At 42.7% G+C, this 144179-nt stretch overlaps 1 protein-coding gene across 2 annotated transcripts; it reads right to left on the bottom strand.

Annotated features, from left to right (window-relative positions):
- Window positions 1–27290: 27290 nt before the first annotated feature.
- LOC147429950 (uncharacterized) lies at window positions 27291–94059 on the bottom strand. 2 transcript variants are annotated; one of them, XM_086496134.1, is made up of 18 exons: window positions 93884–94059; window positions 51898–51970; window positions 51744–51787; window positions 32915–32957; window positions 32527–32708; window positions 32256–32442; window positions 31978–32049; window positions 31561–31605; window positions 31392–31471; window positions 30525–30589; window positions 30374–30440; window positions 30096–30209; window positions 29870–29943; window positions 29690–29787; window positions 29021–29086; window positions 28197–28265; window positions 28055–28108; window positions 27291–27660 (listed from the first exon to the last, which is right to left on the bottom strand). In XM_086496134.1, exons 1-18 carry the CDS (start codon window positions 93958–93960, stop codon window positions 27592–27594), a joined length of 1479 nt encoding a protein of 492 aa, XP_086352260.1. In that variant the 5' UTR covers window positions 93961–94059; the 3' UTR covers window positions 27291–27591. The 2 variants fall into 2 exon arrangements, with proteins under 2 accessions (XP_086352260.1, XP_086352261.1); XM_086496135.1 differs by lacking the exons at window positions 51898–51970; window positions 93884–94059 and having other exon boundaries at window positions 32915–32977; window positions 51744–51771.
- Between the last annotated feature and the right edge of the window lie 50120 nt (window positions 94060–144179).

Consider the following 144179-nt stretch of genomic DNA (forward strand, 5'->3'; position numbering starts at 1 on the left):
AGTCACAAACATGTGATCCTTTGGATGCGTGTTGTACCATTATTGTGCAAGTGGAGGAATCCCAATCCTCAAGCGAATACTTTTGAGCGAGACAAGAAATCGAGAAAGCATGTACATTGAAAAAGACCAGATCATGACCTCAATAGTTACTTTGTAGATGATAGGGTAGCAAAGTAAAGAAGTTTCATCTCAAATACTCACAAACAAAAGAATTATATCATCAATTCAAAGTGTTCATACACAATGATATATAGTCAACAACACATATGCAAAATTATGTTAGCAAACTAACTCCAAAAAGTTGTGCTCACATAGATAAACACTTCATGCCACACTATACCACAAAAATGGGTAATGAAAAAATGCCCTACAATGCAAAACTTTACAACCCTAGAGACTTGAATTACCGCTATATATTTGGTCGTGCTCCACCCAAAGCCTCAAAGAGCTCACCTTTGTCAAGGCCGCTTGGTGCATGAACTCATGGGATTGAGAGTCCAAACCCAACTATAGAGAAACACATAGTAGATATGCTTGCATGGCACATATGTCAGTCTCTTGGACTCTCTCTTTTGGAAGTCTTCACAGATATAGCGTGGAAAATCAGACAAAGTCACAGAATATGTAACTCCCTTTGCCCTTGATCCATCTGTGCTAACATAGAAAGCATGTGTTGCATCGCACACAATGATAACCTCTTTAACTAATTTTTCTATCATGAATCTGCCCAAATCAACTCTGGTTTGAAATTATTTTGTTAGCTTTGATCGCCACTTAACAATCTTTCCATCTCCATATTTTGGTCGAAAGGCACTAGGAACCCTATTTGCTGCTCTAGTGCCCCTGTTCAAACCTGCACCTTCACTTCCATGTCGAAGAAGCACAAATCCATTAGCTTCAAGCTGTTCTGCCTCAGATTCCAGCAGGTTTGTGCCCTCAGCGACCTTCCAAACACCTAGCACAGGTCAAGGTGGTCCCACTATCATCTCATGAATATTCCATGTGTGCATGTTGCTTGTATTTCAAAACCAAAAACAACCCTCAACAAAACCTTTAGTATTAGACCCAAATGCGGGGTATTTTCTACGACCCCAAAAACATGGTGTGGCAACCCCATGCTTAATATCACGTGAGCCCTCATCAAGGAATCGTCCACATCTGTCTGCTTGATTTTGTAGAATCCCAAAACATGTCATCTTACACCCTGGTTCAGTTCTCCTGATTGCCCATATTGTCTTTGCAACTTTTACCTTGGGCCAATATTTTGTATCCCCATGTGCAGATGCATACCCTAACCAACAAGTTCAATGATCGTCACAAACTCAGGCCTATGGCTATCCTCCTCCAATACCACACCTGGATCCACAAAGATCTATTCTTCTTTACACTTTTCTCCGTTATATTTGACCTATTCATCTCTGAACTTTGAAAACCCATTTGATCTACCATCGAGGAATGAGTCATACCAACCAAATTTTTCACAGTCAAGGCAGTAGATGATCGATTTAAGAATCTCTGGGCAAGATCTTGCATATTGGGGCCATTTCTCGTCTTTGCACCTTTAAGGTAGACATTGTACTTAACACTCTAAAGCAAAAACCATTGACATGTCTGCCCCTGTAGCCTCATACAAACTAACTTTATCTTTGTAACCAAAGGTTGCCCGCATGCTAGCATGTTTAGTTTCGGATAAGTTGGTGTTTGGGACAAAAATTCCAGACTCATCTTGCATTACAAATCTTCCTCCCCAATGTGAAACTCTAACATACCACCATGCCAACCATATTTCCAAACAAGAAACATCTCTATCAATAGCATGCCCAGCCCTCTAATAGCAATGGATCTCCCCCTTGAAAATTTTTGCTTGGTTCTCTGATGACGCATTTCACCACTTGCAGCACAAAATCTTATGTTCTTCTTTAGAGGAAGGTTGAATGCACTTGACAATGTGTCGGATCAAATTACTCCCAATGGAAAACACATGACCTTTCCTTGGGAGGCATAATCATCTCAAGATCCCCAAAGTAAACAGTTCTTACCGCTATCCAATTTGCATTTGCTTCATCTTCCATAAAACCTCTGAACTCAGGCTTATCATATCCTTACTCTTGGACCACATTATTGAGCATCTTCCAAAACTCTATCTGTGAAAACTTAGTCTCCATGATAAATTCTCATGTTGCGATTGTCATAAGTTCATGCACAAATGGATCATACACATGTGCAAACATTGTAGTCCATCCATGCACACGATGAACATGGTCAAAGTGCACCCACATGTGCTCTAAATTCACACTCCTCAAACACATTTGATTCACTAGATCAACTCCACTACCCGGTCTAATTATGGAGATCTTGAACACATGTGGTTGTTGGTCACTCCCAAGCTGACCTTGAAAGAGAACATTATGTATGGATACCTATTCTTTCTCTTAAGATCCAACGACCTCTAATCCTCGAGCTCTAACATTCTTTGATCATTTGGCATATTCCAAGCTTCACTCAATCCTTCGCTTATCAGACAACGGTGTGATAGTGTCCAAAAATTCAGCAAATTCACCATCCCCAATGTACTGTGAATGACATCACCATTCTCCATGACCAGCTTTCCCATTATAAAATATTGAGCAATGGCACATTCTAGTTGCTTGGCTGTAGTAAAAGGCTCTTGAGAAGCATGATCAAGCAAAATTGATGCCACCTTTTCCTCATTTGATTTGCACCTTCCTTCTGCACAGGGATGTTGATGCTTACCTAAATGAATTGCACAACAGGTCCACTTGTGCTTATCCCTTGGCATACAGACAACGGTGTGATAGTGTCCAAAAATTCAGCAAATTCACCATCCCCAATGTACTTTGAATGACATCACCATTCTCCATGACCAGCTTTCCCATTATAAAATCTTGAACAGCGGCACATTCTAGTTGCTTGGCTGTAGTAAATGGCTCTTGAGAAGCATGATCAAGCAACATTGATGCCACCTTTTCCTCATTTGATTTGCACCTTCCTTCTGCAGAGGGATGTTGATGCTCACCTAAATGAATTGCACAATAGGTCCACTTGTGCTTATCCCTTGGCATACAATAATATATGACTGTAGGACATGTATTCACACATTGTGGTAGTTCAGAAGAATGATTACAAGCCAAAGTTCCATAGTCTGATGTAATCATGCCTCGAGGAGAAGACTTGGAAAGCCAGCCTCGCTAGTGAGCCTCATTATGAAATTTTGTTCTTACATAATATGGACAATTTATGTTTACACAACACAAATGATCTGAGCATCTACTAAACCTAAAATCTCCTAGAAAGTTATCAATGCTGCATGTAACATATTCAGTACATATATGACTGTCATGTCTCTGCTCCATCCTTGTCATTCCATTAGCTAGACCAGAAGATGATAACTCAGATACCACATATCCATCATAATGCATAGGCAGCTAGTGAACTTGAATGATATCCTTTGCCTGCTTGAGTGCCATATATAGGTTGCTATGTGGAGGCATAGTGCGTATCATATCAAGTACACTAGAAGGAATGTGCAACATATCACCACCTTCCAAATCCACAATGACTAGCCTTGTCACTATTCCAATGCTCTGTAAGCTTGCAGTTGCAATGCAAACCTTATAAAACTGACACATGTCATGATTGAGAAGGAAGACTCGCTCACCATTGACAGCTTCAACGGCCTCTATCTTCACTTGCTCACCCATTAGAGTTAATGGGTGCTAACTAAATGCATCATATATTTCAAAATACTATCTTACAGAAGAAAGTGAGAGTGCAGAGATGCTACCTTCAAACGTAAGACACAGCTTCTAACCACGCCGTGGTCCATAAATGGTTATGTGTCTAACCATTTTTGGCTAAACGCTCACTTAAGATGGATTACTGAGCTGAAACTTTTTGAAAAATGACTAATAGAGTATCAATGCATCATTGTATTTTTTTGTTGGTAAAAAGAAGACATTCAAGAATATTAGCTTTTATGTGGCACCTAACAATACAATTATGAGATGCTTCACTGTCTTACCAATTATACCAATTCATGGTGTTGTTAATAAATATCATGATTATTGCTCATGGATTCTTGAAACAATTCAAAATACGTTAATATAAATATGTCAAATTGTATAAGACCTTATAGTCTAAAAGTGTAAAATTATATAAATAAAAAATGTAAAAATTATATAAATACATCAAATTGCATTAGACCTTATATTCTACATATCAGCTTTTAGATGTGAAATTTAAAATTTTGAGTGTATGCTAACTTACAAAAAATAACTATCTATCATCTATATGTAGTGTCCAAGTGAGGACACGTTAAAAAACTTTGCACAAATAACGAAAAAATTCATTGCAAAATGAAAGGTCATGAATGATATTGCACCCACTCCCAGTGTAAATCCCATTACTACCGAGGTTAAGTACTGCATACTGCATTACTGCTAAGGCTGAGTACTGCAAACTGCATGTTATTGTCGCTTGCTCATGGACGAGCGCACGTCGGCATGCGCCCTGTGGTAGGGCTCCAAAAAAGTTCCATGTTGTGGTCTGAGAGCTACAGTAAGGAAATAATCACGCAAGATTGAGTGTTATAGGAAGGAGGTCGCAATGTAGCACAGGTAATTTGAAACCGCAATGCAGCACATCAATGCAAGTTTGTGTGCTAAGAAAATCCACCTTGAATTTGCCCACCACTTCACCTGTTTGCTTAAAAAAATGCGCACAAAATCTGTTGCGTCAAGTTTCCTCACACGCCGGCGTGTGGTGATTGTGAAAGACCACTTTATGGAAAACAAATTTCATTTCTTTAATTAACCCAATATTTAGCTTCAATCAAGAGGTTTAAGTTAACAGTCACGCCCATTTGTTGAGTGCATTTGTTGACTCAATCATTAAATCTTAATCTACTGGTGCAAGTTTGGAGTCACATCCATTCTCCCCTGTCTCCTCGCACGCCGGCATGCAGGTGGTGATTGCTCACGACCCTCATTCAAAGGTAATAATTCATTTTTTGACACAATAGTTAAGATAGCCATCCCCTCAAAAAATTTGAATAAGCACACCCTGGCGTGCGGTGGTTTATATTGCAGCTCAATGGTGGCAGCTTCTGCATAGTTCTTTCAAAACTTTGCTCAATCACTTTGTGAGCTTGATTCTATTGCTTTAAGCAAGACTAAGATTAAAAATTCTCGCCGGCATGCAGAGCTAGAGAGAGAAAAGAAAGAAGAGCTTGGAGAGCAATGGCAAGCTGCAAGTTAGCACATGATACAACTATTGTAAGAAAACGAGGACGGCAAGGACGCCCTCCAACCAGATAATTTGTGTAAATGATTTGGCCTAAGAATCTAATCACTCGTATGAGGAGCTGTAACGTGATCCATTACATAATGAAATCTTTCCATATAAACTTGTATCTATCTTATTTTGGAGTAAGCTTGATATTTATGCAATATTTCAAAAAAGGATGGAATATTATGATGTTATTTTCAAGACAAACCCTCATGTAAGGTGCCCTCAAGGGTTATGATATAATTTGAAATTATGCTATATGTACAAAAGAAACTCTGTCCAATTTTTTTTCAAAAACTTCTTTGTTGGTATGCTTTGAAAAATCCTCGTGCTCAGGAAGGGTCCCAAAAAAGTAGAAAACCATTCAGTGTTAAAATTTTGAATATAATTCTTTATGTTTTTTGAGCAGCCCAAGCTCCCATGGACGATCTCAAAGGGGGAGGAGTTCTGATGTTCTCCCATATGGTCAAGTGGATAGTATTGATTAGGTCTCTTCAGTTTTGGCTACCCAAATGACAGAGGAGATGGAGACCCAAGAGGAGGATATTCTTTCTATGGAGATGGGAGAGGGATCCGTACATGAGATTGATGAAACACTAGCTCCAGTGTGGTGTTCAATAGATCTATGTGTGTGTGCTTGCGATTTGTGTGTTGCATGATAGGATTGGTGGTGTGCGTCTTGCAATCGTTAGTGTGTGTGATAAAGTTGATTATAGGTGAAGAGAAGTGGATGTGAAGATTGCCCTTCATTGTGAGATAAAAGGATTAGTGGTGTGCGTCTTGCAATCGTTAGTGTGTGTGATAGAGTTGATTAGAGGTGAAGAGAAGTGGATGTGAAGATTGCCCTTCATTATGGCTTAGCTCCTCCATATGCCAAGAAGCTCACCTCATAGAGTCAACCATTTGTGTTGACATGATTAGCTCACTAATCGTGTGAGTGTTTCTATGCCCTAACCAGGTAGCTCGTCTCTCCGGATTGATAATTTTGTTGGTCATTGGAGTTACTGCAACGATTGGACCCCCAACATTTGGCACCGTTGCCGGGGACGATGGCATACGCTAGTGTAATTGTGGTATAATCGGATGTGTTTCTTCACTAATTTCACTTGTGTGTTTATGTCCTTGTGGATTTTGGATGTGTGTGCATGAAGCAATGTGTTTATAATTCCCTAATTTTTCGCCATATCTTGCCAATTGTGTGTTTATACACTCTAATATCATACTAACCCCTTGCTAATTTGACTAATTTTGCTAACTCACACACTAATTTTCTATGAAGGATTGGAGCTTTCAACCGTCAGTCGATCTTCATTGGAAAGATAATCAAGGTGGTATTCTCAACCTCCTAGAATCTAGAGATGTGTAGAATTGTGTAGAGACTCCACCATGATGCAATGTAATGTTGATGCTATGTTGGATTAAATTTTTTTGGATTGTTTGTTTTCATGCCGGCGTAATGTCAAATTTTTTAAGAATTGGTGGCGTATGAATTTGAAAAGTTCAATTGTTGATTGGTGATTGTACATTGCTAATTGTGTGCCTAATTGATCTAATTGCATGCTTGAATGGTCAATTGCAAGTGTGTGAAAAGTGCATGATTAGTTCAATTTTTTATTGCATATTTGATGTGTGTAATGGTAAATTGCTACGTTTTTTAGCTCAAAATAGGGACTTACACACTCCAATTGTGTCAAATTTTGACCTAATTTTGTTGCTAATTTTGCCGGTTTAATTACCTAGTCTTGATTTTATTGATGATATTATTTGGCAATTGAATTAATGTGTCTTTTGTGATTTTATTTTGTTGCACTGATCCCCAATGTGTGGAGATTTTTTTTTAATAAAAAGGGTATTTTTCGGATAATTTTTGTACTTTTTTTGAATTGATTTGCTAATTTTTGCTTAATTTCATAAAAATTTGATATTTTGCGATCTTTACTAGCTGTTTTGAATGTGTGTTTACGGCTTGATTTCAAGCGCATTTGGGCTTTTGTTCGTCAAATTTTGAGTGTTTTACTATTTCCAAGGGCCGGGTTGACGATTTTGTCGTAAATCATGTTTTCGATAAAAACTGCTATTTTTGGTGTGCTTATGTGTGTCAAAAATATTCGATTGTGATTGTCAATGATTTTCTAGGATTTCTAGAATTTTCAAGGGCTTTTTTGGATTTTTTGGAAATTTTTTATTTTTGGGTGATGTTTCGCGTTTCGGCCTATTTTTGGCCTTTTTGGATGATTGAAAATAAAATAATAAGAAAAAAACAATTTTCGGGCTCGACGTCCTTGCCTTGCGGCGCATATAATTTCCTCGTCGGTGAGTAGATCTTTACGGTCTGTTGGGATAGTTTTCATCGACATTAAAATACTCTTCTTCTTCTTCTCTCTCCGTGTGAACCCACCCCAACACATACTTCCACCCTCTCTCTCTTCTCTAACTCTCGCTTTCTCTCTCTCAAAAAAACTAACGCTAATCAACACTCTCTCTCTCTCTCTCTAGCTCCCTCTTGCTCTCACTAGAATCGCGATTATTTACACTCTCTCACTCCCCCTCTCACTCTCTCTCTCCAGTGCGTGCCCTCTCTCTCTCTCTCTCTCTCTCTCTCTCTCTCTCTCTCTCTCTCTCTCTCTCTCTTCGTACGACGCGCCAAGCCCGGGTCCCTGCTTCTTGCGAGTCAACACACATACACACACACTTTCTCTCTCTCATCTCCCTCCTCTATACACGTGAACGAGTTTAAGGGACACATCAAAGCGAATGATGTTAGCTTTATATGGCACAAATAATTCATATGCACACTATGTGGACCAAAAAGGTTATTGTACAAAAAGGATCAACCATTGTTTGAACGGCCTACATCCTAGCTTATAGAAGTGCGTCTAGTGATAGATCGGAAAGGATGGTTTATTTCAGAGGATAGAATCTATTATAGCCCATCCTCTTTAGAACTGAAGGATATTACCTGGGTGAACCCAAAAATCTGTTCAGAGCCAAACTCTCCTCCTTCAAAAATCAGACTTCGACATTGTGGCCAAACGAGCATATACTTTGCCCAAAACAGACGTAGATATAGGGACGAGACTCTAAAATCTATGATGCCATGGGTCCTGAAACCACAAAATCTCATATCATAGGAGACCCATGGGATAGAAAATATCAGGGCAAAGATAATGCTATATATAGCTTGACTTGGGGAATAATTATCATCTTTCATGGAGATACATAGAAAACTATGCAGAAGGTTTACAGATACCAAACATCAACAGTGCTACCCAAGTGTGCCTTCACAATCCCAAAAGGTGAGACTAAACCAGAGCCAAACAGTTTTGAACTCTCATAATGGAGCAGGCTATAGTGATCATCCTAGGAAGGGGAGAGCTGCAAATCCATCAAGCCCAGCTCTAGTACCAAGAAATGCTACACCAGTTAGAAGCCCAAGAACTTCTAGCCAGCAGACCCCTTCGAAGCAAAAACCATTGAAAGATCATATGGTTGTTGGAAGCTCCCAATTGACACAGATTTCATCAGAATCTATAGAAAAATTCTTCTATGAAGATCATCGAGGACAAAAGTTTCAGCTGATCTCCACAAGTCAAAGACAAAAGCCGACAAATCCTATAGTGTTCAAGCAATTGCATGTGACCAAGCTCACATATGCATATCGAGATACAAACAGTAATGAATACCAATAAGTTCATGACCTTGTACAAGCCCCTACGGATATTAAACTTGGAGTCAAAGACTATCTGAAGATGATGCAAAGCCTCAAGTTACCAGAACACGTGATAGATAGGTCAAAGTCATTGGAAGCTAAAGTCCAGAAAGCTACACAAAGGTCACTACCAAAATCTCCTTCGAAGAGATAGATTCTGCCAGAAAGTACAATGGATCTTCTAAGATCAAAAGTTACTCATCACAGTCATACGAGTCAACATCAATGGAAGCACGTGATCAAGACAAAGCCAATGTAGAAAAATTCCAACCCATGGACACTGCCACAACAAAATCAATCAGTACAAAAAGAAATCTTGAGAAGATCAAGTGCAACATCACCAGTGAAAACAAAGAAAAACTGTCAAGTGAAGTAAACCTAGATTTTCATTTAGACAAGAACCTCATGTCTTTTCACACTTGGAAAAAATGTGGCCAACCATAGCTGGAAAATCTCCCTGAATTTGTGAGCATATCTGGAGACAAACGAACAGAATGTTGGGGAATCGTCTCCACCACCATTCAAATAGGTTCACAGATCATCACAGCCCAATTCCACGTGATCACATCAAAGGATATACCAGACGACATCATAGTGGGAATGCCAATGGCCCAGAAGATGTTAGAGATATAGAGTTCAAACATGACGGAGTCATCACAGACAACAAAGAATTAAGACCAAGACTGGTCACTTGTGGATGACGACACGAAGTCCTCAAGCACAGTTAAAATGGAGACTGTTATCAGAGCAGATCTTATTGAAGATGATTCATCTCCATCAACCTCAAAAGATCTTAAAGCAAATCAAGAATTAAGAAGTGCAGATCAAAGAGAGCAAAGAGAAACCACAAAATCTATTGAGCAGAGAATGCCACCAAGACAAGAAGTAAAGAAGATCAAAATTGCAGACACCCAAGAAGCAATAGGAAGTCCAAAGATCCAGACATTTCCAGCTAAATCAACTGATGAAATTCAGATTGGAAAACAGAGTCTCATGCCACCCTCCATAGAGACACATTTAGATCAAGATGAGACCGTGACAAAAGCAGGACACAAATCTTCAGTAGAACCTCCAATGAGAATAGCTGTAGTTCTCAATATCACAAAAGGAGCAAGTGTTAGATGTAATGCTCTATTGGATAAAGAAGCAAAGTGCAATATGGTTGTAGATACCATCCAAAGAATACTTGAGATCACTCCAAAAAAACAAATACAGGTACAGTTAATGCTAAATTTAGAGTTGCAAAAGTCACAAGAATCAAAGACAAATCTTGCATACAAAGGTAAAGCTAAAATGGACCTTCCACCAATTAACACAAGAGGTGTGACAACATATGCGTCTACATCAAAGAACCCTCATGGATCAGCTTCTTCAAGCAAGTTAGGATTTCAAAACTTCAAGTCAATTGCAGACCCAACTGAAACCTCTAGGAAAACACCCAGAAAAACAAAGATTATTTCAGCCAAAGTACTAAGAAAGCAAAAGACAGTCAAGCAAGTGTTTGTTTTGAGTAGTTTAGTCAAAGTCAATGATCCGGTTCGCATTAAAGACAGGAAATCAACATAGAAAGACAAACACATGGGATGGATATCATCACGATGGAGCTTAAAAGGACAATAGTACTATAGAGGTAATAGACATATATGGATACCAAAACTGCAGGTAAGGGCATATGAAGTAACATCAAGACCCTCCCAAGAAAGAAGGCCCACTAGGTATCAATCTCGACAATATTACAGGATACCTAAGAAGAAAATATACAAAAGGACAATATTGAATACTACTACAGTCAACCACAACTCTCAAGGGGATACAGAGCAGAGAGAGATCTCAAAGAATGTTCCTCTTAGACAAGGATACACAGGTTATACAAAGATTTGGCTACCAGAGCTAAGCAAAGTCAACAAAGAAGTTATAAAGGTCCTCAAGAGATTTGGATTCCTAAGTCCTTGTGCACGTTTGTTGCACGTGTCAATGCAAGGGACTTGCTGATACACAGTGTGCGAGCCACAAATGGCTCCAAGCACACGACTAGACTAATCTGGCAAGCTCAAGAGAGCAAGGGGGTATCACTCACCGGCGTACACTTGCCTTTGTGGAGGATTCCTTGCCGTGAAGAAGAAGCAGTTACCATCGTGCCGCACTCAACCGCCTCGCCGTCGCCATGTCGTCGTTGCAATGCTCGATCGCACTCTCTCTCTATCTCTCTCTACGAAGATGGCTTTCTACAGAGACCGCCTTCTCTAGCTTACGGAAGATGGTTTTGTGACGAGACCAAGATACATGGATACACACTTGTCTCATGGGATACGATGTGCTATTGGCCAATTACGCACACCGTCTCACCAGCTACGGATTGAAACTGGGAGATACAGCGGAGTACCAGCAGAGGCCAGGACATGCCCCTTGTGTGACATGGAATCTGAGACAGAGCTGCATTATACATGCCGCTGCCCCGTCTACTACGAGATACGAGGCCACTTCCATTTCTTGTTCAGAGAGGGTTTTGGACCACTCTCAAGAGTAATGGGATACAAAGATCAGACATGCATGGGTTTTGAGCTGCGCAGACACAGAGAGAGCCTGATGAATGATGAGGCTAGCCAGTCTCAAAGACGGATCACAGACTTCTTCAGAGCAGACACGGGACAGCCGCAAGAGCCACTCCCACAGCAGAGCTCCCCCTCGTCTCACACCAGAGGCACACTGATCGACCGAGCGATTGAACTAGGGAAATACAGGTGCCCACGATTGCGAAGGACTACACAGCACCGACGGAGGCTAGGTCAAAAGATTCGGAGTAGGCTGGCCAGGCATGCACGACGCCCGGTCAGACTACTAACCATGGAGGAAATTGATGAGATTCTCCAACGATCGATGCTAGATTTTTTGTGATAAGCTGCCCATTTTTGCTTAGTTTTTTGCTTAGCTCACATCGACCAATCTAGGATCCCATAGTATATATCTTTGTTTTGTACCGTTGTTAGGTTATTTTGTCACTCTGACTTTGTATCAGATCCACCACCTTGTAACTTTCTGGTCTCATAGGTCACTATGGCCTTTTGAAGACGTTAATATAACATTTCATTTCATTTCATTTCTCTCTCTCTCTCTCTCTCTCTCTCTCGCATACACACACACACACACACACACACACACACACACACACACACACACACACACACACACACACACACACACACACACACACACACACACACACACACACAAGGAGTTGAAGAAGAAGAAGATGGAGATGGAGCAAAAGCACTCTTCAATTGCACAAATGAAAGAATGAGTGATTTTTAGGTTTAGGTGACTTTTATATGAGCTCGCCCCATTCACACTTGGGCGCCCATACTTAGCCAACTAACCCTTGAATGTTCCTGTTAGAGTGCACCTCTCATCGGCGATCACTCTTACCCTTTTCCTATTGGACCGACAAGCCCGGTCCCTGGGGGGTCCTTGACTCTACAAAATGAATAATACGACGTCTGTTGTAGGTGATAGGGTGTTCGTGAGCCGCGAGGGTTAACATGCCCCCCTTCCTGATGTAGATTCTGTCCTCGGAAGCTATTGAGTTGAACCTCGTTCGTTGAGGTGGAAGAGCATTTGAGATGAATGTCCTTAGCCTTGTTTAGTCACTGCAAAATCAAACAACATTGGCCCAGTAATTACATTCTCATATACAATTAAAAAGCATATGCAGTTGTAGGCAGACAAATTGATTGGTAACAAAATTTTAAACCATTTGTCAGTAATAAACATTAAATTGTAATATAATCCAACGCATAAACAATTGTAAAGGTCAAAAACTAAACAAGTCTGGGGTCACTAATTTAACGATCGAAAGACACTAGAGATCAACTATTAATATCATGGGCAAGCTTCTCAGTTTTCTCTAGTCAATTAAGCTGTTTAATCGCGAGATCCAAGTATTTCATGTCCGAGTGCTGATTAGAGGCTATACCTAGAAGACCTTGTAGTTAAGATACGATAAAAGGAATTGCTCATGAAATCATCGCTAACTTATTTCTTTGACTCCCCAAAGTCTTTTCACAGTGATTCAATTTTGATGTGTGTGCTTATTTTGTATGCCTTGGGTTTTTTGCTTTTCAAGGAAAAGCGCCCACACTGGGAACCTCTAGGGCTCTAGTACCATAGGTGATACATGTGAGTGGAGTACCAAATCAAGCTGAGATTTCTCTTCCAGCTTAAGATTTACATTATGGAAGTTTGATTTTTTCGTTTGTTCGTTCGTTTCCAGCATTTTAATTTTGTAACTTTGGGGGGTCATATAACACTGTTATCCTCCCCAGGCTCATCACATTAGTAAACTTCCTATATAATACTTAAGCTAAAGGTCAATAGGGACTAAGCCCCTAGAAAGCCCTAGTACATTTCACACAATGCTGACTAAATCGGATTAAGAACCTAAGTAACCATTGATTATTAGGAAGGCATTCCCCATGGTATTAAGAGAAAATCTCCAACGCCTAGCTTGGTCAAACTAGCTTAGTCGAACTGCTTGATTTTTAAACCAAGACGAGTGAGTGACTATGACAAAAAATTACATTGAATTTAATGTTTGATACTAAGCAAATGCGCTGAATATTATGCTACCAATCACATTTAAAGCAGACAAGCATGGATGCAAAAAAGATAAGGGGCAATGCTAATGGATAAGAAACACCTGTTTGTGTTGATGATCGCGCTTGATTTGAAGAGTGAGTCGAGATAAAGATTCCATCAAGGTCCAAATCCTAACAACTGCAACACGTTCCTGTACACACTAGGAAACACAAAGAATACCTCTAGGAGGCACATCAGTGGGAAGAAAGAACTTTGCTAATCACTAAACTCTAAAACAGAAACACTCCTATCGTACTAATCTTACCTACCCTCCATCACTCGAGTGATGAGGATCAAAGGTGTTTGATGGCATAGGTTTCTGTTTCAGTGTACCGGATGTGAATGTGTAGGTCTGGTCAATGTTTTGACTTTTATTGTGCATACTCGTTTGCTAATTGCTCTTGCTCTTTACTTTTTTTGTATTTTGTGAGTATAAGGCTTTATATATATACATTCCCTAAGATTGGGAGATTGAGAGGTCAGGGAGGAAGGTTGAGAGGGAAGCGAGCGAAACATGGATGTCAGCAAACACTCTCCCCTTCCTTGGATAGATCATACCTTTTGGAATGTTGTCGTCACCTTTTGAAACCAATTGTTCCAAGTTGTTATGGGTGAAGGCTTTAACCAATAGTTTTCGACCGCCCTATGCGTTTCATCTAGTTGCAAGGGTGGTAAGGTACTCTCCCATGATTTTATTTGCAACGTTGTTGTAGATGGTGAACTTACAACAGGAGGTACAAATTCTTCCTTGTTTGTATGGATATGTACAATAGTGGGTGGAGGTTGTGTCAAAGCTTCTATTTCCACATAGGAACTACATGAAGAGCAAGAAGCTTCATTTGACTTCCATGTTCCTGAGCTAGGTGGAACAAATCATTCTTTCTTCGGTACCCAAACTAGCTCTGGAGCGGGTGTGTAGCATTCTGTGTTTTTTTTCTTTCCACGATCATCGATTAATTTTGGAGCTATGGGATTGGGCTCACATGGGTCAGGTGACAAGTAAGAACACAATCTACGTTTCGGCACCCAGATTTGATCATTTCCTTTACTAGCCTTGGGCTTCCAATAGTCGTTTAAGAATCCACCGCCACGTTTCTTTACATTTCTTGGGGCGAGTGGGACGTTTCTTACAAGGCTTCTGTTTTTTAGCACTTCCTATGGTCGCTAAAGAAGCTTTAGGAACCCACTTGTATGTTTTCTTTGTTATGTGAGGATGAGTCTTGTCAGAAGCTATATGCATTTCTTCTAGCATATTTAAGGGTACGAGTGGTGGCATTTCATCCCCCTCAGGTGTTACCCAAGTTGTCCCCCTGTTTCCCCAAGTGTCTATGGTTGCTGCTAGGTGGATCCAATCCACATTGTCCGACTCAGTCATCCCAAGTAGTACATCCATATAAGGAGAATCTTTACCAACATCAGTGTTCGCTTTACACGTGTAACAATACTGCAATGGGGCCGAGTGAACTGTGGTGTCAAATAATCTATGATCAATTATAAACCTGTTTCCTAGGGGATGTGCTCGACCAATTACAAGATCCACTCGAATGACATAATCTTGGAACTGCAAGTAGACATGGTTTTTAGACCAATCATGCACCATTTTTGCTTCCCTCATGAAAGGATGTCCTAAGATCATCTCAGATGCCATAGTGTGGTCTTCCCATAGTTTCCCAGTAATTTTTAGTCACAATGCTAACCCCAGCGCCACCATCAAGGATTCCCTTCACAGTTAATCCCTTAGTAATGATTGGTATGGTCACATTGGATTCATCACCCTCAAAGTATTGTCCCAACTTGTTAACAGGTATTTCTATCACAAGGTTCTCATCTAGGTTGGGTTGTGGATCTAAGTGTTCCTCCTCTATTGGCATCTCCCTAGCTTCATCCATCTGTGAAAATTGTGGTAGCCCAAACTTCAGTTCTCCATTGAGGAAAGCTCAAAGAGCTAAGACTAGATCAAGGTCTTTATATAGTTTGGACATGATGGTGGTTCTAAATTTTCAAGACATGAAATCCATCAATTTGGCAATGTTTAACGGCATCTTTTGGGCTTCAGTCCCTTGACGTGGGAAAGATGGGATCTCCATTTCTTCGATAGGATCAGGTAGTCCCTCTATAAACATTCTTTCCATCAACAAGTGAGTATGCGCACTTTCCCATGACTTTAAGTCGCTTTCTTCTTGGATGACACTAGGTATGGCTAAGGGTCTATGGACTTGGTGAGGTTTTTGTTGCGTAGGGAACACGGTGTCTGTAATCTAGATCTACCTAGGTGTTGGTTCTAGATCCCTTTGGGTATCTTCTACCAAACTCCTTAATCTCTTGACTCTCTCAATCCCCTTTTTAGGGTTTGGATAAGTTCCTATCTTCTTCTTGGATCCTGGCCATTGTGGCTTATAAAGATCTTCCTTGTTGGTTTCTATCTTAGTGGTCGTTTTGGTCTCCACGATTTCACCTGAATCAGAATCCTCTTCAGCATCGTTCATATATACGGGGTCGTTACCAGTCCCTATGTTGGTCTTTGAACTGGGGTTTGACTTTGCTGCTTTTTGCGATCTCTTCCTTCATGTTTTCTTCTTTTTCTGAGATTGGGTAATTGATGTCGTGTCTCTTTTCTCAAGAATATAATTTTGTTTTTGGACCATCGATTTGTGAGTATGTTTACTGGCACCACAGGTGTACTTTGTGATGGCTCCTCGCTAACCTCAATCAAGTTTAATGGCGTGATCGTCGGTGCATTTGGATTATTTGAACATTGGGCAATCAAATGATCTATGCCATATCGATTACACATGAGTATTGGCATTGTAGACGTGCTCGCTTAATTGGTTTGCATTAGTGTGGTGTTCTTTTGTAGCCTAATAAGACACTCAGTCACACGATGTGGACCTCCACACTCATAGCATTAAAGAGGTGGTCTTTTAGCAGTGTAATTGATATTTTGGTCTCTTGCAGCAAGAGCAGCTACTTCATAGATAGGTTTGACTTGTCCCCAATAGTCCTCCATGTAGTATTGTGGACTTTATTCAAGCGCGTCCATCCCATAGGAAATATTAGGGTCTATATCTTCCTCACAGCCTTCTAAACAAGGAATAGATGACTCACAACCCACTTGATTCACAGAAGTGATTCTCGGATGTGGTGGTTGCGGTCCTAGCACTGGAGGTGGTAAGGGTGTTATTTGAACAACATTTTGGGCCCTAGGGACCATGTGTTGTGATGTTTGTTCAAGAGATGTGACCAGCATCAATGCAGGCACTCGAGGTGTGTCTATCCATGCTAAGGTTGGTCTATTGGCCATTGCGCGCTTAAATACTATGCAATCCTTAGCTTGATGACCATACCTCCCACAGGCATTGCAGTTCCCATTGAATTTTACTCTAAAAGTAGGGCATAGCATATTGAGCACCATTGTTGCTCCCTTCTTGGATACATATGATTGTTTTGCGGAGCACGATTGTCTCTAAGACTCTCTTGAATGGCCTTGGTGAGATCTGCTAAAGTCATCTCAGATATCTTTGGCTCCTTAGCCATAGGTTTTAGGGTCATTGGCTGATGCCCCGATGCTTGTGAGCTAATAGATTTAGGCTCAACAGACACTCTTTCTCCTTGAATCTTTAAATTATCCTCCAATTGGATCGCATTGGTGGTGACTGCTTCCCAAGTGGTGTTACCTCTAATGACTAGGCCATTGTAGATATCCTCATGTCGTGATCCCCTAATGAATCTATCAAGCAATTGATTATTATTGACGCACTCATTTGGATTACAATGAGAATTCAAATGCTTCAAGAGACTAATAAATTCTCTCACCGATTCTCCTTCCTCTCGTTGGGCTTTCTAGAGCTGAGAGGCTACACCCCAAAGCACTCCCTCTCGTATGTATTCTTTTAAGAACAGTCTCCTAAGAGTAGGGTAAATCATTTTTTCTTCCACCCTTAGGGTTCTATACCAATCCCCATCCTTCCCACTTAAGGTTAGGCTTAAAACATTACTCTTATGCAGGTCATTGTGTTCTCCTAGAGAATCGCATAGTTGTTCAAACACTTCAATATGCTTTCTCACATCCCCGTCTCCACTAAATTTTTGTGTGAGCTTGGCTATTTGTACTGCCTTACTTCTAGGTTCTCTATCAGGTGTGTTGCGCATATTCTCGGCAATAGATTGACCGTCAATAGCTTGAGCAAATGTTGCCAAGTCACCTAAGTGAGCAGGAACCGTAGGTGGAGGCGCTCTAAAGACTACATGTGGAGTAGGTATTGGCATTGGGCTTGGCGCATAGGAAGCCTTTGGGTTCCACGTTTGGTACGGTGTTGTGTCATCTAGCGGTCCAAAGTTCATATGTGTGGCCCTAGGCATAGCAGACATCCGATGTGACATGCTAATGCTAGCCGGTATGGTCCCATGGAAATAAGAGCTTGGGTGTTGTGGTTGTGGAGCATAGGTTGTTGAAACAATGGGAGGGGTAGGGGCTACATGAGTGCGATGACCCATAGGTGCATACGGTTGGTACACACTTGTAGGGGCCATTGTCGGCATTGAGCTACCATGTAGCCGTACTTTACTAACAAATGAGGTCCATGGCATGTTTCTTGGCATGCCTATCATTGGGGTAGGCATGGTAGCTGTGGTGTCATCAATTGGAAAGATGAGCTAGACTTGGAAAAGTAAAGCTATCACTTGTGGGCTTAGATTGCACTGAGACCCCTGGCGAAACAATGTAGGATCCATCGGACTTATCGAGGGAGTCTGCATTTGCGATAAGGTTGGTTGTTTAGACTCCCTGTATCCAAGAATCTCATGAGACCCGTTGAAGGCATATGGATCCCCTTGTTCTGTCTCTCTAGCTTAATAACCCTATGGATGACCTCACAAACTCTTTGTTGTTGGTCCTCCACACTAGTAGCACCCGTTGTGGATTGTAGGATATCTAACCAACCCACGTGATAGGTGTGACCTGTGTATAGATCGGTTAGAGTTTCCGTTTGTAGTTCGTACTCCCAGTTCTCATTTAAGAACGCTCCATCTAGGATTGAGGTGGTAAGGGTGTCTTTTGAACTAGATGCAATGTGGCTCTCTATGGGTTGACCATTAGTGGTCACTAATTCACAAGCACTCGATTGCTCTCCTAGCAAAGATATTGACATAGGGGCTTTCTCTTTTAACTCTCTTTGTTGCTCCGCCTTGCGTAAGCTCTCAATCTCTTTTTCCCTAGCTGCGATGATATATCGCTCAACCTCTTGCACTTCGGCAAGGCTTCCACCATCAAGTAATATAACCTCGGAGGGGAATAGCTTTGAAGAGTCAGGGGTGCGGTGAATGGCGTATTCACGTGCACACTCTCTAAGAGCATGGGGTCTATGTTGGTCATGAATGGCAAATTTGCTTCCCCAACCCCCTCATTTGCATCATTAGCTTCATGTTCGGAGCGAGTGGCTCTACTAAAGGTTTCCTTCAAGTGGCTAAGCACGCTCGAGTCGGACCGTGGACCCATGGCATGCATGTCTTGGCTTGAGCTATTGGGATTAGGCATTGGGTAACCCTCCATGACATCATAGTCAAAGGAAGAGTCACTAAATGCTATATGTGGGTCCTTAGTGGTACTACCTTGGGTTCCCGCCGAGGGCCCGAAACCTAAAGTAGGTGGGTATTGAGAACTCGCGTAAGTCGAAATGCTCTCTAGTTGCTCGACCTCTAGCACACGACCAGAGCACAGATGCATGTGCCTTGGGCACCCTACAAGCGCCGGCGAATAACCTCAAAGGTTAACTGCTTACTATTTTAGGAGTCCGTTTTCACTCGTTTTTGATATTTTTTAATGTTTTTTAATGATCGGTTTTTTTATTAGAGTGTGTGATAGCTCAAAACGAGCGTATTGCTCAAGGGGTCGTGGTGTGCTTTTCAGCATCACGTTCAGCTACCCGAAGCTCCGTTGGTCCTCAAAAAGGTCGATTTTTACCTATGCGTGAGGCTAAAATACGTAATTTTAAAGGGGGGCTGAGGCCTGAGCCTAAGCGTGGGCTTCGGCTTGGGCTTAGGAAATATTCCCGAGCCTGGTCCTACCTTTAATTTTTTTTGTTTTTTTTTGGGATAAAGCGTTGTGCGCGCGAGCACACACACCTGACCTACCTACTTACAACTAATAGAGCTATTGTTACACACTAACACACTACTACAGTAACTCATTAGCTAACAGAACTACTCACTGTACTTTACACAGAACTAACATTATGGATCTACTACCTTAATTCTAACACCTTATCACAAAGAAAACACCTTATGAATCGAAAAAATACAGTACCTTTCAATACCTTATTAACAAAACAATACACAGCAGCAAAACAAACTCCTTCTCAACACACACACCTTCCTTCTCTACCTTTCTTACATCTGAAATTGCACCACAACGCAACACAGAGTGCCATTCGAGCTTAGTATATGGCATTTCCTCGGCGACGGTGCCAAAAATGTACGCGTCTGTCGCATGTGTGAATGCAAGGGACTTGTCGATACACTGTGTGTGAGCCACCAATGGATCCAAGCACACAACTAAAATAATCTAGCAAGCTCAAGAGAGCAAGGGTGTGTCACTCACCGCCCTACGCTCGCCTTCGTGGAGGATTCCTCGCCGCAAAGAAAAAGGAGCTACCGCCTTGCCGCGCTCAACCGCCTTGCCGTCGTCGTAATGCTTGATCGCTCTCTCTCTCTCTCTCTCTCTCTCTCTCTCTCTCGCATACACACACACACACACACACACACACACACACACACACACACACACACACACACACACAAGGAGTTGAAGAAGAAGAAGATGGAGATGGAGCAAGAGCACTCTTCAATTGCACAAATGAAATAATGAGTGATTTTTAGGTTTAGGTGACTTTTATATGAGCTCACTCCATTCACACTTGGGCGCCCATACTTAGCCAACTAACCCTTGAATGTTCCTGTTAGAGTGCGCCTCTCATTGGCGATCACTCTTACCCTTTTCCTATTGGACCGACAAGCCCGGTCTCTGTGTGTGTGTGTGTGTGTGTGGCTTGTACAGTATATGAAAGAGAAAGAGAGGATTCGATTTTGCTACTTTACTGTTGCTACAAGCCTATTGGCTCAAGCCTTGGGCTAGCCAATGAATGACTCGTCATAACAAGCAAGGGGTGTAGCATTTGGACAAGTGTCCTCCTTTTCCCCTTTGAGAGAAAGATCTTAATTATTTGATTGAACCTAAATTCTCATTGGACCTCCCTATAGGTCATCCAATAGGATTCATGCATATTATGAGGGAAATAATTCTAGGGGCTTGACATGTGTCCTTTATGCGTCTTGAGTCTTGGGCTTGCCTTGAGTGTGTGTGTGTGTGTGTGAGTGCTCTCTCTCATGCCCCTACCTTTTAGGGCTCATCTTTGACTTGAACAGCTCAAGCACCTTGGTCATCAAGCACGACAAGCACCTCAAGAACCTTGATCATCAAGCATGTCAAGCACCTAAGTCATCAAGCACATCAAGCACCTTAGTCATTAAGCATGACAAGCACCTTAGTCATCAAGCACGACAAGCACCTCAAGCACCTTAGTCATTAAGCATGATAAGCACCTCAAGCACCTTAGTCATTAAGCATGACAAGCACCTCAATCACCTTAGCCATCAAGCACGACAAGCACCTCAAGCTTGGGCCGGGTTCCCACCTCAAGCTCTAGCTTGACTAAGGTCCTACGTCTAAGGATATTTAACACTAACCTTTGGAGGCTTTAATGAAGCTAAACGTCTTTTAAGCTCCATCAGATGCACGTTGCTCTTTGATAGACTATCTCGTTTTGGACCCCTATTGAGATGTAACCATCTCTCCTCTTGGTCCCTTGCTGAGATAAGTCAAGAAGCACTTATTGCACATTTCTCTTTGGTAGACCATATCCTTTTGAACCCTATTGAGATGCAACCATCTCTCCTTTTGGTCTCCTGCTGAAATAGCTCTAGAAGCACATATCTATATCCTAAATCTTGTTCCCCTTTTCTGTTCCCATATTAAATGATTAGTTTAATATGAGAAAATCATTTGGTAAAGTTAGATATTAGATTTTATGATCTGAGGCTTGAAAATTCCTCCAAGATTCCGCTTGAAAGTTTTTAAGGCATCATTCAGGACTTCCTAGTTAGCTTCGTTGAGGAGAAGAGCATCCATCACTTCCACTCCTTATCAAAAAACAAGGCACAAAAGTTGACGGTTTTCAAATGTTATGCTTAAAGTAAGAAGCAAATTTGGCAAGTTTTTTGGGCAAATGATGAATTTTGACGTTCGAGATCAACAAGATCAATTGATTATGAATCCACTATTTCAATTTAGCAAGGCTAGTCAATTTCATTTGCGGTTGCTCATAGTCTGTTATTGTTTGATTTTGCTAGGCAACTCATTATATAGAGCTAGTGCAAGCTTCTTATCTAGCATCATCGATGACATCATACCTTGGGTTCCTTTTTCCACATGTTTCTTTGCCACCTATGCATCACATGTTGTTATGCCACCTATGTATCCCAATAGGATAGAGGAGATACACACCATCACAGGACAATAGAAAATAGCTACGCCAATCTAGTCTGATCATCATCCCCAATCCAAGAGACATCTGATGATAATCACTCCAATCCAAGAGAACAAACCCAATCCATGAGTCCACCACACATCTCTATTCCAAGAGTCTGCAAAAGAACTTTCATTACCCTAGCCTCATTGTTTGTCCTCCTGTACTCCTACTCCTTTGTCTTTCGACTCCGCTACTAGCACCATCTCGGTGTTGTCGCTGTCATGGTTGTTGTCGTAGCCTTCTCACGAGCTTTATTGAATGGAAATGTAATGCTAAATAATACTAATGAAAAACAAAAAACTGATGCTAATGCTCCTTACCTTGAAGAGTGAGCTTTCCAATCTCCCAATCCCTCATGGTGCAATGGAGCGGTTTTAGCATTTTGATTTTGTTCCAAAGCCAGTGTCTGAACTCCTCACAATCGGACATTATCAAAAGATGTATGTTTCCAAATGACGTTGTGCTTGGGTGCATGAAATTTTTGACTTTATTTTTGTTTGTGAGAAAGAGGAGAAAAAAAAAAGGATTCCTTCGACACTCCTATGTGAAGTACCTCGTGAAGCCACCCTTCACAATTGGAAGCTTTTATACTTTGAAAATCCTTTGACATTTTGTTTTGAAGCTAGAGTGAAGAGAGGTCTTGAAAACTTTTGTGGATCTCCTTTTCGAACTCAAGGAATTTTGCTTTAATATTCTTCAGAGCCCTTCCTGTGGGAAAATACCCTTTTCAAAAGAGAGAGACAGATATGGAAGGCATGCGCACGACGGGTAGCCTCCGGGTAGGTGTGGACAGTCCAACAAAAATTTAGGCAATCCAAGATGCTTTGGCTTTTTGTGAAGGCTCCTTCAAATAAGAGAGTTAGGCATCGTTCCCACAAGCACAACACCTTTATGGCAAGCGAATCAAAACCCTTTTTTGACTTCTTTGAGACCTTTTCACAAGGTAAACATATACATGTTCAATTTCAAAAGGTAAACACACACATGTTCAAATCTCAAAGGGTGAAAACACACATGTTCAAATGGCACGCACTCACACACACACAAAAACAAAATTAATGAGTAGAATGAGAAGAGAATACGTGCCTAAGAGCTTCAATTATTGTCAAAATTAATCAAGCCATTACTTTCTCATGAATAATCCTAAGTATGGCATAGGAAGATTTGATAAAAAAAACTCTTGTGATGAGCTACGCTTTGACGTGTGTATAGATGTGAAGGCTCCAATTCACCCAAAGTTGCAAGCTCACCAATGCAATCACCAAACGAGAGGATTTATGCACAATGCATACAATCAAAAAGGCAAAATTCTAAACATAATCACACCAAGCAAGGGTAGTGGCTCATTGGAGCTACCAAGAACATAATCACACTAATCACTATTGATTACACCAAGCAAGGGTAGTGGCTCATTGGAGCTACCAAGAACATGCCCAAACCTTGATTAAATCAACATGTGTAGATATGCTTATTACTGAAAAGTATAAGGGTAAATTATGATTAGTTATTAAGCATATAGGGATGCTCAATCTAGCATAGAGAATAGAAAGAGATTAGGATTTATGTTCATGCCAACATGATTATGGATCTAATACCAATTGTTGAGATTAAGGGGGATTTAAAAGGAAGCATTCATAGTGTTGGCATTCTAGTGACAATGCTAATTACAGAAGGGAGATAAGTAGAATGTAAACGCAAAAGTAAATTGAATGATACTATCATAAAGTGTGTACAAAAGAGATCTTTATATAGAGCTAGTGCAAGGTTCTTATCTAGCATCATCGATGACATCATACTTGGGCTCCTTTTTCTACTTGCAATCACACGTTTCTTTGCCACCTATATAGCATCACATGTTTTTATGCCACCTAAGTATCCCAGTAAAAGAGAGGATATACACACCATCATAGGAAGAAGCCCACAATTTCCAACAGACCCCACGACACTTGAGGAAGCTAAAGTGCCAGCACATATACACGATCATCCTGATGAAATAGCATTGTATAACACTCACGTGTCTGACACTACACATACAAATTACGAGCACTGCATGGACATAATAAGAGGAAATTTATAGTAGCTATATATGATGCATCCAAGACACCCAAGGGGTCTACGGGCCATTTGTCTAGTGAAGAGATTGAGAAAGCTAAAAAGGAAAAGATATGCTTTACATGTTTAGGGAGTGGACATGACAAAAAGAATTGTCCCAAGGGAAAATATGTGGCCCAAGGTAAGATGAAAGCGATGCACATGGTGCAATTACTTCCTCTCAAGTTCTCCTCTCGTCTTTTTAATGTGAAGGTAGCACACATCAAAGCGTTGCATGAGTGCTATATTATGAGCTCAATGTGGCAACTGACCTTTGGTCCACACAAGTTGGTGCACATGCATGGGTTTGTCCAAGGTCACAAGGTGAGAATCTTGGTAGACGATGGTGCTTCGCACAATTTTATGAACTATAAGTTAGTGAAATGGCTCATTTTGCCCAAGACTAGTAGTTTTCACTATTACAAAGTAGCGGTTGTTAACGACCATGATGCTAAGGTGTAGGATACACAGGTAGCAGATGTACCACTAGAGATTCAAGGGTTTCACACATCCTTGAATTTCCCAATATGTGGTCCTTAGTTGGGAGTGATTACATGGGTTAGGGCCATCATTAAAACATAGCTATGTGCATAATAGTTTGATGTTCGAATCCAATGGCATGCATGTGCTACTATTAGGGAAGAAGGATGTTCCTTCCTTGCCACTTATCTATAGAGCTTAGATTATGAATCTCTCTTCTCAATATAAAATAGAAGAACTTGACAAAGCATTGAAGCTAGGGAGATCGAGACGCCCAAGACTGATGAGAGGAGCTTCACAGCATCGATAGAGACTACAATAGAGGATTCGAGCCATACTGTCTCGAGATCTAGAGTGCCGATGAGGATGGATTCACCACCCACTATATCACCCTCTTATTTTGGGCACCCATGGGATTAGTGATCATACATATCCCACACAGTTCTAGCTAGTAGCACCTTTAGATTCTCTCTCCTTAGTATCTCTTTTTTGTACCCATACATGGCATCAAATTCACCAATTTGTAACAAATTAGTTTCATAGGGTATTTTGTCCTCTTGAAGACGTAAATATATCGTTTCGTTTCATCTCTCTCTCTCTCTCTCTCTCTCTCTCTCTCTCTCTCTCTCTCTCTCAAATGTCTTGTCTCTTTCTACCTCAATGATCTCTCTTCTCCACACATGTGCCTTGTTCTTGTATGTGGCATTGCAAATGTTCTAGATCGGACACCGGATCACAAGTTAGATTTTGTCTTCATCGCATCTTTCACCGCCTCCTTGGACACACATGGATGCCATTGGGACTTCTTAAATCAATGAATTTTGTCATGCTTGATAAAAGAGCAAATGGGTTATTTTTTGCACTGATAGAGTGCTATCAATAAAGTGTTGAGGATTTGACGGCTTGATGGCACTCACCTTGTAAACACTTAGCAACACTCCTTTGATATATAACCAACTTCATCAAGATGGTTGACTGTACGTTCCAAAGGTACATATATTTGCTTTATACCAATATCAATTATAGCATTTATAGAGATAAACTTTGATGGAGCAACTTAATCAATCAAGCAGACAATTTTGAGAAATAAACCTTTCCATGATTTTAAAAAAAAAGGTTTGATTGAAAGTAGGAAAGTTCATAGTACAAGCCATAAAAATGACAATAACCAAAAGTGTTGATTCAATAGATAGAAATTATAATAAGATAAACTCACAAGAGATTAAGTTTATATAATAAATGAAGTCTAACATAATTATAGATTTAATTAAATAATAATAAAACTATATTTTTAATTTTTTTACAACCCCCTCTTCTCTCTGTCTAACTCCCTTGACCTTGTCTCTCTAAAGCCCTCTTCACCATCTCCTCACTCTTTCATGTTCTCTCTATAATCCCCTTTCCCTCTCTCACTAAATCCCTCTTCCCTCCCTCAGTGTTTCTCCCTCTAACCTCTCTCTCTCTCTCTCTCTCTCTCTCTCTGAGGTTTCAGACGACATTAAAATTCTCTTCTCGGGTAAACTCCTCTGAGTCATTTTGAGCTACCTCTGTTACAACCTCTTTTGAGCAATTTATCTCGCATCTCAAGAGTCATATCGTAGGTAAGTTTATCTTGCAGCTCAAGACTCATTAGTTCCACCTACGTGCAGGAGCCGGGGGGGGGGGGGGGATTGTTGGCATATGCGTTTCTCCATCTAGGTGAGTAGGTCTCCACCAATGTGAAAACCTTGTCATACCAGCAGCGTTGTCATGAGCTTCCTACCTACAACTACATAAATCCCTCATCTCTCGTCCATTGTATCACACTGTCACACTACATACCTCCTCCATATCCTCACTCTCATCCTCTCATACTAGCATTATGATGTTTATACAATTGACATTATTTTCTATTGTGTCCGATCTTCGCTTCTAAGCTTGTTTTGGATGTATCCGTGCACATCGCTTCGCTTACTTCGTATCTAGAAGGGAATTTTGGCATTGTGCTTCTGTTTGTCCAAGGGGAAGGACTATAAATCACATTGTTCAGAGTCTCGTCTTGTGTATGTGTTCCATGCTTCACAAATCAAGGGTCAATCTCCCAAACATCCTCAATTGAAGGAATGCGATCCGCATTGTTATGGCCATTCAACTCAGAAGCCCTTAATCAAGGCAACATGCCTGACATTATGTAACTCTCTTCATGAATGGAAATCTAGTCTTCTTCAATCAAATGCCTCACCATTTCCTTCCATAGCTCTCCCTATTTCAACCCCCACATGCTGCAGCTTGGGACATTTAAGAAGATAGAAAGCTCGATCATAAAATAAAGAATTTAGACGAGTTTGTGACCATGTGGATGAGGAGATTGAGTACAAGCTGTTCATGAAGAACCAAGCCATCAGTCCAATGACAAACCCCCACAAAAATATACACATCACAGAATTTTGTCGTTGCGGCACCTAATAAAGAACTTCCATCACCAATCTTTACCCTGATGGACATCAACAGAAGAAAACATACAAACTTTTAAAACTTACAACGATTACTTCTTTAAAAGTATAGCTTCCGGTCTCATTACACCAGCATGCTTCAGTCCTTTTGATATGGACTATTGTCCTCAAGCTAAACCTTGATGGTATAAACTCTCAGAAAGCAGGGACAGTTTCAGGCCTGTTAACTACCGGATGTGGCCAGTGCATTGTGGCTATACTAGCTGAATAATGGCAGCTGTGCTGGAAGCCAAATAAATAAGGTATTAAACTAATTGCCAGATGAAATGGTTGTGTGACGGTAAAATGAGAGAGACAGCTATCTTTGAGGAGCCGTCTGCGAGTCGCCATCCTTTGTCATGGTCCAAAAAGCAGTAGTATATCGAGTCTAGACAAATAGAAAAACAAGAACAAACCAGCAACAGCGTGAAATTAGCATGAGTCGAACACAATGCTTGAAAACACAACCCATTCCCGTGCGTGCGTGTGTGTGACAGAGAGAGAGAGTGAGAGAGAGAGAGAGAAACAAGCTTTAACGTAGCAAGAGTTGAACACAAGAACAAGAAAGCGAGCTTGCTTTTCACCAAAAAACACTAAAAATCATAAAAAGCTAAAAATAACGTGAAGTGAAAGCACAACAGAATCCCGTGTGTGCATGTGTGCACATATACATACATATACTCAATAGTCTCATACACATATACATGTTTACATTTTTAACCCCCATCTTCTGGATGCATCAATCTCTAGAGATTCTATCAGCAAATTGTATGGTGATAAACCTGTATCATTGATTTCTGATTGGCTGTATATGTGGTTTCAATAGTTCTCTCTTTCTGCAACCAAATCCCCCACAGACAATGAGTGAAAAACATAAACAGGATATATATACAAAAGTTGAAAATTAAAGTTATGTGTTATTACCTGCATCTTAAGCCCGTAACGTAAGGCCACCTTTTTCACATCTTCTAGACTGATTTCAAGAGACATTTCCTGCAGTTACAAATCACAATTCAGTGGATTAAAGCTAAAGCCATCAATCAAAAAACTCCAAAGATATATTTGCAAAACTATCCCTTTGAACTAGTCGCATAACTTAGCCAGACTTGAGACAGTGGCTGTTTTGAGAATCTAGAACAGCTGATCCCAGAGATTTCGAGGCCGACACATAACAATCCTTTCTAAGTTAAAAAAATTTGGTTGCCCATAGTGCAAAGGCTGAGATAAATATACACTTAAAAAGTGCAAACCCCTTGTTGCCATCAAGCCACGGCGTAGACAGAAATACAAACTTCTTTTTGGGAAAAAACAGTACTGCACTTCTATGAGACTGCTTATCACCACTAAATCTATCTCCCTACAAATTCAACCTGTCATAAGTTTTCTATACCAAAATCAAGAGAACAGCTTTTGCCTAAAAGATCAGCTTTTGATTTGGACCTGTAGAACTTTCTTGAGAAATGTTCATTCAAAGGGGGAGAATTCAAACAAGGAAAACTACTCCGGGGTTCAGGTCTGCGAGCCATTAGTCTGAGCAAGAATCCACAAAATTGTTTTGCCAACAAAAGACCAAGGAGCATCAGCTTCTCAGAGATTTTTTAAAAACAAAAACAATACCTGCAATATTGGCTAAATTATGTAACATCCTTCACCAAAAAAAACACTGAATCATGGACTAGCAGAAGGTTGTAACCTTGATCGATCAAACGAGTTAGCCAAATGGCATGCAAGATAAGTTAGAAAACTACCTCTTCACCCGAGTAGCTTACAGCATCCGCAAAATGGTAAAGCAATGGGCCAAGATTAATCCACACCTGAAACAACCAAATTGACAAGGTATGATGAAAGTTGGCTAAACTCTCCAATAGATACTAGATATAAAAATAAAGTCTCGTGGCTGGATACAAAGCATAGATTGTGGCACAGGGCTTTGCACAAGAATTATGGCACCCTTTTGACATAAATTTTTGCACCCATATTATGAATTCTGTGTTCCAAATTCAGGCAGGAAGATACCAACAAAACTTTAAGTGAAAGAAGGCTGGGTGTGATTTTGGTCTTGCACTTCACAACTCTTTTTTACTCCCCAGCGACAAGGAAGATCCACACCAGCGAGCTGGTAGCAAATTTTGCTTTCCTGATGTTTGCCACGTATGCCGCTTAGCGAGCAAGGGCCATGGACCCTCAGACAAAGGCACGTATAGGAAGTACACATGACAAGTACGATACAAAGGGTATTAGAACAGCAGGGAATGATGACAAGAGTTTCCTGGAGGGCAATCAAGGGAAACAACTCCAAGCTCTAGCCACACAAACAGATGTTCGATTAATGGAAGTGCAAACCTTCACCCTTGGACTAACAGATTTGAGACTACTTAACTCAGTTTCAAGCCAGCTCGAATGGCAATTGAACTTACCCCCCCAGGTTTAAGGATCTTGGCTATAATTTCTATGTACTCAACAATGTTGTGAGCTGTATCAATGAAGAAACAGGTGACAACTGCATCCCACATTCCTGTTACAATACAAGGGCACAATTGTAAATAAAGATTTTGCATGCATGTGTGATGCATAAGCATTCAAAAAAGAAGTGGTACCCTCTTGACCCCTGTGACTGTATACTTCCACAAAGTCACCAGCACACATTGAGAAACCATCAGTTATTCCAGCACTGAAAAGATAAAGGGTGTTAAGAAAGCAATTTCTGAACAGATTAAAAGTTTATGCAATGAAAAAAATGTAGATGAGAAATAAAAGTTCAAATCATTGCTTAGTTCATGTGCAAATGGTAATTGAACTTGGGGGTTGTTTCTTAAAACCAACCTTCCAGGATGAAGGTCAGGAAAGTAAACAGGTTGCAATTGATTTTCATCACTTGTCATGTTGCAGTTGCTATGAATCCAAGGATAAATAACCCACTCCATAGGAGCTTGAGTGCTGCAGCCACATTATGAAAACAAGAATCAAATGAAAACAGGTGGAAAGGCGTAGCGCTGTAAATGATGTCTAATATATGAAATACTTGAAAAGCGAATGGTTTTATATTCTAAATTTGATCCTCCCCATAAATTGTCTTTGATGAATGGTGCAGTAGATCTTACTTGTTTAAAATAAAGCTTGAGCAAATCAACATATAATAAGAGAACTCATTGCCCTGGCATGCAAAACCTGGAACCAAAAAACAGCTAAATCAATCTGTTGTAATCTGAGCCATAGCTGAGTGCAAAGTTAGCCCTTCTCAATTTGACTTACCCAGGCAAGATATCTCACATGCCAACCGAGCAAGACCTGCACCAGGGACTACACAACAGGGAGGCCTGAAAACAAGGACAACTCTTAAATTTACACACTTAAGTATTGATTCTTTTCTGCTAGGGCTGATCAGCACATAGAAATCAGCGTGAATTCTCAAATACGACTCAGCTGTTGCATATTCAGAAATGATGGACAGTTACATGATTGACCCTCTCTGTGCATAAGCTTAGATAAGCTAGAAGATTCAAGGATATGTACATATTACTACTGCATCAAGTTGGATATTACAATCAAGAGATATGCCCTTGAATTTCAAACAATCAAGTATCTATGATGATTGTACAAAAGCCACGGTCACTAAAAGTCAGTAGTATGTCATGTGAATGGCCAGAAATGTTGCCTCGTAAAGATTGTAAAAACACTAAGTTATTCACAAAAAACTACATACAGCAGCAGCACCAATGCTTAATTTTTCAGGAATATAGGTTATTATGATTTATTAAACTCAAAAACCAGATAGCCATATGCAGTAAAGGAGTCAATGACAAAAGCGCAGGTTTCCACATATAATTTTTTATCACATGCTTCACCAAAAAGAAACCTTTTTTTCTCATAGATAGCAGCATCTTCAACAGCTTGCAAAGTATAATATAGCCCTGATAAGGCAATCCTGATTTGATTCTTCAATGTCATAAAGTGTCCTTCTAAAAGGCTTCAAAAACTTTAATTGTTCCCTGGCCAACTATATTCTTCGTTTCTCTTCCCTAAATATAAGGCAGATTTATCTTGCAAACAATCACCTAAACTTGAAGCAAAAATGACAAGAAGAAAAGAACCCGCTGCAGGGTAAAGTTTCTTACTGACCTCTCTTTAGATCTATTGGGAAAATAATAATTAAGCTCCTCCAAAATGGGCTTGTAACATTGGTCACGTTCAAAAGCCCCCTTCTCATAAGAACATAAAGAAAGACAACTTAAGTCCTGGAGTACACTTGTGGTATTTTCTATCAAACTAATTTGAGTGCATTGATTACCTCCTTGGTCCAATCTCGAACTATGTTACGTATGATACACCTCACCTGAAAATAGTAAAAGAGAAATCCATAAGTTTCCTCAATTCCTTCCGGGTGATGTTGTTAGTCTGGTGCTTTGAATAATGTGAGTGCAGCATCAAAAAACAGTGAACAAAAGAATGAGGAAAGTGGTGTATTGGAAGATATGCTTGGGCATAATAGTGAAAACTCATAGCTAACAAAAAAAACCACAGTAAATGGCTAATGTTGATTCAAACACCGAACTCAACTTCTGGCTGTGGTGGTTCAGAAAGCATCTGAAGGCAATCCCGAAATTAAGAACAACGGCATTATGGAACTAAAAAAGGGTCTCAGATTCAGCATCCCCCGAACATAACACTCAGAAGTGTACAGTCTTGAAGTGCATTTGGGATTTACCTTGTCAACATCTGCTGGAGGAACATGCAGTTGCAGTGAGGGGTCTTGAAAATCCATACCGCAGATGGAAATCTGTAGATAATGTCAAGTCAAAACCAGTCCCGTCCTTGAGTTTCATTTTCCAATAAGAAAACCATATATTATAAGAGAAAAAACGCTAGTGATTCTCCTGTAGCTTTTTACAGAGTGCAACTATTACAGCAAACAACAATTGGAGCCACAGCAAACTGCATGTGATTGAATAGTGCCAATGTGATGAGAATGCTGCATCAATCTACCTTCTTAATTTTGCTAAAAGATTTCTCAGGTTTAGCAATCTTATTAACATCTTCTAACCGTGCTTCGCCACCCTTCAACCTGTTGTCTATGCACCTGGAATCGTCCACGTTGTTCCCATCCTCACAACAAGAACTGCCTGAGCGCTGACCATTTTGTACTGCTCCATCAAGTTGAGCATCATTCTCTCTGAAAGCAAATAAAAGGGTCTCCTACTGAACATAGGTTGACTAGACAGCCAAGCTTTTCCAAAACAAACAAATAATGCATTACCTTGAAATGACAATCCCATTTTTGTCTGGCAAGCATGGGTAGCCATTGGCAACTCTATCTGTAGCTTCACATGTACTAGCCTGAGAAGTACAGTTGATGTCAAAAGAGGCTTCTCTGCCTCGTTTTATTGTTTCTTCACCTGTGTCATAATCTTGGGACATATCAAATGGAGAATCAAAGGCCTGTAACAAAATTCATAAGCACAGACATTGTGAGACTCTGTGACTTTGGAGGAAAAACACCTCGAGGGAACAATGAATGCAGAGAAGAAACACATTTACACTACGCAAAATGTTAGGTTCTGGATTGTTCCTAGCAGCTATTTGGAGCTTTAACATTACCCAGAAACAAACTCCTGAAAGATGGTTTACATACAAGGATTGCTTACCTGCAGCATGTTCAAAATGAAACGGAAATTTGCTGCACTGCACCTGAAAACAACCAGATAGAACTGTGCAACATGTCAAAGGTATTTCAACCACTATAAACTTTCATGGCTATGAAGGCCTAATTCCTAGATAGATTGGCTCCTTCAAAAAGTATAATACCAAGTTTGTGTGGGCGTATATAGATCTAGACGAATTAGGAAAAGGCCCAATTCACCTAAAACTGAAAGAATGAGTTATAACTCATTTATGTAATCAAGAGAAAACTACCATTACCTCCATCATGCATAATATTAATCAAATACTGAGACAATGCCACTCAAGTGATCGGTGCCCTACAATGGGTGTAGAGCTAGGAATAACATATGCTCCAACAACCTCCCCGTACACAATCAAAGGGTGGTGTTCCACAATTCGTTTCTTCATTGTTTTGCTTCACATAGGCCAAGAGATACAAGTTCATTCATGGGCGTGGGGAGTTCTAGAAGAGGGGGTATCCAAAAAAGATGGGATTCCAGCTGTCGAAATTGTGTGCATATATATCTGTGCGGTATTCAACCTGCCTCAATTGTTCTGCTCCACCGCAGAGAAAGCAATTTCTTGGAAGCCCAATAAAGATATTCTCTGCCTAGTATCACCATCATTAATAGTCGGGGGGAGAAATGAAATGAAATGAAATGTTATATTAACGTCTTCAAAAGGCCAAAGTGACCTATGAGACCAGAAAGTTACAATGAGGTGGATCTGATACAAAGTCAGAGTAACAAAATAACAACAATACAAACCAAAGATATATACTACGGGGTCCTAGACTGGTCGATGTGAACTAAGCAAAATGGGCGGCTTGCTGGGATAGCTGAATCACAAGAGATCTAGCATCGGTCGTTGGCGGATCTCATCAATCTCCTCCATGGTGAGAAGTCTGACCGGGCGTCGTGCATGCCGGGCCAGAGTGCTCCGAATCTTCTGACGTAGCCTCTGTTGATGCTGTGTCGTCCTCCGCAGTCGTGGGCGTCTGGATTTCCCCAGCTCAGTCGATCAGTGTACCTCTGGTGTGAGACGAGAGGGAGCTCTGCTGTGGGAGTGGCTCCTGCAGCTGTCCCGTGTCTGCTCTGAAGAAGTCTGTGATCCGTCTTTGAGACTGGCTAGCCTTGCCACTCATGAGGCTATCTCTTTGTCTGCGCAGCTCGAGCAAGAACAAACCCAGGCATCTCTGATCCTCGTACCCCATGATTCTTGAGTGTGGTCCAAAACCCTCTTTGAACAAGCAATGGAAGCGGCCTCGTATCTCGTAGTAGACGGGGCAGCAGCATGTGTAGTGCAACTCTGTCTCAGGCTCCATGTCACACAAGGGGCATGTCCTGGCCTCTGCTGGTACTCCGCTGTATCTCCCAGTCTCAATCCATAGCTGGTGAGAAGATGTGCTTAACTGGCCAATAGCACATCGTATCCCATGAGACAAGTGGGTGTCCATTTATCTGGGTCTCGTCACAAAACCATCCTCCGTAATCTGGAGAAGATGGTCTCTGTAGAAAGCCATCTTCGTGCCCAATTCCTGTGCTGGCTGTATCCATGTCCTCCTGGCGTCTAGCTGGGTCAGGTCCTGGCAGATGAGCTTGGTGATCTCTGACTGTGTAAGAGTGAGAGATGGTGCATACAATGAGTACTGGAATGGTGGCAGCCTTTCTATGCTGAACCCATGCGCCTGAAACCATGATGCCATCTCCCCATACCAGCATGTTGTATCTCCTTGCATGGCTAGCTGTCGAGAGGACTCAAGTGCAATGTGAGCATATCTGTCTCTAGGAAGTTCCCATGTGCGGTTTATGAAGGAGACTGATCTGGTGAGCGCCTCAACCACTAGTGGGGGGGCCGCTAGCTCTGCTCGGATAATGACCCGTGGTATTGATGCCTTGGCTCTAATGAGCCGCAAGATCATAGAGACGAGAGGTTTCTCCATGTTCCCCCATCCATCAGTGCGACCCGGCCTCCCGTGGTGATCCAATGAAGGTCCCCATATCTCAGCTCCATAGAGCAATGCAGAAGCCACCAAAGTGTCAAAGAGCCAGAGCTTCGTCCGGGGCTCCTGAAACTGAACCTGCGAACACATCCTCTCCAATCTACCCAATGCTGCGTGGGCTCTAGTCAGTCTAGTCTCTGCTGCTCTTCTAAGTGAGAATGCAGTTCCGCTAAAAACCACTCCAAGGTAAGTGTAAGTATCTGTGTACTCCACAGTCTCCTGGCCGTATGTGAATGTAGGTGCTGACCTCCTGATCCACTGTGGGGTGGTATTAAACACCATCAACTTGGTTTTACCAAGGTTGACAGACAAACCACTCTCATGGGCAAACCTATGCAAAGCATCCAATTGACGTTGCATTCCCTCTGGAGATTCGGAGATCAACACAATATCATCAGCATATAACAAAAGTGGAATCCATGTCCCTGCCAACTGTGCACCTCTATCACCATCGCTCTCAATGTAGTCAGAAACCTCATCCACATACATACCGAAAAGAGTAGGAGAGAGCAGGCAACCCTGCTTCACCCCAATAGTGGAGTGAACCGGTGTAGAAAGTCCCTCAGGGGTGAGTACATGCCCTACCATTGATTTGTATAATGCCATGATCCCCCAAATGAGCTCTGTGGGTACTCCCATCTCCTGTAATCTGCGCATCACTCTAGCTCTGGGTACTGTGTCAAAAGCTTTGCGAAAGTCCACAAAGCTACAATAGATCCGTCTCCCATGAGATCTGCCCTCCTCGATGATGGCCCTGAGTGTCAAGATATGGTCAAGAGTAGAGAAGCCTCTCCTGAACCCTGCCTGCCCAGCTGCACGCATTCCTTCCCTCTTTGCCCATCTACTCAATTGTTGCTCAAGAATGGATGCATACAACCGTGCCAGTGTGTGCCCAATCATGATAGTGCGATAATTCCCAGGCTCCATGGGGTCTCCTGACTTGAAGATAGGTACATTCGTAGATAGGCTCCAAGTGTCGGGTAGGCCCTCACTGTAACTAAGTCAGACTTTGTAAATAATTAATTTATTTACGAGAAAAGAATTATCTAATTAGTTGTGTGCACACCAGAATAGACCTAGCAGTTCTAAGGCCTCAGGTGAGCCTAAATGCGGGCTAGAACACCTCAGAGGGACCTTAGCAGAAATTACCCTGAAGCCCTAGTGATTGGGAAATCGGGTCTTCAGAAAGGGGTAAGCAGTAGCCTCAGATTTTAGGCTCAGAAAAATACGCACGTCAGTACAAGCACATGAATGAGATGGGGTCCTTAGAACAGTGACCCTAAGGCTAATAAAGCTAATAAAGCCTTAGGGTAAATTTTGTGAAATTAAATTTAACGGTCCGTGCCCGGGCGGGCGGCCGGACAAGTGTGAACAGGTAAAGGTGGTGCAGTGCCCGTGCGGCATTGCGCCGGCAGACCTTTGGTGTTCTCATAAAAGAATCATTGGTAGCAGTTGTTAGTTAGTTGCACATTCTAAATTAATGAGCTAGAAGTTTTTAAAGTCAAAACTTGAATGGTTTTTAAGTTTTTAAAGTAAGTGTGCCAAGTGGCACACTTACCAATGCAAACTAACTCTCTCTCACTCTCACTCTCACCCTCTCTCTCTTCCTAGCGCCCCCTCTCCCTGATGGCTATTTAGGAGCCCCCCCTCCCCCATTTTCAGGGCTGGCAGTGCACCTACCCCCCCTAATGTGAGCGTGCTCTACGCGGTGGAGCCCTCCATTGAAGCTTGAGAGCAGCCCCTTGCGACATATGTGGTAGCCTTGTGCTCCCATTGTCAAGAACAAGGGATCTCACAGTCATAGACACCTTCTGGTGAAGTTTCATCGCGAGAAGCTGTCGTAGACGCTCTCTTAGCACAGTGCGGCTGCTGTAATTCTCTGTTTTCAGCCTCTAATTACCTCGATTAGGGCTGTTTTCAGCAAATCAGCCATAGAAATTCTCTTCTCTTTCCTTATCCTAAGTCTACACCAAGTTTGGCGCGATTCCATCGCGAAGAAGACCTCTGTTTCGACGTAGGGGTGTGCACAGGTAAGAATTTCAGGTTATGTACAGAAAATTACAGCAAGCATGTGCGTGTGCATTTTGCTTGTTTTCTCTTTTGTGTTCGATGCATGAATGAATGAGCATGAAGGCAATACATAACGGAAGATGGACTCTCCTCTGTGAGAGCTTCCGATGAGCTGTTTTGGAAGATAGACTCTCTTTTCGAGAGCTTCCAACCAGTCTCGCAGAAGATGGGAAATCCCCTAAGCAGAAAGAAAGTGGAAACACTTTCTCAGTCAGTAGTCAGAACAGAACAGAAGAAAGAATAGAGGACGGACGTATGCCCCGTTCCTGTGCTTGTAAAGATTCTCCCTTAGTAATAAAGATATTCTCTTTATGGGGGGGGACCAGCCCATCTTCTGGTCCCCAATGAAGTGTCAAGTTTTCTCGCTCCCTCTAATTCTCTTGAGTATTTTGAAGTGCAATTAAACGTCAGTTTACGCTTCCGTATTTTTGTGACAGTGGTATCAGAGCAAGGTCCTCTCTCTCTTCCTGAAGGGATTGACGACTCTTGGCAGACTGCAGAAATGGGAGGACGCGAGATAGAGTTCTCTCTCCTTCAACAGCAGGTGGAAGAGTTGCAGAAAGCTCTCTCCCATCCAGAAGTCCAAAAGATTCTCCATACTCTTGAAAAAGGGAAGGAGAAAATGCCGATGGGGTTAGGAGAAATTCCGCAGAACCCAAAGGCGCCACAACCAAGAAAAGATCCTTTGATTGGAACTTCCCGCATGCACGAGAGGCAGAAGAAATCTCCAGAACGTCATGTGCGGTTTAATCCAAAAGTTCAAGAGCAGGATCCCCCTGATTCCCCTCAGTTCTCTTTCATGAAGGATCTGGAAGACATAGTCTCTCCGGAAGACATGTTTCTCGACGATCCGTCGCAGCAAGAAGTACATTCAAGGGAAAGGACTCCTGTCCCCAAGGAGTCTAAGCATCGAAAGAAGGAGCACCATAAGAAGAAGCACCACAGGCAGAAAACATTCAAGTCGGGAGATAAAGATGTGAAATTCGACACCTACAATGGACGGCGTGATAATGACAAAGCTTTAGCTTTCATCCGCCAATTTGAAGTTGCATTTGCTGAAGGGAATTTTAAAGAAAGATCCAAGCTTCGCCATGTTAGTTTGTACCTGAAAGGCACCGCAAGCAATTGGTGGTTAACCCTTATCCTGGAAGAACGCAAACCCCAAGATTGGACCGCTTTCAAGAAGGAGTTCTACGCACAGTTCCTTCCTCCAGACTATGAGGAAGAGGTAAAGAAAGAATGGGATCGACTTTCACAGTCAGAGAACGAAACCGTTCCACGCTATGTGGATAGGTTTTGGGACGTTCTCTTGAAAGTCACTCCATTCAAGAAGATTGACGATTCGGAGAAGATGCACAAGTTTGAAGCAGGTTTGCATGAAGCCTTGCAAAAGGCTATGAAGCTTTACCCTCGAGGTAACTTGCAGATACTTATGGAATCAGCCCGCATAGCTGATGGAATACATGACAAGGGTACTCCCAGGAAGATGGAGCAAAGCACTTACCATGCTAAGCAGAAGGCTCTCCATGAGCAGCCTACCTCTTCTACTTCTTCTCAAAAGAAGAAAAGAACCGCCTCCGAAGCAGAAGCAAAGCCAAATCAGCCCAAGAAAGGGAGATATCTCTCTCCTGCTGAGTTGCGAACATACATTAGTGAAGGAAGATGCTTCAAGTGCGGACAAGTTGGTCATATGAAGGGTGACTGTCCAACCAAACCTCCACAACCACCCTCCTCCAATGCAGTCCCAGATGTACAGGGAAATACAACCAAGGATGGAAAAGAAAGAGCTCTTCTCAAAGCATGGGGTAGTATCAACAACCAGCGGGCTCTTATTTTGTTTGACCCTGGTAGTACAGACAACTTCATCTCTACCCAGCTAGCTGACGACCTGAACTTGCAACCCAATCGTTTTGGAGTCTCTATTCAAGCGCAATCAGCTTTCAAAGGGCAGAACTCAAACTCTACTCCAATCATAGGGAAGTTGAATCTAAAGGTCGACGACTACAAGGATCAAGAGTCTTTCTTACTAGCTTCACTTGAAGGATGCGATGTTATCTTGGGAATGCCTTGGCACTACAAGATGCATCCCATTCCTGACTATGTTCAGAAAACCTTATCTTTTGCTCATAAAGGAAAGGAGTATCTTGTACTTGCAGATGCAGGTGATTGGCGTATTCCTATCGCCAACCACATTGCCATCAAGAAAGAAATGAAAAAGTGTGTTTCAGCATACTTGATTTTTGCGAGAGAGAGAGAGATGTGTCTGTTTCACAACTTTCTTCCTCTTTAGAGCAAAAAAGACTTAAGTTAATAGAAAGATATAAAGATTGTTTTCCAGATGAACTTCCAAATGAACTCCCACCTTCGCGACCTGAGGATCATACCATTGATTTGATCCCAGAAAGTTCTCCTCCAAATCAGCCCCCTTATCGAGTTAGTCTAATGCAGCAAGAGGAAATTCTCAAGCAGGTTAACGAACTTTTGGAGAAAAGCTTAATAAGGCCTAGTACTTCTCCATATTGTTCACCTGTCTTGCTGGTACAGAAAAAGGATGGCACATTCCGCATGTGCATAGACTATAGATCTCTAAACAAGATCACAATCAAGAATCGATTTCCAATCCCTCGGATTGACGACATTCTTGACAAGTTACAAGGAGCAAGTGTCTTTAGTCGTATAGACTTGAAGAGCGGTTATCATCAAATCCGCATAGCTCCTCAGGATGTGCATAAGACTTCATTTAGAACAACCTTCGGGTTGTATGAATTCTTAGTGATGCCTTTTGGACTCACTAATGCACCAGCTACATTCAACAGAATGATGGATAGAATCTTCCATTCATATAGAAGTTTTACAGGCGTTTTCTTTGATGACGTCTTAATCTTCTCAGAGACGGAAGACGAACACTATAAGCATCTCGCCTTAGTGTTTGAAGAATTACGCAAACACAAGTTATTTGTGAATGCTAAGAAGAGTGAGTTCTTTTTAAAAGAAATCCACTATTTGGGCCATATAGTATCTCACAACCAGGTGAGAATGGACCCTGAAAAGATTCAAGCAGTTGTAGAATGGCCTACACCAACTACAGTACATGATGTACGAAGTTTCCTTGGCCTCTGTTCTTATTATCGGCGTTTCATTCGAGCTTTTGCCGCGATAGCAGGTCCCCTCCATGACCTGACAAAGAAGCGGATTCCATTCCATTAGGGCTCTGGACAAAAACAAGCTTTCGAAAAGCTTAAGTATCTACTCAGTCACGGACCCGTTCTCAACGTCCCTGATCTTCGCAAACCTTTCGAGGTATACTGCGATGCATCTGGAGATTGTGTAGGAGCAGTTCTGAACCAAGAGGGTCACGCGATAGCCTATGAAAGTCGGCGCCTTAAAGATGCAGAGTTGCATGCCTCCATATACGAAAAAGAGCTAATGGCAGTAATTCATGCTCTTTCCATTTGGAAACACTATCTATTAGGAGCTGATTTTATTATCAAGACAGATCATCAAAGTCTTCGCTACTTTCTCACACAGAGAAAGTTATCAGAAAAGCATATGAGATGGGCCAACTTTCTTTCAATGTTTCATTTTCAGATTTTACACACTTCTGGAACAAAGAATGCAGTTGCAGATGCTCTCTCCAGGCGTCCAAAGATCAACGCACTCACAACAATTTATCATGAGGAACTAGAATCTCTCAGCGAGATGTATCCTCAAGATCCAGACTTCGCCACAATTTGGGCAGATCTTCAAGCTGGTCACTCAAAGCCACCTTATTCTATCAGGGATAATACACTCTATCGTCAACAAGCAATATGCATAGCTCAGCCCTTACGACAAAAGGTGATGGATGAAGCACATAATTCTCCTTATGCCGGGCATCGGGGAATTGCTTCCACCACTAGTGCCCTCGAAAGGTATTTCTTTTGGCCAACACTCCGTGCGGACATTGAAAAACATGTACGTGAGTGTTTAGTATGCCAAAAAGTGAAATATGACAGACATAAAGTTTATGGCAAGCTTCAGCCGCTCCCTGTGCCTAACACGCCATGGGAAAGTATTGCCATGGATTTTATTACGGATCTTCCTCGATCCAAGAATGGAAATGATGCAATCTGGACTATAGTAGACAGATTCAGTAAGCAAGCCCATTTCCTTCCAGTAAAGAAGACGATCAAAGCTGATCACATGGCTAGAATATTTCTAGCTCAGATTTTTAAACACCATGGATTGCCAAAGACTATTGTGAGCGACAGAGATCCCCGCATGACTAGTCTATTTTGGCAGGCATTGTTTGAAAACTTGGGAACTAAGCTTGATTTTTCATCAGCTTATCACCCTCAAACAGATGGTCAAAGCAAAATCGCTAATGCCACTGTTTTAGATCTCCTCAAGTGCTATGTTTCGGAACGACAATCCGAATGGGAACAATACTTACCAATAGTTGAGTTTGCGTATAATAATACCATACATTCCTCAACTGGTAAAGCCCCCTTCGAAATTATTTACGGGAAGCCACTCTTACTTCCTATTATGGTGACCAAAGAACACATCTTCGCCGCAGATGAATTTGTGCGCAATATTGATATTGCCCATCAACAAGTAAAGCAAGCGATTCTTCGTACTCAAGAGCAACAGAAGAGAAAAGCAGACAAGCACAAAAGGAATCTCAATCTTGAAAAAGGACAATATGTCTTGCTTCGGTTTGAGAAAGCTAGATTGAAAAAGCGGGTCGGCAAAGGGAAAGTTGTCAAACTTTCCCATAGATTCTACGGCCCTTTCAAAATTACAGATAAAGTCAATGATGTGACTTTCAGATTGGATTTGCCTTCTCACTGGCGCATCCACAATGCTTTTCATGTCAGTCTCCTCCGACCATATGTTGGACCTCCTCCAGTGGCGCCAGTACAAGAAGATCCTCCAGAAGTCGAAGAGGAGGAAATCCTTCAACCTGAACAGATAATACACCACTCGGAGAGACAACTCAAGTCGGGGAGTCTACATCGAAAGTATTTAGTCAAGTTCAAGAATTACACTCCTTTAGATGCAAAGTGGATGACTGAGTCCGATCTCAAGGACTACCCTGACATCTTGCACAGTTATGTTGACGCTCTACAGTTGAGGTCAACTGTTTAGAACCAAGAGGGATGTAACTAAGTCAGACTTTGTAAATAATTAATTTATTTACGAGAAAAGAATTATCTAATTAGTTGTGTGCACACCAGAATAGACCTAGCAGTTCTAAGGCCTCAGGTGAGCCTAAATGCGGGCTAGAACACCTCAGAGGGACCTTAGCAGAAATTACCCTGAAGCCCTAGTGATTGGGAAATCGGGTCTTCAGAAAGGGGTAAGCAGTAGCCTCAGATTTTAGGCTCAGAAAAATACGCGCGTCAGTACAAGCACATGAATGAGATGGGGTCCTTAGAACAGTGACCCTAAGGCTAATAAAGCTAATAAAGCCTTAGGGTAAATTTTATGAAATTAAATTTAACGGTCCGTGCCCGGGCGGACGGCCGGACAAGTGTGAACAGGTAAAGGTGGTGCAGTGCCCGTGCGGCATTGCGCCGGCAGACCTTTGGTGTTCTCATAAAAGAATCATTGGTAGCAGTTGTTAGTTAGTTGCACATTCTTAATTAATGAGCTAGAAGTTTTTAAAGTCAAAACTTGAATGGTTTTTAAGTTTTTAAAGTAAGTGTGCCAAGTGGCACACTTACCAATGCAAACTAACTCTCTCTCACTCTCACTCTCACCCTCTCTCTCTTCCTAGCGCCCCCTCTCCCTGATGGCTATTTCGGAGCCCCCCCTCCCCCATTTTCAGGGCTGGCAGTGCACCTACCCCCCCTAATGTGAGCGTGCTCTACGCGGTGGAGCCCTCCATTGAAGCTTGAGAGCAGTCCCTTGCGACATATGTGGTAGCCTTGTGCTCCCATTGTCAAGAACAAGGGATCTCACAGTCATAGACACCTTCTGGTGAAGTTTCATCGCGAGAAGCTGCCGTAGACGCTCTCTTAGCAGAGTGCGGCTGCTGTAATTCTCTGTTTTCAGCCCCTAATTACCTCGATTAGGGCTGTTTTCAGCAAATCAGCCATAGAAATTCTCTTCTCTTTCCTTATCCTAAGTCTACACCAAGTTTGGCGCGATTCCATCGCGAAGAAGACCTCTGTTTCGACGTAGGGGTGTGCACAGGTAAGAATTTCAGGTTATGTACAGAAAATTACAGCAAGCATGTGCGTGTGCATTTTGCTTGTTTTCTCTTTTGTGTTCGATGCATGAATGAATGAGCATGAAGGCAATACATAACGGAAGATGGACTCTCCTCTGTGAGAGCTTCCGATGAGCTGTTTTGGAAGATAGACTCTCTTTTCGAGAGCTTCCAACCAGTCTCGCAGAAGATGGGAAATCCCCTAAGCAGAAAGAAAGTGGAAACACTTTCTCAGTCAGTAGTCAAAACAGAACAGAAGAAAGAATAGAGGACGGGCGTATGCCCCGTTCCTGTGCTTGTAAAGATTCTCCCTTAGTAATAAAGATATTCTCTTTATGGGGGGGGACCAGCCCATCTTCTGGTCCCCAATGACGTGTCAAGTTTTCTCGCTCCCTCTAATTCTCTCGAGTATTTTGAAGTGCAATTAAACGTCAGTTTACGCTTCCGTATTTTTGTGACACTCACACATGGCACGGTTAAACATAGCTGCTAGAAGCTCTGCTAGTAGGTCTTTGGCATGCATGAAATGCTCAGCGACTAAGCCATCATGATCATATGCTCTCCCAGTCCTCATCCTCTCAATGGCTTTCTTCACCATCTCAGCGGTGAAAAAAGCACATGTGTGTGGGCATGGATCGGGGGGGTTGGGAAGGGGGGGCTGTTTAGGTATAGTGTACAAGGATGATGCGTACTGACCCCAGGTCTCTATGGAGGTAACAGCAAGGGGAGGGGACTGCTCATGAAAGAGCCGCCACGCCGCACGCGAGTCCTGACTCAAGAATAGCTAGTATAGATCTTGCTCGAGTCGAGCCAAAAAAGCCCTCTTCTTCCGCCGCACCAGGCATCGGAAGTCAATCTGTGGCTGTCTGTGAGTGACGTCCCCCAAAAGCACCTCCCTCTGAAGTCTAGCTCTAGTCTGGCGGCACTCCTCATCGTACCAGCTGTTCTGAGGCATGCTCCTTGATCAGCGTCTCTGCTCAGGCTGGGTGTGTGGGTATGCCTCTGCTGTTGCATCATGTAATGTCAGTGTCAGTATAGTAGTTAGCTCCTCCAGAGGTCGCCCCGGTTCCTCAGTGCATAGGCGTCTGTAGATCCCGTCTATGTATACAGAATCCGTCTCCCGTGTGAAGGTGTAGCGAGTAGGGGCTGCTACCCATGGCTTGTGTGCTACACTGAACTGGAAGGAGATGGTCATCGACACACGAGCATAATCCACTGCCACCTTGACCGGTCTGGACCCAACTGTGAGATCCTGGATACTAGAGATGAGATTCGGCTGTGCCATGACATAGTCCACTATGCTGGCTCCATGTCTATGTGGGAAGCATGTAAAACCTCCCGCCGCAGGAAATCTCTGTAGGCCATTCAAGATGGCCAATCCATGTGCGGTGCCCATGTCTATCAGGTGTCGCCCATACTCAGTATATTCCACATCGTGTGATAGTCTGGACAGGCCCGTCTCTACAACATCTAGCTCTCTCAGCATCTCCTCTGAAGTATCATAAAACACTGTCTGGTGATGGGCAGTCCTAGCATTGAAGTCCCCTAGAATGATAATGTCACCATCTCTAGAGAACTCCCATATGTCATCATCCAAAATAGAAAAAGGGGATTGTCCTCTGGGTGATGCATAGACTGATGTACTCGGGGGAAAGTAGCAAATAGCAATGTAGAGATATCTGTCTGTCTCTACTTTCAATCTCGCCCACATGTACCTAGCCTGCTCATCCCTACGGGCTATATGTACCAATGGTTGCAGATCCTCTCTAAATAACACTGCCACTCCCCCGAGCCCCGGCCTCTGTGCTCTGAGCGTGTCTCCTGTCTGTAAGCTGTCTCCCACTTGTATCCACTGATGTGAGGCATGGATTGCCCAAGGGCCTGGTGTGTCTCAGAGTAAAAGATGATGTCTCTTCCAGTAAAACTATCCTCAAAAGCACCCACATCAAGACGCATAGATCCATTACAGTTCGAGGCAGCCACTTTGAGTGTGGTCCCATAAGTCTCGCACCGTCATGTGGAGCGTCGCTCTAGTATTACCACTCTTCCATCTCAGTAAAAGGCAATCTTGCCTTTTCCCCTTGCCGCTCTAATCTCCGGCATTACTTCCTGCATATGAGCGATCTGCGAGAGGGTAAGATCATCCCCGAGAAAGATGCCCGTCTCTTTAAGAGTTGGTCTTTTCTTCAAGGACTTCTTCGCTTCCATGGAGGGAAAACGGAGGATGAGTGCTCTATTTTTGAGGTTTCCCCACTGCTTCCATTTTTCTTTATGTTGCCCACTCTCCGGGCTCTTGTGTGCGTCGGCTCATGGACCCCCATCAAGGCCATGAGTTCTTTTACCTCTTCGTCCACATTGCCTTTGTCTTTAAGACCGCAAATTCTCACATGTAAAGCGCGCACCCGTCTTCTTTGCTCCTCCTCTAGTGTCTGAATAATGATAGTGGGTGTGGACGTGGACGTTATCTCGCCTTTTCCTTTCTTGGCCACCTTGATCCATTTCTCGGCTTCATCCGCCTTCTGTTGAGTTTTGGTAAGAACATCCACCCAAGAAGTCGTCATCTCTTTGTGTTGCTCTTCTCCCTCTTTGATGGCCCGCACTTGCTCCTTGATCGTGTTGATTTCTTCGATTACTGAGGGTTGCAGTTCGCCCTCTTCCAGTGTGTTTCTTGATCGTGCTTCGGTGAGATCTTTCTTGAGGGACGCAATTTTTTCATCCTGAGTCGTCACTCGGTCTTCCAGTGTATTTATCTTGCTCTCTTGGATCAGCACACGTCCTTCGAGCATTTTTATTGTGCCCAAGAGATTGCGGTTCATCTTGGTAATGGTCTCTGTCATTTCCTCTTTGCACTTTTGAATGGCATCCTCTAGGGGGTCTGCTTTATCGTTCAGCTTCCTCATGCTTGATTGCCGTCCGAAAAAGAGCCACTAAGCGCACGTGTGCATCCACACTAGTAGTGGGCGTGGTAGTTGGACGAGTGGGGGAACGCAAGGAGGTATGGCAGGGGAGGGGTAGCGCAAGGGCGTGGCAAGGGGGGGGGGGGGGGGGGGGGGGGACAACGGGTAGAGAGAGAGAGAGTATGATAGGCAAAAAGTTATTATTAAAAAAAAAAAAGAGGGCGATAGAGAGAGCGTGATAGGGTTGAGGGAGAGAGCACGATAGGCAAAAGGAAAAATAAAGCGCGATAGAGTACGGGAGCGGGGGCGCAGGGGCAACGGGTGCGGGTGCACAGGGCAGTGGGCGCGAGCGTTTGGGGGGGGGGGGGGGGGGGGCAGGGCATGAGAGAGAGACTCACCTGCGCGCGTTACTGCTCACCTGCGCGGGGCAGGAGAGAGACGACCTGCGGGGCAGCGCGAAGGGCGCGGGCAGCTGGGGGAGGGTCGCATTGTATTGCGGGGCGCGCGAGGGGTGCGGGTGCACAGGGCAACGGGCGAGCTTCACAAAGAGAGTGAGAGATTTGATTTGATTTGGTATTAACGTCCGCGGGGGGGCAGAAATGACCCATGGGACCTCAAAGTGATACATAGTCTCCCCTCACGGGGGTGTATGGTGTGGTGTGTGTTATTCTCTTTTTGTGTTCCTATGAGTGTCTTTTGATGCTCAAGTATGCGGGTGAGGTATGTTCCGAGAGCTATAGGGGAGGGGTCTGTCTTGGATAATAGGTCCGCAAAGGTAGAACAACCGCTTAGAAGTGGTTGAAAATTAGCCCGGATGTGAGTGTATTCTGGGCATTCCAATGTCACATGTGCTTCATCTTCGGGAGCTTGCATTGTACATGATGTGCATATCCGTTTAGAAGCATCAATTTTCAGCCAGCCCTCTGTTTCTATTTTGAGCATATGTGACCTTGTGCGCATCAAAGAGATGGCTCTTCGTGCCATGTGGGGCATGGGTGTTCGTATATGGGCCTGGGCTTCCATTGGGTTTGTGCTATAGCCTTCCCAATACTTTGTGTTGACATGCTTGCAATAGTATTAAAATTTCGAGCGGTGTTGCGTTGTCTTCCATTTGGTGTGGAGGCTATTTAGTAATGCAATGTCAAAATTCAGCATGTGTTCTCCCTCCTTGCCCTCCTCAATAAGCATGTCCACATATGCCTCTACATTCCATTTAGCGAACCATTTCTTAATGTCCTGTATGAGGCTCGATGACAGAAATTTGCTTTTTTTTGTCTTATGTGGCGCACATCCCGTTTCCCATGCAATGCGGGGGATTCGAGTAGTAGGCATCGCTTTGACCTTCATGATATACGTGTACATTTTTTGCAATGCTTTCATTTCTAGTGGTCTCTTGCCTGTCTCCAAGAGTAGCACGGAGTATGGTGTCGCCTTTTTGACCCCCATGTGTCGACATAGAAACTTTTTCTGAATTTTTTCAATTTCATTCCATGTGTGGGCTGAAATGCTTGCTCCCCAGATTTCCACTCCGTAGAGGATGGCTTGCACCACGCATGTCTCAAAAATGGTCGCTTTTATCTCCCATCTTTTTATGCTCCTTTGCGTGCACATGTTTTCAAATTGATAGTACTTGGCATGGCCGATGTCAATTCTATTATGTGCGCATTGTCCCCAAGCATAGTTGCACGGGATGTCAATCCCCAAGTACTTGAAACTGTCGACTTTCTCAATTTGTTTCCCTTGATACATGAGGGGGGCGTGGATATCCATCTTACGAGTCTTTACAATCATGAACTTTGTTTTGTCTACATTGATTGATAGGCCCACATTTTCACAAAAAGCATGTAACGCATCAACCAATTTCTGTAGAGCTGTAATGTCATGGGCGAAAAGAGCCACATCGTCTGCATAGATGAGCATGAGAAGTGTAAGCATCCCGATGGCTGGTTCATCCCCTTCTAGTTGAGGGAGGCAGCTTTCTATTTGATCAATGCACAATCCAAAAAGAGTAGGGGAGAGAGTGCATCCTTGTTTGACCCCCATGTTGCTCGAGAAAGCTTTGGACAGCCCTTGGTGCGTTTTTAGTTGACATATGACTCTGTCATAGAGACGTGCTACCACACTCCTGAGATGCATCGGTACTTTTATGCATTCCATCCTTTTCCATATACCCATTCTCGGGACCGTGTCAAAGGCTTTGGTGAAATCTACACAGCAACAATATAATGTTTTTCCCTTTAACCGACTCTCTTCCATTAATACCCTGAGTGAAACAAGGTGATCAATAGTGCTATGTTTTGGTCGGAAACCTGCTTGTTCTTTTGTTCGTTTTCCATTTGTCTCCGCCCATGTGCTTATGCTTTGTTCTAAGATGCTTCCCAAAAGCTTTGCCATGCAAGATCCTACCATAATGGTACGGTAGTTGGTAGGCTGATTTACATCCCCTTTTTTGTAAAGTGCTTTGATCCAGTTCTTTCGCCAATCCTCGGGTAGCCCTTGAACAATGGCTTGGTTTAGCATTCTATGTATCCACTCTCTAGCTCTCATACCTGACCATCTAAGCATTTCTGAGTTCAAGTGTAGTATGTCCGGAGCTTTCCCATTTGCAAGTTTTTGTATGCCTTTTTTAACCATTTCGAAATCAAAGTGGTCTTGGGCATGGAGATCGGTTTGCATGTGTGGCATTTCTTCCGCATTATTATGCACATATAGTTGTTCCACATACATGTACATGTCATCTGAGCTTATGTCCCCCATAATGTCATGTCTTCGTCCTCTTATTTTCAGCCATTCCTTTTTGGGATTTTTCTTGAAGTTGGCTATGGCTTGTGTCTCCGTGCGTAGCTCATAGTTTCTTCTTTTCCGCCTCTTGAGATTTGCGTAGTCTTTTGATAGAGTTTCCCATTCCGTGTTCGTCGTTGACAGTGCCCGCAATTGTTTTTTTACATACTTGCACTCTTCATCAAACCATGGGTTATGCGGTAGCCCTTTAACATGATTTCCTCACCGATGCGTTTTTCCCATTGTTTGTTCCACGGCGTCACATAGAGCTTGTTTGAAAATTGGCCATGTTTGTTCAATGTGTGAGGCATGGGTACATGAGCAAGTGCATTGTCTAGATGTTCTGCATACATTCTTTTCTTGTCCACTTACATTTTGTATGTCCATGATCGGGCATGGGGCTGTTTTTGTGCTTTTTGAGTGGGAACTTGTAGCCATACAGGGATTGGGGTGTGGTCCGAATTGGGTGACCTCTTCCCAATTGTAAAATTACTTACAATATGGGATGCCTCATATGCAATCAATACATAATCAATAACACTCATGCCTTTGTTGGCCGTGTAGCATGTGCATTCTCCCGATTTTTCAAACTTACTTGTTCCATTGACGGCGATTAGTTGTAAGGATGTCATCATACTGAGCAATGCAATACCTTGCGGGTTTGTAATGAGATCTTTCGAACATCTCTCCCATGTGGGATCTAGTATCTCATTATGTTCAAGCATTGGAGGTGTCATGAGATCCACCATTTGCATTTGCGCATGTGCTATGCGAGCATTCATGTCCCCCAATAAGCATAATCATCCCTTCTTGTGCATAGGCATGGATATCGGCATACAGATCCTCTAAAGGGTAATTCTTCTCTACATTGAAGGCACCATAGAATGGTGACTCTCTATGGGGGATGTAGCACCCGGCAATGAACATAGGTTTAGGTTTTGTGTCAAACTTGATCCATATGTACCGGTTATGAGCATCTGTCTTGCAAATTGTGATCATTTTTCTGAGTTCCTCTCGGTATATCACCGCGACTCCTCCTTATCCCCTCATTTTTGTACATGGCATCCGTAGGGAGTGTGTGACATATCCTTCAATGTGTGGTATTCTACATGCATCGTGTTCCCATGTTTCCAATAAAAAGAGAATGTCGGCTTGTGGTAGGACTTCCGTTAATCCTTCTCCTTCATGCCACGGGAAGCCTCTGCAATTCCAACTTGTCACGTGTAGTTCCGTGAACCCATGGGTCTCGCATTGTCATTTTGTTTCCTCTTTTTCTTCCCCTTTTGTGTCCGCTTGGGCTGTTCTTTTGTTCATGCTAGCTTCGTATGCTTCACGTAAGGTCTTTTGTTGGTTCGGCGTTCTATCTTCACTGATGTATAGTGAGCTATCCTTTAAGTACATGCGAGCGTTTTCGAGGATAATAGCCCTCTTGCGAGCATCCAGAAGTGTGCATACGATTGCCCGATTTGCTTCGGGTTTCTTCTTGCCTACTCGATGTGCACCATATACCACCACATCATGCATTCCGAAGTTAGCGGAGATCATTTCCGTGATGTCGGTGTTCAAGGTAATGACCTTCTCGTTGTCGGATTCGGGGATGCCCCGTATCACGATGTTCATTTTTCTTTTCTCTTGTTCAGTGTATTCTGTCATCCTCATTAGCATACATGTCTGTGTTCATTGAGGAAGTCTGAGGAATTGGTGTGTTTGTCAATGAATCTTTCCAAGAGCCCACATTTTCAAATACATTCATTTGCGCAATCTTTTCATCATGTGTGGCTAGCGTGTCTTGCATTGTAGCCGTGTGCTTATCAAGAGCACCCTGGAGCTCTTGCATCTTCTCCTCTTGGTGACGGACTCATAGGTCTTGCATTTGGAGCTTGTGTTCCAATTCTTGGTTTTTTAGAGCTAGGTCTTTGATTTCATCGCTCTGCTTCGTGATGGTGGTATGCATTGAGGAGATGAGTCCCCATATGTCTCGTAATGAGCATGGTGGCGAGCGTATTCCCTTCCATGATGTCCGGTTTCGGGGGGGTTGTTTGCTGTATTGGTTTGGGTCCCATGGTGCATGTAGGTGAGGACCTGACAGAGAGGCCGCTTCTGGAAATTCGCAGGTTCACAGTGTCATTCATGTGGCCATGGTGTGTTGGTAGCCAATGTAGAGAGAGAGAGAGAGAGAGAGAGAGAGAGAGAGAGAGAGAGAGAGAGAGAGAGAGAGAGAGAGAGAGAGGGGGTGGGCAGCCCCAACAGGTGGCGCGATAGCCCACAGCCCATGTGGGTTGTAGCACGAGTAGGACCAGCTGTCGCGACCAGGGGCTGGGTCTGCTCACATTCGCGACAAGGGGCAAGTGGCCTACAGCGGCAGCGCGCGCAGGTCACCAGCGCGCAGCAGCAGCAGGTGAGAGAGAGAGAGAGAGAGAGAGAGAGAGAGAGAGAGAGAGAGAGAAATCTAGGAAGATCCTTCACAAGAGAGGGATGGAAGCTAACTCTTAAGAGTAGGGGTTTGGTGAGCATCAGACAGTGCCTTACCCTAAACCAAACATTGCTCATCCCTTTCCACTGCAATCTACAAAGCCAAGAATTAACTGTAGGCTTTACTAGCTTATGCTTCCTGAGACTCTTGATTTACTACCATGTCTCCACTTTCTTGCATTGTCAATTGCAATATGGTTAGATTGTTATCCAACGGATGTCTGTCATAGGAATGAGGATCCATAACAATAGAGAACACAAAAACCACAATATCTGTGATTGTCATTTTAACTGACCAAATGGTGGCTGTAGCTCACCACCCCTTTGGAAAGCAGAACAGCTTCAAAATAATTTCTAAACAAAGGAGACAACTTGCTATACTTGAATAAAATCACCTCCTCAAGTCTTGGTGCTTTTTAGGAAGATGAGGCAGCAACTCCTGAATAAAACAATCAGACAAGAACTATAAAACGCATAAACTTAAAACTCTAATCTTTTACAGATTGTTCATGGTAGCTTGCGTAAGAAACTGTGCAAGAAAATTTTAACCTTATGAGCTGGTCGAAGCTTTCCATAAGACCTCTCCCAACGCTTCACATCCTCCTCCATTGCAAAAGAATAACTGCGTCATAAGAAAAAGAACCAAAACAACAAAATTTCATGAACCTAAAGGTGGATCTTTTTTGCCCAAGTCGATGTTTGAATTGGTATATATGTCAGGCACACTAAGTGACGAATTGAAGACAGCACATGCTAGCACATCGATAAGAACTTAAATGCTTGAAGTCCCACTTAGTCAGCAATTTAGGTATTGATAACATAAACTTGATTAGTTTTAACCAATTTTTCACATTTTTGGGGGATGCTGGCACCACTTTTTTAGATAACCCCCTCCCAAGCTAAAAAAACCCCTCGTTTTCGACATCTTTCATTAGCTATTCATAAGCAGAAGAACAATACATATCAGGATGATGTTGCAAATAAGTATTCCATATTTTCTATAAGAAATTGGCCAGGCCTACTTCATTAACAAAACCCTATAAATGTAAATGCGCCTTGTATACAATTTCAATGATATTGTCATGAGCAGGCTATAGGCTACATCTGAAGTGGCAGAGTTCCACTTCCAGATGCTCTGGCAGCGAAGTATGGCACACCTTTCGATATTTCATTTTATATTAAAAATCGCAAAGTACAACCGCTGGGGAGTGTGCTCTACAACTATGAACCGTGCACTGATCTGCCAGACTAGACCCCCAATGCACTATTTTATGGCCACTGAGCCAAAAGCAGAGTTACAAAGCTAGGCGCCTCCAAAAGCAGAAACTAGTAACAACAGGTCACCCCAAAAAGCCGGGTGTCAACTGCTTTATCCACTTATGTCCAAAAGCTATGCCACATCAGCTCTATTTGGCCCACAATCTATGCCACGTTTCCTGCCACTGCCTGCCAGGCGCTTAGTCTCTTTCTTTCTTCCGTCCGGTGGCATGCTGTAACGGACTTGGACACTCCAAGTCAAGATTCTATCGCGACACGACAAGAATTCACTTCAAAACAGTTCACAGTTCACATTTGATTCGACACGGCCTGGCGGAGTTCCGTGCCTAGAGATATTGGCCCCAAAGACTGGCACCCCTTTCGGTATTTCTTTTTGTATTAATCTGCAACTCAAAGTATAAGGGAGTGGGAGGCTCTCACTCTCAGACTCTGCGTCCAGATGCTCTGAGAAGTGGGAAGCCTGACCACACTTATAAAGAGATTACAAGGGATGCTAAAAGCAGAGCCCCAAAAGCTTCAAAGTTAAAAGCTTTCAAAAAATAAAGCAACTTGTCTCTCACAAGCCTTGCTTAGCAACTTGCGTAGCTTTTTTCCAAGCATTGCGTAGGTTTTTACGTAGCCAAAAACAGGCCCAAAAGCTGCCGTCCGTACGTGCTGCCACGTGGCTGCTTGTCTGCAAAACGCGCCGCAGATTCCGGGCCAGTCCGTACGACAGTGCCACGTCATCATTTCAGCCAGGTTTTCCGTGGGACTGTCCATGCCAAAAGGGGTAGGTGTGTGTGTACAAGGGCTGCCATGTCACTGGGTTGTGACACATGCCACGTCATCACTTTGTGACAACCCCTTCTCTGCAAATAGGTAAAAGCGGAATGTCAGCCCAAATAACCAGGAAAAGACTAGGGACTTTCGTCTGTTGAGTTATGGCATCTCTTTCAATTTGTCAAGTCGGTCCCAATATCTCATAGGGACTAGTGATAGTAAGGTAGTTTTCTCATGCCGGGACATTTCCAACCATGTCTAGCCTTTTTTTGCTTTTGTTTTAGGAGTTGGGTTGGGCACTCCCGGCTGTCCCCCTCATACACCAAAAAAGTGCACAAGAAGAACGACCGGGACTATGCACCCAGTCTCCTAGGGCAAACGCTTTTGTCACTAGTTTCCTCTGGACTACGTGAGGCTTTGCTTCTCCAAGAGGCCAGAATTATCTACACTCTTAGAGTAGTGCCCTCAAGACACCCATCTTGCTGACTAGTTATGGGCGTGACAGCGACCCAAGTACCTCTGTTCAGAGGCCCAGGTGTCACCAGCGTGTGACTACTATCTATCCTTTTTGTTGATTTCTTTCTTATTATCTATTTACTTTCACTTTTTGGAAACACCCCACGGGAAATCTAACTGCCCTGCATTGCATAGCTAGTGTGGAACTGTCCAGAGGGAGTCCAGGCTTGAGGGCAAGAGAGCACTAAGGTTGGACAAAGACTATGGTTAGCCAAAGTGGGGTCATTGACTAGCCAAAGTGGAATCCTTTGCTACAGAGGCTACATTTCAGTTCTGGATGTGGCCACAGTGTACAAAGAGGGTCGGATGACCTAGAAAGATACAATGGCAGCATCTCCTAAAATTTAGGGAACTGCTATTTTGGGACCTGAAAATGTGTTTGCGTCATTACCTCCGGAATGACAAGGGGAACATTTTCTTACTCTGCCGTGAAGTCAACTAAGCAACCGGTTGGGAGATTTTTAGGCGGCAACCCCGAAACGGGAAAATGCTTATAAATGTGCCAAGTGGCACCTTCTGGTGCACTTTCCTCATGCAAGAAAAGGGGGCGCTGAATTTTAAGCTGGGAGAGGCTCATTTTCAGATTTTGTCACAGGTTAAGAGCTATGGAGTGCTTGCTTTCCCTCCTATGTACAGTGCGGTGCCAGGAGTGATGCCCTGCACGCTACGCACTGCCCTCTCTCTCCCCTTTGGCAGTATGTTATGCCCCACTAGTGGGCTCTTCATTTGACCAATGTACAGTTGTGTGGGTTCATGCGCGATTGCCGAGGCAAGAGCCTCTTGCACAGGTACTGGATTAGCTAGCGGCTAATCCCCCCGCAGGTACAGGTGAATTCGGAGAGGTTTCACGCCAGAAATCTCGTCCGATTCAAAGGGCAAGTTGCCCTACAGGTGCGGGAGCTCGAGGACTTGCTAAGGATGCGACCGGCATGCGAAATGGAGCCCGAAACAGTAAATTACAGCCTGCTGTGTATTTTTGCAGGTTTAGGGTTTTGGCCCTAAACGGACCCTAATACCCCCAGGAGGTTCGGGGACGCAAGGGGACCGCTGTTCAGGCAATCTGGCGCATTTTCAGGGCTGAAAACAGAGAATTCAGCGTGCTGCAGATTCTCCCCAGGTTTTGCAAAGTGCCCGTATGCATCGGGAAAGTCAGTCAATGCGTGGGAATACTGACTGTGAAGGGTCCTAGTACAGTTATGCTGCTGAAATCAGGCCGGAACAGTTGAAATTCAGCCAAGTTTGTGCGGAGCAGCTTGTAGGGATCCACAGCATTTATTCCCTCTTTTGAACAATAAAGAAATACCGAAAGGGGCGCCTAAGTTAGGGGCCAATCTGGTGTCGGTCTTCTCATACAGGTGCATTCTAGCATTTGTATCCCATTCCCCTCTCTTGTGTCACTATAGCGCACGTATAATAGACGACTAATAATGGGTGAAAGCTAAATCAAGGTTTGAAGTAAAGTCTACTGTCCTTTTTGGATTGAACAGGCCGGTTTCATGGTTCCATCAACGGGATTAAATCACTTTTTCCCATAGAAGTGAGCCTTGGTCAGATTGGGCTTGAAGACACAGGGGATCATAGACCAGACACAGGAAATAGCAATTATGGCTGACAGACCAGATGATGTGACTGAAGAGGTTTCCTCTTCACAGGGTCAACAGACACATGAAGTGGGTGAGTCCTCAAGACCACCACAGACAAATGATGATATATTCAGGACCCAGTTGGCTACTGCTATGGCTATGTTTACACAAGTAATGCAGAACCCGAGGTTTTTAGCCTTTCTGCAACCCTCTGTTCCGTCTCAGCAAGTTGGGTCACTGGATCATATTCAAAAGCCTGTTAAGGCTCGAGCACAGGTGATTCATATTGCACAGTCAATGGAAACACCTGTACACTTGACGGAGAACATGCAGTCTCCACAACCTATGCCTAAGGTGCAAGAACAGGTGGCTGAGATGCCAGTCTTTCAAGCTGTACCAGTTCAGCCCGCCACCTTTCATCAGCCTATAGCTGGTTCTAATGGGCAGGGAAGCACCCTACAGGCTATGCAACAGGTCTTCCCACCACCTTCAGTACACCCTAGCTATTTTGGAGGTGGATCGGTATTCCAGAGCATGGCTGGTCATGCACCTGGAAATCAGTTTTACACGCCAGGAACAGTGTTTGGGGGTGCTCAAACGATGATGCCTAACCCCATGTATGGTGTCACGGGCATGCTACCAGGGTTTCAGAGCACTCAGTGCCAATTTGGGATGCCACAGGAAAATTTTGGTATGGCTGGAATTACAAATCAGCAGCCAAATATGGCGTTTCCAAGTCAAGTTAATAGCGGCCAAGGAACACAGATGAACCCTAATAGTGTTCCCATGTTTCAGTCACTTCCATATGACAATTTAACGCCGCTGGAGAGGCCAACTCCGTACAAAGAAGTTGGCAAAGGTGTGTCTTTCACGACCTTTACAGGGTTTGATGACACGAAGAAGGCTCTCTCATTCCTCCAGCAGTTTGACAAGGCCTATGCAGGGGGAAACTTTACAGAGGCTTCAAAGGTCCGCAAGGCAGCCACTTTCTTGGCAGGGAATGCGGGACAATGGTGGACAACTTTATTGCTTCAAGGGCGAGCTCCGTCCACATGGATTTACTTTAAGCAGATTTTTGCAACGGCATGGTTATTTGATGACTTTGAAGCAGATGTCATGACAGAATGGCACCAGCTTAATGCTCCCACTTGCAGAAATCTGGATGATTACAATCGGAAGTTTTGGAAAGTTCTACTTCTAGTAACTTCCTATAGGTTTGTGCCATTGACAGAACAGATTGAAAAATACTGTTGTGGCCTACCTAAAGGATTGAGAAAGTACTGTACGAAGACAAAAGTCACTACTTTGACGCAGCTCATCGAGGTAGCAAACACTGGCAATGGTTTGCTCAAGGGAGAAGATTGTGAATTTAACACTGGCGTCAAGGCAGGATCAGGCAAGAAAAATTCAGCCAAGAAGCACGTTCCCAATGAGGCTCCTAAAGGGACTCAGGAGTCAGCCAACGCACGGAAAAATAAAGCTACGGCTAAATCAGAAAAGGGACCAGCGAAGAAATGGAAAAGACGTTTTCCTCGCAAGTCAGAAGAGCAAAAGAAGGTCCTGAGGACAGAGAACAAATGCTTTATATGTGAGCAGCCTGGCCACATTGCTTACAACTGTCCTACAAAGAAAAGGCCAGCTGATTCTGAAGACAAGGAGGACAGGAAAGGAAAGAAGCCCATGGCTGGTCTAGTGCCAGATATGGTGGGCGACAAGCCAAATTCAGATGCAAGTGAGCTTTGCAGAGCATGGGGAAAGGTCAGGGATCAAACAGTGCTTATCTTCTTTGATCCAGGTACCAAAGCCAACTTTATTTCCCCAGAATTGGCTTCAAAGTTGGGAATCAGACCTGAAGAGATGGGGTATACAGCAGAGGCAGGTTTGGCATGTCCTGGCCATACAGAGGCTGTGACACCCATCATTGGAAAATTGCGCCTACATATCCAGTCCTATGTAGATGCTGAAGAATTTTACATCATGCCACTGGACGGATGTGATGTGTTGTTAGGTATTCCTTGGTTATTTCGTGTACAGGGAATCATGGATGCCTACAACAAAAAGATCACTGTACAGAGCAGGGGAAAGACTCACATTCTGGATGTAAAGCTTAAAGGGGAGTCTATTCCTACTGTATCAGCTTCTGCTATTACTTCTGTAATGAAAAAGCATCTTTCTGCGTACTTGGTTTTTGCACGTGAAGTGTCAGATTGTGATGAATCAAATTTATCTATGCTAGATAAAGAAAGGTCAATGTTTTTACAACAGTATAGTGACTGTTTTTCCGATTCATTACCGTCTCAATTACCGCCAGAGAGACCCGAGGACCATGCGATAGATTTGGTGCCAGGCAGTAGCCCACCAAATAAGCCTCCGTACAGGGTTAGTGCGGCTCAACAGAAAGAGATAATGGGCCAAGTACAGGAGCTGTTAGAAAAGGGGCTGATTCAACCCAGTTCATCTCCATTCTGTTCTCCAGTGTTGTTGGTGCAGAAAAAGGATGGCTCATGGCGCATGTGCATCGACTACCGTGCACTGAACAAGAATACCATCAAGAATAGGTTCCCTATACCTAGAATTGATGATATTATGGACAAATTAGAAGGAGCAGCTATGTTTAGCAGGATAGATCTAAAGAGTGGGTACCATCAGATCCGCATTAGATCAGAGGATGTGCACAAGACTGCTTTTAGAACGACATTTGGCCTTTACGAATTTTTAGTGATGCCCTTTGGTCTCACAAATGCTCCTGCTACGTTCAATAGGATGATGGACAGAATTTTCCGTCCACACCAGTAGTTTGTTGGTACATTCTTTGATGACATGATAGTCTACTCAAAGAATGAAGAGGAGCATAGGCATCACTTGGCCATTGTGTTCGAAGAGCTACGCAGTCATAGGTTGCTCATCAATGCAAAGAAAAGTGAATTTTTTCTGGAAGAGATTCATTTTCTGGGACACATTGTCTCAAAGGATGGTGTCAGAATGGATCCTGCAAAAGTTGAAGCGATCAAGTCATGGCCAGATTTGAAGACGGTGCACGATGTCCGAAGTTTCTTGGGACTATGCTCCTACTACAGAAGGTTTATCCGAAATTTCGTTGAGATTGCTTCACCTTTACATGCTCTTCAAAACAAGGCAGTCACTTTTAGATGGACACAGAAAGAGATTTCAGCTTTTAATCTCTTAAAGGAAAAGATGACTTCAGATCCAGTCATTGTGTTGCCAGATCTTAGGAAGTCATTTGTGGTCCAGTGCGACGCCTGTGGTAGTAGCATTGGTGCAGTGCTAATGCAAGATGGCAGGGTAGTAGCCTATGAGAGCAGAATTTTGCAAGGGCCAGAGATGACCATGCAGGTCTATGAGAAAGAGTTACTGGCTGTGATTCATGCGCTCTTAAGTTGGAAACACTACCTGCTAGGTGCAGATTTCGTTGTCCAAATGGACCATCAGACCTTGCGATACTTCTTGACACAAACAAAGTTATCTGAGAAGCATATGCGATGGGCAAATATTTTGTCCATGTTCCATTTTCAGATTGTGCATGTGGAAGGCAAGAAGAACGTTGTGGCTGATGCCTTGTCAAGGAAGCCACAAATTTCAGCTGTGTCAATTCCTTATCATCATGAACTTGATGATATGAGAGAACAGTATGCAAATGATGAAGATTTTGCAAGGGTCTTCGAGCAGCTAATGGATGGACAACGTCATGAACACTATCTTCTTAAAGACGGGTTCATGATGATGCATGGCAGATTGTGTGTCACAAAGCCATTGCGACGCAAAGTTATGGAAGAGAGTCATGTCCCACCGTATGCAGGGCATCGTGGTATCGATGCTACAGTTAAAGCGGTTGAGACATTCTTCTACTGGCCTACATTGAGAAGAGATGTAGATGCCTTTGTGCGAGAGTGCCTAATTTGTCAGAAGGTCAAGTTTGACAGGCAAAAGGCGCCAGGGTTATTGCAACCACTACCTATTCCTGATAAACCATGGGAAAGTATTGCTATGGATTTTATCTTTGATCTTTTGAGAACGCAGACAGGAAACGATGGTATTTGGACCATCATTTGCAGATTCAGCAAACAGGCTCATTTTATTCCTGTCAGGAAGAAGATAAAGCGAGATCAGATGGCACGCTTGTTTATGAGCAATATTTTCAAGTATCATGGCATGCCACAGTCGATTGTTAGCGACTGTGATCCACGCATGACAAGTTTGTTCTGGAGAGGCTTGTTTGAGAATATGGGCACAACGCTCAAATTCTCTTCGTCATTTCATCCTCAAACAGATGGGCAGTCAGAAGAGGCAAATTCTACTGTCCTAGATCTCCTAAAGTGTTATGTGTCAGAGCATAAAGGAAAGTGGGAGCAGTATTTGCCATTGGTGGAGTATGCATACAATAATACAGTGCATTCATCAACTGGCAAGGCACCCTTTGAGATAGTTGAAGGTGGCAAGAAAGTTCCTCCCATACTGCATACAAAGGACAAGATATTTGAAGCAAATAAGTATGTTCAGGACATGGATGAAATGTACAAGAAGGTCAAAGTGGCCTTAGAAAAGACTCAGGCAAAGCAAAAAAAAGCAGCTGATCGTCACCGTCGTGAAGTGGTATATTCACTTGGTGATTGGGTGCTTTTACGCTTTGAAAAGGCAAGGTTAAAGAAGATGAAGGGCAAGGAAAGACTGTTTCTAAAGCTCAGCATGCGTTACTATGGGCCTTTTCAAGTGTGCGACATAATCAGTGATGTTGCATATAGGCTGAAATTGCCTGACAGTTGGAAGATTCACAATGCGTTTCATGTGAGTCTTCTCAGACCCTATGTGGGTGATGTGCCAGAAGATATGCCAGCTGAAGATCAACCGGAAGTCGAGGAACTTGACGAGATCTTGGTCCCTCAACAGATTTTGGCACACAAAGAAAGGAAAGTGAAAGGCAAGGTTGCTAGGCGTTACTTGGTAAAGTTCAGAAACTATCCACCAATGGATGCTAAGTGGATGGAAGAAGGTGAACTTGCAGAGTCACCAACTGTGTTATCACTTTACCTTGAAGCCTTCGATTTGCAACCTACCTTGACCCCTTGAGTTTCAAAGCTACATGGATTGTCAGTGTGACAATGGCTTCTGAAACAAATGATGTACATGGTATTTAAAGTGAGCTCAAATCAAATACCTATTACATGAATGTTAGAGCTGTACAGATTGTCAGTTTGGCAATTGCTCTTATGGAATGTCCAAAAGTTTGGTTAGTGCTATAGAAGTGAGTATTTCTTGTCAGTTTGTCAAGGATACAGTAATTGCTTCTATTGAAGAGTACATGTGTAACTGCATTCTTAAACTGTCGGTTTGGGTATACTCGAAAGTGTCACGGGATCCAACGTGTACTATAAGACAGTGGCAAAATGTGCAGCTACCATTTTGTCATTGGAAAGTTAGTGACTCAAAGCAATGGCAGAGTGCGCAGCTACCACTATGTCATTGGGACAGGGTTCACACGCAGGCAATACATGTGTCAACGAGGTGTTGAATACACCAGGGCTGACAATGAGCATGTATGTGTCGTACATGTGTCGACAGGTGTTGAATACATCAGTGTTGACTGGAAGCATGTACGACATAGATGCAAACGAGGACGTTTGAGATTTCAAGAGGGGGGTATGTCACCAGCGTGTGACTACTATCTATCCTTTTTGTTGATTTCTTTCTTATTATCTATTTACTTTCACTTTTTGGAAACACCCCTCGGGAAATCTAACTGCCCTGCATTGCATAGCTAGTGTGGAACTGTCCAGAGGGAGTCAAGGCCTGAGGGCAAGAGAGCACTAAGGTTGGACAAAGACTATGGTTAGCCAAAGTGGGGTCATTGACTAGCCAAAGTGGAATCCTTTGCTACAGAGGCTACATTTCAGTTCTGGATGTGGCCATAGTGTACAAAGAGGGTCGGATGACCTAGAAAGATACAATGGCAGTATCTCCTAAAATTTAGGGAACTGCTATTTTGGGACCTGAAAATGTGTTTGCGTCATTACCTCCGGAATGACAAGGGGAACATTTTCTTACTCTGCCGTGAAGTCAACTAGGCAACCGATTGGGAGATTTTTAGGCGGCAACCCCGAAACGGGAAAATGCTTATAAATGTGCCAAGTGGCACCTTCTGGTGCACTTTCCTCATGCAAGAAAAGGGGGCGCTGAATTTTAAGCTGGGAGAGGCTCATTTTCAGATTTTGTCACAGGTTAAGAGCTATGGAGTGCTTGCTTTCCCTCCTATGTACAGTGCGGTGCCAGGAGTGATGCCCTGCACGCTACGCACTGTCCTCTCTCTCCCCTTTGGCAGTATGTTATGCCCCACTAGTGGGCTCTTCATTTGACCAATGTACAGTTGTGTGGGTTCATGCGCGATTGCCGAGGCAAGAGCCTCTTGCACAGGTACTGGATTAGCTAGCGGCTAATCCCCCCGCAGGTACAGGTGAATTCGGAGAGGTTTCACGCCAGAAATCTCGTCTGATTCAAAGGGCAAGTAGCCCTACAGGTGCGGGAGCTCGAGGACTTGCTAAGGATGCGACCAGCACGCGAAACGGAGCCCGAAACAGTAAATTACAGCCTGCTGTGTATTTTTGCAGGTTTAGGGTTTTGGCCCTAAACGGACCCTAATACCCCCAGGAAGTTCGGGGACGCAAGGGGACCGCTGTACAGGCGATCTGGCGCATTTTCAGGGCTGAAAACAGAGAATTCAGCGTGCTGCAGATTCTCACCAGGTTTTGCAAAGTGCCCGTATGCGTCGGGAAAGTCAGTCAATGCGTGGGAATACTGACTGTGAAGGGTCCTAGTACAGTTATGCTGCCGAAATCACGCCGGAACAGTTGAAATTCAGCCAAGTTTGTGCGGGGCAGCTTGTAGGGATCCACAGCATTTATTCCCTCTTTTGAACAATAAAGAAATACCGAAAGGGGCGCCTAAGTTAGGGGCCAATCTGGTGTCGGTCTTCTCATACAAGTGCATTCTAGCATCTGTATCCCATTCCCCTCTCTTGTGTCACTATAGCGCACGTATAATAGACGACTAATAATGGGTGAAAGCTAAATCAAGGTTTGAAGTAAAGTCTACCACCCTTTTTGGATTGAACGGGCCGGTTTCACCAGGTACTGCGGAACTTGCTTCAATCTTCCCTTCGGAGTTGCCTCCTCCAGGTAACTTATCGCTCACCACACTAAACTGCCCTTGTAACCCGACGGTGGAAGGGCGTCGGCTCACCATGTGTAGCCTGCGGTTTAGGCTCTGAGTTGCCGGTTAGCTTCCTACAACCCTAGGTGTATTTTCCCCTATGTCTCATGTGGCTCACTTACCTATTTTCCCCTTTCCCATATTTTGCCCATTTATTATGTCGTGAGGGCTAGGAGAGGGGGTCGGGCAATCTCGGTCTAAAGGTATATATGAGAGAGAGAGAGAGAGAGAGAGAGAGAGAGAGAGAGAGGTGGGGTGGGGGGGTGTGTGTAAAAATCCTTACAACATGCATCAGGTGCCCTCTAGGGCAGCAGCATTTTATGATGCAGTAGATGGAACATTTTTGACTCAGCCCATATCTGCGTTTTGGACAGCCTCGGAGGTCTCACCCCTAGTGTTTTCCTCGGGGCAGCCTTGCTTTATGGTGACGCAATGACACAGCATCTCATCAGGATGCCGAAGGGAAGAGTGCGCAATGGAAGTGCGAGACAGTAGCACGAGTGGCAAGAGTTGAGAGTGAGAGAGAGTAAACGCAGAGATAGGTGTACCAGATTGTGATGGTACACAAAGAATAAAAGAATGTATTTATATGTGAGGGTACAAAGAAGGGTGTGTTCACCCGTATAACTTTATACACGGGAGACGAAGGGACTTTACACCCAACAACCTATCAATTAAAGGCTAACCAACTTCCATAATTGTATGCAATGCTCATGCTAAGCCTTTGTAAGACTATTAGTGAGAACATCTGCAGGGTTATCTAGGGTTTTGATCTTAGTCAGTGTGACAAGACCATCATCCAAGTCCTGTCGAATGAAAAGGTACCGAAGATCTATGTGTTTAGTACATGCATGGAACATGGCATTCTTAGCCAGACAAATTGCACTCTGACTCTCACAACCAAGCACTGGAGTACATGAAGAAAGACCAAAATCCTTGACCAAACGGCCAAGCCAAATAGCTCCCTTAGAAGCTTCTCTGACTAAAATATATTCAACCTTTGTAGTACTCAATGCCACAATTTTCTCCAACATCGAACACCAAGAGATAGCTCCACCAACCAAAGTAAAGACATACCCACTAGTAGATTTCCTAGTGTCAAGATCTCCTGCCATGTCAGAATCACAAAATCCCTACAGCTCTAGTGTATCCTTTCCATAGCATATACACTTCTCGTGTACCTTTAAAGTATCTAAAGATACATTTCACTGCTTCCCAATGCTTGCCAGGGTTAGACATAAATCTACTAACAACTCCCACTACATGAGCAATGTCAACGTAAGTTGCAACCATGGCATACATCAAAGATCCACAAGCTGTGATGAGTGCGCGGCGGTGTGTGCAAGTGAGAGCACGCGAGGAAGTGCAGTGTGTGTGCAGAGAGAGGAGGCGAAGGCCAACAGGAGAGGAAGCGCTAGCAGAAGAGAGAGGGCTCACGTTTTTGGGAAAAACTCAATAAGTGAGTTTTGGGTTTTCCCACTTTTATTATAAGTGACCTTTAAAAAATGTTGAACCTGGACAAAGTATAAAAATGTACAAAAAGGGGTTATTTAGGCCTTTAACCCAACAACCTCCCACTTAAACGCATAAATGGCGCCTTTAAGCTACGTGACTCCCACCATCTCTATGCATAGATGATGTTGTGCTTTGGGTAAGCACTTAGTGAGAGCATCGGCTGGATTTTGTGATTTATGGACCTTAACCAATGTAATAAGGCCATCCTCAAGCACTTCTCGTATGAAGTGATACCACACATCAATATGCTTTGTGCGTGCATGAAACACGGCGTTCTTTGCCAGACATATGGCACTCTGGCTATCACAACCAAGCATAGGTGCCTTGGCAGGCAAACCAAACTCACTGCATAGGCGTACTAACCAAATAGCTTCTTTGGAAGCTTCAGTGGCTGAAATATATTCAGCCTCTGTCGTAGACAATGCAACAATCTTTTGCAATCTAGAACACCATGAAACAGCACCTCTCGCAAGAGTAAATACATAGATACTTGTGGATTTCCGTGTATCCATATCACCAGCCATGTCAGAGTCACAAAATCCTTTCAATTCCATTGGTCCTTTACCATAGCAGAGGCATTTGTTTTTAGTCCCTTTCAAGTACCTCATAATGGACTTTACAGCATCCCAATGCAACTTGCTTGGATTAGCCATAAATCGGCTCACAACTCCCACTGCATGGGCTATGTCAGGCCTAGTAGCAACCATAGCATACATAAGTGAACCACAAGCTGAAGCATAAGGCACACTTTGCATGTCATTGGCTTCTTCCTTTGACTTGGGACAATCATCCTTGGAGATCTTGACATATGGCTGTAATGGCACACCAAGAGGCTTTGCTTCAGCCATGTTAAATCTGTCCAACACCTTTTGAATGTACTTTTCTTGCGACAAATACAATAGGCGCTTGTCTCTTTGCCGTGTAACACGCACTCCAAGTATATGTTCAGCTGCCCCAAGGTCTTTCATTGAAAACGCAGATTTCAGCTGCCCTTTAAGAGCATCAACAGTGCTTCTTTTCTTTGCAGCTATCAACATATCGTCTACATAGAGCACAAGAATGATAGGGCTGCCATCCTCATCACGTTTGGTATACAAACAATCGTCTGCATGGCTTCTTTTGTAACCATGTTTAAGCATGAAGCGATCAAACTTCTTGTACCACTGTCTACATGATTGTTTCAGCCCATACAAGCATCTATTGAGCATACATACCAAATGTTCCTTGCCAAGGATGACAAAACCCTCGGGTTGCTTCATGTAAAGCTCTTCTTCCACATCACCATGTAAGAAAGCGGTATGTACATCCATTTGGTCCATTTCCAAATCAAGAGCAGCCACAATGGCAAACAATACACGCAAAGTGGTCATCTTCACAATAGGAGAGAACACTTCCTGAAAGTCTATGCCCTTGGTTTGAACATATCTCTTTGCCACAAGCCTTGCCTTATACTTGGGTTTTGCATCAACAGTTTTGATTTTGTACACCCATTTGTTAGGAATAGCCTTCCTTCCTTTGGGCAATTCAACCAAATCCCAAGTATGATTAGCATGCAAAGCTTTAATCTCTTCCTGCATAGCAAGCTCCCACTTGTCGCTGTGCTCACATGTCTTTGCCTCTTTGTACGTAAGAGGCTCTCCCTCATCTGTCAACATAATGTAATGCAAAGAGGGGTCATATCGACTCACAGGCCGTCTTTGACGAGTAGACCGCCTCACCCAATGATCCACATTATCCGGCAATGGGTTTACATCAGGTGGCACTACAAAATCATCAACAATGGGCTGCTGTACATCATTTTCAGCATTGTTTCTTGGCTGCAAATGCCCTTTAGGAGCCTCAATTTGCTGTCCAACATCATCTGGCTCAAACACCACTGGATCATCTACATTTTCAGCCATTTGTGGTGCATCCTGAGGGTCAAAAATAGGCCTAACAGGTGGCTGGTCATGCTGAAATTTCACCCTTTTATGGTCATGCTTTGAGGCACAATTGTTTTGAAGCAGCCTTGCCTCATTAAAAACAACATCTCGGCTGCGTACAACCCTTTTGAGCTGAGGTAACCAAATCCTGTAACCCATTTCGCCTTCTTCACCATATTCCATGAAGAGGCCTTTAATGGACTTTGCATCTAGTTTACTCCTCAACTCTAGTCTTACATGCACAACAAAAGCTTCGCAACCAAAAATGCATAAGTGATCATATGAAGCAGGCTTGCCAGACCAAACCTCTTCAGGGATGTCACCTTTCAAAGACATGTGAGGGGATCGATTGCATATATACACTGCAGTTTTCAAAGCTTCTCCCCAAAATCCATGAGAGAGATTAGCTGTGGACAGCATGCATCTCACCCTCTCACAAAGTGTCCTATTGAATCTTTCAGCCACACCATTAGAAGAGGGGTTGTATGGCACAATAAGCTCCCTCTTAATGTCCAAATTTTCACAAAACTTGTTAAATTCAGCACTTGTGTACTCCCCCCCATTGTCTGTACGCAAGCATTTTAGCTTTCTACCTGTTTGGGTGGTCACAAATGCATGAAATTTCTTAAACGCAGCAAAGGCTTCATCCTTAGATTTAAGCAAATAAACCCAAATTTTCCTAGAATGATCATCAACAAAGGAGACAAAATAACATGCACCACCCATAGACTTAGTAGGCATGCTACATACATCAGAATGTACAAGATCAAGCACACAAGATTTACGAGAGACACCAGAGTAATAAGAACGCTTTACTTGCTTGCCATATTGACATTCATTACAAAAGTCAAGCTTTGTGCCTTTAGCATCAAGCTTGTTCAAAGTACAAAGCTTAGAAAGACCCTTTTGGCTCATATGGCCAAGCCTCTTGTGCCACAACTCCATGTGAGAGTTAATTTCAACCAATGCAATAAACTTGCCCAACACGGCCTTTCCATGCATGCAGTAAAGTGTCCCTTTCTTTGTGCCCTTTACAATCAGCCTTGAGCCTTAAGTCATTTTCCATGACCCTCTCTCAAACAAGATGCTGTAACCATGCATATCCATCTGACCAACAGAAAGCAGACTCTTCTTGATTCCCGGCACATATCGAACATCATGCAAGACAAGCCCATTTGTGCCATCTATGGAGAGATGCACAGTGCCAATACCCTCAATGGAACATGCATGATTGTTTCCAAGGTATACATGGCCACGCTTGCCCGCATCAAAAGTAGAGAAACACTCCTTGATAGCAGTCACATGTAATGAAGCACCGGAATCAACAATCCAAGTCTGGGACAATGCATCATTGACAATCAATAAAGCATCAATAAGATCACTCTTGGTGATCTGCATGTCCTGTGAATGAACATTTAGAGAGGCATCAAAGTCATAAGCATCATCATCTGACAAAGTGGCACACAAGATGTCCTCTACATCTGGCAGCTCCTCAATCACGACACTAGAAGCCACATTGGCCTTCTCTTTGTCCTTTGAGCTATCCTGTGCATCTGCCTTGACTTCCTTCTTCTCTTTCTTTTTGTCTCCTCCATTCTTTTTTCTTTCTAACTCAGCTTTATAGTACCTGCAATCGGGTTTCTTGTTACCTTTCCTGCCACATTGATAGCAAGTCACATCACCCTTGCCTTTGCTTGCATTTCCCCTTTCTTTACTCTTCCTCTTACTCCTTTGTGCATAAGCATTCTTCTTTTCTGTCCTGCCTCTAACCATGTTGGCAGAGCTGCCTCCCTCTCCACTTGCTTTCCTCCTGATTTCTTCATTCAAGATAGAACCCCTAACACCATCAAAGGTCAAATTGGGGTTATTGGACAATGAAACCACCAAAGTTTCCCATGACTCAAGTAAGGTCGTAAGAAAGAAGATAGCTTTCAGCTTATCATCAAAAGGGGGAAAGCCGAAATCCTGTAATAACTGCGACAAAGTACCTGCGAATAATGACAAGTGCTCTGCCGCGCTCTTGGACTCATCTAGTTGCATGCCAACAAGTTTTCGCATCAAGTGCACCTGGTTGACAGCCATTGTATTTTCATACATTCCCTTTAACTTCTCCCACACATCAAAAGTAGTCGTGAGACCTTTCACATCAATGACGGTCTCATCTGTCATGGCCATTTTAATGTATGTAACGGCTTTCCTGTTCATGCTAACCCATGCTTCATCTGTCATATTCTGTGGCTTCACATGTTCAAGTGCCCCTTCGCAATCCTTAAGGAATAGGATTCCCTGAATCCTGTCTTTCCAAAGATCAAAACCTGTTCCATCGAACCTCCTAATCTCGAAGAGGTTCTTCACATCCGAAGAAGATGAGGCCATAGTTGCACGAAATAAGAGGGATAATACAATGAATTTTTGGGCAAAATGCGCAAAAATCGGAGTACAGCCTCACAAAGATGTGCACTACAGCTCCAAATGGTCACAGGAGCAATTTGGGGCAAAATAGATCGATTTGGGCACAAAATTCAATTTCTGAAATTTCTGCGCAAGAAATTTCAGCGAGTGCTCGAAAACAACGAATTTAGTTGTTTTTAACCTCAGAAAACATACATAAGGCTAATACACAGCCTTTAGAAGCATGTAAGCACAAAAGCCCCAATTTGTAGCATCAAAATTGCATGAAATTGAGCCACAAATGGTCATACATCGACAAAATTTGTCAAATGTGCATAGATTGCATCAATTTGCACTTTCCCGAATGTAATCGCACCATAAAAACACTTGCAAAAACCTGCGCAAATCTGAAATTTGCTTAAAACACCTGTTTTAGGACTTGTTTTTAGGCAATTTCAGGGTTTTCGGGTAGCGGAGACTTAGCAAAAGTATTCCCACACCTTAGTACATCATTTGCAAAACCTGTATTTTCGCTGTCATAACCTGTAATTTCCTGTTTTTGACCTAATTTCAGCCTGTTTTAGGTCAATTTGGGTTGCCGGGAGCTCTCTAGTGTCCGGGGACGAGTCCTTTGACGACGAAATTGCAAAATCTCGCGATAAAGTTGACCTTCTTGGCTGAAATTCAGCGTTTGCAGGTTTGGGGGCAAACCCTAATCTGGCTCTAATACCAGTTGATGAGCGCGCGACGGTGTGTGCAAGTGAAATAGCACGCGAGGAAGTGCAGTGTGTGTGCAAAGAGGGGAGGCGAAGGCCAACAGGAGAGGAAGCGCTAGCAGAAGAGAGAGGGTTCACGTTTTTGGGGAAAACTCAATAAGTGAGTTTTGGGTTTTCCCACTTTTATTATAAGTGACCTTTAAAAAATGTTGAACCTGGACAAAGTATAAAAATGTACAAAAAGGGGTTATTTAGGCCTTTAACCCAACAAGCTGATGCATAAGATGTACCCTTCATTGCATTAGCAAATGCATCATCCTTTGGGCAATCAACTTTGCTAAGCTTTGCATATGGCGGTAAAGGCACACCATCAACTATATTAAACCTGTCACAGTGTCAAAGTACTTTGCTAATGTACTTGTCTTGGGAGAGAAACAACATGTGCTTCTCTCTATCTCTTTTAATCCGCATACCTAAAATGTGTTCAGCTATCCCCAATTCTTTCATTGAGAAGGCTGACTCAGCCACCATTTAAGAGCATTCAAAGTACTCTTATGCTTTCCTACAATCAGCATATCGTCCACATATAAGACTATCACAATAAGGCTTCCATCATCGGCCTTTTTAGTGTACAAGCAATAATCAGAATGACTGCATTTGAATCCATGGTTAAGCATGAAGGTGTCAAATTTTTTGTACCACTGTCTTGGGGCTTGTTTGAGCCCATGTAAGCTGCGTTTTAGTTTACATACCAAATGCTCTTTTCCTCGAATGACAAAACCTTCTAGTTGTTCCATGTACAATCCCTCATCCAAGTCACCATGAAGAAAAGCAATATTCACATCCATCTGTGAATAACTCTAAATCCAAGAGAGCATACAATACACGGAGAGCAATCATCTTCACATTGGTGAAAAGACCTCCTCGAAGTCTATGCCTTCCTTCTGTGTATAACCCTTGACAACCAATTGTGCTTTATACTTATCAATACGTTTCAATTTGTAAACCTATTTATTAGGGATAGCTTTCCTACCCTTGGGCAAAGGTACAAGCTTCCATGTGTTATTTGCATATAGAGAATTCATCTCGTTTTGCATAGCAAGCTCCCTTTTTCTCTTGTTTTCACATGATTGTGCCTCTTTAAATGTCAGAGGCAATGGGCCTACATCCTCAACTATGTGCACACCATCACTAGGTGCTAATTTTCAGCATTTCCTTGCTGTTGTAACCTGTTTTCAGCATGTTCTTGTTGTGCTACCCCATCTGCATTGACTTGCTGTCCATTATCTTTTGGTTGTAGCACAATGGGTTGCTGCTCTTTTTCAGCATATAGGAACAAAATCTTCAGCTAATGGTTGCTGTATGGCTGGCTGCTCATGCTGAATTTTGACCTTCTTTTTATCAAGATCACCCTGTGTAGCATTGTTCACCAACTTTTCCTCATTAAATACTATGTCTCACGTAACCAAACTACTGGCGTGTCAAGCCATTGAAGAATGGAGCCAGCCTGCAGATCCTGGCCGAGGGGCCTAAACCCTAAGTGAAGAAGTAGAAGCAGCAGAAGAAGTTTTACCAACTTGCAAAGTCTTGTCGAGTGGCCTAGTTTTAAAGAAGAGTTCCCACCAACTTATGGGACCCTGTCCGATGGGGCCTAAGTGACCTAAAGTTTGAGCTCTACACGACATACAAAGCTTACATATTTTGATTTTAAAAGAAAGGTTTGGGGCCAATATTCTTTGGGGTGGAATTCCGCCATTGTGCCGTGTGTGCTCTCTCTCTCTCTCTCTTTCAGTTCAGTTGTTGAAGTGCTAAAAGTCTGTTCACTTTGTTCTTTTTCGTTGGCATATGGTGCCCGTTTCGTGACAATGGTATCAAAGCTTCAGACGTGTGCTTTTTTAAAAGCATACCGGTCCTATTAAAGAGCAGATGCGGCACTTGGGCACTCTGGAAATTGTTATTGGAGAATCTTTGAGTCCTAACCCCGGACTTACTAGCCACTGCCACCCTTACTTCATCGTGCATCGGGCGCACTCCCGTCTTCATCGCTCTGTCTTACAAGGCATAAGCCATAAAGATCACTTGCAAAGAAGGATCAAGGATTCTTTTCAAGCCGTTGTTTTTCTCAGACAGTGTCATGCAATGGTGGATGTTTATAGCTACCAAGCCGTACACTCCAAGGACTTAGCAAGCTTTCAAGAAAATTTTTGCCCAAAGTTATATGCCTTCAGATATCTTTCTTCACAGTGCAGCTTCTGGCAGAGTGGGGTATTCTGAAATGCTTGCCACGGAAACCCTTGCAGATTAAAACTTGAAATCTCTCAACAGGTGTCTTTTCTCAAGCTGATAACCTTGGAGGTCCAATGTGATTGCCAGTTTTTGGGACTACCATCACCGCCACAGGAACATTGCTTGTCGAGGCTTGTTTCGACTATTCAAGAGTTTATGGTCCAATGTGATTGCCAATTTTTGGGACTGCCATCCTGAAATGGTTGCCACGGAAACCCTTGTAGATTAAAACTTGAAATTTCTCAACATCTCTCGACAGGTGTCTCTTCTCGAGCTGATAACCTTGGAGGTCCAATGTGATTGCCAGTTTTGGGGACCACCATCACCGCCACAGGAACATTGCTTGTCGAGGCTTGTTTCGACTCTTCAAGAGTTTATGGACCATGCCAGTGGCCATAGACAGTTACAACCTTATGGAAGAAATCTAACCCTAATCTTGGTGCACATTTCAAGATGGAAAGCTAGTCATCTTTTAGAGCTCGATTGATGTCGAGATTGCCTTTTAAGTTTAAGTTCTGTTTGAGAACCTGTTTGAAATTTGTCTCAAATGGATTATATACGTTTTGAACTTGTCTTGGTGCCGATTTGAATTGTTCGACTCTGGTTTTAATATTGGTTTTGATATTGGTTTCAATGATTGGTGATTTTACTCCCGGGTGGAGAAGTAAGAAATGCTATTTTGGTATTGTTTGAACCTCGGAACGATGCAGACAGGATGTCTGGGGTGCGTTTCGTTGTATGTTTGAAAACCTCGGAACGACGCAGATGGGATGTCTGGGGACCGTGTTGTTGTATGCTAGAAAACCTCCGAATTGTTAAACTTATACCAATCTCCTGCTTCACAGGTCTAGGGCATACTTGTACGGCTAGTATGCCTCCGGGCTGGCACCCTGAAGTGCTCACCCACTAGCCGTACAAGTATGCCCTAGACCTGTGAAGCAGGAGATTGGTATAAGTTTAACAATTCGGAGGTTTTCTAGCATACTTGTACGGCTAGTGGGTGAGCACTTCATCTATGCATGTAGGGAACTGGCCCCCCTTTTGGGACACATGTTTAACAGGGCGGTTTGTGAGGGCTTTCCAGCCAGTTGGACGGCCAATACCATAGTCCCACTTTTCAAAAGTGGGGATAAGATGGTACAGGGCAACTATAGGACCATTATGATTGGGCATTATTTGGCCAAGATTTATGGGTCTATCGTAGAGAGAGAGCTCAGTGTCTGGGCAGAGAGACATGGCCACAGAGCTAGAGGACAGGCTGGTTTTCGGCGAGGGTTCTCCACTATGGATCACATACTGACTCTTCGGGCATTGATGGAGGAGCGACGGGCAGAGGGAGACAGGAGGAGACTATATTGTTGCTTTGTGGACTTCCGCAAGGCATTTGATTCTGTCCCGAGATTTCGTTTGATGCAAAGGCTACAGGACATAGGAGTTCCAGAGGCTATCCGATGGGGGATTTATGCATTGTATGAGTCGGTGACTGGGAGGGTGAGGGCCCCAGGTGGACTTTCAGATGCTATTGAAAGTACCATTGGGGTGAAACAGGGATGCCCACTGTCTCCCACTCTCTTTGGGATTTACATCGATGAGCTCTCAGAGTATGTGGATACATATGGTGATGCAGGATCCAGCCTGGCAGGGGTGATGATACCACTTCTTTTGTATGCAGACGATGTGGTATTGATTTCGGACTCTCCAGAGGGGCTACAGAGAGTTGGATGCTCTCCAGAGATTTTGTGCAGATAGGGACTTGACAGTGAACCTTGGGAAAACCAAGGTTATGGTGTTCAACACCACACAGGCATGGGTCACTCGAGCAGAGCATCAGTTCACATTTAGAGGGGAGATGGTGGAGCAGGTACGGTCTTATGTACACTTAGGAGTGACTTTTACAAGCCCGCGCTTCTCATTGAAGCAAGCAGCAGATGCTAGGTTGGACAGGGGCTTCGCAGCTTTGGGGAGGCTTGAGAGGCAGTGTGCTCATGTACAGTTTCAGGAGCCGCGCACGAAGCTTTGGTTGTTCGATTCGTTGGTCACCCCGGCATTGTTGTATGGATCCATGGTGTGGGGGCCTAGCCTCAGTACAGAGGAGTGGAGGCGTATGGAGAGACCACTAGTTACGATGATTGCACAGATGATCCGGTGCAAGGCATCAATACCACATGCTATTGTCAGAGCTGAGATGGCAGCATCCTCCATAGTGACAGAGGCCATATTTCAGAGTGTGACAGGCCTACATCGCATATGGGAGCTCCCCCCAGAGAGATATTCGAGATTGGCACTAGATTCCTCCAGACAGTTAGCAGAAGATGGGGTTCATGATTGTTGGTATGCACAGATGCAGACATGGTTTGGGAGACATGGACTACAGATGGATGCACTTCCACCCTTCCAGTATAGCTTGGATTGCCCGCACCTCCAGCTTACGCGCATTGAGCGCAACCGGGTGGTCAGATCAGATATTGTGCAGCTGGAGACAGAAAGGACCTGGCAGCGACCTCCAGAGCCATTAGGCACGAAGATGGCCCATTACAGGGACCACTTCTTGCATGTTTCGTTGGAGGGTTTTGTGATTCGGCCAGCATACATGGATGTACATCTCTCACATGGGTTGCGCAGTGCCATTGGACAGATTCGTACCTCCTCCCATCAACTACGCATCGAGACAGGCAGATACATGCGATGGCCCGGACAGATAGGACATGTCAGCTATGCCACCAAGAGGTGGAATCTGAGGAGCATTACATTTGCCGCTGCACAGTCTATTACGAGATCAGGGGGAGATACCATTGCCTTTTCAGAGAGGGCTTTCGACCATTACGTCGGGTGATGGATTATGAGGACCAGAGATGCCTCGGACTCTTTTTACTAGAGCTGAGGAGGCACAGGGACAAACTATTACAAGACAGTTCTCCACCAACAGATCGACAACGCACTATGCGTGACTTCTTCAGTAGAGAGGGAGAGGACCTTGGGACGCAGACTCCGTCTATCGATACAACCACACCCCCAGGACCATGTCCATCGAGGCCTAGAGGAGTCCGTCTTGATCAGGCCACTGCACAGGGTCGTACTCGCCGTCCTCGACCACCCGGGCCTCGACCCAAACCCCGCCATTTGCACCAAATCAGAGGTATCATCGCTCGACATCGGAGACGAGTGCCACCTTTCAGCGGCCTCTCTATACTGGATCTACCCATCTGGGATATTCTGGGATAGAGGACAAGGAGATAGAAGTTGATGGTCAGATTTGGATGGGATCAGTCATGTATTTGTACATATTCTCAGTTTTAGCTTTGTAGACTCAAACATCACTATGATGTTGAGTAGATCTTTTTTCTGTTTCAGTAGACGAGAGATGTATTACCAGATGTATAGTTTCTTGTCTCATGGGCCATTTTGGCTCTTTCGAGACGTTAATATATCTTTCTTTCTCTCTCTCTCTCTCTCTCTCTCTCTCTCTCTCTCTCTCTCTCTCTCTCTCTCTCTCTCTCACACCCATTTTTGCTTAGTCCTTTGCTTAGCTCACATCGACCAACATAGGACCCCATAGTATATATCTTTGTTTTGTATTGTTGTTAGGTTATTTTCGTTACTCTGACTTTGTATCACATCCACCACCTTGTAACTTTCTGGTCTCATAGGTCACTATGGCCTTTTGAAGACGTTAATATAACATTTCATTTCATTTCATTTCTCTCTCTCTCTCTCTCTCTCTCTCTCTCTCTCTCTCTCTCTCTCTCTCTCTCTCTCTCTCTCTCACGCTTCCGCGCACGCGCACGCGCACACTCACATGGTATCAGAGCTTCAGGCTCTGCCTATTATGAGGCCCTACATTGCATCAAGTTCTTCTCCCAAGGGCTGGATCAGCCAGCGTTTTTGTAACTAGAGCCAGATCTGCCAGCGTTTTTAAATCAGCCAGGCAAGCGCAGAAATGGGAGCCATTTCTGTCGCAGAGGACCTCACCTCAACCTACGATTTTTGCAAGAAACATCAGATCTGCTGATTTCCCTGCTAGCCCTACACTAATGGGACAGTTTCGTCACCGGAAATGCCCCTCCTCCATTTGCGTTTTTGACCTTAATCTGCGTTTTTGGGTTTTCAGCCCATTTTCGGCGGTTTTATTGGTCACTTTGTGTCCTTGACACCTTCCACAAGTTGCTGGGCACCAAGGGTACCCATCAAGCCTTTGTTTTTTCAGCAAACAGAAGGTTTTTGGTGCCAAAAAGTGAAGCAAAAGTGGGCTGCAAATTGACCTTCGTTTTTGCAGCAAGAGGGCAGCACTCAGCTTCTGGACCCCGGATCTCGCCACCACCTACCCGGCTTTGCATCTGGTGCATTGCCGGCGAGTATCCTCGCCATCTTCATCAGATTTCAGCCATTACCCCCTGCTGTTTTCTTTGTTTTCAGCCCTCCGACGGCTGTGCACACAGAGAGTAACCTTCCCTACACCCTCTGCACCGCTGCGGACCCTACAAGGAGCGTACAAGCACGCTGAAAATCGCTGGACAGCAGTGTTTTCATCACCTCGCAGTTGTGTTTTTGGGTGGACAGCAGCCACATGGCTTGTGTTTTTCATAGAGGATGAAGTTACCTCCTGCTAGGACACCATCCGGTGGTGGTCCATGCGGTCTCTCAATGACTGCTGCAGTACACGATATCTTCGACATCGCCTTGATCATCTACGGGCATACGATCCTTGGGTCATTCCAACCATCATTCGGCAGTTGCGCACTCTAGAGGGGGTGGTGACTTGTGGTTTGCTATGGATACACCTATGCACTCATCGGAGGAGTTCATACAAGATATGGCCATGCTCATGGCATATGGGATTCCGACATTCCCAGAGAAGACACCACCATCTTGGGTGGACAGACACTTACCACTTGACCTCGACACGTCAGAACACTTGCTTACACAGGAGCATCTACATGGACTTAGGGAGAGGCTTAGATCTTTTCTTGGACACGTTCATTGCTTGGATCTACAAACTTGAGTGGGACTTCAGTACTTTGGACTCTCTTGGAGAGTTTACCTGCGAGATGCGAGAGATCAAGCATCATCCAGCGACTACATCCGGAGCTTGGCTTGGATGATACTGCAGTTGCTCTTCTACACTCCTGATCCATTTGGATTGCTACCTTCAGAGTTGCTTACACTCACCCTCGGTAACCTTACAACAGACTTATCCCCCGACCTGGGCAGTTGGCCACTCTTAGCTCATTCACATTGAGAGCCCCACCCAGATGCGGTTTGGTGGCATTGTTGGCGTAGAATCTGTTTTGGTTGACACCAGAGGATTGGAGGCAGGAGATACAGGCAAGACGGCGCAGACAGATTGGTCTGGCCTTTCCTCTTCTCAAAGGATCTTCACAGAGCAGACTATTGAGTCTGGCTTTCCCCTCATCTTGGATTACCCTACCTACTGACAGGACATCATCCAGTGGTGGTCCGTGCGGTCTACCGGTAACTCCTGCAGCTTACGGTAGCTTCTACAGTGCAGACTGTTTAGTCTGGCTTTCCTTGATTCGGAGGGAGTTTATGGCGCAGATTACTACATCTAGCCTTCCTTGAGTTTTACACAGCTTAGCCACCTGGCCACACTAGGTTGTAAGTTCATGCATTGACAGGCTTCCGTGCATTCTCATGACGGTTCATTGGCTTCTCCATTCTCCAGATGGTTTGACTACAAACACCACAGATCCTATTGGGCAAGACACTTGCAGGTCTATTGTCACTTCTTTTACGACAAGGAGATGTTTTCACACTCGGTTCGGGACCTTCACGTAGTATCTTCACCCTGTATCGACGGAGTACAACAGTTTGCTACACTGCTCGTGACCGTACTTTACCATGGAGATTTCTTCGCGGTCGGGACACCCCAGACTGCTGCTACACTCACGGCGTTCGCCGGAGTATTGTCCTTCAGTACATTGCAACAGACATCTTCATCATTTGCCTCACATCTTCGGCTTCAGCGGTTTGTTCAGCATCCGGTGCTGAGAGGGGGTGTTACACTTACACCACTCTGCTGCTTCACAGGTCTAGGGCATACTTGTACGGCTAGTATGTCTCTGGGCTAGCCACCCATAGTCTAGGTTGTACCTGGTCCGAGCGGCCCGAGTTTGGGACCGGGCGCCCATTTTGTCCGAGCGCCCACATATATTTCCATATATCATTTTTCTGTTGGGTCGCGGGGATTTTTATCAGGCCTTGCCCTACCTCCCCTTGGGCACCTATTTATAGGGCCACGGGGGTACCCACTTCCACATCTCATCTCACAAAGATCATATACTGATTGTACTGAGGGTCTTCTCCTCATGGTAGTCATGGAGGGTTGATCGTCCCCTCTGCACCATCTCTGGCGTTTGTGTTCTCTCTCTCTCTCTCTCTCTCTCTCTCTCTCTCTCTCTCTCTCTCTCTCTCTCTCTCTCACGCTTCCGCACACGCGCACTCACACGAATGACGCAGACGGGATGTCTAAGGAGTGTTCGCTTGTATGCTTGAACCTCCGGGCAACGCAAGCTGCGTTCTAGGGAGCGTTTGGTTGTACCAATCCTCTGAACTCATGGCCCTACCTTTTTAGGTTATTTGCGGGGAGAGTGGCGAGGTAGTCGTTGAGTAGCTTCATACCACAGACCGTCTGTCTCGGGGGAGTGCTCAGCAACATTGTTCGGTGTGTCTTGTAACATGCATATGTAAGCATTTCTTTTGCATTGTGATGTGGCAACCACTGAATATTCCTTTTTGGATGAGATACTTTTGGGAAGCCAATGACCCCCAAGATATCAAGAGTTCCAATCTGGAATGAGACTCCTTATTGGATGCGATTCTTCTAGGAAGCCAACGACCCAAGAAATCAAGAGCTCCTATTTGGAATGAGAAAACTGATTGTCCCTCGGAATGACCCTCGGAAATTTTTGAGCTAACTTGAGTTGTTTTGCAGATATGCTATAATCACAAACGATTACTTTCTTTCAAGATGAAAGGATGTCACTAACTGCTGATGTGTCAAACCACTGAAGAACGGAGCCAACCTGCAGATCCCGACCGAGGGGCCTAAACCCTAAGTGAAAAAGCAGAAGCAACAGAAGAAGTTTTACTAACTTGCAAAGTCTCGCCGAGTGGCCTATTTTTAAAGAAGAGGTCCCACCAACTTATGGGACCCCATCCAATGGGGCCTAAGTGACCTAAAGGCATTAAAAATTAAAGCGGGGCCAACACACACACACACACACACACACACACAAAAAGCGTAAAAATCGATGACATAACAGCTTGTACGGAATCCCTGATTTCGCGTTGACATGCTCACGTGGCAGTTCTACGAACGTCCGCAATTCGCGTTGCCATGCTGACGTGGCAGCTGTATGGATTTCCGCAAAATGCGCTGGCAGCTTTTGGTGCTAGTGCTTTTGAGACCAGTTGCCTTTGAGTTTGACTGCTTTTCAGTAACTTCTTTTCAATGCCAAGGGCCTTTAAATATGTGCAGAGGGCTCATTCTCTAGCATGCTTCAGTGTGAAACTGCAGGGATTGAAGTACCGGCATTGCACTCGATTGAAGCAATATAAAGAAATACCGAAAGGGGCTAATATTCTCTGAGGGGGAATTCCGCCACTCCGTGTCGCATGTGCTCTCTCTCTCTCTTTCAATTCAATTGTTGTTGAAGTGCTAAAAGTTTGTTCAGACTGTTATTTTCCGTCAGCACGTGGTGCCCGTCTCGTGACATCTCAGTTGCGTACTATTTTCCTATTTTGAGGTAGCCAAATTCAACCCATCTCTCCCTCATCTTCATATCCCATGAAGATGCCCTTGATGGATCTCTATTCAAGTTTGGTCCTTAGCTCTACATGTACATGCACAAAGGCATTACAACCAAAGATACACAAAGTCAGGAAGGCCATTTTTCAATGCACAATTTGGAGAGCTATTGCACACATGAATTGCAGTTTTAAGAGCCTCTCCCCACAACTCCTGTGGGAGATATGCTATGGACAGCATGGATTTGACTCTCAAAAAAAGTGCAATTGAGTCTTTTAGCCACGCCATGTGATGCAGAATTATAAGGAGCCATCAACTCCCTCTTACTGCCATGCATCTCACAAAATTTATTAAATTCTTTAGAAACATACTCTCTCCCATTATCTGTTCTAATGGCTTTCAACTTCAAAGCCCTGTGTGGTAACAAAAGCATGAAACTTTAGAAGCATCCAACAGTTCCTTTTTCCTCTTTAACACATACACCCATGACTTTCTACTGAAATCATCAACAAAGTATTGTGCACCCCCATATGAATCAACATGCATATTGCATCAAAGTGTTGAACTAAATTAAGATCATTAGACTTCTTAACAACACCGGAGTAATAAGGAGACTTCACATGTTTTCCATATGTGCAATCATTACAAAAGTTGAGACCAGCACATGAAATCTCCCTAAAGAGGAGAGAACCTGAAGGCCTTTCTGGCTCATATGGCCACGTCTTTTGTGCTAAAGCTCCATTTTAGAATGGACTTCAGCCACAGCTAAGAACTTGCCATGTAATGCTAGAAAATACAAATAATATAAAGTCCCCTTGTTGCTACCTTTCACAATCATAGAACCTTTCTGAACCTTCCAAGACCCACCACCAAAAGTAGTGAAATAGCCTTTAGCATCTAGCTGCCCCATTGATAGCAAACTTTTCTTAATGCTAGGGACATATCTCACGTCCTCCAAAACCAGCTCTTGGCCATTTTCAAGGGCCAAGTGAATGGTACGCACACCCTCTATCTCACATGCATAGTTGTTGCCCAAGTAAACCTTGCCTAGGCAATCAATGTAGGTAGAAAATGACTTCAAAGAGGGAGTAACATGAAAGGAGGGACCAATATCCACTATCCAAGGTTGGGACAGGCCATCATGGGCTAATGGCAAAGCATCAATCACCTCTCTTTTTGTGATATACATATCACCTGCTGTTACCATAACGTCAAATCAATCCCAGAAGGTGCAACAAGTACATCCTCAGTGTCTGGAAGCTCTTCAATAACCACACTAGATGCAACATTTGCCTTTGCAACTTCTTTTGAGGAAGAGTTGTCGTCTTCTTTCTTATCATCCTTATTTTTCTTTCCTTGCTGTTTCTTTCTTTCTTGCTCTTTCTTGTAGTATTTGCAATCGGGCTTTTTTATGCCCTTTACGTCCACACTGATAGCAAGAGATATCCTGTAACGTTTTCCATGTTTCTTGGTTGAAGTTGTTTCAGGGAGACCCACCAAAGGACATTTCTAAAGAAGAAGAACCTGAGATCATTGATGAAGCAGATGTCATGGAACCGGAGTAAATTCTGCTGCATCGGTTTCACCATGGTTCATAGGAACAAGCACGACAGTATCTTTTTAAGTTCAAAGATCCAGGCACCCACGAAGTAGTATGGGTTGATGAAGCATTTTTCACAGATTACCCTGAGTTGCTGGCAAACTACAAAGAAGCTATGCATCTCGGTACCAGTACCTCACCTTGAAAAGGAGGGGATGTCACGTACACATCTAACCCTATGTGCATGTGGACAAGCTATACCTACTTCTAGGGTTTAGGTAGCCTAGGAAGTGTTCTAGCACCTTTGTGAGCCTGTACGCAGGCCATGCATGTCCAGGCACTTAGAGTAGCTGCATACCCTTTGATTGCACAACCCATGATCACTAGCATTATCATCAGTACCCACCATGAGCATTTTCCACCGCAAGAACCATTTGTTGGCCCAAAGTGCATATGAACCACCTCTTGCACTTATTTATTAATAAGTGACCTTTTACCAAATCGTGGGGCTGTAGGGCCCACTGCTCGACCCACCTGCATGCACCTATATATGTGGTCCATGGGGCGCCATCTAGAGGTAGAAGTCACAGAGTCAAAAGACCAAGGAGCACAGGCAAGCAGTGCACCGCAAGACCAGCACCTCTGGCGTTTTCTCAGCTACACCACTCTGCTGCTTCACAGCTCTAGGGCATGCATGTATGGCTAGTGTACCTTGAAAGCGCGAAGCAGAAGGTACCGATAGGTGCACGTCGCGATGTAGTGCAGGATTGGGGCAAGAAGCAAGAGACGGAGTGCAGTAGAGAGGAAGCGCTAGGAATCGAAGCAGAAAGGGAGAGAGAGCTCGTACGTTTTTGGGAAAACTCACTAATCTTGAGTTGTGGGTTTTCCACTTTTATTATAAGTGACCTTTTAAAAAGGTGTCCAGGTTCAATGTGAACCTGGACAAAGTTAAAAAAATGTACATAAATTGTACATAAGGGGTTATTTAGAGCCTTTAACCCAACAACCTCCCACTTAAAGGCATAAATGATGTCTTTAAGCTAACCAACTCCCACCAGCTGTATGCAATGTTGATGTTGAGCCTTAGCAAGACTCTTGGTGAGAACATCTGCAAGGTTATCCTGTGTATGGATCTTAATCAAGGTGACTAGACCATCCTCCAATACCTAACGTATGAAGTGGTACCGCACATCTGTGTTTGGTACGCTCATGAAACATGGCATTTTTGGCTAAGTAGACAGCACTCTGGCTATCACAACCCAACACGGGTGTATGAGCAGGCATGCCAAGTTCTTTTGCAAGTCTGCCCAACCAATGTCACGTGACACATCCAACCATATGTGTCCGTGGACAAGCTACAACATGATTAGGGTTCAATCAGTAAAGTCGGTCTAGAATAGGAAGTGATCTGGCACTTTTGTGAGTCTGTTCGAAGACCATGCATGACCAGTCACTTAGATTAGATGCATTTCCTCCGGTTGCACACAGCATGATCGTAAGCATTCCAATCAGAATCCATTAGAGGAATTTTCCAAAGCAGTAAACCTATTTTCCCTATTTTTGACATTTTTCACTTATTATTTTTAAGTGACTTTTGTTGGCAAGTAAGTAGGGCAATTTTGCTAAGTTTGTATATAAGCAAACCTAGCGCGAGCACTTTCTGGCAGAAGAGGCAACAGGAGCACACGCTCAACTAACAACTTCTCAACAGAACCCCCAAGAGGCCTAGCGTTTTTGCTCCACAGCATAAACCTAGCGTTTTTTTAACCAGATCAGCCAGCGTTTTTGGATCTTGCAGATTCCTTGCGATAGCAAGAAGCAGAAGCCCCAGCGTTAGCAGATTCACCGCAGCAGGACCATTTTCAGCCCTAGCGTTTTTGCATCTGCAAGGCCTTTCAGCGTTTTTGCAGATCTTCGCGACGGAATCTCCAAAAGCATCAGCGTTTTCAGTTTTCAGCAATCAGACTCCACAGTAGAAGTCCCGAACCTCGGAGATCTCACCTTCCCGCAGCAAATCCTCGCCGCACGGTCAGATCTTGCGAAGTTTGCAGTTTCAGCCCGGGAAACGCAGATTTCAGCATCTGCGTTTTCAGCGCGTCGTTGTCGCATCGTTGCCATTGACATCATCATCGACATAGAGTCAGAATTCAGCAGATAAAGATTTGCAGATTTCAGCCATTAGCATTTGCAGATTTCAGCCCGTCTCGTCGTCGTCCTCATCGTCGTCGACATCGTCGGCAAGTCCAAGCATTGTAGAGATTTGTGCAATCAATAGTAGACCGCTCTCGCCATAGAGAGTGGGGCCTTCGGAGAAGGGTTTGACAACATTCTGGTGTCGTATTCTCTTCTCTCTCCTCTCAGTCTCATGCACCTTCACGCACAGTGTCCATTCACTTTGTTTGTGTCCATTGCACTCTCTTATTAAAAGAACGGAAGGCTCTCCCTTCCATAAGTAAAAGGAACCTTGAGCACAGTTCGGAGCACTCATCTTGAGCAAAGTTCAACATTCACTTCCGCTCCACCTTACATTGGTATCAGAGCTTTGGCAGTGTTCTGTATCACTCAAGGAAAGAACCACAAGAATTTTTTTTGCTTGTTGCGGTCGCACGTAACCCAAGTTCTCTTGAGCCTGTCGATTCCTAATCGTGTTTTTGAAGAGTGACAGGAAACCAAAGAAAGAAGGGCTTGTCCAGCCTCCCCTTGTTTCTCTTTTCACACATTGAGAGCGGACCGTGCACTTAGCGGCCGGCCAATCGACGTGAGGTGAGAAAAAGAAACCTTGGTGTGAGCGCAAGGCCGCCAAGGGGTGCGCCCGCAGAAAAGAGCAGACCTCGGGTGAAGAGAAGATTCTTCTCTAACACAGATTGCAAGCGAAAGAAGAACCTCAAGAACCTCAAGAACCCAAGAACCTCAAGACCCCCAAGACTCAAGACCCCTAAGAACCCAAGTTCCTCGTGAACTTAAGAACCCCAGAGCACAAGAACCCACAAGAACCCAAAGACTTCAGTGGATAGTCATCACTCGAAGCGGAATGGATACTTCGCTTGGAGGTGATGATCATGAGAGAGGCGAAGAAGAATTTTCCCCACCAAGAGGTTTTTCCGACCCTTCCCCATCTACGCCAAGGATTACACTAACTCGTATCGAGGAGTTGGAGCAGATGTTTATGGACAACAAGTTAGAACGCAAAGCAAGGAAGTTAGAACGTGAAGCAAGAAAAGCAGAAATTGATCGTAAGTACGAAGAAAGAGTGGCAACCATAGCGCGTGAGCGCGAGCAAGCACGCTTGGAAGCCAAAGAAAGACAAGCAGAATTTGATCGCGAGAACAAAGCAAGAAAAGAAAAGAGCGACCAACACATGAAAGAGTTCTTGCGACTCTTTTCTATTGTGCAGGCGCAGTTTGCACAGAATCAGGAAAAGGACTCTCTCTCAGTCTCTTCTTCTCCCAAGCATGACACACAGGATAAGCATGATGAATTGAATGATAATGATACGCATGATGATTTGGATGACAATGACAAGCATGATGATTTGCATGATGATCAAGATGTGATTTCTCACAAGCACGATGATTTGCATGATGATCAAGATGTGATTTCTCACGAGCATAATGATTTGCATGAAGATGATGTGATTGTTCACAAGGATGATGGTTTAGTTGATGCTTTTTCTAGCGAAGCTAACCTCGTTGCAGATTCGATCCCACACGAAGAACCGATCTTGGCTCTCAAGTCGAGGTCCACAAAACCCCCACAGGAGGATTCGATCAAACACGACGAACCGATCTTGGCTCTCAAGCCTAGGTCCAAAGAACCCTTACAGGAAGTACTATGTGTTCGAATGATTCGTCAGCACGCATTGTTCGAGTGTTTCATTCGTGATCGTTTCCTGTATTTTAGTCAGCCTCTTTATGTGATCCCTTTTCCTAGGCATGACATATTGTACGTTGAGCACATTTCACTCACGAATGAGCACAGATGTATGCAGATTACTCATGGAAAGCTGAAAAGTATGCACCCAAGGAATTTACATTCCATGTCTCTTCCTTGGCATGACACAGTTTCAAAAAGAGCACAAGAAAGATTGAGCATCAAGCATGGGCATTCCCGTTGTGAATTGCCACAGTTGATTGATTTAGATCAGAAAGACAAGATTCGATCTCATTGTTTGCGTGTGTGTGGTGAACGGTTTGGCACTCCGTCTCTTGTTTCATCTGCATTGCATGCACAGTCTTTTAGAAAGATTAGATTTTTTCCATTCACTTTACATGGAATGGGTATGTTCATGTTTTTGTGTTGGAAGTGGTTTCAAGAATTTTCAGCCATGGAGATTCTTGAAGAAGGAAGAAGCATGACTCTAGACGAAGTTGAATAAATGAAAGAGCCACAGCAGACTTTGTGTCGCTTTCGGTGCGGCCCAAAGAAGCAAGCGTTGCAAACCTTTATGAAGTTCAAGTACCGCACGACCTACACATCAGAATGGGTCGGCCAAGAGTCCTTTCAAGGATTCCGGATGCTATTGGCGATCTCCCTTGACGCCATACAGTTCGATACCAGTACCTCACTTTGAAAAGGAGCGGATATCACATGACACATCCAACCCTATGTGTCCGTGGACAAGCTACAGCATGACTAGGGTTCAGTCAGTCAAGTCAGTCTAGAATAGGAAGTGATATGGCACTTTTGTGAGTCTGTTCGCAGATCGTGCATGACCAGTCACTTAGATTAGATGCATATCCTTCGGTTGCACACAGCATGATCATAAGCATTCCCATCAGAATCCATTAGGGGAATTTTCCAAAGCATTAAACCTATTTTCCCTATTTTTGACATTTTTCACTTATTATTTTTAAGTGACTTTTGTTGGAAAGTAGGTAGGGTAATTTTGCTAAGTTTGTATATAAGCAAACCTAGCGCTAGCACTTTCTGGCAGAAGAGGTAGCAGGAGCACACGCTCAACATGCAACTTCTCAACAGAACCTCCAAGAGGCCTAGCGTTTTTGCTCCACAACATAAACCTAGCATTTTTTTTACCAGATCAGCCAGCGTTTTTGGATCTTGCAGATTCCTGGCGATAGCAAGAAGCTGAAGCCCCAGCGTTAGCAGATTCAACGCAGCAGGACCATTTTCAGCCCTAGCGTTTTTACATCTGCAACTTGCAGGGATTTCAAAATGACGTGATCACACTATAATTTCAGGTTAATAACAATAGAAATGCAAATAACAAATATTTTGTTAATTGACATTCATCTTTTTTGACCTCCAGGGAGACCTGGAGACCGGCTCGTAGCTCGCCGGGCTAATTAGCCGGGCCCGTCGGGTTAGTGAATTTTCCCGACGGTCACGCCGGGTAAAGCTATTTGCCCGCCGGGCCCGCCGTGGCTATATAAAGGTGACGCCAGTGCTTGTTTTTCACAAAAGAGGTACATTGAAAAGTTTTCACCAAACTTTCTGGCAGCTTTCCACATTCTCAAAGCAGTGTAGCAGTAATTTTTTAAACCCTTCCTTATTTTATTGATGTTTTTTTTGAGTTTTTTGCGTTAAAACTTAAAGGTTTAAAATTTCTTTTATCAAATCATCGTACGTGGATGCACTGGCACATGGTTGCAATTGCGGCTAGGTGTGTCATTGCAAAAGCGTACGATGACCAATCATTCATGCTTCGGCACATGGTTGCAATTGCGACTAGGTGTGTTGCTGCTAGAATGACAGGAGCATTTGTTTAAAAGAAGTAACCGTGCGTGAATGCACTGACACATGGTTGCAATTACGGCTAGGTGTGTCATTGCAAAAGCGTAGGGTGATTATGTTTTATGTTGCTCCCAGTCATTCATGCTTCGGCACATGGTTGCAATTGCGACTAGGTGTGTTGCTGCTAGAATGACAGGAGCATCTGTTTGAAAGAAGTCACCGTGCGTGGATGCACTTGCACATGGTTGCAATTGCGGCTAGGTGTGTCATTACAAAAAGCAAGATGACTATGTTTTATGTTGCTTCCCGTCATTCATGCTTCGGCACATGGTTGCAATTGCGACTAGGTGTGTTGCTGCTAGATTGACGGTAGCATCTAATGCATGAATGTGTGCTCAAATAATTTCATAATGCTTCATATGCTTGAATCTTGAAAGAAGACATCGTGCGTGGATGCACTGGTACATGGTTGCAATTGCGACTAGGTGTGTCATTGCAAAAGCGTAGGATGACTATGTTTTATGTTGCTCCCAGTCATTCATGCTTCGGCACATGGTTGCAATTGCGACTAGGTGTGTTGCTGCTAGAATGACAGGAGCATCTGTTTGAAAGAAGTCACCGTGCGTGGATGCACTGGCACATGGTTGCAATTGCGGCTAGGTGTATCATTGCAAAAACGCAAGATGACTATGTTTTATGTTGCTTCCCGTCATTCATGCTTCGGCACATGGTTGCAATTGAGACTAGGTGTGTTGCTGCTAGATTGACAGGAGCATCTGTTTGAAACAAATCACCGTGCGTGGATGCACTGGCACATGGTTGCAATTGCGGCTAAATGTGTCGTTGCAAAAGCGTAGGGTGACTATGTTTTATGTTGCTCCCAGTCATTCATGCTTCGGCACATGGTTACAATTGCGACTAGATGTGTTGCTGTTAGAATGACGGGAGCATCTGTTTGTATGTTGTCGTACGGTGAGGCATTGGCACATGGTTGCAATTGCGATTAGGTGTGTCACTGCAAAAGCGTACGAGATCTATGGTCTATATTGCACTTTTTCTTTCACGTAGAAAAGATCCAAATGCAGTGGCACATAGTTATATTTCACAATGTGTTGTTTGCAATAATACCATTGTAGGCAAAATGGATCCTTCTGCTACTTCAATGATAGAGTTCAAAAAGAAAATAAGACAATTGTTGATTACGATCGTCAGTGCACTAGATCCCGACGATATAGCGCAGATTGTTGCAGATGAGTCTAGATTGCAATCATTATACAATGAGATTGCCCACAAAATGTTGTTGTTATATCCAGACAAAACAACCGAATCAATAAACTCATTACTGAGCACTTGGGTGGGCAATTTGCCCAAGGTGGCCTCTGATTTGAAAGAGGAATGCCCTCAAGAAGTAGACAAGGGTAAGCTAGAGCATTGGAACACTAGATGGAGAGCTGAAAAGGAGAGGTCAAGGCGAGCATCCCACATAGACACACAGTTTGGCCTAAGCAAGAAAATGCGAATGGCTATCACCAGAGTTGTGGGGAGAAGCCAAGTTGGAGAACCGTTTATTGAGGAGGCTGCCATTGAGGGAACATCGGATTCTACTGCTTCTGCCAGTCACCTGGAGAGCAGTATATACAATTCTGAATGTAGTATGACTCTGGGCATTCCAAATAAGTCCATTATGAAGATCAAGAAACTTGGGTCAGGGGCTTATGGCACAGAGTGGCAAGTTCAAATCAAAGGGATATGTTTCCTTCTTGCAACGAATACTTATTGTGCCAAGGAGTTCAAAGGACAGGCCAAGCATCAGTGGAAAAGCTTTGCATCAGAAAGTGGGGTAGATCTCAACCATAGAGGGATTGTGAGGAGTATTGCCCACTCTGTAACGTTGCTATGGTTTCTGATATTCCCCTACTTCAATGGGGGAACTTTAGGTGATCTTATGGAGACAGTGCCCCATCCACATGGCTCTTTCACGACGCTTGTAGCGCATCAAGAGGGGAAAGGAAAGATCCCTGAAGACTTTAAATGGGAGCAGCTCTCTGAAGACCAGAAAACATGTATCAAGAGCCTGTGCAATCATGCTCCCTCGTTGATCCATGCCTTGGTGAAGGCATTGCGATTCGCACATGACGAGGGAGTGATCCACAATGATCTCCATCCATGGAACATCATGTTGGACTTTACCAAGGATCTCACTCCCCGTATTGGAATAATTGATTGGGGATTGGCTCTGCGTGTTGGCTTAGAGACACAAAAGACCGACAATATCGATGAAAACTGGCAAAAGCTTCATCCTTGGCGAGCTCCTGAGTTACTAGATGGCAATCACCCGTGCCCATGGACCAAGGCCACAGATGTGTACGCCATAGGATGGTGATATGGCAACTTTGTAAGTTTTGTGGAGAGTTCTCTGACTACTACAGCACAGATTGGTTCAAACATAAGGTTTCAGTGGAGGTACAAGCCATATCTAGGATTGTTGTGGAAGGTTGGGTGAGGAAGAAATCCACAGAGAGAAAGACCTTGGCACTTTTGGACGAAGAATTAGAAAGATTTGAAGCCCAGCCAAAACGATGCTTACGCCCTCCCTCTGAAATGAGTGTAGCCTTTTTTTGATGGATATATGATGTACTTTATGAAGCACTTTTTTGATGGATATATGTACTTTTGACTTATAAAAGCACTTTTAAAATTTGGGTTTTATGCACCATGGATGATGTATGAGTAGTAAAAACACTTTGTTATATCTCAATAGACAACAAATTTTCTATGAGTTTTGTTTTTTCTCTTAAGTTTCAAGCAATAAGCCACGTGGAATCACTGATTGTCATTCATTGATTTAAAAAATGGTGGTTACTCTTATATCAATTGATTGTCGTAAAATGGTGGTTACTCTTATATCAATTGATTGTGGTAAAATGGTGGTTACTCTTATAGCAATTGATTATCATTAAGTTTGTATGCCGTAACTGAAGTATAGTGTTTAATCAGGATATGGATAATGATAATCAAAGGGCTAAGCGCGCTTTTGAGCATCTTAGATCCATGTGTCAAGGCGGTGGAGTGAATGACACCGCTCGAATTGCAGCTCGTTGCTCCCAGTGGGCCAACCCAGTGGGTACACAATGGAAAGATGTGAACTCTAGGATTGACCGAGAAATGGTCAAATCCATATGGCCAGGCGTTGCAGATGACAACATCAAGAAAGGCCGACTCAAGCTATCACAATGCATTAATGCAGACATACGAGACAATGGAGAGAACATATATCTCGATGTTATGGGTCATCCTAATGCATCATATGGATTGTCCATTGGAGTTTGCCAAGATGTTATACATGCATTATGTCTTGGCTGAAGCAGTGGACTTCAGCTCAAGGACACCTCATATGACGGTTGAGGACATTCGTAGCAGTGCAATCACCGTCACACGGCAAGAGATGTCATTGGCACTAGAAGGTGCATCAATGGAAGCGCACCAAGTTAAGGAGGAGCTTCAAACTCAACTCAAGCAGGCATCACAAGCTACACAAGGCTCTCACGCAGAAGCAACCCTAAATAGAGACTTGCAAAGGGAGGTGAAGGTGCTATCTCGCCACGTAAAAGAGTTAGAGGCGACTATAAAAAAACAAAATGCTGCCACATTGATTGAGCACTCAACATCTATTGAGGCCCCTCCAGCTTCCGGTGAGCACGGTGGTCCTTGCCCCATATGTAGATCATTCTTTCATGAGTGGTGTGGTCACTTCAGCTTGCCATGCGGACATATGTACCATATATCATGCTTGATGCAAAGCATGATGAATAGCTTTCATTGTGCTATATGTGAGTATGAGATATCCAAAAAGCTATATGCAATGTTCAAAATGTCTGAAGACTATAATAAGCTTAAAGGTCAGCGTGAACAGGAGAATGAAGATATTCTCACAAAAACATTTCCAATCTTGATACTTATTTAAATTTGTGGCAAAATTCCACTCGGGTCCTGGACTTTTTCCACCTGCCTTTCGCTTGCCCTGCGAAGCAGGACCTGGCATCGAGGTAGGAGGTCTCCTCAAGGAGCCAGGCTTGAGACACCAACATCACCGCTCACATTCCCAGTGGAAGACATACTTATTGGATGCCTGCAATACCAATAAACATAGCTCAGTATGCTATCTCTTCTTTCAAGTATTATTCAAACCAAACATTAATGTTATAATCAATATCACACACAAGCATAGTAGTGAAGCCTGAAGGGAATAAACCTCAATCTACTCAAACATGAGCAAGCAAATACAACGGTGAATCAAATATGTGATCAGTCCATCCCAAAAGTAGAGATATCGACCCAAAGATTCACCTTCCTACCTCCTTTCATGAATCAGTCCAGTCCAAAAAAGAACTAATGACCCATGATTGGAGCTCTAATCGAAATAGCAAGCAAATACAGCAGTGAATCAAACATGTGATCAGTCCATCCCAAAAGTAGAGATATCGACCCAAAGATTCACCTTCCTACCTCCTTTCATGAATCAGTCCAGTCCAAAAAAGAACTAATGACCCATGATTGGAGCTCTAATCGGAATAGCAAGCAAATACAACGGTGAATCAAACATGTGATCAGTCCATCCCAAAAGTAGAGATATCGACCCAGAGATTCACCTTTCTACCTCTTTTCATGAATCAGTCCATTTCAAAAAGAACTAATGACCCATGATTGGAGCTCTAATCGGAATAGCAAGCAAATACAGCGGTGAATCAAACATGTGATCAGTCCATCCCAAAAGTAGAGATATCGACCCAAAGATTCACCTTTCTATCTCTTTTCAAGAATCAGTTCAGTCCAAAAAAGAACTAATGACCCATGATAGAAGTTCTAATCAATTTAGCAAATATAACGGTGAACCACACATGAGGTCAGTCCATCCCAAATGTAGAGATACTGACCCAAAGATTCACCTTTCTACCTCCTTTCAAAAATCAGTTCAGTCCAAAAAAGAACTAATGATCCATGATCAGAGTTACATTAAGTTTTATTTTTTTTTAAAGACTATTAATTTTTTACCTTTAGTTTTTCTTCTAAATTTTAAAGGATGACCAAATTTAGAGGAAGAGGTGATGTGATGTGATGTGATGTGATGTAATGTCTATAAAAGGGTTATATAGAGCCGCCAAATATGGAGGGGGTACACGACGGGCCCGGCGAGATTCTTGCTTGTCCCGTCGAGCCCGCCGGGTTTCATATTAAACCCGTCGGGCCTGCCGGGATTGTTGGTTCTCGCCAGTTCTACGTTTTCTACCGGTTTTCGTAGGTCATGACATTAGATATGTTATTAACATGAAAAAACTAGTGATAATAACAACAATAATTAACATTTAACAAAATGCGTCATCGCGTAATTAAAATCCCTGTCTGCAAGGCCTTTCAACGTTTTTGCTGATCTTCGCGACGGAATCTCCACAAGCACCAACGTTTTCAATTTTTAGCAGTCAGACTCCGCATTAGAAGTCCCGAACCTTGCAGATCTCACCTTCCCGCAGCAAATCCTCGCCGCACGGTCAGATCTTGCGAAGTTTGCAGTTTCAGCCCGGAAAACGCAGATTTCAACATCTGCGTTTTCAGCACGTTGTCATCGCATCATCGCCATTGACATCATCATCGACATAGAGTCAAAATTCAACAGATAAAGATTTGCAGATTTCAGCCCGTCTCGTCGTCGTCCTCATCGTCGTCGACATCGTCGGCAAGTCCAAGCATTGTAGAAATTTGTGCAATCAATAGTAGACCGCTCTCGCCATAGAGAGTGGGGCCTTCGGAGGAGGGTTTGACAACATTCTGGTGTCATATTCTCTTCTCTCTCTTCTCTCAGTCTCATGCACCTTCACGCACAGTCTCCATTCACTTTGTTTGTGTCCATTGCACTCTCTTATTAAAAGAACGGAAGGCTCTCCCTTCCATAAGTAAAAGGAACCTTGAGCACAGTTCGGAGCACTCATCTTGAGCAAAGTTCAACATTCACTTCCGCTGCACCTTACAACCAAATAGCTTCCTTTGAAGCTTCTGTGGCTGAAATGTATTACAATGCTTTTTGCAAGCCTATACGGTCTTGATTCGCTCGATCTAGTTGATCTACCCATTGATGATCATGCCACGTCGTCATTTTGTGACAAAGAACAATGCACTTCATGCATTTGTGGGAAGCAACCTATAGAGGCTATACCAAGGCACTCGCCACGCCGAGCTGCTGCAATTTTGGAGTTGGCTCACACCGACCTTTGTGGACCCATGCAAACTTCATCCTTAGGCAAAGTTCTATCCTGGTGGATGATTTCAATAGCTTTACTTAGTTATTCTTTCTCAAGCACAAGGATAAGAGTTCTGAGATCTTCAAGAATTGGTGTACCCTTGTGAAGAAGGAGACCAACAAGGAGTTGAAGACTATTCGTGGGGACAAGGGTGGAGAGTTTAACAGTTGAGACACCATGTGCCTGTGAGAGTGCGCGTGTGCGGAAGCGCGAGAGAGGAGAGAGAGAGGGAGAGAGACAGTAGACCACAAACGCTAGATGTAGGAAGAGGGGCGATCAGCCCCACATAACTACCATGAGCAAAAGACCCTCAGTATGATCTCTGTGAGATGTGATGTGGAAGTGGGTACCCCCTTGGCCCCATATATAGGTGCCCATCTAGAAATAACAAAAACTTTAGCACTTCAGCACTACACACACCCAGAGAGAGAGAGAGAGAGAGAGAGAGAGAGAGAGAGAGAGAGGAGAAGAAGAAGACGTCGTAGGAAACTATCCCAAGAGACCTTAAAGATCTATCCGATGAGGAGAGTTGAACTCAATAGACACAGACACACACACACACACACACACACACAGATTCCACACAATGGACACAGAGTGGCGGTGTTCCACTCAAAAATGCTTTGGCCCCAAGGCCCAAAATCCTAGTGTTCCTTTCGGTATTTCTTTTTTATTAATCTTCAAATAGTACAACTACCCGAGGGGGGGAGGAAAGCTCTATACAATCTACATTTGCTTGAATGCCAGAAGCCTCTCCTAAGGCTCATATTTAAAGGCCCTTGGCCTAAAAAGCATCAAATATCAGCTCTCCTCAGGATATTATTATGTAAAGCTTTTGGCAAGTCCGTGTCTCAGTGGCATTGCAACACTCTCTCTCTCTCTCTCTCTCTCTCTCTCTCTCTCTCTCTCTCTCTCTCCACACACACACACAGAATGAAACAAATTGCATTACAAAGACACAATCACTCTCTCTGTGTGTTACGTATCAAAAGATTGCTTGACAAGAGTTTTCCACTTTGTTCTTTGGTAGCGGGCAATGAAAGAAAGAAGAAAGAGTACTTGAGGTAGGCACTGATGACTCGTCGCAGAGACTGGATCTCGAGGGCCTCCTCGACCTGCGTCATGGGTCGCTCCATCGTAAGCGTGCCACTATAATTTCTCAAGAAAACACAGCCTCGAGGCTGCTCAAGACTATTATCACGGGATCAATGGAAGCATGAGGATCTTTCATTAGTTAAGATGAAGCTCCTAGTGACTTATAACCAATTAGGGTCACAACGAAGGGCATGGTGCGACTAGTATGTACGGTCTTCGCTCTGCCTTCATTGAAAATAGTCGAGAGCTTCGCGGGGCATGAGGATCTTTCATTAGTTAAGATGAAGCTCCTAGTGACTTATAACCAATTAGGGTCACAACGAAGGGCATGGTACAACTAGTTTGTACGGTCTTCGCTCTGCCTTCATTGAAAATAGTCGAGAGCTTCGCGGGGCTACCTTGTGTACAAGAAGCTCATTAAGAACTTTTGTGGTATCACAAGCAAACCAAAAATCAATGGACATATCATATCTGACAACCACTATTGTCCACCAACAATTGGCATACATTTTGACCAAAAAGCATTATCTTTTCCAAATATCTAGTGACTAACAATCTCTTCATTAATTTGTTTGCCCACAGCCACGTCTTCCATAATACTATGCACCTCATAATGCAAGCATAGATGACCGCATCTAGTGAGAAAATAAGTCATACCTTCTTGGCACTTCCCATTAGCCATATCACATTAAAATTAGTTCTTGGCAGCTCCTTTGTTGGGCATCTCCTCCTAAAAGTATAGACTACATAGGTAATAGAAACCTCCTTCCACACACATTGAAAACTCTCCAAAGCATCCTCACATTGCCTTGTTGGGAGCATCTTGCAACCATATCAACTAAAGCATCACCACTAACTAGCAATATCAACGTGAATTTGTTTGCCCACATCTACATCTTGCATAATGCCACATTCTTACAAAATGAAAGCATAGGTTTGACCCCATCTAGAGAAAAGTTGAGATAAGAGCAAGATCATTTGTAGAAAACAATACCAACTCTTGTTCATGCAAGTGAGATCAAGTTTTAGCTTAGCATAGGCTTTTAGATAGACATTTGGAGAGAAGCTCTTGCTTTGCATATGATGAAATTTGTGGACATCTTTAAAGGAATGCTATCCAATATTTGGAGAGAAGCCCATGGTTTGCATATGATGGAATTAGCGGACACCTTGCAAGGGAAGCTATTGAACATTTGGCACACAGATCAACCAAGTGTTGCCAAGCGCAACACTTTTTTCAACAACCGTCGACTAACTACAATCTAATCATTGATTTGTTTGCTTATGTCAATGTATTGCATAATGCTACACACCATCCCTCGCTTTGCACCAATTGACATAACTCTTTCCCTACTTAGCATATTGTATTGAAAACAATCCACCACTTTCTTGGCCAGGGCATCTCCTCCTATGTACTACAATTGTACTAAAATATCCTTTTAAATTTGTTGAAATAGCTTTTGAGGTCCTTGTTGGGCATTGCTTTCAACCATAATGACCAAATCATTTCCAAGCATAACATTTTTCTTCAATATCTCTACCTAAAAATCTCCTCAAGGATTTTGTTGCTAACATCTACACTTTAATAATGCTACATTGCTACAAAACTCAAGCATAGGTGATAGCATCCACAGATAAGCACTCAATCGACGCTTGCTAAAAATAGCCCATAGCTTCTCGCCCTCCCCTTGTTGGGCATGTCCTTCAAACAATATAGTGCAAGAGACAAGAAGATCATCAAGAATATCTCGATCAAAAAATTTGCCAAACACGGCCCACCTTTGAACAACCCATAAATAACAAATTTATATGCATTTGTATCCTCCTGGACAAGAGTGTCGCACCTTACATATATATCCATGACAATGCTACTGAGCTTAACATGATGCTCCAACATCCCTTGCCTCAAAGCCTCGTCATGGATTTGCTAAGAGCACGACACTTGGTGTACATATCCACCAAAGCAGTTGTTGAGCTTAACGTGATTTTCAACAATTAATTTCTTATTAACGAATCTCCATGACGATGGAGAGGCTTGTTGGATGGTGATATGCACAACTTTATTGGCAAGGATTACAACACGGTCTTGGAAGGTGGTCGCATCTCCTACTTCATTTGCGTGGACCTCACGCTACAAGTGTTAGAAAGGATTTTTCACTTACTCTAGTTACAATGAAGACATGTCGCTTCTCTAGATGTGAGTGTTGGACAATTACCCCAGAGTTTGCTGTGCAAGCTTTTTATGTAGCATTTTTTACATAGCTTGATCAAGGATTTTGAATTTATTCACGTGGATAACTCTCCGTGTGTCCTTTCACAAAATTGTATTAGGCTTATCGAGTAATCAATATGAACATTCCACATATGTCACTTAAGCACTCACAATATTTACAAGCTCCTCTCCATCTATATGTGGGGCTCTTTTGTACACAAGTTTCTATGCTAATAAAAGTATAAGACATTTTCTATACATTTGTGATTATTAGGCTAGGGTAATCAATCTATATCATTATGGGTGTCGTTATCTTTATCCACCACAAGTATTGGGAAGAAGTGCATGTTGCACTCAGGCAACACACTTACTTTAGTAGAATATTCTAGATTCAGTGGATATTCCACCCTCACAACATATTCCAAATGTTAAAGGAATATCCCATGTTGTAGAAGGCGGGAACCAACCTCAAGCCTAGACTGGTAGGCGAAGGAAGCTTCTAGGAGAAGTAACCAGTGAGTTACTGCAGTAGAGCTGACAGTGCATAGTCAGTCAAACACCAGTCTGGTAGCCTATAAATAGGACCTTACTCATTTTGTATAGCTTTTGACTCTTTAGAATCTTCACTAGTCTACATTCAGAGCTACTTGGGCTCTTGTAGTGTGCTCTCTCTCTCTCTCTCTCTCTCTCTCTCTCTCTCTCTCTCTCTCTCTCTCTCTCTCTCTCTCTCTCTCTCTCTCTCTCTCTCTCTCTCTCTCTCTCTCTCTCTCTCTCTCTCTCTCTCTCTCTCTCTCTCTCTTTTGTAATGACAAAGCAAGCTCCTAGGATATTGACTGCTCTCCAGTGTATTATGCATATCTCAAATACAATCCCAGTTGCAGTTTCATTACCAGTATCTTGTCTTTCAATTCCAGTGTTTCATCTTTCGGTTTTGGTGTTTCCTCTTTCAGTTCCAGTATCGTTTTCTAGTAATCATTGAGTCTTCTAAGTCTGACATCTTTAGTTCTAAGTATCAACCTGGAATACTTGTTTGAACACATCCAACTCATTCCATTATGATTTTAGTTCACTCAGTCAGTCATCCGATCAGTTCAATCAAGGAACCAGTATCAGTCATCCAATCAATCCAGTCAAAAACAAATAAAGCATTTAAAGTCCCAGCCAATCGCACGTGGAGAATGAATCTTGAAGCAAATCTCTTTAGTAATAATTAAATGGACAAGTCAATGCATGATCGACACGTCACAAGTAGAGCGCAGAGATCAAGGGGCGACTAGCTCGTGGAGAATTCATGGCAAGAATACGTATAACTATGCGACAGGTTTGCCCATCCACAGCTTACTTACAACCCTTGGCACCACTTGCTCCTCCACTTGCAGAGAGTGTGCCCGACCCACATCTACCTGCTTCTCCCTTGTAGAGCCTAACTCCTTCAACCATAACCATACCCAACACGCCACACTATTCCTTCAACGACTCATTCACGACATCAACAACATCATCAACAAGTAAGTCTTCTTTAACCGATACTTCTTCGTTTGAGTCGTGTATGGGCAGAAAGACCATATCACAATATATGAAGGAATCCATGGACAAGATGCACTCTCAAACAGAGAGCCTTAAGGAGTCGTTAGGTCTCATACAACACAACAAGATAGCGAAGTATGTATTCCAAGAAAGTCCAGAAATTGCTCAAACTATGGGGTTTAGAGGTGATTAGGGAAGCTGCAGCACTTCCTTTTGGTGGGCAAATCACGCATCTCAAACAGAGAGCCTTAAGGAGTCGTTAGGTCTCATACAACACAACAAGATAGCAAAGTATGTATTCCAAGAAAGTGAGCGAGAAATTGCTCAAACTATGGGGTTTAGAGGTGATTAGGGAAGCTACAACACTTCCTTTCAATGGGCAAATCACGCAACAGGTGCTCGCTACGTACAAAGCCGATAAAAGTACTGTAGTGATTCACAGTCGCACATTAGAACTGACTGTTGGTGAATTGGCCCACATTTTCAAACTCCCTAATGACTAGAAAACCACACAAGCAACTATTGAGGAAGTCAACCAGTATCCAAAGGAAGACAATCAGGCCAGAAAGAACAGAAAAGATGGGGCTCGGGGTCTCAATAATAAATCTATACAATAGTGGGTAGATTTATTATTGAGACCATCATCCTGAAGAACAGTCCCACATATTTGTCTGAAAAATTGTTTGCAATGCTACTAGCTAAAATATTAGACCCAGATGCTAACATCAACATTGCACAGTTTTTGTTCAGCAGTGTCACACAGTAGACTGTCAAGGCTAAATCTAGAAGCCTCTTTAAAGCTTGGTATGTCTGGCAGTTTTTCTACTGGGCGAGTCAATCTACAGTACTTGTCATTATCCACACAACATGGGACAAGGTGGATGCTTCCAAAGCCAATAAAATCAATTTAGATTCATCTGATGGGGAAATTGGATCTGATAGATTTGATTCACAATAAACTGAGTCACAGAGAAAGGAAAGCTCATCAAAACCTTCTAGGGACAAAGGCAAGGGTAAAGACTTGGTAGGGGAGAAGCGCTCAGCTACCGACATAGATATTGTTTCTTCTGTTAAAAATCCCAGAACACTTAATTTAATACAGGGATTTCAATCAAGGAGTCAGAAACCAGTCAGTACGGAGACCACCATCATTGAGCAAAACACACAAGAAATGCAGACATAGGCTGATCGCACTAACATTACTAACCAACAAACTAAAGCCATTAGAGCTACAGAAGCTAACCAGGCTTCAGGTAGTAGCTATGTACTAGAGGTTAGAAGCATAGCAATTGTCAAGTTAGATCAACTACAGAGGTTGACAATAACACCTCTTAAGGGAAGACTGGTGATAAAAAAACTAGATAGAGCTGCTTTGCCATATCTGTTCTATAACATTTAATGGCCTAAAAACTTGTGTATAGCGAAAATTAGCATGAACATAGTGGGCATTTCATTAGAATAGATTCCTAATGAGAATTACAAGAGTGCTTGGGTGGAGAGAGCAACAAAAAGCATAACACTTAGTTAGATAGCATGAACAATACTTTCAAAAGAGAGAGAAATTAAGCTACCGACAACAGTTGAGGACCAGATTTACATGGAGCCGGTCCCCCCTCCAAAAGGCTTTGTATTATGGTTTCTCCCATCAAGAGAGACATTGTATAATACAATTCTTTGTGTTCCTTCAAGACTAGCTAGTGCAATGAAGATGAAAGCTTCATGCACCAAGCAAAACACTTATCAACCACAACATCAATTGTCTCCAGTCTCAGACCCAAGACCTCACACACCTTCGAAGATGGTGAGAGCTAGCAAGGTATGAGAGTAGATTGAGAGGAAGTAGGAGTATTCTTACGAGAAAGATGTACATCTCCTCACATAATCACTCATATTAGCATAGCTTAGCTTAGTAATTAGCATGGTAGAGGAGATGAGCATGCATTGAAGCTTGGCTCTTGGTTGGATTTGCATCACAAAGCCAAGAGTTGTTGGTGTAGGCCTCCTTTCTCACAAGCTTTGAGTAGGTGATAAGCTTTCCATTAAAGCGTGAGAAGGAGAGAGAGTCTTCTTTACTTCACACATGAGATTGTGTGAGTGTGTGTGTGTGTTTGATAATGCCTTGCAAAAATCAGCCCCCTCTCTCTCTTGGTCGACCCCTCTTGCTATTTGCTCATGCTACCCTCTCATTGGACCTCCTTAGGGCTAGCCAATGACAATTAAGCAGCATAAGTGATAGCCTTTTGAAATGTGTCCCCCTTTCCCCTTTTGTGAGAGCTTTAGGTAATTTAATAATTCAACTAAACTCTCATTGGACCCCTTTGCCTCCTGGCCAATAGGAATCAGGAAAGCCATTGGGCTGTTGAATGCTCATTGGACCCCTTGGGAGACTGTCCAATAGTCTTCTAGAGGGTTTAATTCTCATGGGTTCTTTTATTAAGTGTTTTTAAATTATTAAACTAGATTTACTCTAGCCTAATTCTCATTGGTCCACCTCCAAGGCCATCCAATAGGAATTGGGTATACCTTGTGGGCATCTAGTCTAGGGAGCTGACATGTGTCTCTCATTCCCTTTGTGTAAAGGGAGCTTGTGTGTGTGTGTGTGACTTTCTCTCTCATCCCCTACAAGCAAGGCTCTCCCCCTCCTATGTAGGGATTTGTAAAGACTTTTGGGACACACACAAAGCATCCAATTCCCCCCATGGTTGACCTTTGGACACAACCTTTGAATTTTGGAACCTTAGCATTTTGGAAATCTTAATGGGATGAACCTTAGGGTCTTTTTAGCCCATTGTTGCACATGGCTCTTTTTGTAGATGGCCCCCCCTTTGGATCCCTATTTTCCCTCCTTTGGATTCCTACTATGGCCGGTCTGCTAGCTTAACCAATATTCTAGCTTTTTCTCCCCCGACACTTCCCCATATTAAAGGATCAGTTTAACATGAGAAAATCATTTAGAAGAATTAGATATTGATTATTATGACATATTCCTAGTGACAGCCTATGAAACGGATAACACAAATCTTGATGTAATCACTCAAGGCTGTGCAGTAGCCATTTAATCGGGCTGGAACATGATAGTAAATTCCATTGGTCGAATGATAGAAGCTCAAACTTGTAACGGGAATGGCCTATGAACTTTGAGAATAGCGGAATTAGGAGAATTAAAGTGCATACACACACACACACACACACACACACACACACACACAGAGTCTATCCTAGTTGTGGCTACAACTGCTCCCACCTAAACCATTAGCTCTTTACTCTCTTGCTACCAGACCAAACTCTAAGTGGCTCAAGCAAACCCATGCACACCTATTGCCTTGAGCACCCATCTTCTATTACCAAGCACTCCCCACCAATGGACAATGCTTGTCCCTTGTTCGCCTCTACATGATCATTAGTAGCTATCCTGATCAAGGTCTTGGTCTTGGTCCCGATGACCCACCTCACTCTTTCTCTTTATTCATCTCCTTGCTAGTAGCAAAGCACACATACTCTCTCTCTCTCTCTCTCTCTCTCTCTCTCTCTCTCTCTCTCTCTCTCTCTCTCTCTCTCTTTGTGAGATCACTTTCAGAACATAGAGGGTGATAATTGATGGTAGTAACATGAACATAGTACTTAATTAACTTGGCATGAACAATACTTTCAGAACATAGAGGGTGAACTTAATTGATGGTAGTAACATGAACATAGTACTTAATTAACTTGGCATGAACAATACTTTTACGAGAGAGAGAGAGAGAGAGAGAGAGAGAGAGAGAGAGAGAGAGTATTAGAGAACGTGACAATAGTTGAGGACCGGATTTACTTGGAGCCGGTCCCCCCTCCAAAAGGCGTTTGTATTATAGATTCTCCCATCAAGAGAGACATGGTACAATACAATCTTTGTGTTCCTTGTGACCTTGGTGATGCTATGAAGATGAAAAGCTTCATGAATCACGAGCATAACACAAACTTTGCGAAAAGCATTAACTATCCGAAGCCTCGGTCCCAAGGCCTCAAACACCTTCGAAGGTGGAGAGAGCTAGCGGGGAATGAGGGTAGGGAAGAGGAAGAAGAATCATTCATAGCAGAAAGAAATAGCTCCTCACTCATCATCACTCTTCTTGCTTAGCATAGCATAATAGCACAGTAATGAAGATAAAGAAGATGGCAAGCTTAAGCATTGAAGCATGGCTCTTGGTTGGATTTGCATTCCATAGTCAAGAGTGTTGGTGTAGGCTCTCCACTTCTCAACAAGCTTGGAGAAGGAGATGGAGCTCTTGCACTTTGCACTCCACACAATGAGAGAATGTGTGTGTGTGTATGGGAGAGTATACCCCCCTCTCATGCTTGGTCCACCTCTCTCTCTCTCTCTCTCTCTCTCTCTCTCTCTCTCTCTCTCTCTCTAGCCATTTGGTTTGATTTGAATACTTTAAGCACTTAGTCAATCAAACATGTGTCTTTTGTTCTTCTTAAGTCATTTGGTTTGAATTGAATACTTCAAGCCTTAGTCAATCAAACATGGAAACATTCATGCCTCTTCAGAACTTATCTTTGAATTTAACATTTCAAAAACCTTAATCATTTAAGCATAAAATCCACCTCAAGCTTTGGGCAAGGTTCCCACAATCACTTTAAGCATCTTATCACCTCATGCTTGGGTAGGATTCCCACCTCGAGGTTATCCCTAGCTTGCATAAGGTCAAAGGACTTTTTAACACTAACATTTGGAGGTCTCTAATAAAGCTAACCCTAAGGTCTTTTAAGCTCCATTAGATGCATGTTTCTCTTTGATAGACTACCTCCTTTTGGACCCCTATTGAGATGTAACCATATCTCCTCTTGGTCCCTTGCAGAGGTAAATCTAGAAGCACTTATTGCACATTGCTCTTTGGTAGACCGTCTCCTTTTGGACCCCTATTGAGATGCAACCATTCCTCTTTTTGGTCCGCTGTTGAGATAGGTCTAGAAGCACATATCTATATCCCAACTCTTCTTCCCCTTTTATCTCCCCATATTAAATGATCAGTTTAATATGAGAAAATCATTTGGTAAAGTTAGTTATTATATTTTATGACATTACTTCTCTCTTGAAATCATAGTCGTCCTCGACTATGAGGTAGAGAAGATAAAGCATAGTCATTAGTCCATGTTTCTTAGTGGGTAGAGGATCCCTTTTTACCCTACGACATCGTTCCAGAATGGATGACTAATCCATTTGGTGCTCGGGAGACTTAGCTGCCGCAAGCATGTCTGCTCTTTAGTCCATATCATACTTCCAAAGTAGAGTGACAATTTCTACTTGGTGTTTGGGAGACGTCGTCACCACAAACATGATCATAAGAATGCATACTTCTTAAATTTTGTGCACAATAAAAGAAAGAGAATGAGTCTTATAAGAGAAAAACATTGTTCATTTACATGCATTTTCATTTGCTTACTCTAGTGTAGCATTGTAAGCATTGACAAGGTTCATATTATCCTTAAGCTAGGTTCCTTGCATTCATCTAGCATCTTTAAAAGGATAGGTCTTAAACTTAACAAGACATCATTGGATAATCTTATCGTTTCTTAGTACCTTGTCTTCGTGTTGAAGAATCAATTCGGGCTGCAACAGCTCTTCTTGATCTTCGATCTCTGGCGGGTCCTCAATTATTGGTTCTTTTTGTGGCTCTCCTTTGTAAGGCTTGAGTAGGCTCACATGGTTAACATTGTGAATGAGCCAATGGTTGGGCAACTTTAATTGATAAGCCATCTCATTGATTGGCTTAAGAATTTAAAAAGAAAGGACCATAGTATCTTTTTGCTAGTTTAGTATAATACTCTTGGCGGCTCGTAGGATTCTTGCCCGTAGTATGCTTTAGATGAGCCTTGAGAAACTTTAGCAAGACGCAATCATTTTTCGTAAAGGCTAAGGCTGTTTTGTGCTTATTAGCAGCATCCCTTTTTGCCTTTGCTGTGAGATGGATATAACCTTTTTAATCTTTGGAAAAGATTCTTATCAGTCTCGGCTATATTCATCAGCACGAAGATCTTCCCATATACTTTAAGTAGTAAGGGACTTTTGGATCTTCCCTCTTTAACCTTGAAAGGCGCTTTTTCCATAGAAGTATGTACAATATCATTGTACGCATACTCTATAAGAGGTAGGTACTTTTGTCATTGAGAACGTTGATCTACTTTTATGACATAGGCTTTTAGTAAATTCAAGAATCGTTAGATTAGTTATTTCACTTTGGTCATCCGTTTGTGGATGATAGGCCAAAAAGAGAAATTTAATCTACTTCTAGATTCTCAAAGAGACCCTTTACTGGTCGTTCTAGGATCTTTGTCCGACAATGTGGATGTTGGCAAGCCATGATACTTGAAAATTTGAGATATAATGAGGGTTTGCCGTTTGGTGTGCCTTAATAGTCTTTTTGACAGGCATAGAGCGTGTTTTCTTGCTAAGCCTGTCGAGACTGAAACAATCCAAGTTGCTTCCCTCGATCAAATTTCAATTTTTGGTATACCACGCATTTTGAAACATACTCTTATATGTTTAATTTTCATGGTAGACCAACAAAAATACCTTTCTACTCCTCGAAGAGTGGATTATGGAATCCCTCTTTGCCCCGCATAAGGAGAAGCATGGGATTCATACATGACTTTCTTATTGTATTGGTGAGTAACACATAGCCTATTGTCGTTTGGAAGATAACCATCCTTCAAGGTGAATGATTTTTTTTTCTTCTTTAATGCAAATGTTGTAATTACCTACTTAAAGTCTTGGTCAATAGCATACTCATCTATCATAAAAGATAGATCATTGTGAGTTGCTATAGACATCACATTTACCCTTGGCCATTGTGAAAGCGCATCGATCAATTGATTGTGCTTGCCAGCAATGTGAGTAATATGAAATTTAAATTGCAAAAGAAAATTTTTCCCACCTCATTTGTTTGTCGGAGAGCTTGGTTTGCGTCATGAAGTACTCGAGACTTTGGTGGCTTGTTCGTAAAATAAAAGGAGTCCCCAATATATAGTGCTTCCTTGTGTTTAGGACATGTAGAACAACTAAAAGCTCTTTCTCATAAATGCCTAAGACTCGTTCATCCGTATTGAGCCTTCGGCTCTCATATGCTATGGCATGCCCGTCTTGAAGCAAGACTGCTCCAAGGCAATAACCACAAGCATCACATTGGACCTCAAATGGCTTTGAGAGATCCAGAAGCATAAGGACTAGTTGGGAGGTAAGATTCTCTTTGAGCTTTTCAAAAGAATTTTGTTCTTTAGCAGTCCATGAGACGTTCTTCCTTGTTAAGTCATGCAATGGTCCTGCTATTTAAGAGAATTTTTCTATGAAGCGTTTATAGTATGCACACATACCAATAAAGCTTCTTAGCTCATGTAGATTCCTTGATTAGGCCATGCTTTTATTACCTCCGGCTTTGATGGATTCATACATATACCATCTTAAGAGATAACGTGACCTAAATATTGAATCTCTTGTAGGAAAAAAATCACTTTTCTTTTGATTAATGAAAAGCTTATTTTCTCTCACAACTTGAAAGATTATCTGGAGGTGTCGCTTGAACTCCTCAAGAGAATTTGAGTGGCCTGAAGATATTTGTCCATCGTGAGTTTGAATGCGGCTAGAGCATTTGTCAGACCAAAACTTGTAACTTATCAAATAGATCTTCTACCCGCAGCACGAAAAATCTTTTTTTAAATAGTGATCCTATTTAGTGCTCTATAGTCGGCACACATGTGATATGTGTCTTCTTTCTTTTGCACTAAAAGTATTGGCGAACAGAATGGAGAGGAGCTAGGTCTCACCATCCCTTTTTCCACCAATTCATGCACTTGCCTCATGATCTCCTCTTGTTGAGCTTGTGAAACTCAATAAAGAGGTTTATTAGGCGGTGAGATTCCTAGTAGAAGCTCTATTGCATAGTCATCATCCCCTCGTTTTGGAGGTAACTCTCTAGGGATGTCATCAATGAAAACATCTTGGAATCTATTTAGGAAATTAGACAATTCTAATTTCTATTGATTCCCTTTATTGCTACTTGTGAAAACATTAGAATCATTTCTAACAAAAATCATATACACAAAAATAGAGCTTTTTGTTGACTTATCAAAAGCAAGCGTATTAACCAAGGATATGGTGTCCCCGACTCATTAGCATCTATGTACATGCTCTTTTCCTTGTAGGTGAAATAGATTCTCCTTTCAGGGAACTTCATGTTGGCAGCCATGCGGTTGAACCATGGTGCCCTTAGGATAACATCCTCATGTTGGAGAGGAGAGATAAAAAAAAGTATTCTTTGTCGACGTAGCTTTGGACAGGAAGCCTCAACTTCCCAATCAAGGGAGTAACGGAGGCTTCCTATCCCTTGAAAGCTCCATCGGCAGTTACAATATCTCCCATCTCAAAAGCTTGAATGCCCAACTTGGTGGCCAGCTCCATTGATATGAAGTTGTGAGTAGAGCCAAGGTCACACATGATGAAGGCATCATGTTCCCTTACGTTTCCCCAAGCATAGGAGAGGTATGAGTCTTTGCAATGAGTATCCTCTTTCGGAGCTTCAACCATGGAAGCTCTAGGAGTGTCATTGAGTATATTTCTTTTGGGGCAAGAACGATAACCATGTCCTTGCTCCCCACACTTAAGGCATTTATGGTCTTTATGATAGGCCTCTAATTCTTTGGGAGAGAGCTTATTTTTACCTTTGTAAGCTCCTTTCTTCTTGGCCTTGTTGTTGTTGGTGTTGGTGTTGCCTTGGGAAGATTTTTGATCATTGCTCTTCCCTTTAGCTTCATTTCGATCCTTGTTTTCCATGGGCTTGAAATTTCTTCTCACCCCTTGTTGGAAATCGATCCTTGAAGCAACCATAGTGTGGTGATGACTTCGGTGATAGTGCTAGGCCGTTGTGAGTTAACATACTCGGCCATTTCTTCAGGTAATACCACACAAAATTGTTGCTTTTGTTTGACAAAGTCTATCTTTTGAAAGACTGTAGCTGTGAGACATAAATCCCAAAACTACATATTTGTGAATAGACTCGTTGAAGAGTAGCTTCAAACTTTGCCATTCGATGAGTACTTTGTCCTTGGCATCGCTTGCAAGGAATTGCTTCATTATGGAAACTTGTAGAGTTTTCCATGTCTTTGGGGCTTCACCATTGCCATGAAGGCTAGCCCACCATTGACGAGCAGATTTCTGGAAGTGTATAGCTACATGGTGTAGCTTGGAGGACTCCGTGAAGCCCTAGTCTCCAAAGGCCACATCAAATTTTTGGATGAAGGCCAATACTTTGTCGGTGGCACCAAAGGTGAAATCATAGGTGAGAAAAGAGATGCTCTTTCCTCCCTCTTTGAATTTTTTGAGCTTTTGGGACCCCTTCGCCATGCACGGTAAGTTTTGCGATGTCCTCTCCTCTTGTATCCTCTAGGAGAATAACTATAGCTTTCGTTGGAAGAGGAAAAGGTGAAGAAGAAGGAGAAGAGGGTGTCCTCTTTCTTGCCTTTTTCTTCCTTTGTTTCCTCTCTTCCCTTTTGGAGTGACGAGGAGAAGGACTATGGGTTGATTGTTTCCTCTTGGGAGGAGTTGGCGATAGTTTACACCATCATCTTCATGGAGCCCATCTTTAGAGGAACTTAGGGATTCCCTTCTTTCTTGTTCTTTGGATTCCTCCTCTCTTATGGGAGAGAGTCTTCTTTTGGGAGTCTCATCTCAAGAGGCCTCCTAAACTCTCTCTTCTCTTGGAGAGGAAGGGAAATCCCATAAACACGAAATTGTTGAGTAACTTTGCCTTGCAAAGTAGGGTTGACCATAGCTTGATGCAACCTAGTAACAAAGATAATTGATAAACATGGGGGCATCATCATTAGTACCTTCATGTGCAAAATCAAAGTTATAAATGTTCATTCTACTCTCTTGGTTATTGTCCAGCCATGCTAACTATACTTATGTGTTTACTTAGTGTATTCTTTGGCAATTCAAAACCTTAGTTGTTAAGCCTCTTAGCCTTTGAAAATAAGCACTTAAGTATCTACACCCACGGCTCAAATTGGTTAATTATAGAGAGTAGTGGAGTGGGTCTAATATAGCAGAATTACCGAGGGATAGCTCCTTTTGGACTTCTTACGGTTCAATAATAGTAAAGCCGTAGGAAAGTCTAAAAAGACCCCATTATTAAAACCAAAGCTCCCGAGGTGTGCACCATATCTCACATAGTGGGCTCAACAAAACCGATAATAGATCCCAATCCCACTTACCATAATATAATTAACAAAATCAATCATTAATAGGCAACTTAAGGACCTCTCTTCTTAAGCAAGAAAAGAGAAACCAAACACTCTGATACCAATGTAACGGGAATGGCCTAAGAACTTTGAGGATAGCGGAATTAAGAGAATTAAAGTGAGCATTTTTGTGAAATCACTTTGAGAACATAGAGGGTGAACTTAATTGATGTAGCAACATGAACATAGTACTTAATTAACTTGGCATGAGCAATACTTTTGCAAGAGAGAGAGTATTAGAGAATGTGACAATAGTTGAGGATCGGATTTACTTGGAGCCGGTCCCCCCTCCAAAAGGCGTTTGTATTATATATTCTCCCATTAAGAGAGACTTGGTACAATACAATCTTTGTGTTTCTTGTGACCTTGGTGATGCTATGAAGATGGAAAGCTTCATGAATCACGAGCATAACATAAACTTTGTGAAAAGCATTAACTATCCCAAGCCTCAGTCCTAAGGCCTCAAACACCTTCGAAGGTGGAGAGAGCTAGCGGGGAATGAGGGTAGGGAAGTGGAAGAAGAATCATTCATAGGAGAAAGAAATAGCTCCTCACTTATCATCACTCTTCTTGCTTAGCATAGCATAATAGCACAGTAATGAAGATGAAGACGATGGCAAACTTAAGCATTGAAGCATGGCTCTTGGTTGGATTTGCATTCCATAGCCAAGAGTGTTGGTGTAGGCTCTCCACTTCTCAACAAGCTTGGAGAAGGAGATGGAGCTCTTGCACTTTGCACTCCACACAATGAGAGAATGTGTGTGTGTGTGTGTGTGTGTGTATGGGAGAGTATACCCCCCTTTCATGCTTGGTCCACCTCTCTCTCTCTCTCTCTAGTAAAATTTAATTATATCATTTGGTACATGTGTCCTCTTTTTCCTCTTCGAGAGAAAGAACTTAATTATTTATTTTTATGCATCTAAATTCTCGTTGGACCCCTTTAAAGCCTATCCAATAGGACCAAGCACATCATGAGGGTCACACGTGGAGATTTTTTGAACATGTGTCTTTTATGCTTCTTAAGTCATTTGGTTTGATTTGAATACTTTAAGCACTTAGTCAATCAAGCATGTGTCTTTTATGCTTCTTAAGTCATTTGGTTTGAATTGAATACTTCAAGCCTTAGTCAATCAAACATGGAAACTTTCATGCCTGTTGAGAACTTATCTTTGAATTTAACATTTCAAAAACCTTAGTCATTTAAGCATAAAAATCACCTCAAGCTTTGGGTAAGGTTCCCACAACCACTTTAAGCATCTTAGCACCTCATGCTTGGGTAAGATTCCCACCTCGAGGTTAGCCCTAGTTTGCATAAGGCCAAAGAACTTTTTAACACTAACATTTGGAGGTCTTTAATGAAGCTAACCCTAAGGTCTTTTAAGCTCCATTAGATGCATGTTGCTCTTTGATAGACTACCTCCTCCTCTTGAGATGTAACCATCTCTTCTCTTGGTTCCTTGCAGAGGTAAATCTAGAAGCACTTATTGCACATTGCTCTTTGGTAGACCATCTCCTTTTGGACCCCTATTGAGATGCAACCATTTCTTTTTTTGGTCCCCTGTTGAGATAGGTTTAGAAGCACATATCTAAATCCCAACTCTTGTTTCCTTTTTATCTTCCCATATTAAATGATCATTTTAATATGAGAAACTCATTTGCTAAAGTTAGATATTATATTTTATGACAAACTTCCTACTCCAGTGCTAGTACAACACTGCAACAAGAACTTCAGTAGGCCCAAAAGGAGCTGAAAAAGCTAAGGGAGGAGAAGACTAATCGGGCAACCAAAAACCTGGCTATTCCGATACAAGAACAGTAGCACATGAGGGAGAAGAAAGCACTAGAAAAGAAAATCCACAACCTTCTCCAAGAAAAATACGATCATTCAAGAATCAAAGGAAGATTCTTTGAGGGATGCTGATCGCTACCAAAAACTGATGGAGGCTAAGAGATCAGATTATAGAGGTTTATTTAAAACACATCAAGTGACAAAGGATGCCATATCCCAGAAATACATCTACCACAATTTAGTGCAGATTGTGGACAAGGATGGGGATCCCTCTTGATGTATCTGATCTTGAGACCTTCATCGAGATAGTCTAGGTCGAACTCAGAGAAAAAGCAAGACAATACACTACGAGATTGGTTGATAAGGATATCATTGAGTTTGTTGATAGCCATAAATAGGATGATGATTATGATGAAGATGAGGAGGACAGATTTTGGGACCAGGATCAACAACACCAGAAGAAGCCTCACAATGGCGATGATGATGATGAGAATGGAGCTGGTGGTCATAACACTGGGGCATCCGCTGGGGGGGACATCAATGGGGAATGCATGCACCTCCGAATCAAATGGTAGGAAACCCAGTGGAGCAGCATGAACCACCACCAACAGGAGATCATCCAGATTCACAACAGTAGATTGGATTCACAACTCTAAACAAAGGGAAAGTTGTGCTACTCATCACTGATTCTGTTTTTTACCATACTAGATACATTGAGTTACTAGCACTTAAAAAAGAATTTGTGGAGAGCCAAAAGTCTTCAGATTAACCAGTTTTTGGATGACGATTCAATGTACTTAGATCTGGAGCGATTTCATATGCTCTATGTGGGAGACAGAAGGATGGTGGCAGACTGGAAGTCAGCCAGCTACCATGACCAAGAAATCTGAGCTCACCTTGCATGTGTTCAAGTGTTGGAAAGGATTCCAAAGTGGGACCTCACTAGAAATGATAGAGTAGTGCATCCAAAAGCCACCAACTTAACCACAACAGATCTCAGGTCATTGGGACTTCCTGTGGAAATACTGTTAGGCAACAAGCCTACATACCAATGTATGACGGAGATCAGGTGCCAATTAAAGGATGTGCTCATTAAAATGCAAAGTTCTAGAGGAATTTTGGATCTCAGAGTCAAGGATTTAATAGAACGCAATGAGGCTAGTAGTAGAGGACCCAAGACCAAAATGTTGCTCAAAGAATAGGAGACACATCTTAGGAGTTTGTTTCACCTGGTTCGACTTACAAGGAAAATGATGCAGCAAGAAGATCAGATAGTATCAAACTTTTTAGAATTTGTCCTTGACTCTCCAACCCTGCTCTATGCCATTCCACTTGAGGAAGCTGAGTTTCCTCGATTCTTTCTAGCTTTGTACCTACCTCACACTAACTCAGCGGACCAAAGAAATATATGGAGATAGCAGATGGGCTCTGAACATGGTATGAAGAGGCAACTGCAAAATGGCTGGCAGGGAATTGAGTAGTGCAAGATGCACAACAAAAGACTGTGGCCACTGAACCTTGGGAGATCTCTATAGATTTCAGTTGTTCATGGGTCAATAGAAAATTTAGATCAAATGGCTCATTTGCATCATAAATCAGCTACTACAACTGACAATTGAGGCCTGTAAAATTCCATAGAAAGAACTGGCTTGTAAGGCGAGCTATGAACTGCAATTCAGAGAAATGGCTAAGATTTTGTTTTAAACCCGCATCAAAGGCAACCAGCCATTGCCTCAGAGATGGATGCAAACGGCCTCCTATTGTCACAAGCTGGCCATAACTTGTCTAACAAGAGGCAGACACACCCTATACGATGCTGACACTAAGACTTGGGATGCATTGACACCCTATGAAGTTGAAATGACAATAGATAGGAAGGACCAATTAGAGTAAGAGTCACTGTTCCAACTAATTCAGAAGGGAAATGTTGGACCCACTACTTCTAAAGCATCCCAGGAACCATCTAAGAGGAAGAAGGCACCTAACAAGAAGAAGGTTTGTTGGACATACACTGGGTAAGGAAGTCCACTATTGCTCAGGTAGAGGGTGCTAACAAGGTGGTGATTAAGAAAGCTGGAGATGTGTGGTATAAGATAATGATTGTCCACAGCCAACCCCTTTGGAGTCCTATGTTGACACATAGGAGAGCTGACTGTCCAAATACAAAAGAAGCAACAAGCAACTGAGAAACCTTATTGACACAATCACTAGGAAATTGGAAAACAGTCTGGAAATCGTTCACTGGAAATTTTGGTATATACCAAAATTCAAAAAAGGAGAGGAGGAATGTAGAAGGCGGTAACCAAGGACTGGCGGGTGAAGGAAGCTTCTAGGAGCAATAACCAACGAGTTATCGCAGTAAACTGATAGTGCACAATCATTCAGACACCATTCCAATAACCTATAAATAGGACCCATTACTCATTTTGTATAGCTTTTGACTCTTTAGAATCTTGACTAGTCTACATTCGGAGCTACTTGTGCTCTTGTAATCATTATGGTGTGCTCTCTCTCTCTCTCTCTCTCTCTCTCTCTCTCTCTCTCTCTCTCTCTTGTAATGACAAAGCTAGTCTCTGGGATATTGACTACTCCCCAGTGTATTCTGCATATCTGAAATACAATCCTTGTTATAGTTTCATTACCAATATCTTGTCTTTCATTAGTTCCAGTGTTTCATCTTTCGGTTTTTGCTGTTTCCTCTTTCAGTTCCAGTATTGTTTTCCATTATTCATTGAGTCTTCTAAGTCTGACATCTTTAGTTCTAAGTACCAACCTGGAATAGGTTTCTGAACGCATCCAGCTCATTCCACATGCTAATAGCACATTCAAATGGCATGGGGATTTTTTAGAAACCTTTACCAAGATTTTGGCCAAAATATCTCTCGTAGATATTTACACATGGAAAAAAAAATTAATACCGATATTCTACCTAGAATGCCTACATAGACAAATAGCAATACAAATTGTAGATTACATTCAACTCACTCCAGGCCTATACCAAATATGTTATGTCAGGATGCACTCTAGACTAGCATGGCTAACAAAAGCAATGATGTCATGGTCATTCTACCTATAGCTATATAAGCTCCATCCCTCCATAAATACACTGTACTATACACACAATGACAACTTTTCACATTAGTTGCCATTTCCCAAGGCATACCTAAGAGGGAAGTCCCTTGCTTTACCACTTTAGAGGAAGACAAGCCTCAAAGCACCCGACCATCATTAGGATGCTATTGCTTGCAAAGAAGGGGTTGCTTGGTGTCCACTGATGGGCAATCAATCATTCACCTTATTCCATCACTTAGCCAAAGCAACCCACACACCTCATCAACCATAATATAAAGTTATTACAAACGTTATAAACTCGTACAAAGTTAGAGTTTGTTGGCATACTACTTAAAAGGATATATTATGGCTAGCATTAGTGTTTGTAAGTATGGCGTAACTTTTGAGGAAATTTCAGGTGCTTAGTCTGATGAGCATAGATGGGACTTTTGAAACTTTTAAAGAACTTACTTTGTATTACATTGCAGTAATAAACTAAAAGGGTTTTTCGTAGTACACCTTTACCTTTGGAATTTACAATTAGCATCTAGTCTTTCTGTAAAGAATTTGAGACACTACCTATACACCTTATACGTGGTAAGACCACCCTATGCATCTGCATTCACATTTGCAATTAATCCACCCTTGTATTCACCTTGGTAATTTATCTATATGCCTTAAGAGGGTAATTTTTGCTCTTTCTGTTGAGAATAAATCTCCATAACTTTTCTTGTTGGCCACAAGCAATTAGCCTCTAAGCTATGCTGGCTTTTGATCATCCTCCGAGCCATGCACGAAGACTCCTCTGAACAATGTTGTTGTTCTCACATTTGAACCTATCATGATTTTTGTGCTATTTTCCCCCTTCTTTTGAGACGTAGCTTTCTCACATTAAGAGACATCCAGTAAAGTTTGATTTACCAATGTGATGAAGGAGGGAATTGTTAGCATAGGCCTTCATCCTAGGTGAGATTCAACTCTTTACTGGCATGCACTCCGTGACACATGCAATAATGTTGTGGTCATTCTACCTAGAACTTTATAAGCTCCACCCTCTCTACTTTGTATACACTCTACTCTACACTCTTGTTCTCTCATTCATAGATGTAGTAGCCTTGCCTATCTAGTTGATTGTTGAGCCAGCAGAGGATCACACCCGCATTTTTGCTCACACCCATCATTTTGTAACCATTGATTGTAATAAATGTCTTTCCGACATTAATTTTGATTTGAGCCATTCATTAAGTAACGGGACTCAATTGAGTTTCCAGCCTGTAATCCCGACGTAATTTCACCTGCTGATGTAAATAATTAGAGATGTTCTCACCTCCAAGGCTGAGGTATATAAGCCAAAGTTTTGTAACCTAGGAGGATTCAATTATTAATCAAAGTGAGTTTTTGAGCGCCGTGACTGTGTCTGAGAGAGAGAGAGAGAGAGAGAGAGAGAGTCTTATCTCCTTGCTACGCGAGCTACGGGGCCGCCATTGGAGAAGCGACACCACCATTGTGTTAGCAACGGTGAGAGCTACGCACAGATACCAAGAGTGCGCGCTATCGGCTTCTACGTGTGGTAAGTTCCTACGAGCTTCGGTGTGAGTTTTCTTCCAACTCGTGTGTCGGAATAGAGCGTGCAGCATATCTATAGAACCACAACGAGTAGAGCTACACATTAGTACCATCGGGGTCAAGTTTCGGTCACCTGTATTTTTCGACCTGTCTTCATACGCGTTTACCGCACGGAGTGGTTATAGGTTGATTTTGCAGTTCAAGTCTTTAGGGTGTTGTTCTTACCTAGTGTATAGACTTCCCCTTGAGTTTGAGATCGATTCAATGATTCTAGATCCTGTTTCGTATAGCATTCGTTCGTAGTACGGATTTCAGTCACTTGCGTATTTTAGAACTTAGATTTGATTTCCTTAGTAGTGATTGTCATTAGAAGGTCGAGTAGGTGATTTGACACCCACCTAGTTGTTTCCATGCGCCTGCGGGTCAAGCTCCGTCCTCGTCTGACAAATTCTGTTGTTGGTTGAGTTCTCGCTATTTAGCTTCCGCTAGCGGCGTAACCGCCTTAACATTTGGCGCCGCTGCCGGGGACGAGAGCCCTAAGTAGGTGACCTTAGACTAATCCTACGAGGTGAGTCGTATAAACTACTTTGTATACTTTAGTTAGAAAAGATCTAGGAGTGGTGGACTCCGAAGGTCTCGAGAGATACTAGGAAGTGGGGTATTCCTGGGTCTTCCGCGTTGACAGTATTTTTAGTTTAGCTTAGATTAGATTGTTTTTGATGGTGTTTAAGTGGTTGTTGACATAAAAAGCATTTGCTACTCCTTGTGTGGTAGTAAATCTCTTTATATTTTCAATTGCAAAAAATCCATTTTATGATTAGAAGTAGCTTAGGTAGGGCCTGATTTGATCCTGATCTAGAGCTATCAATTGGTGTTATATTCGCTTGATGTGTTTGATTGCATGTTAGATCACTGAAAAAAGTCGCTTTGGTAGTGAAATATGCAATAAACAAACTTCAGAAAAATTTTCTGTGTAATTGATTGTTGCTTAGCACTTAAAAGAGCTATTGGAAGAGTTCTGTGCTGAAAAACTGGAAATCTGCAACTTTAGACATCATACGCGTATGATGTCTTAGGACCTAAACAGAGACTAAAATTGAAAATTTGACATTGCCAGAGTGTTTAGAAGGGGGGTTTTACCCTAAGATCAACTTAAAACAAGGGCATTAACACTCAAAGAAACCCAAAAAAGACAAGTCGGAGTCCAAGAAACGCAAAGAATAGGAAATTTTGGATTCAGATCTTGTTTTTACATTCAAACCTGACAAAAACACTTGAAACTCAATTATAAACATTGGAGAAGGCTTAAAACCAAAAATAGTCAAAATCTGGGACAAAAGACATCATACGCGTATAATGTCTTTTGGCACATCCACTACTTATTTTTGAAATCTGACCTGACAAGATTGTCACAAACACTGTTGAAAGCATAAATATCAAGTTTGGACCCAAATTGATGAAAAAGACATCATACGCGTATGATGTCTTTGAACTAATTTTGGACATATTTTGATACTTTGCTAACACAGATCCATTGTAATAGCTGTCTAGAGGTTATATTTCAAGTTTCATACCATTTGGATCACAATTGACCCAAAAAACAAGTCAAAAGCGGGAAATTGCCAAGAAAAGCCTGAACTAGCCATAACTTGCTCAAACAGAGTTCAAACTGAATTTTGTGAGTGAACAGAGCATAAAGGGGCCACTGAGAGTGAGCATAACCAAAATAGTCAAAATCTGTGAAAAAAGACATCATACGCGTATAATGTCTTTTTCAGCATAACAGTAACAAAATTCTCACCTGATGAAACAGAAGTTGTCCAACTGACAAGATTAAACAATTGACCAAGTATCAGTCAGTTTGGATCAATTCTGACCACAAAAACCTGGGAAAACAAATTGCCGAGACGGAAAAGTTATAGTCCTTTAGGGGAATTGATGAATTTGAGATCGGGCAGGAATCTCCGGAATAATCAACCAAAACAAGGGGAACAAGCAAGTGTCATATCAACCGAGGGAAGTGTAAACCAAAGTTGGGTGCAACCATTGGAGCCGATCTTTGAAGGAAGTGTCTCTGATACTTCTTCGGAGAGGTCTTACGAGATTTTCACCGAACACTTGAATCTGAACAACAGAGAAAATATGGCAGCAGGATCATCAAACCCTTCCGCCACCATGAAGCTATTGTTCATAAAATACCAGTACGACAATGAGCAAGGTGCCAAGATCTACAAAGATGGAATGGACCGCTATTGTGTAAAGATAGAAGATAGACCTAGTGAGTTCAAGGACTTAGTGCCTGTGAGCTATAGCGGAGATAGATATCTAGATGACGAGGGTACCATGTACTTGGTAGTCCTAAACCCTAACATTGTGGACAAGTGGGGATTGATGGGCACCAAAGCCAAAATAGATGAAGAACTTGAGGAGAAAGCACCAATAATGAACCTCCCTAATGCGAGGTTAAGAAGAGAGAATGAAACTACAAGGATCAACACTGATAACATCTATGTGGGGCTGTACAAATATAATAATGGGGAGCAAGATCGCTATTATAGATGTGAAGAACCCTACACCGGAGAGTTGACAGACCAAAAAAGACTTTATGTCTTTACCTACACAGAGGGATCGGAAGTGAAAATTGCCGCTTACGATAAGTATGGCAGGCAATACTCAACAATGGGCAAGAAAGAATTAGAAGGATATACATACTTTGGGGGACCACTACATCAGTATTATGTTACTTCTAGCTCACATAGACCAGCACCAACAAGTGGAGTGCAAAACTCAATGACAACAGGAGGACAAAGAACTCAGGTTGCTGACTCTTTCAGTCAACCTTGGGACTCGAAGCTCGGACCAATGGGATCATTACATTCCAGAGAGTCAATGGAGACGAATCGAGGTAGTGCAGTTCCAATCCCCACCTATACCACTCCAGGTCCAAGGTTTGAAGCGGAACCATCACATTTACCTCCCAGTAGTAGATTCAGGGCAGAGGAACCGACAAGGGTAACCCATGAAGTCCATGATGCTAGAGAAAGCTTTAGCCGGGACACAGGAGCAATGAGATTGGTAGCAGATCATAGACGTATGAGACCATCTCAAGTAGCCAAGTGTATGCCAAAGAAGTATGGTGGTTCAGGAGATCCGTATGCACATGTGTCACTCTTTAAGCAAGTCTTAAGAGCTGAGCAGATAACAGATTTCCATACACAATACGAGGGATTTGGTCTTACTCTAGAAGGTACTGCATTGACATGGTTTCAACCAATGAACATTGGGGGATTCCATGACATTGACCATTTGCTAAGAGAGTTTGCTGAGGAATTCTCAAAACGAGGGATTAAGCACAATACGGTCTCACAAATATATGCTTTTAAACAGAGAGAACACGAAAAAGTGAAGGAAGCTTCACTTCGCTTCAAACAATACATTGAGAGATGTCCAGTACGTGAACGACCACAAGATGACAGACTATCTGTTCTCTTTATTGAGGGACTGAGGAACGACACTCTCAAGAAGGACTTGCACTTGAAAGCTTGTACAAGTTTCGAGCAAGTAACGAGAGAGGCATTGTACTTAGTGGATAACTGTACGGTTTATGGAGAGGTGTCAGCGGATACAGATTTTGCATCCAGTAGCTCCTCCTCCGTAGCGAGCGAGACTACCACTAAAAAGAATGTTCAAACAACAACCATGCCAAATGTAGAGCAAATGATAGAAGATGCTCTAAAAAGGATGGCACCATACCAAAAACCATTGCCAAAAACACTGAAATGGTGTGCTATTGAACAAAAATGGACAAATCATCCAACAGAGGAGTGCTATTACAACAAAGGGTATGTAAGGGAGCGCCAGTATGCACCTCCTGCTCAATTAGCACCACCTCAGATACATCCAGTACCTCGATACCCAACGGGAAATGTACCAGGACCTATGGGGATAGAAAGACCGCAACCGGTATTGGGACAACAACCACCTTTACCAGGAGCAAGACCAGTGGGCATTAGATATGCACCAACCTTAGAGAATCAGGAAGAACAAGCCTTAGTGCCTGTTCAAGCCTATTATGAAGAATCGGGTGCACACATGTCTCCGACAGTGTATTACCCACCAGAAGAACCAAAACAACCAGAACCATGGGGCATGATGGGGAATGTTGGAACACCAACAGTTACAAGTGCTTCTGATGAAGAGAGATACAATATGGACGCAAGAACCTTGATGTTCATAGCTCATGGGGGTTAGCAGGACAGAGACCATCCTATCCACAAAGGACGAATCAAATGGGACCAAGACCAGCACTAGGACCCTGTTACAAGTGTGGAGGTGACCATCTGATGAATGTTTGCCCACATACGGAAATCATTAGAATTAACGCTTATTGCACTGAGTGTGGGGTTACTCACTTCATTGAGGATTGTTCAAAGAATCCAAACAAAGTGCAAAAGACGACATTGAATATGTTAGAAACTATTCCTACCAGCAGTGGGTCTGAAAATGAAACTCTGATACCAACGCAAGTTGTTACTAGAGCTCAAGCTAAGAAAACCACTAGAGAACCTGAGAATGGAAAGTTAGCGACTGAAGTGGTTAGTCAAGGACCGCGGAGTCAGAAAAACACATGGAAAGCTAGAAAAGCACGCATGAAGTTGAGAAAAGAACGTGAAGACGCTATTCTAGCTGAGGAACTAAAGCAAACTAAAGCTAGATTAGAAAAACTTGAGAGTCAAAACGGGAAACGAGAGATGAGCCCGGAAAGAACGAAACAAAAGAGTATCAAAGAAACAACGAGCTTAAGCTCAGGGGGATCAGTGCTAGTCGACAAGTACACGAACCATTGGACGCACTGATGAGAGCTTACGAAGCTAGGTTAAAGAACAACCAAACACAAGAACAGAGGTGGATGACATACCCAAACGCAGAATTGGAAAAGCAGAGACTTGAAATGTGCCAGAGAATGATCGAGACTGCACAAGCCTTATTAGAACCACCAAAAGAAACAATGAATTGTGGAAAGGAAAACCCAATTCAGCAAGAGACTATCGTTTCACGGGTAGCTGAAAAGACTCCCAGTGCACAAAAGCCTGAAAATACACAAAAGGATGACCGCATAGTATTGAACACAACCGATCAGGAGATAGAGAGTTTTCATCCAGTCATACAGAGGATTTACGGAAAAGATGAGGATTACAATGAATTTTGGAAACAAGTGAGAGAGGCAAACTTTGCAAACGAGCTAAGTTGCCAAGCTAATCAGACAAATGGGGATAAGGACATCAGGAATCCTCCCATAGTGGAATTTGAGGCAGGATCTCAAGTGGACTTGGATCTGCAATCTTACTGGGGAGATGGGGGCTCTGTTAGAACAATGGAGAGCAAACCTCATTCACTGAAAACCTTACCTTCATACTTAGGAGAGTATGAAGCAAAATCTGAGATTAGAGCACTTCCCTCAAGAAAAATCTCATCAGAAAAAGTCATGGATTCGCAAGGATTGATAGAGATTTTGTCAACACCAGTGACATGCACTATCACTCTAGCTGAGCTTTTGAGGCTAAGACCACATATGTGGACCACTGTAGGAAAATGCTTGGAGAAATTCGGGATAAAAGATCCAACATCGAGATTGCAAGAGAGCATGGAGGAGCTGAGCAAGCCACAAAAGAACGCTAAGCCTGTACCCTTAAACAAGGTCGGAGAGTATTGCGAAGGTGAAGAGGGGAATACAACCTTACCAGTTGAATTCCAAGGAGTGAACACAATGGCAATACTAGACAGCGGAGCTGGGGTAGCCATTGCTACAAAAGAAATCTGGAAAAAATGGGGGAAACCAGCAATAAGGAAGACTAGGTTGAAACTCCAATTAGCAGATGGACACATGGAGAAACCTATGGGGTTATTAGAGAAAGTTGTAGTGACTTCTTGCGGCATTGAATACGAACATACTTTTGCTATTGTCGATTTTGGCAAGGAGAATAACTATGATATCATACTGGGAAGACCATTCATGAGACAGTTGAAAATGGTCCAGGATTGGGGCTACGATCACATATATCTGAGAAATATGGAAACCACTACACGTGTGAACCTGAAAGACCATAGCTACAAAGATGTGAACCGAACACCGGTAGAGGAGTTTGATTCAGCTACTTTGGCGGGATCCGAATTTCCAGCTTGGTTAGGTAAACCCAAGGAGTTATGGATGTGTGGAGCTTCGAAATGTGGAAGTCTGAAACGAGAAGAATGTGTTTTAGAAAGGGCTATCGAAGACGAAACTTATGTAGGAGAACCCTTTCCAGAGGACACGTTTGAACCATTAGAATGGACACACATTCTAGCAACCCTAGATGTTTGTGCAATTCCGGATGGTCCCACAACGAAATTTTGCGACAAGGACGGGTACGACGTGGTTCCGTATTTCATGTTGAGAACTGTACTCGAAAAAGAAACTGAAAAGAACGATACACTGGAAAAAGAAGATGAAGAAGAGGTGTTTCACGACATTCCAATCATCCAGAGTGGGGAAATGAAGCAGACAACGAGTCAACGGACAATTCAAGCGGAAACGAAGAAACTATAACGGATGTCCGATTTTATGATTTTCCGAACCAAACTAAACAACGCCAGAAACGCTATAGAGCAAAGAGAAAAACAAAAGGGGTTAGAACCAATCCGATGCCTAGAATAAGAGGAAAAAATCAATTCCTAATGCTAGTAAAGGCTGAAGATTGTGTTAAGGATAAGATTTCTGGAAGAATGAGAGGCAGTGATCAAAAGAGCTTACGAAAAGACAAAAGAGGCTCAAGAAATCAAGTTCAAAAGAATGGAACGAAAACTGAAACAGAAAAATCAGAAAAGAACAAGCGCAACAGAGAACACACGGAGTCCAAGCTAGAACGTAGAAACAAGTACAGAGAGCTCAAGAAAACTCTGAAAGAAGTTTGGACGACAGAAATTGAGAGTGGAGAGGACGAAAACGTCAAAATCAAGGAAAACATGGATGTTCCCTCTCACTATAGGAAATTCACAATAGAGGATAGGAAGGTGATATTAACCCCACCTATTCGAGAGAGGAAGGAGAACGAATCTTATGACGGACCGGAGGATGCAAAAAAAGTTGATTTAGCAGCTCCAGGTGAGACGCCTAGACCGGTGTACATAGCCACAGATTTGTCTCCAAGGAGGAAGAGAGACTTTTGAGTCTTCTCAGAGAGTATAGGGATGTGTTTGCATGGTCTTATAAGGACTTAAAGGGAGTTGACCCATCGATATGCCAACACTCAATCCCACTGAAACAAGACGCAAAGCCTAGCAGACAGAGACCATACACATATAATGATACTTTTGCTAAGCGAATCAAGGAGGAGATAGATAAGCTAATGGAAGCTGAATTCATATACGAGATTGAACACACTGATTGGGTATCTCCGATTGTGGTAGTACCTAAGAAGAACGGAAAACTCCGAGTGTGTGTCAACTTAAAGAAAGTGAATGCTGCAACAATCAGGGACAATTATCCCCTGCCGATAACTGATCATGTTCTAGAGCGTGTATCAGGGAAAACAGCATACTCCTTTCTTGATGGTTTTTCAGGATATAACCAGCTAGCCATAGCACTGGAAGATCAACATAAAACAGCTTTTGCAACGGAGTGGGGAATTTATGCTTATCGAGTTATGCCTTTTGGTCTAACCAATGCTCCCGCAACCTTCCAGAGGCTGATGACGCATGCTTTCAAAGCATATTTAAGGTTGTTTCTAGAAATCTACATGGATGACTTATGTGTACATTCTCTACTGAGAGATGAGCATCTAGAACACCTAAGAAAAGTATTTGAGAAATGTAGGACATATCGCATTTGTCTCAATCCTGAGAAATGTGTGTTTATGGTCCGACAGGGCAGAATTCTGGGACATATTGTCTCACAAAACGGAATATCCACGGATTTAGAGAAGATAAAAGTTATAGTGGATATGCCTAGACCAACCAATGCGAAACAAGTACAGAGCTTTATGGGACATTGTGGATATTATAGACGATTCATTTACATGTACGCTATAATAGGCCAACCACTTTACAGGCTAATAGTGAACTTTGAATGGACAGAGAAATGTGAGGAATCATTCAAGAAATTGAAAGAGGCACTCATTACTGCTCCAGTCTTGAAATCACCAGATTGGGAGAAGATATTCCATGTGCACATAGATGCTTCTGCATATGCAATAGGATGCATTCTGGCTCAGCCAGAAGAAGGAAACATGGATTTTCCTATCTGTTACGCCAGTCGACAGCTCAACCATGCAGAGAAGAATTACACCACAACAGAGCGAGAGGGATTAGGAATGATATATGCTGTGAAGAAATTTCGGCATTATCTTCTAGCCAACAAGTTTGTGTTTTTTACGGATCACCAAGCCTTGCTCTACCTAGTGAATAAACCATGCAATACCGGGAGAATAGTGAGATGGTTCATTATCTTACTGGAATTCGACTTCACGGTAGTAGTAAAGAAAGGAAAAACACATCTTAGAGCTGATCATCTTTCGCGATTGACGAATGGAGAAGACCCTATAGGAGTAGATGACGACATGCCAGACGCGTACTTGTTCAACATAGAAATGATACCTAAGTGGTCTCAAAATGTCGTTGACCTATTAACCTATGGAGGAGAGTTCGATAGAAGAGAATACAACCTGAAACATATTGCTATTCAGCAATCCAAGAATCTTCAATTGATTGCAGGAAGGTTGTATCAATTGGGAAATGATCATGTTTTACGACTATGCATCAATCCTGAGGAATATAATATATATCTGCGCGAAGCACATGTTCAGGAATGTGCATTTCATTGTTCAAGAAGGAACACATATAGGAATTTGTTACAATTGGGAGTCTATTGGCCAGGAATGAAAGAAAGCGTACATGAATATGTCACAGTATGTATTGTATGTTCATCAAAACCGCCAGCCGAGTATTCAACATTATATCAGATAATGATCGCTCCAGAATGGAGTCAGTATATTGTTGAATATCTCACAAATAGAACTTTCCCAGAAGGAACGTCAAAAGCTCGTCAGAAATCTGTAGAGACAGAAGCTAGAGATTACGCTTTAATAGGAGATCAACTCTATAAGAGAGGTAAAGACAACCAGCTTAGGATTTGCGCATCAGAGTCTGAGTATGTGATAATCCTGGAGCAAGCTCATGGAGGAGTAGGTGGAGGCCATTTCTCAGGTGATAAGACAGCAAAACTTGTCTTAGCCGCAGGAATATGGTGGCCAACATTACATATGGACGCTGAGGAATACGTTAAACGGTGTGATGACTGTCAGCGGACCAAAGTACCACTTAAAAGAGATGATATGCCGCTTAGACCAATGATGGGGGCAAGAGCTTTTGCAAAATGGGGGATTGATTATGTCGGACCCATTTCACCTCCTGCATATAAGACTCATGCACAATACATCATTGTGGCTACAGACTATCTAACAAAGTGGGTCGAAGCAAAGGCAACTCAAAAAGCAGATGCCAGGACCACGGCACAATTTCTATATGAATACGTCTTTGTACGATATGGATTGCCAATAGAAATTGTGAGTGATCGAGGCACACATTTCATAAATGAAGTGATAGAGATCCTTCTAGATGAATTCATGGTAATCCATAGGAAATCAGCCCCGTATCATCCACAAGCAAACGGACAAGCTGAAGCAACAAACAAAACCATATGCACGGTCCTTACGAAGATTGTATCTGAGTCGAGAACTGACTGGGACCAGAAGTTGCATTCAACATTATGGGCATATAGGGTAGCATATAAAACATCAATAGGAACGACCCCATATAACATGGTTTTTGGGCTAAATGCTATCTTGCCAATAGAATTCTTGATTTCAACCTTAAGGTGGCTAAGGATCTAGAGTGGACAGGGCACGAGCTCTCTGATAGAATAGATGACCTGGAAAAGCTAGATGAGCTTCGCCTAAAAGCAGTAGCTTCCATCTACGCTCAAAAAAGGCGACAAAAGGAATTTTTTGATAAGCATGTGCGGACTAAAGAGTTTAAAGTTGGGGACTATGTCCTAGTTTACACTCTGAAACAGCATGCTAAAAGCTTAAAAAGCGAGGGATGGGACCTCTGGTGATTAAAGATCTATCACCAAGTGGAGCCGTCAAGCTTGCTACATTAGACGGAGAAGAAATGCCCAATTGGATTAGTGGATGCAGAGTGAAAAAGTATCTTTTGCCGCTAACCCAAGACATGCTTCTCAAAATACATCAAGAAAAGCTGCGTGTCCAAAAAAGAAAAAGATTGTAGAGGAAGCGCAAGCCGAGGCGAAGGAAAGAATGGAGAAAAGAAGACTACTGCGTCAGAAACAGCGCAATGAAGGAGCAATACGAATAAACGCAGTTAGTATAACAGAAATGGGGAATGACAAAGAAGAACCCATCATTGAATGCAAAGTAGGGACCAACCAAATTAAAGCCAGAGCACTATTGGATTCAGGAGCTCAAGCTAACCTACTTTCACTCAGTTTGTATAGACAATTGACAAATGACACGAAATTACAAACTGCCAAGCAAGAGTTAAAAAGTTACTCTGAGAATTCAATCAAAACTGTCGGATGCACAGTTCTACATATACAGATTAACCAATATGTGTATCCTCATATGTTTTACGTGGTTGAAGACCAAGCTACACAACATCCATTATTGCTAGGACAACCATGGTAGAAGCAATACAATGCAATGATTGACTGGAGTTCTAAATCAGTGCTTATCAAATACGAAGGTGAAAGTCAATCAGTTAAGTTCACCAAAGGAGAAGAGCCAACTCTAAAGGATGATTCCAAAGACAAAGATGAACAACAAACAGAGGAAAAGAAGAAGCCATGGCAACCAAAAGTTTCTATACAACCGGATTACTCTTCGACGAGGAATTCTCAACAGTGGATAAGGAAGACAAGCAATAATATAACAGCTCAACCTTGGAAAAAAACGGAGTCAAAGTTGGGATGGAGACCAAAAAAGACTGTGCCAGAGAACACAAAGGTGGAAAACAGAGTCTTCAATACCAGACAACAGAGTGATTCCAGACAATCAAGGACAGTGAAACAGATCTGGATTCCAAAGAAGTTCATGACGGCACAAAGCTATAGCAAGCAAATTTGGATCCCAAAGATTTGTAAACAGGAACTCCCTTCAATACAATCAACGGAAACTCCTAGGTATTTCAAGGCGAGGAAATCAACACACAGAACAAAGCAGGTTTGGGTCGCAAAGAGTTTGTGGCAAGCACAAGCAAAGCGGAAGCAGATTTGGATTGTGAAAAAAGACAACAAGGTAACGAAGAATCCATCTACTGATTCTACTACCGAAGTGCCAAAACCAACCCAAAACCCGACCACCAATCCTTCAATCAAACAAAGAGCAGCTTTATTGGAAAGACTGTTGTATCATCGCTCTACAATTGCATTGGGAACTTATGACCAAAACAACTACAATGCTTCACCCACAGACACTTCATAGTCGTCCGGGAGGACTCAACTAGGAGGGGGGGAGGTATACAGGAGCTACAAAGCAGCTACAAGCGGAAAAAACAAAGAAAAACAAAAATTATATTACAAGGGCAGTGTCTTACATGATTTTGCAATTTTTTATGTTTGATTGCGGATATTGATAATATTTATGCCCTTATATACCTTGTTTTGCAACAAGAAGAGATCAAATGATGAATTTGGGTCTCTAGATGTGTAAATATCACTAAATAAGAGTGTTTTTGGAGCTAAAAAGTGGAAAAAAGTGGTAATCCAAGTCCAAAAATCACAAAGAAGTGTATATTCATATACACAGGGTTACCAGCTATTTATCGTGTATGTTTGTAATTTTTTGGCTTCAATTTGCTATTTTCTTTATTTTTTATGATTTTCTTAATAAAAATAAAAGAAAAATAAAAAAGCAGGTGAAATGAGATCGGAAAAAAGAAAAGAATAGACGGTGATGGTCCTAATGACAAGGGCAACCCATGGTAAAAATGGGGTACAATTCTGAAAAAGTTGCGGAAAGCCCGAAATGACAGAATTTTGGCAAAGTGGACAGATTTCTCAGAAACAGGTCAAACGGAGTCCAAATTGAGAAATTTCAAATCCTAAAGTGCATTTCACGACGAGATAGGAGCACATGTCAAATTTGGTAACAAGTGATCCGGGAAGCCCGAAGTTAAGTATTTTTCACTTCACTATCAAGCTCATTTCCACTATTACCTTCTTGGAGAGAGCAAAGAGCACACAGGAGCATCCGACCTTCTACCGCCTTCTACGACTGCTACGAGAGCTCAGAGGACACCAGACATGAGAGGTAGACTCGTTGCCATAAGCTTTTGATGCTTATCGTTAACTTTTGTCGCGAAAACTCACCAAAACCAAAAAACAAGAGCAGACGGGGAATGGGGAAGAACGCTAGGTAGGGGCACAACCGCCTAACCAAACCTTGCAAGAACTTAGAGGTGGGTTACCCTAGTATAGGAGATGAGTTTCTAGCACTCAAAGCTCGAGAAAGAACGACTGGAAAAACCCTAGGTCAACAGAGCCTGCAAGAGGCAAACAGAAAAAAGTTGTCGGAACGACACAAAACTTCTCAGGAAGCTTAACAACATCGAGGGCAATGCAACCATGGAGTATCTCCGGGTTTGGATCACCAAAAGTAGGTCGGAACAACCGATTCGGCTGTGGACACACAAAGCGTCATTTTGGCATAACGGCTAAAATTGACGACCAAATGACATGAAACTTCACAAGCAGCTTCAAATATACATGGATGACTTATGTTTGCAAGCAAAACCCAAAAGAAAGCTGATTCACTTACCGATGGTGAAAAAGACGCTTTCGGGCAACCAAATGGAGAAAGATGGAGAACGGGGAGCCAAAGTCAAGTTCAACCGAATAGGTGGCTTCACAACATATCCAATGAGCTGGAAATGCAACTCTCAAGAAGAAAAGTTGAAGAAATTCAACTCCAAGGCAAAAAGACGACTTCGGAGACTGAAATGCCTATAAGGGGGCTTTTTAGCTAAACTGATGACTTTTTAAGTTGAAAACTAGTTAGCAGGGCTTAGGGCACTAGCACAAAGCATTCTTTGCACAAAAAGACCAACATTTCAAGAAAAGACATCATACGCGTATGATGTCTCACAGCATGATTTTCACATCCATTTCAACATTTGAGTGCATAGCCTCATTCCACATGTTAATCACATCCTATGAACCAAGTATCATGAGAATTGGAGTTAGAAAACCCAAGAAAACCAAAAAGACGCAAAGTAGGCCATAAAATTGATTTTTGGTCCTAATTTTGTCAAAATAACTCCAAACTCATTGAAACTTTGTAGGATTGTTGATTAACACATCTACAAGCTATCTGGAACCAAAAAGCACCATTTTGACACAAAAGACATCATACGCGTATGATGTCTATTTGCACTTACAGAGCCAAAAATGCTCATTTGTCATCATACATCCATTATATATATCTAATACATGCTACATATGAAGTTTGGAACCATTTGGTCAAGTGGATCACCCCATTAGCCCAATTAAGAGAAAATCCTTCATACAAAGCCTATTTTTGTCCCAAATCCAACATATTCAAGTCCAAACCAAGATTTGAGTATAAACAGTCCTTCACTAGCACATGGAGAGTCCACAGAACCAATCCCATGAAAAATTGATGAAAAAGACATCATACGCGTATGATGTCTCCAGAGCCATTTTTAGTCCAAATTCTATCCAAACTTGATAAATCCACTGAATAAGCCTATCTAAAGCCAAAACCAAGCTTATAGAGAAAATTGGTCCAAAAATGCACTAAAAGACATCATACGCGTATGATGTCTCACTATGTGATTTTGGCACCTCAGGGCTTCAACCACCAAACAGAAGTGTTCTACATGCCATTTGAAGGTAATCCACCAAGTTTTACCCAATTTGGATCATAAAATCCATTTCCCTTTCAAAATTTTGCCAAGAGCCTGAACTGGACTAAACTGGCCAAAACTTGACCAAATGGGATCCAAACTCAAATCCAAGCATATGATACTCATGTATACACTATCAGCTACAAGCACAACCAATATGAAGTCATTCTGACACAAAAGACATCATACGCGTATGATGTCTCAAGCATGTTTTTGAGCCCAGTTTGCATATTTTTTCACCTACATTGCATCCTTAGGCCCTGAATAGCTCATGTTTCAATTTTCAAGTCATTTGAATAGTTAAAAGCTTCATTTCGGCTTTCAGTACTAAAAAGACGCTAACTTCTGAAATTGGAGTTACAGGATCCATGGATTCCGCTAAGTCATCGGCAACTAAGAGAAAAAGACCAACCATCAAAGATGCTCTTGCAGAAGCAGAACCTTTTGATATTCCAACAGAAACCCTCAAGCCAACCAAGACTTGGGTGGAGGAAGCAGTACTAGAAAAAGAGGGAATAAAGATCTACCAGGGGACTTTCAGAGATCCTCAAGGGCAATCGGTCGATGTACCTATGATCCCACGAGAATTAGTGGATTATAGCAGATCAGAGAACATAAGCAGATACCTGGAAAAGGCTGACTTACACAGGTTCTTCACCTCGAGACCATCAGGTGTAGACACAAGAAGAGTGTATGAGTTGGCAACATCCATTCAGAAGGATGGGAAAGCCACGTTGACAGCCATGGATGGAGAAACAGTTGAAGTACAGATCACTCCACAGCTCATTGCAGATGCATTGAAGCTGCACAACAAAGGGAGTTCTGTCAGAGAAAGAAGGGAGGCCATAGAGGTCTATGGATCAAAGAAACAAAATACAACCTACGGAGATATGGCAGATCAACGAGCGGCAACCCTTTGCCGATTATACAACCAGTTTTTCCATGTGTGCAGTAAAAGACCGCAGAAGTATACTACACCACCCCATGCCATTGCGACAACCATCACATGGGCACTAAAGAGCAACATGCCAAAAGAGGTGAATTATGCTCAATACATCCACGAGCAAGTAATCGCCATGCACAACCAGAAACCAAAGTACATAGGAGGAGGAGAAATCCTAACAAGAATAGCTTATGAAGCTATTGGAGCTAGAGATCAAGGGCCACGGATTCCCTCCCAGAATGAGTGGCTTAGAGAAGCCGATGAGGAGGAAGAACAACAAGAAGTATCCAAGAGGGCGTCCACAAGAGCACGCCAAAAACTAGAAATAGTTTCAGAACCTGAAGAGGCCGTGGACGAGCCGCTCAAGAAGAAAGTGAAGAAGAAGGCCGATCAAACCAAAAGTCAAAAAGCCGCAAGAATGGAAAGGCTGGTGGAGCAGTTTAGAGGGGAAAGAGCTCTAAAGGGGGACTTTGAAGAAATGTGGGTGCCAGACCCCAGTAAAGTCGGAACCAGCTCAGCCAGGCCACATGTTGATCAATATGATCAATATATTAGAGCTTATGAGGAGTCGGAGGCCATACTGGAGCAGCAACCTGTCGAGCCTTATACTGAAGAGGAAGTACAGCTTTTAAAAGCTGAGCTGCAAAAGGACGACAAGGGGAAGAAGAAAGTAGATGAGTCTACTGAACCTCAAGAGAAAGACGGGCAAGCAAACAAAGGGAAAGCCAAGATGACTGAGGACAATCAGCCCTCTTTTACTGTTGTACCAAGCCCGAAGAAGATGGAAATTATTGTGGAGGAAACCACAATAGAAATGGAAACAGAAATTATGGAAAAGCCGGAGGCCGGGACCAAGGAAAAGGAGATAGATCCAGTTCAGCAAAAGAAAGATGATTATGAGGATCTGGTAGCTATCGGATACAGTGAAGAAGAGGCCCTGGAGGCAGTTTATGGGATATCCCTACGGAAACAAGATGATCGGAAAGGGACGAAGGAAAAGACAAAGGGTACAATGGAGAGTGAAGGGAAAATGGACGAACAGAACATACTAGAAGAGCCGAAGCCATTGGAGGTGGTGGCAGAAAGAGCTGTCAAGTTGACAGATGAAGATGAAAAAGACATGCACATGGTGCATGAACTGCTCAGCAAGATTAAAGAAAGATCCAGAGCAAAGGAAGTAGCACTTGAGACAGCAAAACAAAAGGAAGCAGAGTTGCAGAAGAAGTTAGAGAATGCTATGACTGAATCTGAAAGTCATAAAGCATCACTCTACGACGCAGAAAACGAGAGAGACGGCTTGATACTCCAACTAGCCGAAGCTTCAAGAGAGGTAACAAGTTCACAGGAAGCAAAGGAGCGAATAGAAGATGAGCTGGAGGCAGCCAAGGATGAGCTCATTGAGCTAAGGGAAAGAGTCGAACTTCAAGAAAGGACAATCATGAGACTCAGGACCACCCCTAGAGTTAGCAGAGCAGGAACAGAACAAGAGGGAGCCCTCGTACCAGCTCTGGAAGATCAGGTCAAAAGTCTGCAAAGAGAGCTGAGGTTAGAGCAAGTGCAAAGATTGCACATGGCGGAGGGATCATTGGCTGCAGAGGAGAGGCTCACATCAGAAAACCAAACACTAAGGACAGAAAATGAGGCCCTCCGCAAACAGCTCCAAGACCTCCAAGAGCAACAAAGAAGAGAAACAGAGACACCACAAGAAGAAGCAGGGGGGGCAGCCATAGAGCTACCAGAAACTGGAGAGGCAACCACAATTGAAGATCCAGCCCCAGTTCAAGAAGTGGCCTCGACTTCAGGAATCTCTGAAGAAGAAGAACAAAGGCTCCAGGACCAAATAGAAAAGTCAACAGAGAAAAGTGCCAAGGCGGAAATGGAATGGGAAAGGAGACTCCTTATCTCCATTAGACTTCAAGGTTTAGACACAAAAGTGCTCCACGAAGAGTGGATGCAACCCAGCCTGCCTTTCCCTCTGATGAAATTTGAAGTGATAAAGACGAAAAAGAGAATAGAGGAGGAGCAGTATGTCGCTCTTTACGAAGGCGACATCACAAAGGATGAACAATCAAAGAAGATTGTAGATTCTCAACCTAGATGGAGGAAAGGTTGGCTGAACAAATACCCAGCCTACCTCATCTACTTGGTAGAGGCTCCAAAGGAGATTCGGGAGGATGCAACCTTCTGCCCGGTGCCAAGAGTCAGAAGCTGGAAAGAGCATGGCAGGATTGCAGAAAAGAAGCCAAATTGGCTTAATTACCCAAGGATGCCAGGACCAAAGGCAGGAGAGAGAATAGGTAAAGCCTACATGGTGAAAACCCTAACGGGCACCATCAAACTTTTTACTGGCTCTCCTGACCTTTCGTGTCAGATGCTAAAGAAAATCTGCAGGACTCTCTTAGCATGCATTGAAGTGTTCGCGCCAGATAAAGCCACGACCTCGAGTCTACTATCGACGGCCGACACAGTGACGGATATGATGTATGATCTTTCATTGCAGCCATCACCAAAGGTGTTACATCTCTTATACCAAAGAATTATGTTTTTGCCTAGCTTCCACATGCCAACATTCGAAGAAGCTTTCTACACCGGCTTTTTCACTCACGAAAGCAAAATATTCGGCCCAACCTTGACCATCGGCAACCTACGCTACGAATCACATTTGCAGATGCTCAAGACGACAGGACTCTATTGACCCAGCCTCAAAGTCATGTCAGGGACGACATGAACGCGGAGGGGGGGAGTGTTGAGCCAGCAGAGGATCACACCCGCATTTTTGCTCACACCCATCATTTTGTAACCATTGATTGTAATAAATGTCTTTCCGACATTAATTTTGATTTGAGCCATTCATTAAGTAACGGGACTCAATTGAGTTTCCAGCCTGTAATCCCGACGTAATTTCACCTGCTGATGTAAATAATTAGAGATGTTCTCACCTCCAAGGCTGAGGTATATAAGCCAAAGTTTTGTAACCTAGGAGGATTCAATTATTAATCAAAGTGAGTTTTTGAGCGCCGTGACTGTGTCTGAGAGAGAGAGAGAGAGAGAGAGAGAGAGTCTTATCTCCTTGCTACGCGAGCTACGGGGCCGCCATTGGAGAAGCGACACCACCATTGTGTTAGCAACGGTGAGAGCTACGCACAGATACCAAGAGTGCGCGCTATCGGCTTCTACGTGTGGTAAGTTCCTACGAGCTTCGGTGTGAGTTTTCTTCCAACTCGTGTGTCGGAATAGAGCGTGCAGCATATCTATAGAACCACAACGAGTAGAGCTACACATTAGTACCATCGGGGTCAAGTTTCGGTCACCTGTATTTTTCGACCTGTCTTCATACGCGTTTACCGCACGGAGTGGTTATAGGTTGATTTTGCAGTTCAAGTCTTTAGGGTGTTGTTCTTACCTAGTGTATAGACTTCCCCTTGAGTTTGAGATCGATTCAATGATTCTAGATCCTGTTTCGTATAGCATTCGTTCGTAGTACGGATTTCAGTCACTTGCGTATTTTAGAACTTAGATTTGATTTCCTTAGTAGTGATTGTCATTAGAAGGTCGAGTAGGTGATTTGACACCCACCTAGTTGTTTCCATGCGCCTGCGGGTCAAGCTCCGTCCTCGTCTGACAAATTCTGTTGTTGGTTGAGTTCTCGCTATTTAGCTTCCGCTAGCGGCGTAACCGCCTTAACATTGATTTATTGTGTGTCTCTCTTTTTTCCATGATTTCCAGGAAGGGAACCTACACACCATTGTATAACTGTGTTGATTAAAAGTTGCATAATTGCGTTTAAAAACATATTAGTGGTGCCAAACGTAGGAATACTATCCATTAGGAAATCACTAAAGAGGATAATTAGCATCTTTACTAGCTAGCTTTTGCTATTATTTGGGGACAAAATATCGTTCAAACCATCATCTTTCCTTTTATCCCAAGCTCCATCTTGACTAGCACAAAGACTAACATGATTATTGAGAGCCTCAATCATTGAACTCTTGAACTTACTTTTGTAAAGTCCTACGACCAGAATAGGGGTATGGAGAGAGCTTTGGAAGGAGCTTTTTATGAGAATGGACCGGTTGGTAAATTCTTGAAAAAGCTCTCTCCATCAAGTTTGTGCTAGATTCCCTAATCTTTTGCAAAAAGCTCGCTCCACCAAATGAGTGATAGCCGCTCATCACCCACTTCATGTCACTCCTCTTTCCCAATTTCTCTCTCCTCTCTCTCTCTCTCTCTCTCTCTCTCTCTCTCTTTGTGGCACACATCAAGTCTCTATATCTCTCTCACAGTTCACACAAAGGATTAAAGGAACAAAAAAAATCCACATAATTATAATATCGGACCACCTGACAATAAAAATATCTCTATTCAAAAACATATTGAAAGCGACCGTTCATAATGGTTTACAAAAAAGATCATTGTCTACATAATGCAAGGTGCAGCCTAAAATATCCACTCTAAGTCATGGGCTAGTGGATCTAACTCCATAGTGTTTGGTAGCGTCCCCATCAAAGATGATGCCTTGAGCGCATGATCTGCCTCATCTTCATGCCTCTGGTCTTGCTCATGCATCTCTCTAAGCCGACATGCTTGCATTTCCAAAACGGTGCGTAGATTGATAGAGAATTCTTCATTGCTCTCAAATATTGTCACCATACGGCCCATCTGGCTTCCCAACAAAGTCAACGACCCATAGTCTCCTCCATACTGGATGACAACGTTATGCTCGTTTGTATAATGCACCAGCAATTGCCAAACAAACCAATGCCCACATTTCGTACGTTTTGCACAACAAACGAAAGTTAAAGCAAGCTGAAAAACATTATTTTCAGATAGAAGTTTCCAAAGTGCACCTCACAGAGGTGTCCCATTTGCCTCTTTTGTCCAATCCTCCTCCTCAAGCAAATCAAACTAGGCATCATCTTCTAGTATCTCAATGGCTTATGATGTCCCGGTGTGCTCTTTCCTCATTGCATACACCAACAATGTGTGCACAGTCCTACTTTCTTTCTTGAAGATTGGTGTCTTACAGACAACTACGTTTAAATGGTCTTCACGCCATCCAGATGCAACCGATATCACGAATGATGCCATAATGATGTAACTGGCAGACCACTACAAACACGTCTTTGTCATCGGCTATTGCTAGTGCAACTTGAGCAAGTTGTCCAAAGTGGCATGCTTCCATTTTGTTCCAATCTGACACATGAGAACTGGAAAGCCCATACACAATAGTATTGGACGACAAAAACAAAATCAAAGCATTCACTACAGACTCAACCGATCCATCATAAAACGGACAAAGGCTTTTCTCCACAACGTGTGGCCTCACAATGCTCAGCAAAGCATTCTTCAAGTCATCCTTTATCTTGTCCGAGCCAAAATGTGAAATTTGAATATGATTGCCATTACTATCTGCAAAAATCCTCAAACAAGAGCACGCCACGAAATCATATCAAGCAAGATCCTAATCTAAACAACAACTTCCATTCATGAAGGCAACTTATCGATCGATGGGTACGTAACTAATAGCAATTCCAAGACATGCAATATTTTTGTTTCCAGACTCATTGCAAAGTCAATTTCTTCCTTTTTAGACATTCCACTCCTTTTTCCTGAACACGACAAAGGTAACAATAAAGAAGTGAATCATGCTTTTGTATCCCACGAATGGCAACACAACTCATGTTTTTCCTTGCTACGAGCCAGTCCTTGTGATCGGGGGTGTCTAATCACCGAGCAAAAAAAATTGAGCGAAGATAAATTCGAGCAAATTGATACAATAGCAACAATAGTGAAAGAAAAAAAATGATGTCATGCACGTTACTTTCACTACACAAATGTAACACTCAATCGACAAAAAATGAGATTTTAGAATCAATATGAAAATTGAATACCCGAGGCACAAGCAATCTCTTGATACTTGAAACATATACAATTCAATTCCATGTGGCATACCTCCTCTCAAAAGTAAGTTGTAAAGAATATGGCAAGCTCCATTTTACTAATTACCAAAAGTACAAGTCAAAACTTCTTGTCTCGCTTAAGTTCGTTGGCAGCTTGTGCAACATTGGCTTCTAAGCTGCCTCTTAATTCTCTGAGCCCTCCTAATTACAAATTTAAGGATAAAATAAAGCTTGAAGAGGTGCCTTGCAAGACCTCCAAATTGGTGCTTTATCTGATCATTTTCCTTGAGATAATATCTCGCCTGACGAGTCTATTGTGAGATCAGTAGACAAAAATGATACGATCCAGAGACAAATGCAAGTTCTTCTACACTGGAAAGGCCCAAGTCTCAGGTGCATTTGCCTATTGGATGCAGAGATAAAGTCATGAAGCAACAATTCCTTAAAAGTTTCTATACTGTGAGTGCTCTCATTGTTAAAAACACCCAAGGCCATGGCACAACTAGAGAATCATCTAATCCTCGGATATCCACGCAAGATTGAAAGAATCTTTTAGTCTTAGCTCAGAGAATGGTGATTTACAACTTCCAAAGCCTGCCAGATCTTTTGCAGTAATAGGTAAACAAGAGCAACCATCACGAGAATAGAGGTACAATAGAATTGTTTCTTCTACATGCCGACGTCTATGGCTAAAATCCAATGTCCCTCCAATTTGTCACAGTACTGTCGTTTGTGACTTAGGATAAATATCAGACTATAAGCGAGCGTCATTAGCGCTATGGGGTATACCATGTTGGAATGAATCGAGAGTGTTGGTTCAAATCCTGACTTGTGTTGAGCAGAGTTCGTGCTCATTGATAGCCCGCCCTAGTTTGAATCCCGAGCTGTGTTGAATAGAGTTTGTGCTCATTTGTAGCCTATGTTCAAACACGTTTGGTTGAACGAATTGTTGACTAGTTAATCTACTAAGTAGGTTGTCCCCGCTGCTACATGGCAGGCTCTCAAGGATCCCATATCCTTGAGAGTCTGATATTTAACAAGAGCCGGATTGTGTGGGCTCTATCCTATGAGCAGGAAACAGCAAATGGACAAAACGCAGCAATTGTAGGTACGAGTGAGACAAATGACAACAAAAAATAAATCATTCCCAAAAGCTTGGAATCCAACTCATTTTGACAAATGCTATTTTTTTAAAGGGAAAATTATCAAAGTACCCCTCTAATTTGTGGGAATTCTCAAAATACATCTCAAATTTTTGAAGTTCCCAAAATACCCTTGATCTATTTTGGTTGGATACTTCAAGATTTTCTAATCTTTATTCCTTTTTGACAATTGAGATCCATTTTTGAGTGCTTAGCAAGGAGTTTGTCACAAATTACCTCAAAGGAAAATTGTGTTCAAAAAATAATGAAGCGATTCGTCTCCAGAGCCTACATAACCAACTCAATTCTAGTTTTAGCATCTTGTATTGATAGACAATCAATCTTCTTATGAAAAACTGCAAAAAAAAAATCTTTGGAGAAATTTATTCTCATAACTGGGCATATTTTGGGAATTTTGGAAAATGTAAAGGGCATTTTGAGAATTTAGGACAAAATATCAGGGGACTTTGGGAACTTTTGAAATTTGAGGGAAACTTAAAGGGTTATTTTGGTAATTTTCCCTTTCACTGGTTTGCTACTGCAACCAATCCGCGTCGGTGCGGAATGGTTACAGAAGTAGACCAGGGAGCTCTTGGAGCGTGCGCTGCCATAGGTAGACGAAGTCTTCGAGGTAATAACTATCTTTGTTGGCGGCTCCAAACCCTTCCCTCTTTCTTTCTCACCAGTCGTGGCACGCCTCCTTGGTGGCCTCAGCCATCCATGATTCTTCTTCTGCAACGGCTATGCATGCTCTGGTCTTTAAGGAGGGTTCCCACCCCATCCAGCTACTGCAGGCGGGCGGTCTCTTGGGGAGTGAAGCGGGCGGCGAAGCCTTGCAAGGTGTAGGAGTGGCAGTAAAAGGGGGGGCTTTCATGGGTGCCAGCTATTGTACCTAGTGTGAGAACTTCATTAGGGAATATGTTGTTGAGAGTCTGTCAGCCTACACTCAACTACATTTCCTCGCAAGGTTAAGCCAAAATACCCAGTTCTTAGCATCTAATGCAAATATCATTCAACATTGACTGACCCATATTTGCACTTCAATATCCATTCAATGACCAATTTGTGTTTATGTCTCAGTTCAATGAATGTTCATAACCATTGAAAGCTATGGTGCTTGGCAATTATGAGCATATATGAGAGACAAGGACCTACTCATAAATTATGCCATTTTCATCCAGCTTGTATTCCAAAGTGTTGTGCACTCGGACTATGGTATGATCACGCTCTTGGCAACCGACGGTGTGACAAGTCTACATGTATTTTTATCCGCTACATGCCTTTGTACCGGTAGAAAGAGCGGGACGGGGGACTCTTGATATCTTGTCTAGGTCGGATTCAAACGGGTGGTAGAAGGCTTTCGAAGCCACGTTGGATGTTTTTCATTGAGGTCAAAGAGGAGGCTGAGAGCTGCATGGGGACTGAAGGTCGCCAAGGGCCAATAGGGAGAAGGGGGGAGGGCGAGCATGGTGAGATGGGGATGCCTAGGTGTCTTTGAAGGCAGAGAGAGAGAGAGAGAGAGAGAGAGAGAGAGAGAGAGAGAGAGAGAGAGAGAGAGAGAGAGAGAGAGAGAGAGAGAGAGAGAGAGAGAGAGAGAGAGAGAGAGAGAGAGAGAGAGAGAGAGAGATTTGTTCTCACATTATGGAGAAGATTAACAATAAACTTCTATGTGAAGAGGTGGAAATAGTAACATCAGGGCAATATCTCCTGAACTTGCCAATCGCAATTGATTCCTCAAAGGTGTTAGTGCACTCGACTTTCGTTTCTTTGTGGAATACAATTGCTCTATTGTTAGCTGAATAAATGTGTGTATTTTCTATGTAGACCCAGTAGTAAGGAGGGCCCAATGATTTTAATAAAAAATTGAAATCATCAAACGAGGGGCCAATGATTTTAAATAAAAAACTTAAAGAATCGACGACGAGATACTAGCGGTTTAGCACCATTAAGTGTGAAGGAGAAGGCTAGTCGATGCAGACAAGTAGTATTGGGTGAGGTGGGGGGTGGACAAGGAGGGAGCGCGTAAAGCCAAGGGGTCGTGGCACCATGCATCAAGTAGGTGTAGTCTTTAATTATGCGAGAAGACATGCAAGTTTTTTTATTTTCACGACTACACTTCTGTAGCAACTCATATGATTGCCCGAGTTGTTGTGGGAGTCCGACATTAATCATATGTCAGGAGTGTGTGTGTTCGAGCCATTAGGATAGATTGTCTTTAAGATATGCACCACCGCCATGTGTTGTGATTCGGCCAGATTACTTTAGTCTTCAAGCTCAAGAAATCATATAACTTATAAACTCCTTTAATCTAGCTTGTCCACAAATGACAAGGAAAGCTCTCAAATGCTAGGTACTCTCAACTACTAATTGATTACTTTTTTCTCATTAATGCTTAGGTGGTGCAAGGCTAGAAAAATACATTTTTCCTAACCAGTGAAAATAAGGGCAAACTTGAAAATCTCCCAATTTTTGGTCAAAATTTGAAGCTTTTCCGGTAATTACACTAAAACTTGTGTAAATTTCTCGGTTTTTTAAAGATAGTCTCAAAATCTAACTGGGATTTTACAATTTCATTTGGTTAAAATACACTGAAACCTGGTTATTTTCTAGCATTGCTTAGGCCCTTGGTTGGGGTTGATCACTTATTACTTTGAGACACCATTTTACACTTTGATAAATGGCTACCCATAGGGGAGTGAATGGTAGAGCCCTACGCCAATGGTACAAACCACTATAAACATTACATGGTATGCAATTGGAAGTCATGTTTGAGAGGTTGAAAAAGTGGGCTTCGAAGAATTCCGAAGACTATAGATGGAAATATATTCCAAGTGGAGAATGTAGGTGGAAAGTGCTAGAACAACATATACTAGGTGCCCTTGGCTTGTCGCAAGCACTGATGTGGAATGGTTTCGCCAACACTTGCGACAAGCTGGGGGCATTTTTTTTTTCCATGATTGAAATTGGCTCCAAGTTTGGTTCCATGGGATTAGTCATCATGGGATTTGAGTTTGGTTGTGGGGTTAGTTTGCAACAATGGAAAACCCTCTTGTACTTCTGCAATTTTCTTTTAGTAATAAAGAATGTTTGAAGGGACTTGCTCGATTATTTCATTGCCCGAAAATGCCCACTCACCGATTTGTATAACCCCTTGCGATCCAGTAGCTTCCCCATAATGCTCCATCTACACAACAATATCAAAATGGATATCGAAAAGCTTCCATGAAGATTCATGGAAAAAAAACTTGCTGAAACTACCAATTGTGTTACCTGAGATGTTGTAGCAAACCCCTCTCCCCAGGGATTTAATATTTACGTAATTACCAAAAAATTTGTGTGATCACAATGTCTTATTGACATATTTACACAATCACAATTAACATGATCACAAACAAGCCGGTTTCAGTGACCTGGAAACCCACAAAAAGCCCGCCGGGCTTTTGCATTTTCCCTGTGGGCCGGCCGAGAAAACACTAAAGCCCGGTTAATATATAGAGGGCCCTAATCGGGCCCACAGGGTGTTTTTTGTTGAGCCACCCCCCCCCCCCCCCCCCGCCCCAACACACTGTGTTACTTGCCTACAGGTTCTTAGCATATCAAAAAAAGCTTTACTAAACCACACAATGTTGACATTCTAGATTTATATAGTCCAACACTCTTCTTGGTCTCAAAGTAATGTGGTTAAAATTTACTTACTGCCCTCACTAACCCTACAGTGAAGGCGCTATGGTGGTTTTGTTGTGCCGGACCGCAACACAGGCGGCTACTCATTCTCGGGTCCCCAGGAGGAGCTCTCTCCACTCAGTACTCTCTACACGCTACACGCCATGAGTGATGGCGGCCTTCATTCTTCTATTTAAGACATGAGGGTGCACTCTGCCCCTCACTTAGCCTTGTGTATGTTCTACTTGCGTAAAGTGTAAGGACTGTGTGTTTATTCTTTGCTGGAGCTTGCAACACAAATGACACAGATTGGCCACTAAGCTTGGTATTAAGGGTTTTGTTTCTTTCTTTTTTTGCTTGGGATAATGTAAAAGATATGGCAAGCACTGTCACTTAAAGCTTCGTAAGGCCCAATGTTGGGTTGGCTCTACTTGGCAGTACATGATAAATGGTGGATGGTTGGTAAAGACCACTGTGTGGTTAAGCTTTGCTTGACAGCTAGAGACACTACTGAGGAGTGTTGTTCCTCATTACTTAAGCCTGGTAAGGCCCACTATGTGGGTTGGCTATGTGTGACATTATATGATAAATGGTTGAGTGGTTTAAACACTCTTGGGGCATGGCTATGATCCTGCCTACTGTTTTTTTGGCTGCTCTGTGTAAATTGTTCATTGGTTTGTTTAATTTTATTTGGGGAAACATTAAAAGGGGTTACTGTCACCTAGCTTGTCCATACAATACTCCATTAAATCTATGCATGATTATATGACGAATTGCAGGTGCATACTGTTCAAGAAAATCTTGTGGAGAAAAGGGGGGTCTACCCCGGTGGTTACTGGTTTTTTTGCTAATGATGGCAATACATAACACATGGTTGGCATAACCTTCTGCTTAGCCTAGTAAGAACCAATGTGTGGTTGGATTTTCATAACAAATTGAGGCACTTCTATTGATTATTGTTCCTTGTCGCTTAACCGGGTAAGGCCCACTATGAGGGTTGGTTAGGCTTGATAATATGTGGTAATGGTTGAGTGAGTCAGCACTCTTGCGCTAAGATATGATCCTGCTACCGTTTTTGGTTGTGCTGCATACAATTGAACATTGGTTTGTTTGAGGTTATTGGGGAAGCATTATAAGGGTTTATTGCCGCTTGGCTTGTCAGTGCTATACTCCGGTATTTCTATGATGAACTGTTGATACATACTGGTAATGTTTTTTTTTTTTTGAAAGGAGGGGATTTACCCCAGTGCTTACTGGTTTGGACTTGATAATGGTACTAGTTGTTTTTCCTTAACTTGACACATGGCGCATGAATTACTGGCTAAATGAAAATGTGGGGTTTGGCCTGACGTCATACTGCCTTTTTTGGATAATAGTTGCTCGGGGATGTGTTTGGGGGGGATCCCTTGGCTGCATACTGTTGCTAGACTTGGTTGATTATTGGTTGTTTTTGATGGGGTGATGCTATAAATTTTTAGCATTCACATGATCGGACTTAGTTGGTAAAAAAAAGCCCATAAAGGCATCTATTCCTTTTACTTCATGGTTGAGCATTCGGTCTCGCTAGATGCCGTGTCTACATTAAGGGTTCTCTGCCACTTGGTTTACTCAAGAGATGTATAATGAAGATAAGTGTAACATTTAATGGTCTAAAAACTTATGTGTAACGGAAATTAGCATGAACATAGTGGGCATTTCATTAGAATAGATTCCTAATGAGAATTACAAGAGTGCTTGTGTGGAGAGAGCAACAAAAAGCATAACACCTAGTTAGATAGCATCAACAATACTTTCAAAAGAGAGAGAACTTAAGCTATTGACAATAGTTGAGGACCGGGATTTGCATGGAGCCGGTCCCCCCTCAAAAGGCTTTGTATTATGGTTTTCCTCCCATCAAGAGAGACATTGAACAATACATTTCTTTGTGTTCCTTCAAGACTAGCTAGTGCAATGAAGATGAAAGCTTCATGCACTATGCAAAAACACTTAGTAAACACAACTTTAATTATCCCCGTTCTCAGACCCAAGACCTCACACACCTTCGAAGATGGTGAGAGCTAGCAGGGTATGAGAGTAGATTGAGAGGAAGAAGGAGTATCTTACGAGAAGATGTACCCCATCTCTCCATAATCACTCATATTAGCATAGCTTTGCTTAGTTATTTAGCTTGGTAGAGGAGATGAGCATGCATTGAAGCTTGGCTCTTGGTTGGATTTGCATCCAGAAGCCAAGAGTGTGTCGATGTAGGCTTCTATCTCTGACATGTGTCCCCCTTTCCCTTTTGTGAGAGCTTTAGGTAATTTAATAATTAAACTAAACTCTCATTGGACCCCTTTGCCTCCTGGCCAATAGGAATCAGGCAAGCCATTGGGCTCTGAATGCTCATTGGACCCCTTGGGAGACTGTCCAATAGTCTTCTATGAGACTTAATTCTCATTGGTTCTTTTATTAAATGTTTTTTAAATTAATTAAACTAGATTTACTCTAGTCTAATTCTCATTGGTCCACTCCAAGGCCATCCAATAGAATTGGGCACACCTTGTGGGCATCTGGGCTAGGGAGCTGACATGTGTCCCTCATTCCCTTTGTGTAAAGGGAGCTTGTGTGTGTGTGTGTGTGACTTTCTCTCTCATCCCTAGAAGAAGGGGCTCGCCCCCTCCCATGTAGGGATATGCAAAGACTTTTAGTTCACACACAAAGCATCCAATTTTCCCTAGGGTTGACCTTTGGACACAACCTTTGAATTTTGGAACATTAGCATTTTTGGAAGTCTTAATGGGCTGAACCTTAGGGTCTTTTTAGCCCATTGTTGTACATGGATCTTTTGCAGATGGCCCCCCTTTTGGATCCCTATTTCCCTCCTTTGGATCCCTACTGTGGCCGGTCTGCTAGCTTAACCAATATTCTAGCTTTTTCTCCCATGGCACTTCCCCCACATTAAATGATCAGTTTAATATGAGAAAATCATTTAGGAGAATTAGATATTGATTATTATGACATTCCTCTCTCTTGAAATCATAGTCGTCCTCGACTATGGTGTAGAGAAGATAAAGCATATTCATGAGTCCTTTTCTCAGCGGGTAGAGGATACCTATGTTACCCTACGACATCATTCCACAATGGATGACTAGTCCATTTGGCGCTTGAGAGCCTGAGGCTGGCGCAAGCATGTTTGCACATTAGTCCTAGCAGTCTTCCATAGTAGAGGGACAAGCTCTACTTGGTGTTTGGGAGACGTCGTCTCCGCAAACTTGATCTAAGCATGCATACTACTTCATTTTTGTGCACAATAAAGAAAAAGAGAGTCTTATAAGACAAAAAAACTTTGTTCATTTTTAACATTTTGTACATTTGCTTACTCTTGGGAAGCATTGTAAGCATTGACAAGGTTTAGGTTATCCTTTAATTATATGCCTTGCATCCATCTAGCATCTTCAAAAGGATAATTCTTAAACTTAATAAGATATCGTCGGATAGTCTTACCGCTTCTTAATACCTTGTCTTCATGTCGGAGAATGGGCTCAGGCTGCAGCACCTCCTCTTGGTCCTTGATCTCCGGTGGGTCTTCAATAGTTGGTTCTTGAGGTGGCTCTCCTTTGTAAGGCTTTAATAGGCTCACATGGAAAGCATTGTGTATGAGCCAATGATTGGGAAACTTGAGTTGATAGGCCATCTCATTGATTGGCCTAAGAATCTGGATGGGACCATAGTACCTTTTGGCTAGTTTAGCATAGTACTTTTGGTGGCCAGTAGGATTCTTGCCCATCGTGTGCCTTAATCGAGCCTTGGGAAACTCTAACAAGACCCAATCGTTTTCTTTAAAGGCTTGGGCTCTTCTATGCTTGTCAGCAGCAGCCTTTTGCCTTTGCTGTGAGATAGAGATAGCATCCTTAATCTTTTGAAAAGATTCTTGTAGGTCTCGGCTATACTCATCTGCAGCGAAGATCTTCCCATGTACCTTAAGTAGCAAGGGACTTTTTGATCTTCCCTCAATTACCTCGAAAGGTGCTTTTCCCGTGGAAGTATGTACAGTGTTATTGTAAGCATACTCCACTAAGGGTAAGTACTTCTCCCATTGGGATCTTGATCTACTTCCGTTACATAGGCTTTTAGTAGATCGAGAATTGTTAGGTTAGCTATTTCACTTTGGCCATCCGTTTGTGGATGATAGGCCGAAGAGAAGTTTAGCCTTGTTCCTAAATTCTCAAAGAGACC

Source organism: Adiantum capillus-veneris, chromosome 22 (assembly GCF_014529385.1).
Source record: "Adiantum capillus-veneris isolate H3 chromosome 22, ASM1452938v2, whole genome shotgun sequence".
NCBI classification, from domain to species: domain Eukaryota; kingdom Viridiplantae; phylum Streptophyta; class Polypodiopsida; order Polypodiales; family Pteridaceae; genus Adiantum; species Adiantum capillus-veneris.

Excerpts from the sequence above, each read along its gene's own strand:
- LOC147429950 (XM_086496134.1), bottom strand. The coding sequence starts at position 93,960 with ATGGAGCGACCCATGACGCAGGTCGAGGAGGCCCTCGAGATCCAGTCT. Across the intron at positions 31,606-31,977 it reads CTCCAGCAGATGTTGACAAG|GTGAGGTGTATCATACGTAA; the intron begins GTAAATCCCAAA and ends TACTATTTTCAG. Across the intron at positions 30,590-31,391 it reads CCCAATAGATCTAAAGAGAG|GCCTCCCTGTTGTGTAGTCC; the intron begins GTCAGTAAGAAA and ends CCTTGTTTTCAG.